The 144,179-nt window shown below is 41.1% G+C and overlaps 3 protein-coding genes and 1 long non-coding RNA gene across 8 annotated transcripts in view; 3 read left to right on the top strand and 1 right to left on the bottom strand.

The window, feature by feature from the left end:
- LOC111962409 (alpha-2,8-sialyltransferase 8B-like) overlaps positions 1–4,016 on the top strand; it is a 15,739-nt gene extending 11,723 nt beyond the window's left edge. For all 3 annotated transcript variants that reach the window (XM_023985480.2, XM_023985479.2, XM_023985481.2), the window contains 2 exons: positions 1,130–1,423; positions 2,496–4,016. In XM_023985480.2, coding sequence (XP_023841248.1) covers positions 1,130–1,423; positions 2,496–2,781 — 580 coding nt within the window. In that variant the 3' untranslated portion in view covers positions 2,782–4,016. The remainder of the gene's footprint in view (positions 1–1,129; positions 1,424–2,495) is intronic.
- Positions 4,017–30,111: 26,095 nt separating this feature from the next.
- On the top strand, positions 30,112–38,971 carry LOC111962406 (uncharacterized). The gene is made up of 5 exons (XR_002877104.2): positions 30,112–30,296; positions 33,834–33,897; positions 34,045–34,104; positions 35,716–35,768; positions 38,669–38,971. It is a non-coding gene; the product is annotated as an uncharacterized lncRNA (long non-coding RNA).
- Positions 38,972–40,114: 1,143 nt separating this feature from the next.
- LOC111962405 (chromodomain-helicase-DNA-binding protein 2) lies at positions 40,115–67,874 on the top strand. 3 transcript variants are annotated; one of them, XM_070443052.1, is made up of 38 exons: positions 40,115–40,441; positions 40,785–40,895; positions 45,880–46,105; positions 46,321–46,407; positions 46,637–46,698; positions 52,859–52,972; positions 53,655–53,810; positions 53,922–54,055; positions 54,296–54,521; positions 54,621–54,721; positions 54,912–54,953; positions 55,073–55,254; positions 55,403–55,527; positions 55,715–55,931; positions 56,032–56,121; positions 56,282–56,472; positions 56,606–56,794; positions 56,923–57,082; positions 57,320–57,472; positions 58,641–58,712; positions 59,137–59,286; positions 59,517–59,665; positions 59,781–59,877; positions 60,037–60,129; positions 60,254–60,427; positions 61,041–61,219; positions 61,306–61,487; positions 61,584–61,722; positions 62,657–62,807; positions 62,918–63,034; positions 63,221–63,343; positions 63,523–63,657; positions 63,890–64,003; positions 64,861–65,039; positions 65,208–65,307; positions 66,314–66,518; positions 66,655–66,913; positions 67,069–67,874. In XM_070443052.1, exons 2-38 carry the CDS (start codon positions 40,837–40,839, stop codon positions 67,352–67,354), a joined length of 5,418 nt encoding a protein of 1,805 aa, XP_070299153.1. In that variant the 5' UTR covers positions 40,115–40,441; positions 40,785–40,836; the 3' UTR covers positions 67,355–67,874. The 3 variants fall into 3 exon arrangements, with proteins under 3 accessions (XP_070299153.1, XP_070299154.1, XP_023841246.1); XM_070443053.1 differs by having other exon boundaries at positions 40,376–40,441; positions 40,795–40,895; XM_023985478.2 differs by lacking the exon at positions 40,115–40,441 and having other exon boundaries at positions 40,574–40,895; positions 61,041–61,210.
- A 9,219-nt stretch (positions 67,875–77,093) lies between these two features.
- On the bottom strand, positions 77,094–86,916 carry LOC111962404 (repulsive guidance molecule A). Its single transcript, XM_023985473.2, has 4 exons — positions 86,813–86,916; positions 83,455–83,573; positions 80,471–80,988; positions 77,094–78,036 (listed from the first exon to the last, which is right to left on the bottom strand). Exons 1-4 carry the CDS (start codon positions 86,824–86,826, stop codon positions 77,332–77,334), a joined length of 1,356 nt encoding a protein of 451 aa, XP_023841241.1. The 5' UTR covers positions 86,827–86,916; the 3' UTR covers positions 77,094–77,331.
- Between the last annotated feature and the right edge of the window lie 57,263 nt (positions 86,917–144,179).

The following is a 144,179-nucleotide window of genomic DNA, read 5'->3' as shown; positions in this document are numbered from 1 at the left end:
TTCAAACTCATTCCATGGAGGGCCTAGTGTCTGCTGGTTTTTGGTTGTTCCTTTCAATTAAGACCTAGACAACCAGGTGAGGGGAGTTCCTTACTAATTAGTGACCTTAATTAATCAATCAAGTACAAGGGAGGAGCGAAAACCCGCAGCCACTCGGCCCAGTTGTGGAATGAGTTTGACATATGACATAAATTAATGATGAATAGAGGCATCTGAACGAATGGGAATTGGGAAATGTGCGAAACCATATCAATATTTCACAGATTTTTTGGGATGGGAATCATAGTATATATTGTATCTTTTGATTCCTGTACAACAATTGCAAAACTGTAGCAAGGCAGTGGATTTCTGCTGATATATTTGTACTGCTGTAATGAGATTGGGATATTTGAAGTCCCTCATTACTTTGGGAAGGTGTTTTTCCCCATCCTCCTTGTGTAACTTGATCTACCGTCTGCATATGCAGAGCCATACTGTATGCCTCTATGGTGGAAGAGTAAATCCCCAACCTCCCTGCTGCTGGAGTGTCAGATCAACAGGGAAACGGAAAGACAGGTCAGGATGGGTTTGCAGAGAAAGACATAGCTTAGTAGGGGCCGTTAGCTGGGAGGGAGTGATGAGGGATTTGCTGAGGTATTCAGGTAGGGAGATAATGCCTCTGCTCACAGCAGTGCTCAGTTAAACCCGACTCTGGCTCTCACACAGCCTCACATTATTTATTTTTATAGATACAGGACATTTTATTTCCCCTTAGGTCATTATCTCTCGGTGCATTGGTATAGTATAGTAATTACTTTTCCTGAGGTCAGTCAAGTAACCTTCTTTGGACACGATACCAACACACAGCAGGATGACACATGGAATACATTCATTAGGGTTTTCAGTTGCAGTTCACCCCTGAGCTAGCTGTGTTTGGTGTAGGGTTGTTCTTGGCTGACTGATTATGTGCTTAATGTATGTTGAACAATGTCAGAGCTACCTAAATTAGTGTATGTGGAGTTTACAAATCTTCATGGAGTTTATGGAGGACAGTAGGATTGGGTTCTGTGGTTTGACCTTAATATTTGTGAAAGACTAATCAAATGGACTAAGTGATAGCAGAGTAATTTAGATAAATGTATCTTTGCAGATGTAATCTGGCGCCAGTGGAGGAGTATGCTGGGGATGTGGGCCAGCGCACCAACCTTGTGACCATGAACCCATCTGTGGTGCAGCGGGCCTTCCAGGACCTGGCCAGTGAGGAGTGGAGGGAGCGCTTCCTGCAGCGGCTCCGGAGCCTCAGCGGCAGCGTACTGTGGATCCCAGCCTTCATGGCCAAGGGAGGAGAGGAGAGGGTGGAGTGGGCCATCCGTCTCATCCTGCTGCACACGGTGGATGTGCACACCGCCTTCCCCTCACTGCGCCTTCTCCATGCTGTCAGAGGGTAAGACAAGGAGGGAACGCGTGTGCTCTTTGTGACACTGAAGCTCGTAGTCTGTACACCTGTGAGCTCCACAATCCAGGGCCTGGCAGCCACTAATTAAGCAGCAGTTCACAGGTCCCCTGCTATTTATAAACAGAGTATTAGAGCTACTCAATAGGCCATTGGTGACCAACTTACTGCTGCTGGCCTCTCTGCCTGCTGTTGAATTTGCAGGAGGACAGCTAGCCAGCAGAAGTGTTGTTTTTTTGTAGTGTATTTTGACAAAAAGCCTTGAATCTTTTCTGAAAGGGCAATAAATGTTTTGAAATGCAGGGAAAACGCTGTTAGAAATGCAGTACATGTCTATGACCTTTTAGCTACAGTGGTGCTTGATAAATGCCAAACTGAATACTTTCCCCTGGGTTTCTGCTTCTCTGAGTACTAGATAGATCCACCATTGACCTCCTGCAAGTCCTAGGCCACTGCTAGGTCACTGGGCTCCTCTTAGAGTATCTTGAAGTCCAGGTAGGCCATGCTGGGCTGGGGGCCTGTGAGTGAGAGGACCAGATGGGGCTTGCATTGTGACTGCAGGCCCAAGACCTGTCTCTCTTATTACAATTTTGTTCCTCTTCTTGAGCCCACTGGCGCCTCAGCATACATCCACCCAGAGAGCTGAGTGAAAGACACCACATAGGGAGAGAAAGGGTGCTTATTGTATGGGCTTATTCAAGGGTGAGTGGACTGCCATTGTAGTGCTAAGAATGCAGAGGGTTCAGTGCTTTCTAATGGATATTGGCTTCAATGCACACATCCTCTTTATCAGGGCTTCAGATCATCTTCAACACGATTGTATTCTTGCTATGTGTTATCTGTCATAGGACCTTGGCGTGTGCAAGTGTCCACTAGTTTTATAAGTTCTGTAGATTTATTTTCCAGATACAAAGGAAAATATTGAACACTGAGAAATAGCTCTATCCTAAAATAAAGATTCCAAAGATTTCCTCTTGGGTATTTTTTTCAGATGTCAGGTACCTCTTGAGTGCCTTAAAATACCTTTAGCTTGGTTATATAACTATCTTGCTCCATTCTTCAGGTATTGGCTGACCAACAACATCCAGATAAAGAGACCCACCACTGGTCTACTGATGTACACCATGGCCACTCGCTTCTGTGAGGAGATCCACCTGTACGGTTTCTGGCCTTTCCCTCAGGATTCACAGGGGAAACCAGTGAAGTACCATTACTATGACACTCTGACCTACGAGTACACGTCCCATGCCAGTCCGCACACCATGCCACTGGAGTTCAGGACCCTGAGTTCACTCCACAGACAGGGGGCGCTGCGTCTCCACACTGGCTCTTGTGGTGTAGGAACATAATCTAAAAACACAGCAAGGAATGTACTGTATGTCTCCATCAAAATGACCCTTACGCTTTTGGGAAAATACCTCCTGCTCAGTTGATGTCTGTCACACACGGACATCTCAGAGGAAATACTTCCTGTATTAAACTGTAGGACATTTTTATGTAGCTGTGAATTTAGTTGAACGACAGTATGCAGGATACTGCATATCTTATTTGGGCTCACATTGTTGTCCTACAAGAGAGCACTGAAGAGTTTTTAACATTTCTACAGTAACCTGTGAACATTTTACCTAAAACAGACACTTTTTAATTTGTTAAAAAATAACAAATTTATGTTGGTATATGCTTTTTTCAACAAGAATACTTTTTCTTTTTACATGGAATGTGTTTTGTAAAATGTATATAATTACAACATTTATAAAAAACTTCCAAGGGCTTTGTGATTGTAAATTTAACTACTAAGTTATCAATAATGTTTGTCTTGATATTTTTGTAATTATTCCTTTGAATTATACGATAAATCTACTTCATCACTACTGTTGGAGACATCATATCAGACAGATCCAAGGAAGGAGCACCAGCCTGCAGAGCACTGATTGAGCCACAAGATGGAAGCACTTCTTCATAAGGAAACTATGAATAGTAGTGCATTTAGTTTTCCACATTTAGTTTATTAGTGAACATGGGTTCAACTACATACTACTGTGTGATGTTTTGTTAGCTCTCACCTTAAATTGGGAATTGTATTATTTAAAGAGTAGCCTAATAGTGTAGGCCTAGTTTCTTATTTTTGCCTTAACTTCTTCCTCATCAAGGAAACCGGTTTGTGGTATTTGGAAATCGAGACCGTGGGACTATAAGGTTATATCTGCACAAAGCATGGTTCTGAGATATTGAGAATTACATTTTTCACATCCCAGATCTCAGAAATGTTTTGTAGTGAATTATTTGCTTTCATAACCCATTAAGGTCCTCGCCATCAAGGTACCTAAAGTGCAGAGTATCCCAATTCTAAGACATTTGTCAATCTTTTTTTTGTGTGGGGTACACAGGATGTTAAAATGATGTCAATTTCAATAGAAAAGTACAGATATTTAATGATTAAATAAAGAGAATACCCTTCATTATTTCTAATCACATTATCAAATATATTAATTCATGTTCATCACACATTTGTTAAAGAGATAGCATCCTATGGATAACTAGCAACATCTCACAGGTAAAGGACCACCTAAAGAGCAACTCTATGTGAATAACTCATTTTTTACCAACATGTCAGAATCTTGTAGTCCCCAGGTTATGAAATACAGTATCGCATTTCTTTCCTTGTTCTGTTTAGGGTGTGAAGTATAACGAGGCTTTGAATGTAGTGTTTAAGAAATAGCTGCATGCAGCAATCACTGAGATTAAATCACCAATGTTGGAAAAGATAGAAAATAATAACCAAAATAAATAACAGATGTTTAAGCAGCTTCACAGCTTATTAAATGGTCCTACAGATGATCTACAGAGCTCTTAAAGCCACGGGACTCAAGTCATCCAGGGCAGACATTGGCTATTATTAGTTTACCTACTGCTTAGTCTGAGGCGGTGCACTGTAGTAATATTGAATAGAGGCACTCAACTGGAATGCAAAATGTTTAAGCGATAACAGTCAGACAGGGAACACACCCAGCTGTTCACACACTACTGTTTACACAGGAACAGCCAACAGCAAACTCCTGAACACAAACTCCTGAACGGTTCCTTGGGGGTTTGACAATTTCTTCTTAGGAATTTGCCTCTTAAGACCATTTTCAAGTCTAGGTGTGTTAAAAGACCTTGTGTTGATGTTGGCTAATGCTGTGCAGATATTCAGAAGGTTGTGCTTGTTTTGTTGTTGTTTTACTATTTGTCTTAAGAAAAAAAAAAAACTCAGCAATCTACACACAATACCCTATAATGACAAAGCAAAAACAGGTATTTAGAATTTTTTGCAAATATATAAAAATAAAAAAACAGAAATACCTTATTTACATAAGTATTCAGACCGTTTGCTATGAGACTCGAAATTGAGCTTAGATGCATCCTGTTTCCATTGATCATCCTTGAAATTAAAAATAATTGTCCATAGAGCTCCGAGACAGGATTGTGTAGAGGAACAGATTTGGGTAAGGGTACCAATACATTTCTGCATCATGGAAGGTCCCCAAGAACACAGTGGCCTCCATCATTCTTAAATGGAAGAAGTTTTGAACCACCAAGACTCTTCCTAGAGTTGGCGACCTGGCCAAACTGAGCAATCAGGGGAGAAGGTCCTTGGTCAGGGAGGTGACCAAGAACCTGATGGTCACTGACAGAGCTCTAGAGTTCCTCTGTGGAGATGGGAGAAACTTCCAGAAGGACAACCATCTCTGCAGCACTCCACCAATTAGGCCTTTATGGTAGAGTGGCCAGACGGAAGCCACTCCTCAGTAAAAGGCACATGACATCCCGCTTGGAGTTTGCCAAAAGTCACCTAAAGACTCTCAGACCATGAGAAACAACATTCTCTGGTATGATGAAACCAAGATTGAATTGTTTGGCCTGAATGCCTAGCGTCACATCTGGAGGAAACCTGGCACCATCCCTACAGTGAAGCATGGTGGTATCAAAAATCCTTGATGAAATCCTGCTCAGGACCTCAGACTGGGGCGAAGGTTCAACCTTCCAACAGGACAACTGTTGGAAGCGTACAGCCAAGACAACGCAGGAGTGGCTTCGGGACAAGTCTCTGAATGTCCTTGAGTGGCCCAGCCTGAGCCTGGACTTGAACCCGATCAAACATCTCTGGAGAGACCTGAAAATAGCTGTACAGCAACGCTCCCCATCCAACCTGACAGAGCTTGAGTGGATCTGCAGAGAAGAATGGGAGAAACTCCCCAAATACAGGTGTGCCAAGCTTGTAGCGTCAAACCCAAGAAGACTCGAGGCTGTAATTGCTTCCAAAGATGCTTCAACAAAGTACTGAGTAAAGGGGCTGAATACTTATGTAAATGTGACATTTCCCTTTTTTATATATATATAAATTAGCAAACATTTCTAAAAACCTGTTTTTGCTTTGTCATTATGGGGTATCATGTGTAGATTTATAATTAAAAAACGATTTCATCAATTTTAGAATAAGGCTATAACCTAACAAAAGGTGGAAAAAGTCAAGGCGTCTGAATACTTTCTGAAGGCACTGTATTTCCATTAGAGGAGGGTGGGAGGAGCTAGAGGAGGACATGCTCATTGTAATGGCTGGAATGGAATCAATGGAACAGAGTCAAACATGTGGTTTCCATATGTTTAATGTGTTTATAATTTCCATTTATTCCATTCCAGCCATTACAATAAGCATGTCCTCCTATAACTCCTCCCACCAGCCTCCTCTGATCTCCATCAATGGAATATCGTCGGCAGACGACTTGTTATCAACAAATAATGTGAACATCTTGGTTACGCAGGCAAGACATAGAATTGTTTGAGATGGAATGTGTGTAAATATTTAGGAGTCTGCAGAATGACGATGTGCTTATCTGCACCCCTAGCTCAAGGCAGCTGTGTTAAAGAAAGTTATTTAATTCTAAAAGTTGTTTCAAAGGTTTGGCAAGATGTTCAATACTCTGGTGATCTCCCAGAAACAGATTTTTTTTGCCTCCATGGCGGGAACATTCCTCTGTTAATACAGTGCCTTCAGAAAGTATTCACACTCCTTGACTTTTTCCACATTTTGTTGTGTTACAAAGGGGGATTCAAATTAATTTAATTGTTAATTAATTGTTTAATTGTTAACGATCTACACAAAATTCCCACCCAAAAATATTATGGGGGAAAAAAACACTTTCGATTAGATAAGTATTCAACCTCCTGAGTCAATACATGTTAGAATCACCTTTGGCAGCAAAGTCTTTCTGGGTAAGTTTTTAAGCACTTTGCAAACCTGGATTGTACAATATTTGCCCATTATTCTTTTTTCTTCAAGCTCTGTGTAGGTGGTTGTTGATCATTGCTGGACGGCCATTTTCAAGTCTTGCCATAGATTTTCAAGTCAATTTAAGTCAAAACTATAACTAGGCCACTTAGGAAAATGTAATGCTGTCTTGGTAAGTAACTCCAGTGTATAATTGGCCTTGCGTTTTAGGTTACTGTCCTGCTGAAAGGTGGATTTGTCTCCCAGTGTCTGTTGGAAATCAGACTGAACTGGGTTTTCCTCTAGGACATTGCCTGTTTCTCTATTTCTTTTATTTGTATTTTTAAAAACTCCCTAGTCCTTGCCGATAACAAGCATACCCATAACATGATGCAGCCACCACCATGCTTGAAAATATGAAGTGTGGATTTGCCATAAACCTAATGCCTTGTATTCAGGACAAAAGTAAATTTCCTTGCAATTTTTTTCTTCACTTTAGTGTCTTATTACAAACAGGATGCATGTTTTGGAATATTTTTATTCTCTACAGGCTTCCTTCTTTTCATTCAGTCATTTAGGTTAGTATTGTAGAGTACAATGCTGTTGATCCATCCTGGTTTAAAATCACCATTGGCCTCATGATAAAATCCCTGAGTGGTTTCCTTCCTCTCCCTCAACTGAATTAGGAAGGATGCCTGTATCTTTTTAGTGACTGGGTGTATTGATACACCATCCAAAGTGTAATGAATAACTTCACCATGGTCAAAGGGATATTTAATGTATGTTTGTTTTTATCTACCAATACGTGCTCTTCTTTGTGAGGCATTGGAAAACCTCCCTTGGTCTTTGTCATTGAATCTGTGCTTGAAATTCACTACTCGATTGAGGGACCTTACAATTATCTGTATGTGTATGGTACAGAGATGATGTTAAACTCTATTATTGCATACAGAGTAAGTCCATACAACTTATTATCTGACTTGTTAAGCACATTTCTACTCCTGAAGTTATTTAGGTTTGCCATAAGAAAGGGGTTGAACACTTATTGACAAAACATTTCAGCTTTATAAAAAAAAAAAAATCAAACAATTTCACTTTGACATTATGGGGTATTGTATGTAGATCAGTGACACAAATCTAAATGTAATACATTTTAAATTCAGGCTGTAACACAAAAAAAGGTGGAAAAGGTCAAGGGGTGTGAATACTTTCTGAAGACACTGTAGAAGTTACTAGAAATCAAATCAAATGTTACTGGTCACATACACATGGTTAGCAGATGTTATGTTATTGCGAGTGTAGCAAAATGCTTATGCTTCTAGATCCGACAGTGCAGCACTATCTAACAGATAATATCTAACAATTCCACAACCTAATACACACAATCTAGTAAAGGAATGGGATGAGAATATATAAAATATATATATGAGCAAGAACTATTAGAAATATTCAGTGTGGCTTACTCAAGTCCAATAAGCAGCCTCGTGCTCTCACACGTGGTCTGTCTGTAGAAAAATGTTGTTTTGACATGATGCTTCTGTAGAACTACATGTTGCTCTTATTACACTTCCAGTTAAAAATAGACGTAGTCTTACTTTAGATGTCAGTGGGCCTTCCGGAGTAATGAACGTATCTTTTCATAAAAGAAAGTCTGTGTTTTGCAAAAATAGAAACAGTATGTGACCAATACCACTAAACTAATTACCCCTGAAACGGCCTTGGGGTCACAGCTTATGGGACCTTCTGAAGAGATGTTTACATATCCTGCTGTCAAAATGTGTTAATGATTATTCTTTGGTATTCTATATTGAGGTTTTTCCTGTCTGAGCTATATATCCTCAGCATATTGTTAAGATGTATTTTATGCAAATTCTTGTGTTGGATCTGAAAGTGCTTTTAGTTTTGGAAGGACACCATACTAAAACGATGAAATCTTTATTGAAATAGGATCATTTCATTTACCTTTTACAGTGATAGAAACAGGAAGCGCATAGAAAGTACATCTGTAGTATCAAAGGAACTGTGTGTATGTTACAGGAAGGAGGAAAGTTTGCAGAAAGGTGTATAACATTGTGATAGGCTCCCAATAGAAGGCTGGAGAGTACTGCTGATATACAACCATGACTTCATATGGAACTACAAAAGCCAAGGGCTTAGCAAAAATTAATACTGACCAAGTGCAAATGTCACACTTCAGTAAAATTATTCAACAAGACCAAGACAGGAGATGGTTGATGGTGAGGGAGAGTACTTTTATTTGGGGGAAAAACATGGAGCCAGCCAGTGGGTAGTTAACTCTAAAATGACATTTTCTGTGACAGAAAAACCAAGCTAGACATGCTTTCTATATTCTTCAAAAGAAGCATTAAACAATGATTCTCTCACTTAGGCTTTTTTGGCTTAGTTGGGATGAGGGTAATTAGCAATGATCTAGATATAGTATGACAGCTTTGATTGCATTTACAAGAGGAAAAGCTGCCTTAACCAGAATATTCATTTCAAATAAAAGTTCTCAATAAAGTTCAAATTAACATTGTTACGAGACATAAACCCCAAAATAAATTACTTGTACATTCAAACACTGCACTGAAGATCAGAAACATTCACACTAGTATCCTTTTAGAGAGGATATTGTAGAAGAGATCAATTGCAGAGGAGAGAAATGAGGAAGGTGGAAATGTTCTAGCAACAATACATCTAAAATAAATATATCAAGAATACAATCAAAGAAACAAGACTACCTGTACATTATTGAAAACCACAGCATTAACTAAATCACACTCAAAATATCCAAAATAAAAATCCTCTGATGACTGAAACATTAAATAATAATCCAAACTGGACTCAAGTTTTTTATATTTGTATACAATGGAAAACTTGAATCTTACTGTCAATCTTCAACAGTAATTTATTTTAACTGCAGGCTGAAAAATACAAATCTAAATGGAATACAAGTTAACAGCTTCAAATCATAATGTGCTCTCTGACAATGTGGCATAGGAAGATTGAACAGAACCTTTTAAGTTCCCCTAATGGTGTTACTTATCAGATAGCTCAAATGGAATTAATTAGAGTTTCCTGGAAACCCCCGTATGTACTCTAGTTGACAGTGTACTCTCAGATAACAAAACTGGTTAAACAGACAAGGTGACTTTAGGGATTCAACACGTTTTTTATATTACTACACAACATTTCCAGAGGACCTAAAGACCACATTATCTAAGGATGGAATGATTCTTTGAGTTATTTCTTTATATTAACTGATTCTTTAAACATGTACTTTTGTTTCAATCAAAAATATTCCTCATGTTTTAGACTATTTAGAGAGACACGTCACAGGTGCCTTGAAATACCTGAGTTGATGGCTAACTTTTGTCCAACAATGTGTTTAAATTGTAGGGGTAGGCTAATGTAAAGCTTTTGAATGTGAAAGCAAGCACTCCATTTACTGATGTATGGTCCAATTAAAAGGCACTGTACATACACACATTGGCCGTTCAATTGCTTCTATTTTGAAATAGAAAAACCATGCACTTTATACAAAGTTTGCCAGTCCATTGGTCAGTTTATTATACTGCCACTATCTAAATGGTGTGACGTTGTTTGGGGTTTCAACTTTCTTAATTATTACAGGAAAGAGGTAGGTGCCAATTTCATTTGAAAGTAATCTGGATACATTTATATTACAACAGTCATAACCCCCTCTTCTCACACTATTTCTTCTATCAACAGCTTAAAAGCATTCATTTTGTAAGAGTAGTTAGTTATCCATGATTATTGCTTCACTTAAAATAAATATCTAGCACACATCAGTCTAGTCGCAAAGCCAATCATTGTGGCATAGAACAAATCAAATAATTAATTCCACAAGTTCTGAGTAAATGTGGAACATGCCACGAAAGTCCTGGGTTACGGTTACCATTTTTAATAATCCTGTGTAAGCAATACCAGGATTTGCCTGTTATGTGTAATTACATTCACTCGAACACACCAATGACCCGGTCTCGGAACATGTCTGGCAAGGTAATAATGGTAAAAAAAGATGAGATACTGTTTGTATATTCAAATATACATTGATATATTTTACAATCCAACTTTGAGAAACGTACATGTATTTCCAAAATCCTACAAAGTATATTCTATGACCTGTTCTTCAATATACTTGTTTGTCATTGTGACCAAACATATGCACTAGCAACCTTATCCAACCCCAGGTTAGAGATAGCAGCAAAATGGGAGACTCTCAAACACATACAGTAAAAAATATGCACCCAAACCAACTCTGAGACAGAGGACAGAAAGCCTCAGTCAGTATACAGTGTATGCACATTTGAGTGGTTAGTGTAATATTTGGAATAACAGAATAATAAGACAATTAAAATAATATTTGCACCAGACGAGTAAATAAGCATTTATATAAAATATTATTCTGAGGATTGTATCTTATATTATTACAGTGAATAATATACCATTACAGGCATTACAGGACGGCAAAAGGATTGCCTTGCAGACAGCAAAAGCCATCAAACGTTCTCTATGTATTTTGTTTTAGCTTAAAGAAGATTCAAATTTACTGAGCTAGTCCCAATTCACAATCTATTGGCAACATCCCTCTGAAGAGTAACTTCTGCGTTGGAAGTGTCTGATGTGTACAAAAGGATTGTAAATACAGCATGTTACCAATCAGAATACATTCTAGAATACCAGACCACAGAGGTAACCTTTTCTGCAAATATCGGTGAGATCGGAAACTTGACTAGACTTGACAGAAGTTACCAAACATCAGGAGACTGCATTAGGCCACATATCCTTGGGTTGTGTTCCCACTGGAGAAAATGGTGGGATTAAAATCCAACATCCTCTGTTTAATGCTGGCATTCACCTAAAAAACAAATTACAATACATAATTACAGTAGCCTACATAGAAATGTGCATTTATAGTTTGGTGTGAAATGGTTCTAAGTTGTGAATAGTGTAGAATCAGACAGACCTGGCTTCCTATTCAATCAACACAAACTACCAGGTTTCAAATAAACCTTCTTACAGGAGAAGAACAATGTTTATAAATACTAGCTATTGATTTACCACTCCTCTGTTTGCTTTTGTAAGTCTACTGTAAACTGGGTATGGGAGAGTTTGACTTATAAGCATAGAATGTCAGGTAAACAGGAGCCCATATCTTCATCACAGGAAGTTGGGACCGTGTCAAAGAACAATTGAAAGGACGGAAGGGAGAACCCTAATGTTAACACTTGAAATGTTGCAACACATGAAAGCATGTGACTTTATTGTACAGTACTGTTTCCATTTCCCCTGGTATTTTAGTAACAATGGATACTTTGTAGTACTTCAAAGAATTTGGTAACATGGTTCTAGGCTAGCTGGTACTAAATATTACATAGTGGTTCTTGTTTTATTGAATCACAATGAAACAGACATGTCATTTTTGTTATTACTATGTAATTACAATTGTTGCGTGTTATTTCTTAGCTTATAGCTATTAATTACTTTACCCTGAAATAATACCATAGGTTCAGTCAACATTAAGAACTTCCCAAACCACGTCAGATGGATGATATTGAACGGATACATTTGAGCTCAAACAGTTCCCCACTTTCATGTTCATCGTAATTTAGTATTTATTAAGCAGACAGTCTAAAATCTAAATATCCCAGGTTCAAACATTTTCTAAATGTGCAATTACGGCAAAAGCAATGTGTGTGGCTGTTCCGCACAGAAAACCTTTAATGATGAAACATATAAGGGAAAACAATTATTGTAACCTTGTAAAATGTTTAATTACGCTTAAGCACTGGCAATGAAAGTAGTGGAGATTCCACAAGAAAGCCAATATAACACATTTCTGTATGCTCTAATTTTGGCCTTATGTTTTTAAACTGAGATGGTATGAAGAAGGGCCTATGTGCACATCCTTTTTGCATTACAAACAGAACCTACCTCTGAGGAAGTTGCACATTCATGGATGGGACAAAAACATATCTATAACTTTAATCTAATGAGTTAATAAATTACCCTGAAATAAATGTACGTGGCGTGGGTTCTTATACAGGGCAGAATTGGAGACAAAATATCAAAAGGAACGTATTATTAAACAGACTTTCTGTTGTAGACCTACTTCCTCTCTGTTACGTTCCTTTGGATATTTTGTCTCAAATTCCGCCCTATATAAGAACCAACCCCATGGACAATTGGTTGAGTAAGTTCAAATATAATTGTATTAAACATTGAAGATAGATAAGGGACGTTTAGGTTTTAATCTATTCAAAAATCAGAGGCCCTGCTGTCCAGGGATTGGATAGCATGGTCATGTTGGGACTAGGACGCCTGGAACTGATACGAGTAGACCCATAACAGACCTACCTACCTGTACTTGACATCAAAGAGGGTGGAGTCCTCTTCTTCCTCATTCTCCTCATTCAAAGGAGCCATCTCTACTCGCTCTGCCGGTGTAGTGATTATGTCATACTTTCGTGTTTTCCTTATTCTCCTTCCAGATCTATGACAAACCAGAGAAGGGTTGTGATAATGAGACAAGAGGTGTGCAGTAGTTTCTCATCTTGAACCAAGCAGAACCTGACATGGCTGCTTTGCCATATGGACAGGATTAAAGCAGTGTATTGTGGTTAAGGCCTACTGCCCACCTGGTGTGGGAAGTGATTATGGCATTGCTGATGTAGCGTAATGTAGTGGTTTTTAATATTAGATATTTTAACATTTAGATATTCCCAACAGCAATTACTGACACAATATGATAGTTGCTGCAATAGAGAGAACACATCCCCCACTTGCCAACTTTCCTATTACATGCTGCATGACATAATCAATAAGGAGGATCTTTATGAATGCTCAAATTAGTTGTTTTATAAGATTAGTATAGCATATTACACAATGATTATTTAATTAGGATAATTCAGTTGGCTATAGTTATTGGTATGGTGTAATCATAAATCAGCTTACCTGATCAGTTTGATGACCAAGCAGGTGATGAGAACAGCTGTTAACACGCAGATAATAATTACAATATTTTTAAGAGTAGGAAGATATTGTAATATTGAAGAAATTCTTGATTCGGTCTGTGCATGATCTGTGCTATTATTTGACAAATCCCCTCCATGGGGGGTTGGTGTTGAATTTAACTGCGTTGCGGGTGAAGGCACAGTTTGTGGTTCACCTATAACTTTCCATGCCGAAGCAATAACCAAAGTGAATATTAAACTGTATGAAACCATCCTGCTTGAAAGAATAAGAGTAAATTGCTTGTGAAAATAATCGTCGTTTCTTTCTCTCTAAATTTCTTTCACGAAGCCAAGGAAGATATGCGATTCAAGATTGGCGATGATGACATTCTGTGACATTTCAAGGAAGTGTTTAAAATTGCGCATCCACTCGTCAAACGAACCGGTTCCTTAAAACGGTGTAAATAGCCTATCCGTCTGTATAACCTAACAATTATCTCCTGAATTAATATCTCCTGAATGGTCGCTGCTCGCAGTTTTTCCTAGCTGCTGTCAAAGCCCGTTGCTTCTAGTAGCCTACAATCCCTTCATGATTTCATTTGGAATGCGTGCAGGGAAAAGGGAGGAGGATTATCTACAGCCGGAAGAGCCCTGTGTGTGTAGGCCACTGTTCATACGTGTGTGGTGAACAACATTAGCGTGAGGAACAATTGTGGAATCGGCGGCTCGCCTTCAAAATAAAAGTTCCTCATTGAAACTGATGCAAACGGATAAAAATAGTGGAATCATGCCACAATTGTACTAGATAATGCTAAACAAGGTTGGAATAGTGTTATAGAAATCAAACAGAAGACTATTATATGTTAATTTGAAAAACAAAATGTAAACATCAGTTAAAATCGTACTGTGGATGTGTTTGAATTCAGAATAGCATTGGGGGCATTGGCTACTTATATGCACTGTACAGCCTGACCTATGGATTGTGCACCCATAAAACGGGGTATCAGCCTACTCAGTAGGGAGGTGTCCATTGACCCCGGGTTTATTCGACAAAAGCAATGTCGCAATAAAAAACATTTGCGATGTGTAATGAAAACGGCAGATATAGGAGAAACTTTCTAAATATCGACAACATTTTTGTTCGTTCAACGGGTTGATTTTTATTTTGTCTAACTTTATTGCGACAAATAATGGAAACGTTTTTGTACTGAATCATTTTGAAGATACGCAGGGCACGTGATGTTATGGGTAATTTTAAAGCCCCTGTAAACTTGGACGCGTGAGGTTCGACTTCATACAAGGAAGCGGAATAGAATCCATCGTTCTATATGGTAGGCGGTTTTAGAGACATCTGTGCTGGACTGTGGTCGACATGGATGATAGTTCTGATGGTATGGTTGGGGATGATGAAAGTCATGGGCCAGGATGGATTGCTGTGAAAAGTAAAATAAAAAAGAATAGCACGTGACAGTTCTAGTGTTGAGACCGTGAAGAGGGTAATGGTAGTGAAAAACAAAAGAAATTATGTCTCTTAATGGAAAGTTGCAATCATGTTTGATGCGACCACGGGGTCTCATTTACACCCTATTCGATCAACCAATGCCGTTAAGAAAGAGATAGGGGAAGTCACATTAGCCCATCACATTGGTAATGGTAGACTGTTTATAATTTTGTGCTGACCATGTTCAGCAAGGGAAGATTCTGAAAATGAAAACTCATAGGGAAGAAAATCACAAGTCATGTCCCTGGAGCATTGGCTATGCTGGGGGGGTCCATTTCTGGGGTTTCACTTTCTATGTCCATAGATTATATAAAATAAAATGTAGAGGTGGGCATAATGGTTGAAGCCAAAATGCTGTTCAGTAAGAAAGAGGGTCAGAGAAGTGAAAGCCTGTCTGTATTATTCATGTTTGAGAAGATTGTACCTAAGAAAGTACACATGGGCTTCCTGGCTTTCACTGTTAGAGAGTTTACCCCAGCTCCATTAAGGTGTTTTAAATGCCAAAGAATGGGACATGTAGCGGCTCTGTGTAAAGGAAAGAAAAATGTGCCAAGTGTGGAGGGGAACATCAACCTGACAGCGTTTGTGGACAGAATAACTGTCAAGTTGAAGATTATTGTGGAAGCGGCAACAGTTTTTAGGAGTAACAGATGTTACTGTCGCCATGATTGTTGATATGTTGACTCCTAATAATACTACTGATGGAATGTCTCAGTATGATAAGTAGAGTTATGGTTTTTCTTATCCTTCAGTGGAATGCCAGAAGCCTTATTGCTAACAGTCAGGAGTTTAATAAATATGTCATAGATTTAGAGATCAAACCTGAAGTGAGATGTGTTTTAGAAACATGGCTTAGACTACATCTTGATTTTATTATTTCTGGTTATTGTTCAGTCAGATGTGATAGATCAATTCGGACAAGTTGGTGGTTGTGCTACGTTCATAAGAGAAGGTGTTGTATATTATAATATAACTGAATGTGTGATGGTGGAAATCTACAGTGCAGGTAGAAATATTAAGTTACACAATTTGTACAACCCTTGTCTTCAACTATCTGTAGCGATGTTTGATGAAATATCAGGAGAATTGGGCTCTAGAGAGATATGGTGTGGTGACTTTAATGCACATAATAGTTTATGGGGAAGCACACATGCAGATACTAATGTTAATATTGTGGAAGATAAGATGGAAACAAGCATTAGTATGTCTTCACGACGGATGTGGTACAAAAGTTGATGTTTGAGGGGTTACATCCTGACTGGACCTCGCAATGGCTTCTAACTCTGCATCTACAGTTGAAGTCGGAAGTTTACATGCACTTAGGTTGGAGTCATTAAAACTCGTTTTTAAACCACTCCACAAATTTCTTGTAAACAAACTATAGATTTGGCAAGTCGTTTAGGACATCTACTTTGTGCATGACACAAGTCATTTTTCCAACAATTGTTTACAGACAGATTATTTCACTTATAATTCACTGTATCACAATTCCAGTGGGTCAGAAGTTTACATACACTAAGTTGACTATGCCTTTAAACAGCTTGGAAAATTCCAGAAAATMATGTCATGGCTTTAGAAGCTTCTGATAGGCTAATTGACATCATTTGAGTCAATTGGAGGTGTACCTGTGGATGTATTTCAAGGCCTACCTTCAAACTCATTGCCTCTTTGCTTGACATGGGGAAATCAAAAGAAATAAGCCAAGACCTCAGAAAAAAATTGTAGACCTCCACAAGTCTGGTTCATCCTTGGGAGCAATTTCCAAACYCCTGAAGGTACCACGTTCATCTGTACAAAAAATAGCACGCAAGTATAAGCACCATGGGACCACGCAGCCGTCATACCGCTCAGGAAGGAGACGCGTTCTGTCTCCTAGAGATGAACGTACTTTGGTGCGAAAAGTGCAAATCAATCCCAGAAACACAGCAAAGGAGCTTGTGAAGTTGCTGGAGGAAACAGGTACAAAAGTATCTATATCAACAGTAGAACGAGTCCTATATCGACATAACCTGAAAGGCCGCTCAGCAAGGAAGAAGCCACTGCTACAAAACCACCATAAAAGGCTACCTGAAATGTTTGACCCAAGTTAAACAATTTAAAGGCAATGCTACCAAATACTAATTGAGTGTATGTAAACTTCTGACCCACTGGGAATGTGATGAAAGAAATAAAAGCTGAAATAAATAATTCTCTCTACTATTATTCTGACATTTCACATTCTTAAAATAACGTGGTGATCCTAACTGACCTAAGACAGGGAATTTTTACTAGGATTAAATGTCAGGAATTGTGAAACTGAGTTTAAATGTATTTGGCTAAGGTGTATGTAAACTTCCTACTTCAACTGTATGTGTGAATGGAATGTAATCAATGATTCTACTGTTGGAATTGATCATTTCCCGATTTCGTGTACCGTGAACTGTGATGTTACTATTGCAGGTAGAGTACCATTCAGAAGTTGGGGCTTTCATAAAGCAGACTGGGAAAAGTTTGGTGATCATTGCTTAAAGTCTGTTGGACAGTTGTCTTTTGAGAGGCTGGGTGATGTATGTGCTGCCTCTGTGACCTCTGATTTTGAGTGCTGCGAATTTATATGTACCAGTGAGTAAAGTGGGTGGACTGAAGACTGCGCTGCGGCTATTTGAGAAAGTAATAGGGCTTACAGAGTGTTGCGTAGGAATATGACTCATGAGGATCTGGTTGATTTCCAAAGAAAGAGAGCTTTAGTACGTAGAGTCATTAAGTCTGTCAAGAGAAATGCATGGAGACAGTTCGGCTCTACAATAGGCAGGGGTACTGAGCTGGGGGATGTATGGTCTATGTTGAAGAAGCAAGTCCGCTCGAATTCCAGTTTTGGTTGTGGGTCGAAAAATGGTTGTAACTGATATAAGAAAAAGCTGACTTGTTGGGGAAGACATTTGCTAGGGTACATCGTGGGGTTACTTTGGATGAAGTACAGTACCAGTCAAAAGTTTCAACATACCTGCTCATTCAAGGGTTTTTCTTTATTTTTACTATTTTCTACATTGTAGAATAATATATTTTATATTTGAGATTCTTCAAAGTAGCCACCCTTTGCCTTGATGACAGCTTTGTACACTCTTGGCATTCTCTCAAGCAGCTTCACCTGGAATGCTTTTCCATCAGTCTTGAAGGAGTTCCCACATATGCTCAGCACTTGTTGGCTGCTTTTCCTTCACTCTGCGCTCCAACTCATCCCAAACCATCTCCATTGGGTTGAGGTCTGTGATTGTGGAGGCAAGGTCATCTGATGCAGCACTCCATCACTCTGCTTCTTGGTCAAATATCACTTACACAGCCTGGAGGTGTGTTGGGTCATTGTCCTGTTGAAAACAAATGATAGTCCCACTAAGCACAAACCGGATGGGATGGCGTATTGCTGCAGAATGCTGTGGTAGCCATGCTGGTTAAGTGTGCCTTGAATTCTAAATAAATCACTGACAGTGTCACCAGCAAAGCACCCCCACACCATCACACCTCCATGCTTCACGGTGGGAACCACACATGCAGAGATCATCCATTCACCTACTCTGCGTCTTACAAAGACACAGTGGTTGGAACAAAAAATCTAACATTTGGACTCATCAGACCTAAGGACAGATTTCCACTGGTTTAATGTCCATTGCTCGTGTTTCTTGGCCCAAGCAAGTCTCTTCTTCTTATTGGTGTCATTTAGTAGTGGTTTCTTTGCAGAAGTTTGACCATGAAGGCCTGATTCACGCAGTGTCCTCTGAACAGTTGATGTTGATGTGTCTGTTACTTGAACTTTGTGAAGCATTTAATTGGGCTGCAATTTATGAGGCTGGTAACTCTAATGAACTTATCCTCTGCAGCAGAGGTAACTCTGGGTCTTCCTTTCCTGTGGCGGTCCTCATGAGAGCCAGTTTCATCATAGCGCTTGATGGTTTTTGCGACTGCACTTGAAGAAACCTTCAAAGTTCTTGACATTTTCCGGATTGACTGACCTTCATGTCTTAAAGTAATGATGGACTTTCATTTCTCTTTGCTTATTTGAGCTGTTCTTGCCATAATATGGACTTGGTCTTTTACCAAATAGGGCTATCTTCTCTACCTTGCCACAACACAAATAAGTGGCTCAAACGCATTAAGAAGGAAAGAAATTCCACAAATTAACAAGGCACACCTGTTAATTGAAATCTATTCCAGGTGACTAACTCATGAAGCTGCTTGAGAGAATGCCAAGAGTGTGCAAAGTTGTCATCAAGGCAAAGGGTGGCTACTTTGAAGAATCTCAAAAATAAAATATATTTTCATTTGCTTAACACTTTTTTGGTTACTACATGATTCCATACGTGTTATTTCATAGTGTTGATGTCTTCACTATTATTCTACAATGTAGAAAATAGTAAAAAATAAAGAAAAACCCTTGAATGAGTGTGTCCAAACTTTTGACTGCTACTGTATATTAGCAACGCAGGTGTGAGATTTTAAATGCTCATGTTAATGTGTATAAGAAAAGGGATACTGTTGACTCTTCTTTGGATGCTGATTTTACCATACATGAAATGCGTTCAGCCGTAATAGGCTGTGGATATACAGCCCCAGGTCATGATCAGTTGTGCTATGTAATGTTTAAGCATCTACCTGATGAGGTCATACATGTTCTCCTGGTATTATTTAATAAGATTTGGAGTGAGGGGGTTATACCTTCTGGTAGTAAATGTGCAGTAATATTACCTTTTGTAAAGCCTGGTAAAGACCCTTCATGTGCTGATAGTTATAGACCAATAGCACTGACCACTAACTTGTGTAAACTGATGGAAAAGATGATATTCAATAGGTTGTCATATTTCCTTGAACTTAGAGGTTTATTGAGTCGATGTCAAAGTGGATTCCATAAAGGCAGATCTACTTTGGATGCATTAGTAAAGGTGAGCAATGAAGTTGAAAAAACTCTGGTCATGAAAGAAGTAATGGGTTCTGACTTTTTGACATTGAAAAGGCTTATGACACTATGTGGAGAGAAGGCCTACTGATTAAAATGGAAAGACTTGGTTTTGGTGGGAGATTATATAACTGGGTTTTGTCCTTATTTAATCACTCTTTTCGAGTTCAAATAGGATCCATTTTATGATGCCTATGGAGTTGACAATGGTATTCCACAAGGCAGTGCTATCAGTCCTATTTTGTTCAACATTATAATTAACTATGTGTTTTTGAATGTAGTTAGGTGTATTGGGGCTTCCCTATATGCTGATAATGGAGCTATTTGGAAGAGGGGAAGGAATGTTTCTCGTGATCAAATCTTTTCAACAAGCTATAGTGGATGTTGAAAGATGGTCGATTGACTGGGATTTTAAATTGTCAGTGGCGAAGTCTTGTATGCTCTTCTCGAAGAAGAAAGTTACTGATAATATATTGTTGTTTCTGTATGGACAGGCTATGGGGAGGGTTTCTAAGTTCAAATATTTGGGTCTATGGTTCAATGAGCAATATACATGGAAAGATCATGTCATAAATGTTGAAACAAAGTGTCAGAAGGTTGTGAATCTTATGAATGTGGTGCTGACAGACAATCGTTGATGGATATTTATAGAGCTCTGATCAGGACAACAATTGATTACAGGTGTATAGTTTATGGAACTACGGCGAAGACTTGGCTTCAGAAGCTGGACAGAATCCAGTATATAGCTTTAAGGATATGTATGTGCCTTACTAGTGGAGGCAGGTGAGATGCCTTTGGATAAACGGCAACAAAAAAAAGTCATTAGGTTGAAAATCTGTGAGGTTGAGCATCCTACTGCTACTGTTCTAGATGACAGTAGGGAATATACTAGTAGACAAGGCAGTGGTTTTGGTTGGACAGTTGGAAAGCTTGCTGATGAGAGTGGTTTGAGGGAGTTAGAGGTTTGCCCTTCTGTGGTGATGGGGGGATGTTCTTCCATGGTACTCCCAGATTCTGTTGTTGATCTAACTTTGGTAGAGAAAATGAAAGATTGGTCAGAAGTCAGTGATATAGGGAAACTGGTTGACAATTACATGCTTTTTTAAAACTGCTTTTCACAGATGAATCCAAGGACCCAGATTGTGGGTGCATAGGAGCAGGTGTTTACATTCCTAAATTTGATGTGCAGATATGTAGAAGACTAACAGATTAACTGTCAGTATACTCAGTTTAACTATTGGCGATAATAGTTGCCTTCCAGTGGCTGGTTGGACGTACAACCTGTTAGAATTAAATTATGATCAGATTCTCTGTCTTTATTGAATAGTTTATCTTCTGGTAAATCTAATAGGACTGACCTACTATTTTATGGAGAATTGAGAGAATGGGTGTAGTAGTGAGATTCTGCTGGCTCCCAGGACATTTGGGTGTGGAAGGGAATGAAATTGTAGACCAGTTACCCAAAAGCGCTTTGAAACTAGATATTGATATGAATGTTCCACTGTGTAGAGGTGAGGCCAAATGTTTTTATAGATGTGTGGCAGAAGAGATGGGACTCTGAGCACAAGGGTCAACATTTATATGCCCTGCAAAGAAAGGTGTGTGGACTAAGATTCAAAGGTCAGATTAGGAAGGAAGAGGTGGTGTTTTCTCGATTGCGCTTAGGACATTGTGCATTGAACTCGTCATTACATCTGGTTGGCAAGCATGTGATTGGTTTGTCTGGATTGTATGGTCGATGAAACGATGGAGCATGTGTCGTTATATTGTTGTAAGTATGTTGAAGAGAGGGAATTGAAGTGTAGGGTCATTGAGGTTGGACGGGGTTGGGGTAGTTTGGAAGGGATTTCGGGGATTGGGGAGGGTCTATTAGAAGTTAGTAGGGCTCTTTTTTATTTTCTCAGAAGTACTGAGTTAGGTAGGAGGATTTAGAAATGTTGTAAACCGTGATTGACCACACACTCCAGCACAGTAGATGGCGACATGCACCTTTAACGATGGTTTGCGGACCGCCATTATTTCATAGAAGAATTCTAAACGCCTACTGCAAAGTACATTTTTTTTAAACTATAAAAATAATGTTAGTTTCCAGGACAAGGATTGTACTGACTTTCAAGAATGCCTGAATTGCTTCTCCTTGCTTTTCTGGTTGGCTGGCAAGTTTCATCCAATTATTTAATATCTATAGGAGTGCAAGTTTTGAAGCTCTCAGTGACTTTATATTTTGCCACTGTCATAGTATGCCACCTTTCCAACAAGTCAGTTCGTCAAATTTCTGCACTGCTAGAGCTGCCCCGGTCAACTGTAAGTGCTGTTATTTTGAAGTGGAAACGTCTAGAAACAACAATGGCTCAGCCTCGAAGTGGTAGGCCACACAAGCTCGTCTGTCCTTGGTTGCAACACTCACTACCGAGTTCCAATCTGCCTCTGGAAGCAACGTCAGCACAACAAATGGGATTCTGTGGCCGAGCAGCCGCACACAAGCCTATGATCACCATGCGCAATGCCAAGCGTCAGCTGGAGCATGTAGCTATCATCTGAAATCTGTTAGAATGGGCCCACATTATTCTAGCAATCTCTACATCCTATTCATTTTATAAAGTATTTACCTAGAATTTAGCTTTTCTTAAAAACAGGTCAGTGGGCTGCTTTTTTGGAACAGATTATTGTCACAGGTGGAACCAATTGTAAATAACCAAGAGATCTCATTGGCTTGTCTAGAAGGGGGAGCCCAATTCTGTTTCTCCCCCTTCTCTCCGAGTACACTCTCACGCCCCCCCTAGTGCATAAAAATTAAGGATTGGTTTTATGGTGGAAAGTCCCTAGCTAGCCTATACTTCGAACAATCAAATGCTTTAAATAATTAGAAATCATTGAAGTGGAGTACACTGTGCACAAGTTAACACTTTGGGGAAGGGGAGAAATGGAATTGGGCTCTAGTTGATTTATGAACTCTTTTCTTTTTGTTTGAGGTGCCGCCACAGACAGGAAGTGACACAGTCCAGAGGTATGGTTGTTTCCTGTTTGCCCAGAGCATGGCCAGAGATACTGTATATATTGACAAGATTGTCTTGTCTCCTCCCTAACAAAGGCAGGAAGGCACGCGGTCTGCTTATCGCTGTATTACCAAGTCGACAGATTTTGATAGGCATGGACCCTCTCATTTCACCTCTTCCTCTCTTGCAATTTTGATTGCTCATCCCAATCCCAAATCGACCCCTAGGCCTAAACTCTACACCCTATGCACTTGTGGAGATCTGAGATGTTTTGACAGGTGTAAGTGTAAAGGACATCAGTGGGGACACTTCAGGCTGAGGAGTAAGTTTCACACATTCACCCCTCAAACATACTTAACAGTGATCCCAGCGTTGAGCGCAAATGTAGATCGGGACACGGAACCACTGTGAAGGACGTTGCGCTGCTTGCTTAGCGAGTACAGCTTCTTTCCGATTCGGCCCATACCTGGCGCGAACTCAGGACCTCTGCCTTGCTAGCACACGTGACCGTCCTCCTGAATTTTTTTATCAGTCGGCACCACCCGAACAGCTAGCTATTCGCCGGCACAAGTGGGGACACTTCAGGCTGAGGACTAAGTTTCACGCATCCCCATGTGCTACATAAGCAAGGGGTAATGCAGTGTTAGCACACAGTTACAGTGCCTTCAGAAAGTATTCACACCTCTTGACTTTTTCCACTATTTGTTGTGTTACAGCCTGAATTTAAAATGGATTAAATTGAGATTTTCTTTTACCAATTGCCTACACACAATACCCCATAATGTCGAAGTGGAATTGTGTTTTTAGACATTTTTATAAATTCATTAAAAATGAAAAGCTGAAATGTCTTGAGTCAATAAGTATTTAACCCCTTTTATGGCAAGCCTAAATTAATTCAGGAGTAAAAAAATATACACTGCTCAAAAAAATAAAGGGAACACTTAAACAACACAATGTAACTCCAAGTCAATCACACTTTTATGAAATCAAACTGTCCACTTAGGAAGCAACACTGATTGACAATAATTTTCACATGCTGTTGTGCAAATGGAATAGACAAAAGGTGGAAATTATAGGCAATTAGCAAGACACCCCCCAAAAAGGAGTGATTCTGCAGGTGGTGACCACAGACCACTTCTCAGTTCCTATGCTTCCTGGCTAATGTTTTGGTCACTTTTGAATGCTGGCGGTGCTCTCACTCTAGTGGTAGCATGAGACGGAGTCTACAACCTGTCTCTTATACACATCTAGATGTGTATAAGAGACAGGTGCAGGCCAGTACATCAGGAGACGTGGAGGAGGCCGTAGGAGGGCAACAACCCAGCAGCAGGACCGCTACCTCCGCCTTTGTGCAAGGAGGTGCACTGCCAGAGCCCTGCAAAATGACCTCCAGCAGGCCACAAATGTGCATGTGTCAGCATATGGTCTCACAAGGGGTCTGAGGATCTCATCTCGGTACCTAATGGCAGTCAGGCTACCTCTGGCGAGCACATGGAGGGCTGTGCGGCCCCACAAAGAAATGCCACCCCACACCATGACTGACCCACCGCCAAACCGGTCATGCTGGAGGATGTTGCAGGCAGCAGAACGTTCTCCACGGCGTCTCCAGACTCTATCACGTCTGTCACATGTGCTCATGTGCTCAGTGTGAACCTGCTTTCATCTGTGAAGAGCACAGGGCGCCAGTGGCGAATTTGGCCAGTGGCGAATTTGTCAATCTTGGTGTTCTCTGGCAAATGCCAAACGTCCTGCACGGTGCTGGGCTGTAAGCACAACCCCCACCTGTGGACGTCGGGCCCTCATACCACCCTCATGGAGTCTGTTTCTGACCGTTTGAGCAGACACATGCACATTTGTGGCCTGCTGGAGGTCATTTTGCAGGGCTCTGGCAGTGCACCTCCTGGCACAAAGGCGGAGGTAGCGGTCCTGCTGCTGGGTTGTTGCCCTCCTACGGCCTCCTCCACGTCTCCTGATGTACTGGCCTGTCTCCTGGTAGCGCCTGCATGCTCTGGACACTACGCTGACAGACACAGCAAACCTTTTTGCCACAGCTCGCATTGATGTGCCATCCTGGATGAACTGCAGTACCTGAGCCACTTGTGTGGGTTGTAGACTCCGTCTCATGCTACCACTAGAGTGAGAGCACCGCCAGCATTCAAAAGTGACCAAAACATCAGCCAGGAAGCATAGGAACTGAGAAGTGGTCTGTGGTCACCACCTGCAGAATCACTCCTTTTTTGGGGGTGTCTTGCTAATTGCCTATAATTTCCACCTTTTGTCTATTCCATTTGCACAACAGCATGTGAAATTTATTGTCAATCAGTGTTGCTTCCTAATTGGACAGTTTGATTTCACAGAAGTGTGATTGACTTGGAGTTACATTGTGTTGTTTAAGTGTTCCCTTTATTTTTTTGAGCAGTGTATATTTGAAAGGAAATTACTGGTATATGGAAACTCCCTCTAGCTCTAGCCCATGCCTACACCAATCCAATGCTTTTATATTTGTTGTCAGTACTGAACGAGCGCTGCAGTTTAATCCCATTTACATTGCCTCTAGCTGGATCCTGCAAACATTAACCAGCAGGTCATAGCAGGCCGGAATGAAGAAAACACTAGATGTTACGCATTCATTTGCAACACAAAGAAGAGTATATATTGTTTACAAGCTGATACATTTTGTAAGGTTCCACAAAAAGTTGAAGGTTATTGAACAAACATATTAAATAAGAAAATATATAACCAATTGCGCTCTAATAGACACTAGATGGCGGCATTTATTCACCATGACACTGGGAGGCGCATAGCCCTTTGCTTCCCAACTGTTCAAGGGGTAGAATTTCACTCTGGGATGTGCTGAAGCTCTAAGTAAGTTTATAAGAATACTGTCCTGCATTGTGACTTGTAGAATAACCCTTAAATATCAGACCATAAAGTTACCCCAACCTATAAAGGTGATTACCAGGTTGTTTTTGTAAAATATAATTTAATGCTGGCAAAATATTGATGTACCAATGTTTTCTAGGTGCCCAGTTACATTACAACTTGCCTGTAGGCTTACTGTTGACTTTGAATTGTGGAATGGTGATGACTATGGACTGTCAAATGCTACTTTTAGATCTATTTCTGAATTTTACAGAAATATAATGCAGCTTTGTTTGACACTTTTGGTTTTATCAAAATAAAATGTCTGCATATTTGTTTTTATCAGATCTGCTGTTCGTTTGGAATTAATTCTAAGTCGGACACCAAGGCCGATAAATCTGGATAAATCTGGTTACTGTTTCCTGGACACCTGGTATTCAAACCAGTTAATGAGGGCTTCAGCAACAACAACTGACAGGGAACTGGGGCCTAGTCTTTCAGTCTAATACAAGACAAGCATAGCAGTTAAAATAATCAAAATCTACGTAAATAGGCATATTGACAAGCAATTATTTCTTTCTAAAGCATGTGTGAACAAGCACTTGTAATCAGGTACCATCATGATTTTATAGGCCACTGTATAAAATGTAAGCTATATTTTGTAATGTCTAACAAAACAAGTTTGATCAATGTTGCATTCATATCTCCTCTGACCATTACAATGTGCAGTGTCTTTCTAGATTTCAGCAGTAGAGCTGACCCCTAACCAGTGGTGTGTATTCATAGATGTCAAGAGAAGCCAGGCTTCCCAAAAAAAACAAATAAAATAATTTATCTTTCGTCTCTCTGTGTTTCATAATTTTCCTTCAATTCCCAAGAGGCTGAATGTATCTCACCGGAGAAAGCATCCGAGCGAGTGAAACAGCGCCCCTCTGTCTCTCTACGTGTAGGTCATCTATCTGATGGTGTCTGGGCCAAACGAGTATGACATTGTTGCCGACCGTAGCATTGAATGGAATACAAGGGAAGCCAGTGAGCAATTGGCCTCCCTTGATTAACAAAAGTATAAAAAATGTGCCAATCATCGTTGAGCTAAACTGAGCTAGCTCACTGTGAATGGTCCTGGTGCACCAAAAAAGTGTCAAGGGAAGCCAACTTAGAGAGTTTGAGAGCATAAGTCAATTGACAGAAACAACTTGAATTGTAGCATCTCGTTGTGTTGTTGCCCTCTGGTGGCTAGCTAGCTAGCTAGCTAAAATTGGCCCTTTCCTAAATTAACCATGAATGGAGATAGGGATTTGGACTTGTGATTTTACTTAATTCTCTGTACTCGCTAATGAATATAACAGCCATTCTGATCCATCCATTAATTCATCCATTGCTGTGCCCCTGGCATGCACACAGAAGTCAGAACCTCAGCCACATCATATTTAGCTTATGTTGATTGGACTAAATTGTCACTGTATTAGACTTTTACTTGTCACTGTATTAGACTAAGCAGAGGTGATTTAATGATGTTGAAATTATGCTGGAATAGTGGAGGCAGCTCCTGTTTTCTTGCTCTTGTTTTTTTTTGCGACTTGCGTTAACTCTGTGGTTCTAAATCAATACTTGTTTTGTGGTCCGAAAATGTCAGAAACATTTGCTTGACCATGCTGTATGTCATTTAACTGTCTGTTACATGCAATATGCTTTGTGAACTAAACCGGACAGAGGTTGCTATCCGATTTGTTATAAAACAAAGGTGTGGTTGAATTTATTCTGCCACTGTCGTCTTATTGTCTCGGCCTTTAGGCCTATTTATACAACGGGTGTGTCTGATGCTGATTGGTTAAACCACATTACCTCTGGCTAAATCTATGACATCAAAATGCCTATTTACTCTGTTCCATTTGTCTGCCAATCCACTGTGTCATAAGCTCAGCCAGGCAATTTATAAACTTGATCGCCACTATAAAAAGCATCTAGATATTATCTCACATTTCTTTTAGACTAACATTTAGTTTTCAACAGCGGAGATTTGTATAAACCTTGCTGTATGTCTCTCTGACATTTGCAACATTGTTTCAATATTCAAATTCGATCTCCAGCTGTCGAATAGTAGTGAAAATGTGGGTAGTTGGGATGAGACAGCCAGGCAGCTTTTCTCAGCCAGTCAAAATCATGAATCAGCATCAATTTTTATGGATATATACAAAGAAATATCAATAGAAAACAGATCAAACTAAACAAAGTGCAGCTAGTTTGCAGTCTTTCCAGTTTCAGAAGTGATTGTGTTAGCTGTGTTGTCGGCTAGCTCCTCTAAACAACAGTGTCCTGACGAGAAAACACATTTTCTATGCCAGGTGAAATAGCGCCTCATTAGCTGATTGTTATGGATGTATCCAAATAAATGTCACTAGAAAACACCTTATGCAAATGGAGCTACTTTGTTGTTATTCTGGCTGCACTGTTGGTTGGCTAGCTAGCAAGCAAGGGATACGATTGTTGCCAGCCAGTATGGCAATAGAACATTTAGAACGAATGACAGGGTTGCGTCCATAGATGTAGGACAAAAATACTGGGTCGTGTCTCTGGCAACTGAACCGATAGAACGAACGACCAGCCGGCTTGGGTAGTAACTCTAGATTTGTGTCGAGACTATATCTTGTGTAAGGATGAAATAGAATGAATAAAAATAATGTTTTTCTTGAAAATATGTAAATCGTTATTAGAATATGTTGGTAACCCATTGTATAAAAGTGATAATGTCCTCGTAGCCAACTTCGTCTTGGTCCTAACAACACCTGTGCCAATATATCCTCCAAACCCCGGCTTCTCTGGCATTATCACTTAAAAATCATGGTCGCAAGGCATATGAATTACCAGGTTATAGAGCAAACAATGCAATTATTGCAACCCATAGGTTGTAATATGCCTTTTTTTCTGGCTTCCCAAGTGATTTCACCAACGCACCGCTACTGCCCTTAACCACTGATACAGGATCTGATTGTTCTTCCCCTAGTTATTAAGGTTAGGGTTTGGTAGGGTAATCTGATCCAAGATCTGTAGCGACGTGTAACTTCTACCTCAAGCTCATCTGGCACCCTTTTGTTTTTCCAGTGCAAAGACGATTCTGGTCTGATTACAATACTATTGACCTGCACACCCTGTCTCCTCCTCCTCTCTTTGGGATGATCACTATCTAATAGTATAAAGCATGATTTGCACCATGTTTTTGGGGGGTTATTCAGTCTGGCGAGATCAGTGATCCTCCCAAGCAGGGAGGGCTTACAGCGCTTGTTGCTAGGCTGTGGTTCTTTTTAATGAAAATCTTCCACTGCAAAACAGCAAGAGCTATTCTGGCTTTTATCTTATTGGTTGGTGATGGGGGTGGAGTACCAAGGACTAAACACTGAACAGGACATTCAAAATGGCGTTTATGTTATTGCTGCTTCTTGCAAAGCAATGCAGTTAGTCTATCCATGAATTCTTCAATTATATCTGTATGCAAGTGATTATTACCTGGTCAATGCATATTATTGGTGATATCAATACAAGTCATTATCAATATTAGCAATTGTATCTCACCATCTTTGGTTAACAATTACAAATGTGATAGCAGTTCATTTGTTGAACTCCCTGTTGAGTCTACATTAGTTGACACTGGTATATTTTGACATCTATATATACATATGTATATGTACACTGTTCAATAATTATTGATGTGAATATAAGGCTATGCAACACGTGATGTAATAAGTGTCTACTGAAATGTTTAGTGAAATATACAGGACAGGAGGAATTAAAACAAAACTGGGTGTTTGATATTCAAAACTACAAATTATTTCACTACTGAAGTTTGTTTACATCTTGCCTTTAAATGGTATTCATAAACACATTTCTTAGGAGGCACACAAAATGTGTATTTAAATGCATAACATACATAAATAACCCTCTGAGAATACATATTTGGGTAATGTAGGGGAATCTTGCAACAATGTATCCTTCCTCCTTGTAACTAACATTAGATACATTTCAAAACTGTTGCATACTGACTTCAATTAATAGATTAATTGTAATAATGTAAACCTTCCGCGTAGAGGCTCTGCTACCCAGGATGCTGGTGTGTTTCAGAGGAAGTTGTATGCGCTTATGTTGAAAAAGAGGGGGCAGAGCTGTATTGAACAGGATAACAGTTCAGGCAGACGTAGTGAGAAGGACAGACCGAAGAGACGAGCCTTCAGCACAGCACAGCATGGCAGAGAGAAGCACAACTGTCAGGGAGACGATCCCGATAAAATACGAAAATCAGCAAGAAATGCGGCGGCCGCGCAGGTAGAAGACAATGGATAGCGCCCGTCTCACATATGGGTACGTATCTGAAAGAAAAACATAGTTTTCCCCTGTAAAGGCGCGGTTAGAAGATGTGGCAATATGGTGGTAAGAGCGAGGGTTCGACAGTCTGTTGTAAAAATGGCCATGGTGGGTCCCCTGCCAAGAATGAAAAGGAAAAACGATTTTCAGACTGGATGTCGGTATGGTTGAAATTCTAATTCGTGGGATGAGTAGAGAAAAATGTGTTGTGTTAGCCTAAGTCAAATATAAAGCAACATATATGATTGGGTACACTTTCGAGTTCTAGAACCTACGCATTTAAAATGTGCTTTGTCCTTGAAAGGGCAAATGCCCTTGTCTGAAATGGACAGAGGAAAATTTTAACTTAATTGAGTACACCTTAACATACATTTTTTATTTGAGTGGGTCGAGAGTAAGATGAAAGTATGAATCATTTTATTGTGGTTTCAAGAGATAATATATTGAATGAATGTCGATGTTTTTCCATACAACAATTAATAAAAAATATATATATATTAGAAAAGGCTTTATTGCCAGGTTTAGGAGTTACGTGTTGAAAAACATTCCAGACAGGTAGTTATGCCTAACGTAATATTTTGGCTAATTTTAACAGCAATTAATAATTAATTAAAATTAATGTAAATCAATATGTTCGATAATGTTCTGTATGTACTTTCTACACATATAACACCAAAGGTTTATTATGTTCAAATGAAACTGCCATGTCTTGAGGAGCATATATAAGCTATTTTTCGAAAATGTAAAATAGGGTGTTGCCTTTTAACTCGTTGTGGTACAGAATGGAAATAAAAGCCACTGGAAACATTTCATACATCGTTTTTAGGTTATTGTTTCTAGCTGTTATGAAGATGAGATTTGGGAGTAACGTTGGGTTTTTTCACACTTGACAAATACAAAACTATTCACTTTATTACAATTCATAGAGGAATTATTAAGAAATGCACCCTTTTCCAAGACACAAAAGCTAATGCTGTCCTGGCCAGATTATTGAAATATGTTCATACAGTGAGGATGAGATTTGTTTCATAGATACTTCATGTAATCAACTTGATGCTGTGCTATCACCTTAATTAAAGCTTAACATAAAGGTCTCTGGTACTGAGAAAGTCTAAAGATCTTCCTGTTTAGAGATACTAGATTTTTAAAAAAATATATAGATATCATCTATCTATATGGTGGTCATAAATTGGTAAAAAATATTTTAATCTTAGTATTCCAATAACAATTCTTACACATTGTCTCAATTTTGATGCACACACAAGTGATTGGATCAATGGCCACAATGCATATTTATGTTTTTCAAGATGAATGTATCGTATTTCTTTGACATGCATGCATTTGAAATGTGTAAATGCAGATCAGTTGCCTTAATACAAATGGTTTTATATCAACAATTAATTATGGGTAGTAGAGGTCGACCGAACATGATTTTTCAACGCCGATACCGATTATTGGAGGACCAAAAAAGGCCGATACCGATTAATCGGCCGATTTAAAACCAAAAACATTTTTTAAATGTATTTGTAATAATGACAATTACAACAATACCGAATGAACAATTATTTTAACTTAATATAATACATCAATAAAAATCTATTTAGCCTCAAATAAATAATGAAACATGTTAAATTTGGTTTAAATAATGCAAAAACAAAGTGTTGGAGAAGAAAGTAAAAGTGCAATATGTGCCATGTAAAAAAGCTAACGTTTAAGTTCCTTGCTCAGAACATGAGAACATATGAAAGCTGGTGGTTCTTTTTAACATGAGACTTCAATATTCCAAGGTAAAAGGTTTTAGGTTGTAGTTAATATAGTATTTATAGGACTATTTCTCTCTATACGATTTGTATTTCATATACCTTTGACTATTGGATGTTCTTATAGGCACTTTACTATTGCCAGTGTAACAGTATAGCTTCCGTCCCTCTCCTCGCCCCTACCTGGGCTCAAACCAGGAACACATCGACAACAGCCACCCTCGAAGCATCGTTACCCATCGCTCCACGAAATCCGCGGCCCTTGAGCAAGGGGAACAACTACTCCAAGTCTCAGAGCGAGTGACGTTTGAAACGCTATTAACGTGTACCCCGCTAACTAGCTAGCCATTTCACATCGGTTACACCAGCCTAATCTCGGGAGTTGATAGGCTTGAAGTCATAAACAGTTCAATTCTTGAAGCACAGCGAAGAGCTGCTGGCAAAACACACGAAAGTGCTGTTTGAATGAATGCTTACGAGCATGCTGCTGCCTACCACCGCTCAGTCAGACTGCTCTATCAAATATCAAATCATAGACTTAATTATAACATAATAACTAACAGAAATACGTGCCTTTGGTCATTAATATGGTCGAATCCGAAAACAAAACGTTTATTATTTCAGTGAAATACGGAACCGTTACGTATTTTATCTAACGGGTGGCATCCCTAAGTCTAAATATTGCTGTTACATTGTACAACCTTCAATGTTATGTCATAATTACATAAAATTCTGGCAAATTAGTTCGCAACGAGCCAGGTGGCCCAAACTGTTGCTAAATAGCTAAATATGCAGGTTTAAAAATATATACTTCTGTGTATTGATTTTAAGAAAGGCATTGGTGTTTATGGTTAGGTACAGTCGTGCAACGATTGTGCTTTTTTCGCAAATGCGCTTTTGTTAAATCATCCCCCGTTTGGCGAAGTTGGCTGTCTTTGTTAGGAAGAAATAGTCTTCACACAGGTCGCAACGAGCCAGGCGGCCCAAACTGCTGCATATACCCTGACTCTGTTGCAAGAGAAGTGACACAATTTACAGAGTTAAAATAAATTAATGTTAGCAGGCAATATTAACTAAATATGCAGGTTTAAAAATAAATACTTGTGTATTGGTTTTAAGAAAGGCATTGATGTTTATTGTTAGGTACACGTTGGAGCAACGAGTCCTTTTTCGCGATTGCGCACCGCATCGATTATATGCAACGCAGGACACGCTAGATAAACTAGTAATATCATCAACCATGTGTAGTTAACTAGTGATTATGATTGATTGATTGTTTTTTATAAGATAAGTTTAATGCTAGCTAGCAACTTACCTTGGCTTCTTACTGCATTCGCGTAACAGGCAGGCTCCTCGTGGAGTGCAATGAGAGGCAGGTGGTTAGAGCGTTGGACTAGTTAACTGTAAGGTTGCAAGATTGAATCCCCGAGCTGACAAGGTAAAAATCCGTCGTTCTGCCCCTGAACAAGGCAGTTAACCCACCGTTCCTAGGCCGTCATTGAAAATAAGAATGTGTTCTTAATCGGCCATTCCGATTAATCGGTCGACCTCTAATGGCTAGATATTAGTAAGATTTTTTTTTTACCCGCTTAAAGTCATGTAAATGGTTGCCTCTGTAGCGTTTGTAGTAACATATTTGAATATACAATTCTGTAAAGATGTATAGAATCTCTATCAGATAAATGGATGGCATTCTGCCATATTTAGTGACATTATATAATTGTTTTAATCTAACATGTTATGATAATCCATTTTCCTACTTTATTTATTTCAGGAACCATTGAAGTTAGAAAAATGGGCTGAAAGAAGAATACCAATGTTTTGATATTTGAAAAAATGTAAGTTTGTGAGGGTATTTTATGAATATTAATCATTTAACCATGAGTGTTTAATTAAGCGAGTTTGATTCTCCTTACTGCTATATAAGACTTACCAATAGGTTGGGCTGTTGGCCTGTTTTCACTTTTGTATTTGTACTTTTGAAGGTTTGTCATCCGGATGGTCGACCAAATTTATGACTAGGGGGATTGGAATGACCAAGACTTGTAAGTATAAAATGTTTCCTTTTAATTAAAGACTGAGCAGAAAATAAAACCTGACTGCATGACACATTTTAATAACATTAAGGAAAAAAGAGGGAAATAAAATGTTTAATATGAAAGATGATATGGATGTGTTTAATAAACCTTGTATCCTAAAACTAGTACATTGTAACAAAAAAATGGCATTATGTACACACTTGGCATTAGTCTGCGCCCGTTCAATACTTGAAAGAAGAACAAAATAAACACAAGAAAGTAGTGTCACGATACCAGTATCGTGATACTACAATACCTGATTTTCCTTGGCAAAAATGAAAACACAAAGCAGACTTAACTCTAAGGTCTTTAAAAAACTTTTTTTGTCAAATATTGTGTTCTATAGCTTGCAAAATAAACAAATGTGACTCTGGGTGACGTCAGTCATTTTCCTCAATAAATGTAGTCTGCTTCATGTTTTATTTCCTTTGCTTTGTTACTTCATTATAATGGTATCGTGACAATACATCAAGAAAGAGTTAATAGGATTTGTATATATATATTTTTTTACGTATAAGTGAACACTTGCGGGCAGTGTTATGCTCGTTAAGACCACAAGAGGGCAACACAATTCACTTATGTTTAGCTTGTGATGCTAACATGACGCTGCTTCAAAGCTGAGAGGGTTCCTGTTACGTTTGCGATTTGTGACTTATTTTCGGAATTTGATTCTGGATGCATATGGTTACATTGCAGTACACAAGGTCTCTGTTAATTGCTTGCAAAATGTGCTGTTTATCCTTTTGGGGAGAACTGTAACTAACATCCATACATCAGAAGGGGAAAATAGCTAGCTAGGTAATGGGTAAATGTATGATCTCAGACAATTAAAGAACACTGCAAATTAAAGGTATTTTTATATGCCTATTCGTCTGGCTCAAATCAATCATGCCTAGGCCTAAAACGTATGATCGTAAAAGTATCCGTTCAAGTCGTTCAAGTGCTCCTTAGAAACTAGTATTTACAAGTTGTTGAAGTTGCTATATGACTTAAGCCTGATGTTCTTTAGAAGTCGGGATGAATGAGAAGAGTTAATGTAGTAAGTTTTATACTAAGATTCTGGCAAATAAGCTAGCTCAAATTGCAAAAAAAAAAAAAAGTAGCTAGCTTGCTAATGTTGACAGTTGGTCAAATTAGCTACATTAACAATCAAGAAGATGCCATTTTAGTATTCTGTTCATAACAATACATGTTTATCATAATTATTGATAATACACAAAATTAATATATTTTATGACAATCTTTAAATTATGTTTGAAAAGTAATATGTCACAACTCGTAAACCGGGGTTGCAGAATTTAGTAATTTCATCTTGGTGAGTCATCTAAATGTAAAATAATAAATAAATAAAAAGTTGAAAACCAATATTTTTTTATTAGCTGACACTGCTTGACCGGAGTATACAGCATAGCTCCAAGAAACCTGATAATTTCAGAGGTGACATTTTGGGGAACATATCTTTGGTTTGCATAAACTTAATCCAAGTAAAAGCCTAGATTTTGAATTAATTCCAGTTGACCACAACTCATGGTCTGTTGTATTTGATGGTCACCTAATTTCACCTCTTATCCCTAACAGAATCAAGGCATGAACTGTCATTCCCACCCAATGAAATAAGAAGACAGCTATGTGTAAGTCATGTCTTTTGATCTGTGCTGTAACAAATGGAATGTTTCTTCAAATATCTGCTATAACACTTTCAATACTGTACTAAATCGATTTCTTAAACATTTTTACTTCTGTTACATAACATTGAAGTAAAGGTTGTGATCTTTAGCACAAATAACAATCCAGAGGTAGGTCTATTTATTGGTAATGGGAGTAGGGTTCCCAGTTATATATAATTTAGAGCAATGATTGTAACCAATTGAGATCAACAGAGATCTCCCACCATGGAATTGTACCTCATCTTTCAATATTATTGAAAGATGTGTATTCCAGTGAAAGTTAGAACACTTTAGCTAAATCAGTTTAAAGTTGCTCATCTCTCCCTTTTAGTATAAGAAGCCTTGTACAAGGGCATCTTATCATATCACAATAATTCAAGACAGTTTACTCCTCCCCCTTTTAAAAACATTTGCATAAAATATGCCCATACTCCCCCCAGAAGCAGCATATTTTCCCTAGAAGCTGAACGTTTCCATTCATTCTTGATAGGTTCTTTAAGAGTTCCTCCATCTTTCAAATATTCCTTGATTATTTTCATGTCTGTGACATATGCCAGGCCATCATGTACAATGATTATTCACAACTGCCCAAATCTATCCATTAGTCTCTTTTTCTTTTAACAAACTTAATCATAAAATATTTTTCACTTCATCTCTATGGTAAGGTCAGTGTATTCTGACAATGCATAGACTATTATTCTATAGTACTCTATCCATTTCTCATCTGGGATAATAAAGTAACCTAGATACTACTACCATTATGATTGACTTTTCCAACAATGTTAGAAAATAGTGAAACTGTCACACTTAGGCCACACTGTCTTCTGTGATACATTTGGGGCGGCAGGTAGCCTAGTGGTTAGAGTATTGGGCCAGTAACCGAAAGGTTGCTGGATCGAATCACCGAGATGTCAAGGTAAAAACAAGGCAGATCAGGGGCACTGTTCCCTGGTAGGCTGTCATTGTAAATAAGAATTTGTTCTTAACTGACTTGCCTAGTTAAATAAAAAAATCCAGTCTCTTTTCTTTAGTAAAATATGAAACGGGGACTAACCCTGTATTAATTAGACCCAACCCACCTCTACTAATGGATTTCTGTGCATGGCCCCACTGTCCGCTGAATGATTACATTTACATTTAAGTCATTTAGATGACGCTCTTATCCAGAGCGACTTACAATTTGGAAAGTTCATACATATTCATCCTGGTCCCCCCGTGGGGAATGAACCCACAACCCTGGCGTTGCAAGCGCCATGCTCTACCAACTGAGCCACACGGGACCTATGTGTGATGATGATAACGTCAAACTAAATGTCCAACGGAAACTAAAGAGATATGTCCTTATACTTTTCATTGTAAGAATTCAGTTTTCTTGGCAGGATCCTCCAAAAACTAACTGTGTTGTCACCTGCTGGTCAAGAACTGACATCTTGGGTCGGAACCTGCCCCTTGTTTTTCTTGATTCATATGAATGTGTAATCCATTTTGAGATTWTTTTTTTTTCTTCTCATACCACATGCTGATTTTTGTGATATCATCTCTTCCTTGGTGAATCTCTGCTGGTCATGTTTGGAAATTTTGGAGTCAGGGTGCATGCAGAGGAAGCACATTTAGCATATTTTGTGCAGTTTAGCTCATCCATGATTACTATTGTTGTAGTTTTGTGTTTTGTTTACAAATCAAGCTGCAATAGTTTAGATACAACCGTAATGGTTCAGCAATGTCAGTTGTCCAAAAGTGTTGGAAAAGGAATTTTGCAGGATTATGAGATTTACTCATGCCAACGTGTGCTCAATGTGATTCTGGTGGACCCCCTAATGGACAGTTTAAGTAGTTTTGCCTAGCCTGACAGCAAAATAATAATAAACCGTATCAAGTTAATGTTATCAAATAAATTGGTAACATCTAAAGAGCATGGTGCAATCCCAGAAGTAGATCACAAAATATGGCATAATTAGTTTTTCTGATAATTTTGAGAAAGAACTAATTTACATGATCCACATTCACATAACTTATAGTGAACGGTGAAATGTTTCAATTAACAGATGTGTTAGAACATTCCATTTGCTTAGCTTTTACTTGTGCATGCAATTTTGTTGCATTTCCTGTTTTGTCTTTTGTTGTTTCCAATTATTCAACTCTAAAATGTGTTGAATGGTTGCTATTAAATTGCATAATGCTGCGTTCATGTGCTCTCGGAATTATCGGAAACTCAGGATTGGGATATTTCTGTAAAGCTCCCGGAATCACCGTAATTACGAGTTTCCGACATCCAAAACCGATCACAACAAGCTCCCAAGTAGGAAATAGTCGTTGTACTCCCGAGTTTCAGTTCAGAAAGTTTTGAGTTTCCTACTAGAACACTTGCATTACTTTTAGTATTCCATATATTTATTCACTTTATTGTCTTAAGTTCATGTTTGAAAAGCATGAGCATCTCTGTTGGTGTTTTAAAAGCGATAAAAGGCACACAATGCCATTTGGGCGAATAGGTCACAATTCTGAAATATTTAATATTTTGACCAATCTGTTTGCAAATTACATGTTATATGTATGGGGAGTAAGGATTCAGCCCTTAATGCTCTTATATTTTTATTATTATAATATATATTTTTCATTGATTCGAGTTGCGATATTTGTCACCGCATACTGCAGTAATACAGACATTTTAAACTTCTGGGTTTCATTACCAACTTGACTTTTAGCTAGCTATTCAGAATTTGAATATTTTGTGGAGTTATTGATGCTATTTTGGCCCCCAAAAAATCCAACTGATGGGTTTGGACAATAGTTAATTATTAATTAAATGTAATATATATATATATTTTTTACTCATTTCTTCTTTTTTCTTAATTCCATTAAAGACCCAATTCTACGGGAAGTGGCGACAACTGCTTTGTCATCAAGATGGCGACTGGGATTTGGGAGCTAATTGGATTTTTGAAAAGCTAACTGCTTGGATTTTTCTGGATTTTATTTGACTGTGTCAATTAGAATTACTTAAACTTTCACATGGACTCTTGTGCTGGGGATTCTTTGGACTCAGTTGTTTGAATAGGCTATTGTAATAGTTGCTTTTACTGCATTCAATTACAGAGTGCTTTTCTACTTCTGTGATTTCTTAATGCGCTGTTATTTATATTAAATAAAACAATGTTTTTTCACTATTCTGACTCTTTCATTGGTCAATATGCTACCCAAGATTGTTACCAGACTATATTGTCTATTTGCTAAATGTGGAAATTGTAAGTACAAACTTCGAATCAATTTCAAAAAAATTTAATGACGTGTCTGGTATTTTAAGGGGCTTCTGAATGCATCCAGTTAGTGGAAGGAATACAATGTTAAATTACATAAATAGTGCTAGCTAGTAATTACTACCTTTACGTAGGATCGAGGGATGTAGTAGAAGGTAAACGCAAGTAACACAGTTTACGCAACTTTTTATTTTGGGAATCTTCACACACCTATTACGCTAAAGTTTTTTGATTAAGTGTTTACTTTACTTGTCTCCATCTCGAGCAATACTTAGCAACCTACCTTTGTGTACCACTACATTCCTGGTGGGATAATTTCCTTTCAAGTTAATTACATCATACACTTTTGGTACCATTTATACACTTTAGGTAGGACTTCTGTCCACAAAATCTGATTTTACGTGATTAGCATTTTTTTTTTTTACTTAAGTCAAGTTAAAGCGTATGGCTTATTGTGATTTATGCAGTCCATGGTGAAGTAGTTGGCTAATCCAGACTATTAATTAAACCAATAAAAGTTATACACTGCAGCTCTACATAATACAAAGAGTTAAAACAGAGCTTTTGGCAAGAACTGAAATGGTGTCCAAGGTTCTTTGAGTCTAAAATGGCTCCTGAAGTCTTATTTCCTGTCTGAACAGGAAGTGATGGGTCTCAGTGTTTTAAATATTGTTTAAATATTATTGTTCAACTTCAAACCCATCTTTTGTTTCAATATGTTTCTAACTTTGGCAAAGGATATCCTCTTGAAGTGAAGAAACTTTATTTTTTTAATATAAAAATGTAATATAGTTTTGCCGTTTTTATACAAAATGAAGGGGGTGGGACTTTTGGACATCACCTGAGTGTGGGGTAAATGGAAATAACGTCAATCAAAGGCAAAGCTTTCAGAGCTAGGAAGGAGCTCTAGATGGCGGATGAGCCTTGGGAAGGGGAACAATTAACTGGGCTTTCGTCAGACCTTTTCTTTTTCATGAAATCAAGCTGGAATATGACGCTCTATTAATATTTGTTTTACTTAAAAGAAAACTTGTTACTATAGTGAACAGTGAATTAGGTTTTCTGCGGTATTTAATGCGTTTTTCGTCGTGTAGATCAGTTTTGCAGCGTGTATGCGCGAGTCGTTGTTTTCTCTGCCTAGGTTTGGCAGCCATGGCGCCCCTCCATTTTTAGTGTGCTCTGTGAAGAGCTTTGGCATTTCGTCTCACTATCACTTTTGTGAGGTTTCATTATCCTATTATCAACATTTAGTTTTTTTGTGCCTGTTTATTTTCATTCAACCTTTTTAAATGGCATTTATTTTAATTTTAATGTCATAAGTATTAAAGTCTTTTGCGGATGTGAATCTAACTTCATTATACCTTCCTGTACATGGAATAGGTATGTTGACGTTTTATAATACCTACCTACAATCGATTGTCTTTTCATTTATCACATTTTAGTCGTCCTTTGTCTGGTGACGCAGTTAGAATTTGTGCATGTGGCTCGATCGGTGAATCTAATTGAAATACACTCAACACTTGGCTTTTTTTTTAATCACAGGATGTCATCAGTTGTCATTTATTCATCGATAATGTATATATTAATATAAATAATGCCAGTTTTAAACGTCAGACACAATGCTGATGTCTGTTATTTCATAACGTCAAGGTTTTTACTGTCCTCTGAGCAAAAACAATCTTATGGGAGTTTTATGATAGTCCATCCCTCTAACTTTTGACAGTCAATACCAGGACATAAGATCATCAAATCAAACGTTTTCAAGATAAACGACGATGAAGAATAAGAATAAAAAGCAAGAAGATGAATGTTCGACTCAAAGCAACGCATCAAGGTACGATCTTCTATATTTTCACTTTTTTGACATCTGTCTTGATTGTTTACCTTAACAAGCATGGTTGATCACCTGTGAACATATTTGCTACTTAAGTTTTCCCGATTTGTACCAGTTTCAAATCAATGACCTTGGTTTTTAATAGCCACACCCTAATTTTTCTTAGCATTTGTTACACTAAAGACTGAACTTTCAGGCTCTTTGAATTACATCTTTACCCACATGTATACAAACTAGAAGTTTATGGCTGCTTCCCCAAGAACAAATGCATGATGTCAATATGTGTTCCATCGTTACAATGTAATATGACCTTGTCTTATTAGTCGATACTGCATTGCACCATTTGAACATACAATGCTTATTATTTTTTAAACATTTGAAACCTCTAATTTACTAATGTAAACATATGGGGCTGAGGGGAAATATTCAAATTAATATCTAATGCCATTATCATTTGTTTCATCTGCATTGACAACTAACGTTATGCAGTTTAAGTTTTAAAGATACCTATGTCTTCATTTGAAACAGTTGACTACTAAAACAAATGTTAACTTAGACATTTTGGTAGCCTAAATCATAAACTATTCTGTGTTTTAATGAGAACTGTTTAATGTATAGTAGGCCATACAATCACTTTTGACTGAATGTTCACAATATTTTAGTTTCTATTTGGCCTGTTGATCTATTTACCTCCTGGATATCTTGTTCTCAGAACTTACTTTATGTGTATTTCAGCAAGAAAGGGAAGCTCAATATTAGTTTCACTGATAGTCAGTCCTCTTGTACATTTAACGTTTTATTTCACTTTTACAACATGTTTGTTATGTATAGCCGTTTCAAATAGTTATTCGATTAGGTTTATACTGAAAGTATGTATTCACGTTAACTTATATGGGGAAACAATGTTCTTGATGKGTTTTCCCATTTAATTCAGAGAACAATTTCAGTGGGGTTATTGGCATCAATGAATCTCTATTTTTCTGAAGGGATCATCACATGCACACATCTGACTAACCATTGACATGTTCACTTTTGCACACCTTAGGTGTTCACTAATTTATTTGTTATGTTGACTATGAATAGAATATCAACTATGTGGCAATGCTCCAACTACATTTTAGATTTTATTGGACAGCTTATTCTGATTTAAATTGAGTGATGTCCTCAATGCTCAATAACCCTTTAATTCAACTGTGCTTGTGCACTAGTTTTCATCAACTGTGTTGGTGATTATGAGTTCCTCTTAGGCTAATAGATGTTCCATGGTATCAGAAGCTAAGTGCCACGATGGTAAACATCATGTTTTCCAGATGTTTTCATGGTCTCACAGACTTTACAATTTATTTTATTTTACAGATAAAGGTATAATCTAAAGTTGGGATTCAAATGTTTGAAATGTATTATATCTCAGGTTTGGAAAACAGAAGGAACACAAAACAATGTAATTTCATCATCAATAAAAAAGTGCTACATCTTAATTAAAGGACCTCATGTGCTCAGTTTATTTTGAGGCCATGTTGGAGATAGTCATGTTTGTACTGTGAAATAATCATTCTTGCTTGTATAATCTAATGATAGTCTTGAGTTTAACATGAGATCTGACAATATAGTTTTCCATTATATTTAAATAAGTTCATACTCTGGGGGATGGTAAGTGCACATTGCTCACACCTCTGGTCTACCAATGATAGTTTTAGATTTAAGTCATGGAAGTTACTAATGTCATATGTAGGCCATTGTATAATTGTTGACTGCATATCATAATTAAAGCCTAATAGGGCCAACCTCATATTTGCCATCTATTACATAGCCTAAAGTTTGACATTTGGGACAGTTTTTGTAACTTGTCAGATGTCACTGACATCTACTACAACTATAGGCTTACATGAATGCTTCAACTACAGGCCTGGTTGGGTTGCTCAAGAAATAAGCATTGCATTTGTTATAGATTTTGTCAAATGCAAACTTTTCAGCTAACTGCCCCTAGTCCTGAATGTAATTGATAATGGGTCAGAAAAACATGACATGAAAACATGCTGTCAACCAAGAAATGCTGTGCAAGTGCATTTGCTGTTCTTTTGGCAGCCATTTTAGTAACATGCACAGTTCGTCTGTCCTCAAAAACCCTAATCTACCACACTTTTGACTGCTCTTGTCCTGATAGAAGATTATTTTCAAGCACATAGAAGCAAGATCCACTGTGAGAGCAGATCACTTTATTAAATGTTCTTTTAAAATGCGTTGCATGAAGTAGAGTTCACTTTTAAGTCACAAAATGGCTCTTGCTTTGTGCTGCATAGACTATGACTTTCTGCATCCCGTATGCTCAGAACTACAGGAACGGGGAACAGGAAGTGTTTCAAAGGTCAGAGGCTTGTCTTTTGAGCTGGGATTGGCTCATTCCTCACCTAGCAACCCACCAGCCTGTAGTAGTTCAGTTACATTTTTTGTCCCGTCCATGTCTGACCTCACTAAATGGAGGGAGTCACCCACTCATGCGCTTGCTTGGTCAGCAGCAGCTGCATTCTCACTAGAGGAAGGGGTTTGAGCATTTGTTGCTGGGTGACTGAGTGGTGGATACATTACAATACCTTTTTAATATCACAATCCAATACCTTTTGATATCACAATAAGAACTTATTCAAATCTTACCCCTCATTTTTTTCTTATCTGAATGTTTATATAAACATTTCATTATTAATAAGATATATAATAATAATTATAGGCTTTCCCAATTTACCCTGTAGTTATTAATTGTATTCATATAAATACAGCAATTATGTATCATAAGTGATTAAACAATGGTATTAAACCATCGCTTCAAATGAAGAAATTGTTTTGCTTGGTTCTATTCTAGCAGCCGACTCCATGTCTGAACCATTCAAGGTCGTCTTGACTGGATTTGATCTGGAATTAGGTACCCCCTATAGTCTGTTCAGGGTACTGCACATTCCAACATGGCAATTTTAACTAATGCAATGTGGGGCATAGACTGGTTTACTCCCTTGTGTAATTTGCTGTGTTTATGATGTAAGAATTACAGTTAAATAAATACATGTTGCAGTGATTTGTTCTGGTTTCCTTATTAAATTCAATTTAAATCTTTTTTAGTTGCATGTAACATTTTCAAGCTGAAGTACAGTATGAATATGGAATATTTGGTTAGATCACTAATAATGTGGAGTGTTTTCAATGAATCAGGGCCTGGTTTTGTCATTGTATACATACATTAGTTAAATATTGTTTGCGTTGACAAATTATATAGGTTTGATGTGCTCTTTAGGTGAATATTATTTCAGATCTAGATGTTATAATTGGTTGTTTGACAGAAGCTCAGTAGGTGGTTCATGTTTGGTTGAGTCACTGTCGGCCCTGTGTACTGAGGTGCGTTCAGTTTGCTTGAATGTTTGCTGAACGGTTTGTACTGAACGACACGTTTGCCAAAACGGTCTTGAACAGGCTTTTGAGGTACGTTTGCTCCCGTTTGGTGGGTGTGGCTTGAAGCAATGAGTGATGTATTTAAAGGGGAGTGGCCATGCTGACAGCGTTCCCCAAACCACAACCCTGCCCTGTTTTTTAACTGGTCGTAAAGTACAGCACCAATTCTGAAATTGAACGTCCCTGAACGTAAAAACATGCTGATCGCAGCCCTCGTGTGGCATTGGCAAACAGGACTTATTTTGCACCCTCTACTGTTTTACAACCGGTTATGGTTGTTTGTGAAAGTTTGTAGGCCATTTTAGGTATTGAATGAATGCAACGATAATTTTAGTGTAGGAAACTTTTAAATATTGTGGAAAGGTCTTTCAGCATGACAATAATAATATGCACACCAGATTGAGAACCACTGTTCTAGGTGACTTCCAGCAGGCTCTCTTGCATGGGGTTAAGTGTTTTTAAAGATCAGTGTAAGAGGATTGGTTTGAGGTGGAGAGAATGGGTTTATGACAAAGTTAATCTGAGCACACTATGGTGATATGAGTCTTCGGTTTCCTCTCCACTAAAGGCATTAGTGTTGTGTAGTATTTTCAGTACTACAGGAACTCTATACTCTCTATTTAACATGTTACACATTCGGCAGCTTTTTCTACTTTGTGGTATAGGCCAAGGTCCCGCTAACTCAACTCTGTACCTCGAACTCAGGTTCCACTCTGTTTTTTTCATTGTTCCCCTCTAATCAGGGACTGATTTAGACCCTGGACACCAGGTGGGTGCTGTTTATAATCAGGTAGAACAGACAACCAGCAGGCTTTGTATCTCGTAGGGTAATAGTTGAATACCCCTGGCCTAGGTTAACATTTCCTACATATTAAACCTAGATTCCATTGCCTGCTGTTGTGCTCTTGAGCAAGGCACTTAACCCACCACAACTGCTCCATGGGTACCCAGTGTGGCAGCCCCCTGCTCTGACCTCGCCAACCTGTATGTGTGTCTTTCATAGGGCTTGGGATGAAGCGGGAGTCAAATTTCCATCAGACCTTGTGTAAAATTGGATTAATAAAGTGATCCTAATCTTAATTTGTTGAACCAAATCAGTGTTTGACAATAAGTGGGAGGTTGGAGAAACTGTTCATAAAATTGGCTTTTTATTGAAAAGGCAATGATTGTATAGCTTCCCAAATTAAAATCCAGCACTATAAAAGGGTGATACTGAACAAAAATATTCGTGCACCAAGTGTTGGTCCAATGTGTTTCATGAGATTAAATAAAAGATCCCACAATTTTTCCATACACACAAAAAGCTTATTTTTCTCATTGTGCACAAATTTGTTTACATCTAGTTAGTGAACATTTCTAATTTGACAAGATAATCCATCCACCTGACAGGTGTGGCATATCAAGAAGCTGATTAATAAGCATGATCATTACACAGCTGGAATGTCCATCAGAGCTGCTGCCAGATAATTGAATATATAATTTATTTTTAGTAAAAGTAGTGCAGGAATGTTTTATTTACACGAACTCCACATTTTTGATACTATAGCAATTCGGCCTCTGAAGAATCAAACCACTCTGGGTCGGAGTCTGGGAGTCAGTCGGAGAGTGAACAGGGCAGGGAAAGGAGAAGATCGCACCACTCTGGAGAGTCCAACAGTTCCTCTGAATCTGGGAGCCAGTCTGGGTCTCAGAGTGAATCCCAGCAAGCCTCAGCAGAGGTCAACGACAAACCACCAGTTAAAAAGAAAGACAATCTGGCAGATGTAAAGAAGGTAAACAAAGCAGAGCCTGTACTCCAAACTGGTTGTATTATGTAGGGCTGAAAGGCCCTTGAAGTTTTGGAAACAAATATATTATACACCATCAATTACACAACAGAGTTGATGCATGGACACTGCATATTTAGAAAGGGAGTAATGCCTCAATTCAGATGGAGACTGAAAGTGGAGGCAAAGATGCAATGATCCAATTTGGTTTTTAATTCCAGATGTGGGAAGAGCATCCAGATGTCTATGGGGTCAGGCGATCAAATCGCAGTAGGCAAGAACCTGCTCGTCTCAATATTGGAGCCGGGGTAAGAAGTGCAACATGAAATATACTGAAAACTTCCATGTACTAAAAGTCCGACCCCACTAAAAATGTATTTTTTCCTCAAAGGGGTTTGCACGTGCAGAAGTTGCACCATCTAGTGTATATGATGTGGATTTATTGGTGTCTCATTCACTGTAGCTGCAACCCCTAACGGAAAAGCAATGCAAAGCCTAATATCTCATTGAGATGTAATCATTTCAACACATTTGCAGGGTAGCAGTGACTCAGAAGGTGAAAGTCCTAAAAGAAAAGCAACACGACAAAAGAAGAAAGAGTGAGTATTGAGATTATTTGATGTTTATTTCATTTCAGTTTCTTCTGTATTTTGATTATTCTTATCAACTAAAATCTATCATGTCAAGAGATAAATGTACTATATTGTGTCAAATGCTGCTCAAAGTTATGCCATTTATAATAACTCACAAAATAATTTGAATCATGATGTAGCCTACTCTTAAAAGCAATTGGAACTGGTCAGTTGTCTATAGCATATGTTTGCCTTACTGGCTATCCCAAAATACACTTGCTGTCATCCAATTAGACTCTGCAATAGTCTTGACTCACATTGTTGTTTGATATCATGAACATATATAGTATCTAGGGATGTGGCGGACAGCTTGTGATTGTCAAGCAAATAACTATCGGTCTCATGGTAATTGACCGTTAATTAACATAAACACATACAGCATCTCCTGGCTTCCATCTTAAAAAGTCTAATAAATCCACGTAAAATAGCCTAAACCTTCACAATAAATCCATTATTTATTTTAGTCAGGTCTAAAGAAGCATGATATGAAGAAAATGTAGTCTATTTCAGAAGAAAAGAATAGCATACTCTGAGTTGTCTTTGTTAGGCCCTGATGTAGCTATGCCAAATGGCTGTGGGCTACACTAGTTCATTTAGCAGACAAGATTTGCTTATAATTCCGTGGCATTATTTTATTGTATGAAGAATACAATTGAACAAAGATGAATAAAATATACATTTTCTCCAAACGATTTGAGGGAGTGTGCATGGCTATTCTGTGTTGAGCGGTTAACAAAGAAATGTGCTTAATTTATTAATGTAACTTTAGTTGTTTTACAAACGTTGGGCTATATGTTTGATTTTTAATACATTGTAAGGCTGCATGATTAGACTAACAATTATTTTTTTTTGTCACTTGAAAGGCGTGAGCTCTGCTTTGTTTTTTGCTCAGCCTGTACATAATTCGTCAGCCTCGCATTCACAATTTGACAAGCACTTGATAATGCCTCAAACTTTATGCCGGCATCCCCTTTGTGGCCGTAATGCACCCTAAAAAAATCTGTATTTTGTGTCCTGGAGTGCTGCGTTGTGCCCTTCTACCAGAGTGTGCTGCACAATCTGAAGCGTCTCTCAATCACACGGCTTTCAGTCACGTGATCGGGTCTTTCTTACAGGCTACAGTTAAGACAGACACATCGGGGACGCAACTGCACACATTCTTATCCAACTCCAAGGTGCATATTGAAGATATTGGATGAACTGTCCACATTTGCTTTTCGTCAGCCAACAAGATGAGTAGGCCTAATGAACAGCAAAAGCACTAGCCTGACAATCTACTATTCCCCCATAGTACAAAAGTTGACCTATTCTGTGCGAGAAATAAATATTCCAAACAATCTGGGACAGTTGTGGGATGCGATAGATCCCAAGTTAATACAACCACTAGCATCAAAAAACATGTTTTATGCAATGTGGCTGACGCAGCAGATCAGAACATTTAACTTAAAATGTTTATAAACTATTAGGCTATTTCTTCACATTATAAGCGCAGCAATGCACACATGGTATTAGGCTATAAGCGTGAATGTTCCATTAGCGGAAAGCACCATTATCAAAAGTGACCGCAAATGCAATTATGCATGTAATGCTTTTATTATAAAGGTGCAAATTTATGGTGAAAATTATCTTCCCCAAACTTGAATCTCACGTGCTGCTCATAAAAAATAAATGTCCTCTCACTGTCAACTGTGTTTATTTTCAGCAAACTTAACATGTGTAAATATTTGTATGAACATAACAAGATTCAACAACTGAGACATGAACTGAACAAGTTCCACAGACATGTGACTAACATAAATGGAATAATGTGTCCCTGGTCAAAATCAAGAGTTAGTCAGTATCTGGTGTGGCCACCAGCTGCATTAAGTACTGCAGTGCATCTCCTCATGGACTGTACCAGATTTGCCAGTTCTTGCTGTGAGGTAACATACCAGATTTGCCAGTTCTTGCTGTGAGATGTTACCTCACTCTTCCATCAAGGCACCTGCAAGTTCCTGGACATTTCTGGGGGGAATGGCCCTAGACCTCACCCTCCGATCCAACAGGTCCCAGACGTGCTCAATGTGATTGAGATCCGGGCTCTTCGCTGGCCATTGCAGAACACTGACATTCCTGTCTTGCAGGAACTCACGCACAGAACGAGCAGTATGGCTGGAGGCATTGTCATGCCGGAGGGTCATGTCAGGATGAGCCTGCAGGAAGGGTACCACATGAGGGAGGAGGATGTCTTCCCTGTAACGCACAGCGTTGAGATCGCCTGCAATGACAACAAGCTCAGTCTGATGATGCTGTGAAATACCGCCCCAGACATGACGTACCCTCCACCACCAAATCGATCCCGCTCCAGAGTGCAGGCTTCGGTGTAATGCTCATTCCCTCGATGATTAACGCGAATCCGACCATCACCCCTGGTGAGACAAAACCTCGACTCGTCAGTGAAGAGGACTTTTTGCCAGTCCTGTCTGGTCCAGCGAAGGTTGGTTTGTGGCCATAGGTGACGTCTGGTGAGGACCTGCCTTACAACAGGCCTACAAGCCCTCAGCCCAGCCTCTCTCAGCCTATTGCGGACAGTCTAAGCACTGATGGAGGGATTGTGCGTTCCTGGTGTAACTCTGGCAGTTGTTGTTGCCATCCTGTACCTGTCCCTCAGGTGTGATGTTCGGATGTACCGATCCTGTGCAGGTGTTACACATGATCTGTCGCTGTGAGGACGATCAGCTGTCCGTCCTGTGTCCCTGTAGTGCTGTCTTAGGCGTCTCACAGTACGGACATTTATTGCCCTGGCCACATCTGCAGTCCTCATGCCTCCTTGCAGCGTGCCTAAGGCACGTTCATGCAGATGAGCAGGAACCATGGGCGTCTTTCTTTTGGTGTTTTTCAGAGTCCGTAGAAAGGCCTATTTAGTGTCCTACGTTTTCATAACTGTGACCTTAATGGCCTACCGTCTGTAAGCTGTTAATGTCTTAGCGACTGTTCCACAGGTGCATGTTCATTAATTGTTTATGGTTCATTGAACAAGCATGGGAAACAGTGTTTAAACCCTTTACAATGAAGATCTGTGAAATTATTTGGATTTTTATGAATTATCTTTGAAAGACAGGGTCCTGAAAAAGGGACGTTTCTTTTTTTGCCAGTTAGTCTCTACACCCCTTGTAAAGCGGATTAATGTGTTTAATTTTAAGAAGTGGCATTTTAGTTGTGATACAAACCTTATTAAAACATATAGGCCTATGGGCTAGGCTACATGAAATCTGCGACTATGATTCGAACAAGTCGCAAAAAAATGGCATTTTCTTATGCTGGGCATCATTCACAAGTGATAATATATAATTCACAAGTGATTGGCTATTGTCACCCATCAGACTATTCTTGATTCAATCTTGTCTTTACATGTAATATATGTGTGACATTTTGTTATGATTTAGAATGGACCATTATCATGCACCTGTATCGAAACGGGCACTTCAATAGCGAATGGAGGATGCTTCTCCCCATGGTTTATTTTTATACCAGCCAGGTAGGCTAGACTACTGTACTAAATAAAACCAATGTTCTTACTATTAGGAAGTTGATACATAAATATAGTAGGCCTAGCCTATAGAAAGCTTATGGGATCCTCCTCTTTTTATTAGCGGCTATCACTTTGTTTTCCCCCGCAATTGCACAGCCTTTAGAAATGCTGCGCAAAATGAGACATGGGCTCTCATGAAGTGTTTGATTAGATTTTCGAATACATTTGCATTGATGTCAGTGATTAGAGGGACAATGGAGTGCTTAGTACCAGGCAGAAAGTTTGGTAGGCTACTAATGATCAGCAGCAGCATCATAGCTTGGAGAAGCCTAATTAGTGACTAAACGGTCATGTGGAATTTGACTGTCTTCATGACTCGTGACCCCCCGTGTAGCAGTAATACGGTCACCGCAACAGCCAAAGCTGTCCCCGACTAAAACGCATCTTGTTGAACCAAAGGTTGTCTGTTCTTTCGACCAAAGTTTTTTTTTTTACGTGTATTTTTCCAAATATAGACACACCCTATGTGTTTTAATCAAATCAACTATATATGCATTGAGCTTGTCTGAATGCTTTAAGCTCATTGTTTGATAAAATAAGACACAAATGACTCAAGTGGGAGACAGAGATCAAGTACCAGAAGAACAAAAAACTGTCCCGACCATCCTCCTACTGGCGTTTGCAGATTCTGCCATAACGCTCCTGAAATTGCCGGTAATAAGCTACACGAGGAGTCTGCAAACCTTCTCATGTGGAATGCCAATTTATCTTACCATTTCTACTGATCTGTGTGCCAGTTATGGTTTTCATATGCACATTTTCCTGGAGCAGTTTCATTTAATTTATAATAACATCTTTGTATCGCAAAATCATGTGGTAATCCAAATTCTATCCAAGTAATGAAAATGATACGAACCTAAAAAGTAACTTTATTGCCAACTATGTAAAACCAGCCAATTAAGCCAACAAATAAAAACATTGCAGCTTGCAGGTAGAAAATATCCAGATTAAAAAAATAATTATCCTATAAATCACAGTGGCTATGCATGGCCTGTCTGCAACAAACTTGAAACAACTATTAACTTGGGTCCAGCCTGAATCTCCTTGCAACATTGTATAAAATATTCTGGGCCCTCAGAGTTTCCTGAGCCAGTGAGCTCGGGACAGACACAGCTATAGGCTATTTGTGCAAGGGATAAGAAGTAATCAGGTAGGCCTATTTTCTGAAGTTTCCACTGGATCAGAGCATGACATTTTTTCCCTTTTTCACGCTGAGTGGTTATCTAAAAGCGGGGGCGCCACTGGTTTTCGAAGTGGGGGGGGACATAACAAATTCCCGACCCTTCGGAGGCGTCCGCATGATCCTAAAGCACACTTGCTTTGTTTTGTATCACATTCCAAGGATAAAACTTGGGGGGGGACACAAATTCAATTTCAGAATGTCAGGGGGGAACATCCTCCCCATCCTCAGTGAAAGTTGTGCCACTGTCTAAAGGTAGATATCTGGAATGATTTTTCAAATACATTGAGGAATTGTCATTCTCAATGGATGTAAAAACCAACTGTTAGCATGCGGTTTAAGGTTGAAGAAAACATTTACTTTGAGAAGCTCCGCAGCTCATTAGTGGTGGTGCATTAAGCCATTTATATGCCTACATTTGCGAGCAGGCCAGGTAGCCTATAGAGGCCTACTTCTATGCGTAGTTAGGTGCGCGTCATTGACAGGAGCGCTCCAAACAAGACGATGACTAAATTGACAAAACTCGTAAATGGAATGAAATAAACCAGAACTTGTTCCTCACAAGTGTAGCATAGGTTGTGCGCTCTGCAAACAATGTGTCCACTCACTCCAACAATGAGAACGTTAAAAGACTGGAATCGAAATATGTTGAGTGTATTAACAGACATTACCGCAACCCAAAAAACATTGTAGATGAGAAATTATAGGAATTAACGGTACATGTACGACTGATGATAAATGTAATGGGGAATTGATAGACAATAACAATCAAATGCCATCAATTCACACAATTAGTTTATAAGAACAATGGATGTGCACAAATTGGCGGGAGAGAGACGTGCATTGTGCAGCCACATTCCCATTCTTGGACTATGCCACCCCCGTAGCCTCCGCAATGGATTAGTTCACTGAGATGGGCGTGAATACGACGGGTGTCTCGTGTGCCATAAAATAATAGTGTGTGTGTATATTTGCTACTGCTCGACAATTTTTTGTTGTTGTTGTTGATCAACAGCCTGTTGACCAAACAATCGACCAGTCGAATAATTGGTCACACCTAATTAGTATCCCATGACTATTTGGATGTAAGTGCATGACATTTATTTAGTTGTATCGTTCAATTCAGTGGTGTTTGTATTTGTCATTATTATGTTGCCAAATAATTTTCTGTGTTGTCAGTATTGTGTTCTTTCTATTTTCATGCGTTTGTGTTTGTCTAAAGTGTCTCATTAGGAGTTCCAGCCGGACTGAGCTGGTCTTCAGAACTTTAGTTTGTTTAGATATCTGATCAAACCTGGCTAACCAGATCACCCTAAGCCAGGCGTAGAGCCATAATAAGCCCAAAGGGTGAACTTGTGGTATTTCTGTGTTATAAGAAATACCTGGAAGAGTGATGACTCTGAGGAGGAGCAGGAGGAGGAGGAGGATGCCAGCAGTGCAGACAGTGAGCAGGAAGAGAAAGTTAGATCCAGACGACTTCCTGCTAGAAGGTAAGGATGTAGTGAAGCCTGGCCTTCAGACTGCTAATCTGTACACTTTCGTTTACATTGTGTGAAATCAGAAACTAGCTATATTAGTGTTTTTTTGGTTTTCAAAGTGCTGAATGACTGGGCTTCTTTTTAGCCTTCAGTCACTAACAAAATATGAAATCTGTAAATTCAAATCTGATAATTGTGAAACTTTCTATGTATTTATTACTGAGCATTTAATGTTGTATCAACTATGATATGCATTCTACTATTCTATATTGCAGTGAATATTTGAATTTAGACTCAGAAGGATGACAAAAAAATAACAGGTCAAAATCCCAAAGTCAACCAAAATGATGTTCTGATGAAAGCTCGCAACATTCCAGCTACATGGCCCAAAAATCAGGCGATGTCTTATTAGTGTTTTTGCAGTGTCATTTTTGTGGGTTGACTTTATGATTTCCCCCAATTGAGCACTTAGTGCTCTAAAGGCATTTAATGAAGACGTTCACCTGTAACCTTATCACCAATATTATTAATTTTGCTGAGGTTTGGAAGCTGTCTTAAGGCCATTGGTGTGTGTCAGGTTGTTAGGAGGCACTATAGTCAGCTAGAGCTGTTAGTGGAAAAACTAGTAAGTAGGATGTCTTGCAGAGTGGCTTTAGAAGTGGTATACATGTGTGTATTTGACTCAATATTTTAGACCACAGACCAAATCATCTACAGTCAAAAAACAGCAGCCTCCAAAGGCAAGGAAAACCAGGAAACAAGAGTCATCTGTGGAGGAAGATGATGATGATGACGATGATGAAGATACCCCAAAGAGACAAACCCGGCGAAGGGTGGCGGCCAAAGTCAGGTATGTCATTGTTTCACTAGTTCAATCTAAAATATGAAGGAAAGTGTTGCTGTTCCACCTTGCTTCTGTCACATTACTTTGCATTACATGCGTTGTGTTGGTTTGTTCCAGTTACAAGGAGGACCAGAATGACTTTGAGACAGACTCTGACGACCTGATAGAGATGGAGGGAGCTGAGGTGGAGCCGGAAGATGACAGCGAGACCATTGAGAAGATCATGGACACCAGAACAGGCAAAAAAGGAGGTGATGCATCCTCACTTGGTATCTTATTGTCAGTATCTCACCTGTATCTAGTTAGACATTGCCAGCAGGTGTTGAAAGAGAAGGCAAAGATCTTGTGGCTAGCAGAAGAAGTGATGATATTACCCTGATATATGAGACATGTTTACTAGAGGCTGCTGCCTGGTTAGGAATTTAAACTGTGAATAAAAATCAGATATTGAAAATATTTATGTCAGAATTCTGTGCGTGTATCTATTTTAGCCTGTGGGGCTTCCACTACCCAGTATGCTGTGGAGGAAAACGGGGACCCCGGAGCAGACTATGAGCCTGAGAAGGATGAAGGAGAGACCCATTACCTGATCAAGTGGAAAGGCTGGTCCTATATCCACAACACCTGGGAGAGCATCGACTCCCTCACTCAACAGAAGGTCAAGGGACTGAAGAAACTAGAGAACTTCAAGAAGAAAAACGATGAGCTCAATGCTTGGTGAGGGTTTGTTTTGTACACATAGCTACATACCACTGATGTTTTACCTTTCACTGTTGATGAGTTCTGTTACTTACTGACACTGATTGTCTTCCAAAGGTTGAACAAAGCATCCCCTGAGGATTCAGAATACTACAACTGCCAACAAGAGCTAACCACTGACTTAAATAAGCAGTTCCAAATTTTGGAAAGAGTCATTGGTAAAAATAAACTAAACTCCTTTTGAAATTTAGTCTTCATTCACTTGCAGCAATGGTTCAACAATTAAATTAGATTTATTTGACAAAATGTGATTATTACAACAGACTTACCCTCTTGCTTATCAAAAATATTTCACATACTGTATCATATATTTAGAGAACTGGTGTAATCAAAAATAATTTTTTCCAGCGACTAAAACAGGGAAGACACAGGGACCGTCTGATTTCCCTTGTAAGTTCCTCATATCCTCATCAACATTATCATGATCATATCTTCATCATTATCATACTCAGCACATTTTGATTCTGAAAAGCACTTCAACTAAAGATGATGTTTTCACTGTATATCAGCTCACAGCCACAAGAATGCGTCGTCGTCCAATGAGCCAGAGTACCTGTGTAAGTGGATGGGCCTGCCCTATTCAGAGTGCAGCTGGGAGGATGGAGCTCTGCTGGGGAAGAAGTTCCAGCACTGTATAGACAGCTTCACCAACAGGAACTCCAGCAAAACAGTCCCCTCCAAAGACTGCAAAGTGAGTGAGGAAAGTGTCCCGACTAGATGGATTGCACATGGTATCCTATCACAAATGTTTTATTTAAAGTTGACTATCAGCTAGAACACAAGCACTACAGCTATAGTCATTTTAGAACAGTGCAGTGATTTTCTAACTCTAATTGCAGGTGCTGAAACAGAGGCCCAGATTTGTTGCACTGAAGAACCAGCCATTGTACATTGGGGATGAGAACCTGCAGCTGAGAGATTACCAACTAGATGGACTGAACTGGCTGGCTCACTCCTGGTGCAGGTACACGTCAAGTCACGAGGAATGCTGTATTGAGAAACAGATTATTATGGTTTGGAACATCACATTTAGTGGATATACTGATGCTTTACTGAGGTGTACTGTCAATTACCTGCCATTTAGATAGTTCGAATGTAATTTTTGTAAAAACACTAATTTACACTAAGACTCCATGGTCGGTGTTTTTCAGGTGCAATAGTGTGATCCTGGCTGATGAGATGGGTCTGGGGAAAACCATCCAGACCATCTCATTCCTTTCCTACCTGTTCCACCATCACCAGCTGTATGGGCCCTCTCTGGTGGTGGTGCCCTTGTCCACCCTCACCTCCTGGCAGAGAGAGTTTGACACCTGGGCCCCCGACATGAACGTGGTGGTCTACCTGGGAGATGTGATGAGCAGGAAATCGGTATGGAAATCTGCTCTTTATAGAACTCTAAAGAAGCGTTGTGATCTTGTGTCCAACCAAAAGTAAACGTTCCCCAATGCTTTGCTTTTGTGTTGAACAGATCCGTGACTATGAGTGGGTATGCCATCAGACGAAGAGAATAAAGTTCAATGCACTTATAACCACGTATGAAATTCTACTGAAAGACAAGGTAAGGCATCAGTATTGCTTGGAAGTATTTTCATACAGTTTAGATATGAGCTTGGATTTGTACTTGCCAAAATAGTACACATTTTTATTTTTATGGAAATAAAAAGTGAATTCTTTGAATGCAACTCTCCGCTGACTCAATTGGTGTGATCTGTCCATAGGCAGTATTGGGGAACATAAACTGGGCCTTCCTGGGTGTGGACGAAGCTCACAGGCTGAAGAATGATGACTCCCTGTTGTACAAAACCCTGATCGAGTTCCGGTCCAACCACAGACTTCTAATCACAGGGACACCACTGCAGAACTCTCTCAAAGAGCTGTGGTCCCTTCTGCACTTCCTCATGCCTGACAAGTATGCACTTCTCTCTATTAAATACATCAGATAAACTTTGGCAAATTCAGACTTTGAGAAGAACAGCCTATACATTTATTTTCATTTACAGTAATCTTATCCCAATCCAATTGTACTTTTCCCCCTCCTGAAGGTTTGAGAATTGGGAAGATTTTGAAAGCGACCATGGTAAAGGGACTGACAATGGCTACCAGAGCCTCCACAAAGTCCTTGAGCCCTTCCTCCTGAGGCGTGTCAAGAAGGATGTGGAGAAATCCCTGCCTGCCAAGGTAGAACAGATCCTCCGTGTGGACATGTCCGCCGTGCAGAAGCAGTACTACAAGTATGTTCCCTCATGTAGCTTTTCTCTATCAATGTTTGCCAGTCTGGACAGATGATTTGAGCAGTATCTAAACTGTCTTACTCCTTGTCATTGACGTTAACTGGTGATGTGTTTGGTGATTGTTTCAGGTGGATTCTGACCAGGAACTTCAGAGCCTTGCAGAAAGGCACCCGAGGCAGCTCCTCTGGTTTCCTCAACATCGTCATGGAACTGAAGAAGTGCACTAACCATGGTTTCCTCATCAGGCAGCCCGAGGAGGAGTGTAACACTCAACAGGAGCACCTGCAGGTAGGACCAGCAATAAGAGCTCAGCTCAACGCATTAAAAGGTGTGTTATGTGAATTAGTCTCTACCTTGCAAATGATAAGACTGTGAACTAATTATCTCCCCTGTTTTTGCTGTTTTGAATGTTGAGAAATACATTGATTAAAATGGAATAGCACGATTCCATGCAACCCACACTAATGTATTGGTTTGTTTAGCGGTGGAGAACAGATTTGACCTCTTACCTTGTGTGAATCTCAGGCGTTGGTGAGGGGCAGTGGGAAGCTGGTGCTACTGGACAAGCTGCTGACCAGACTTCGGGAGAGGGGCAACCGAGTCCTCATCTTCTCCCAGATGGTGCGGATGTTGGACATCCTGGCTGAGTACCTGGCCCTGAAGCGTTACCCATTCCAGGTAGGGTATAACACAGCCCAGGGGATGGTAAGGCAGCAACGCTACCCATTCCAGGTAGGGTATAACACAGCCCAGGGTATGGCAAGGCAGCAGTGCTACCCATTCCAGGTAGGGTATAACACAGCCCAGGGGATGGCAAGGCACAGGTGCTACCCATTCCAGGTAGGGATAACACAGCCCAGGGTATGGCAAGGCAGCAGCGGTACCCATTTCAGGTAGGGTATAACACAGCCCAGGTATGGCAAGCAGCAGCGCTACCCATTCCAGGTAGGGATAAACAGCCAGGGTATGGCAAGGCAGCAGCGCTACCCATTCCAGGTAGGGTTAACACAGCCCAGGGTAGGCAAGACAGCAGCGCTACCCATTCCAGGTAGGGTATAACACGCCCAGGCGGAATGGTAAGGCAGCCAGCGGTACCCATTCCAGGTAGGGTATAACACAGCCCAGGGGATGGCAAGGCAGCAGTGCTACCCATTCCAGGTAGGGTATAACACAGCCCAGGGGATGGTAAGGCAGCAGGTCCAAACCTTCAGTAGTCTACCTCCTGTTGTTCTTGTATTCAGTATGACTTCTCCTTGTTAGTTCTTTTACATCTCCATTATATGTTTTGTTTATTCCATGTGTAACTCTGTGTTGTATATCTCAAACTGCTATGTTTTATCTTGGCCAGGTCGCAGTTGCAAATGAGAACTTGTTCTCAACTAGCCTACCTGGTTAAATAAAGGTGAAAAAAAAAAAGTAAAAAAAAAAGTGTTATTCCATATTTATTATATTGACTTAGTGAGGGCGTTTACAGTAGAGGTGCCGTTGAGATATTGGAGCAGTGTTGGCGTCAACTCTGGTGTTAACCGGCTCATGTGTCAGTTTTGCAGCACACATGCACTGGCAGACTGTTAGTGTATATGGTTATTTTTATCCTCAAGTTATTTTTGATGTGGACTGGCATTTCCCCAAAGCCAGAGTGCACACTGTCTTCATGCTGGGCTTTAGCATGGTTAAATCACTGTAGACATAGTTTTACTGCTGTATTGCTCTTTGACAATATGCTGCTTGCCTGATGGATCGTATAATAGCATGTATAGCTGAGCGTTGCTCAGTGGCATCTTAGGGCGGAGGGCGTTTCGGCAAGGTTCCAAGGTTTGAGGTCTCTCCTTCCCTCTCTTCTCAGCGCCTGGATGGTTCCATAAAGGGAGAAATACGAAAACAGGCACTTGACCACTTTAATGCTGAAGGCTCTGAGGTATGTAATCGGAACTATGTGATGTTTTAGCTGTTGCAGATTGGAGGGGTTGATCATTTCAGTGTTTGTCAGCTCTGGATCTGCGTCAGGGCTTAGTTATGTTTCAGTTACTCTGAATGATTATGCGCAAGGAGATGTATATATCGTCAAGATTACCATATTGATACTAGAATCTCAATTTCTTTGAGTGTTAGGATTTTCCACGTAGAAGTTATGATATTCTGTTAAGAATTTTTTATTTTTAAGAAGTGATAACAACATATCTAATTACCCATACAATTAAAGCCACATTAACAATTATCACTCTTGACATGTTTTTCAACTTCAAGCATTTAATCCCTTTGCGATGTTCATCAGGTCGGCTCTGATGCACTATGTAAGGTGGTTTGTTTTTTTAATATAATAATTTCTCCTCTCTGTCCAGGACTTCTGTTTCCTGCTGTCCACCAGGGCTGGAGGGCTGGGGATCAACCTGGCATCTGCAGACACTGTGGTCATCTTTGACTCTGACTGGAATCCTCAGAACGACCTGCAGGCTCAGGCCAGGGCTCACAGGATTGGCCAGAAGAAACAGGTAACCACAAGTAGACCCATAGTGATTAGTATGGAGGGCAGGCTTGGCTAAGCACAAGCTGACTTGATTCTGCTAACTTGAGCAGAGCCGTCATGGAAATGTTGGTCTTAGCCAAATTTCCAAGTAAGACACAAGCATATCGCTACGCCTGCAATAACATCTGCTAAATATGTGAATGTGACCAATAAACATTTGATTTGATTGAAATATCTCCTTGTCTCAATGAACAGGTGAATATCTATCGCTTGGTCACAAAGGGATCTGTGGAGGAAGAAATTATTGAGCGAGCCAAGAAGAAGATGGTTTTGGACCATCTTGTCATTCAGAGAATGGACACCACTGGTCGAACTGTATTGGATAACAACTCTGGAAATTCTAAGTAAGGAAACTTTAACATGGAATCTGTTAGTCTGGATATAGCTTTATGTTTGACTAGTAACTCCTGAAAACATGAGGTTCCTCAGATTCTTAACAACATCAACTTCTTTTCACAGTTCCAACCCATTCAACAAAGATGAGTTGACTGCCATCCTGAAGTTTGGAGCTGAAGATCTGTTCAAAGAGGCAGAAGGAGAGGAGACTGAACCTACGGTACATAGAGAGACACATTTCTATTGATTATGTGCTTTGAAAAGAGTTGAAACTGGTGTTTCGTAAGAGTATTAATGACAGAATTTCATACTTCCATATTTACCAAATGTCTGTGTTACTTGTAATTTACCTTGTGCTGTTCTCTTTTGGCCCTTGCAGGAGATGGATATTGATGAGATCTTGCGGTTGGCTGAAACCAGAGAAAGCGACCACGGATCATGTGCCACAGATGAGCTTCTCTCTCAGTTCAAGGTACCTAGAAGTTGATCCAACTCTGAGCCTGATTTGAACAAAATCTGCAGGAATACCTTTAGCTACTACACTAGCCACTCTACTCCCAGTCTCAGACCAGTACATGTGTTCTGTGTTCCTCCAGGTGGCCAACTTCTCCAACATGGAGGAGAGTGCTCCAGACCTGGTGGAGCGCACGGTGCCTGACTGGGACGACATCATCCCTGAGGACCAGAGGCAGAAGCTGGAGGAGGAGCAGAAGCAGAAGGAGATGGAGGACATCTACATGCTGCCCAGGAGCAGGAGCTCCAACAAGAGGGTAAGCAGGAGAGAACATATATATATACACACACACACACACACACACACACACACATCTCACGTTAGTTCTTCTCTCTAGAGCAGGAGCGCTATGTGACTGCTCCATGGTGCAGCACAGTTGGCTGTGTGTGTGTGTGTGTGTGTGTGTGTGTGTGTGTGTGTGTGTGTGTGTGTGTGAAGGGGCTTTCCTAGTGTGCTGCTGAGCTGTGTACTCTACTACTCTCAGTCAGGGGGATATGATGGGGTGGTCATGAGTAATGAGGTTTTTACTGCCTGCCTCGGTGTAGGGGATTCCACTGTATGTGAAGCTTCCCTTAATAAATTATTAGGTTTTATTTCAGTGGGTCTTTCTATCGCACAGATAATACCCTCTCCTGTTGAATATCTAAATTCATGAAATGCATGGAAGAGTCATCTCGAAATGTTTCAATATGGAGATAAATTATTATTATTGATGATTAGATTTGATCATGATTTTATTTCTTATTATTGTAAACACGCATAATTTAAGCATTTAGAAGTATCCATAACACAAAAAGGCACTTGGCAACTACATTCAGTAGGAATTAGGTTTTGCTTGTTGTGTCTGAAGGTTGTCTTGTGTCTTGCAGCCCCAGGCTAACGACAGTGACAGTGACATTGGCTCCAAGCTGAAGCACCGTTCCTCAGGCTCTGAGAGCGAGACGGACGACAGCGGCGATGACAAGAAGCCAAAGAGGAGAGGCAGGCCCAGAGCCCGCAAGAACAACGTGGAGGGTTTTACTGATGCAGAGATCCGCAGGTACAGTATGTAGGTGTCTTTATACATTAAACCGAATGGTTTCTCAATGTTTCATTAAATGGTTAAGGTTAATGTTTTACTCTTTCCTTTATCAGGTTCATCAAGGCTTACAAGAAATTTGCAGCTCCGCTTGAAAGGCTGGAGTGCATTGCCCGGGACTCTGAGCTGGTGGAAAAATCCCAGGCAGACCTGAAGAGACTGGGAGAGCTGATCCACAACAGCTGTGTGACGGCTGTCCAAGAGCACGAAGAGCACCTCAGAGAGAACCCCAGTGAAGGTGTGACATTCTGACTGTGCAAGACTCTGTTTTTGGGGAATTATGGCTAACAAGTGTGTTGTAATGTTTTTACTCATGTACACCCTGTTCCTTTAGCCAAAGGTCCTGGGAAGCGCAGAGGTATAAACATCAAGATCTCAGGAGTGCAGGTCAATGCCAAGTCCATCATTCAGCATGAGGAGGAGTTTGAGCCACTGCACAAAGTTGTGCCAGCTAATCCTGCTGAGAGAAACAAGTAAGATACCATTGCAGGTATATCTGAGGCATGTGAAACATTTTATCAGATGAATATGCACAGAAAATAAATATTCCTATACGGGTTGATAATGGTAGATTTGGACACTAATAAGTGAGTAAATCGAAATGCAGTGGCTGTACAGTAACATGCTATACATGACGACAAAGCTTAGGGTCTCCGCTTCACAGCTCTGTATGGGTTTTGACTGACAGCCGTTCTGAACTTGAGCCTCTACGTGCAACTTGAAGTTGCAGATTGCGATTTTGTAATAGATTTTGAATTGCGTAAACAACAGTAATTATGTGATGGGGGGGATTTAGGGCTGTGTTCAAAACAACTACAAGTGTGCTTACTCTAGTTCATCAACTGCGTAGCTAGGAGAGCTCAAAAAAAAAAATTTTTTTGAAGACTTCTTTGAGTCATAAAAGTGCATTAAAATTACTTAGGAACTGTGCACACTTTGTAGAGGTGTGTGGCTACTTGGAGACACCAGTTTGATCTCTCACTCAAACCCTTGTCATTTTTTTTGTCTTATGTTGCAACTACCCCAAATTTCTAAGAGAATTCTTACCATGTTTACTGAGTATTTTCAGATTTCGTTATCAACAAATACGTCTAATACAGTAAATGTAAAATCCACATAAAATCAACAGTGTCATTTTTGGATTGTCTTGTCAGGTGAACTGTTGTCTACCTCTAGTCTAATAATTTACCATAATCTCCAAACTGTTCCCTATTAATTGCTACCATGGTTATGCATTTCCATATTTTTTCTGTTAGAAACATTTCAATGTATCCCTATCCATATAGGCCAATTCTCACGACTGTGAAGGGTTAAAGTTGTAACAACTGATGCAGGCACCAGAGCATCATCTTGATGGGCAGCAGTAGCAGAGGGTTTGACCACCTCTCCTCCTCCTTCCTGCCATAGGTTCCAACTGACCTGCAGAGTGAAGGTGCCTCACTTTGACGTGGACTGGGATCTGCAGGATGACACTCAACTGTTGCTGGGGGTCTATGAGCATGGCTACGGCAACTGGGATCTGATGAAGACCGATCCGGATCTCAAACTTGCAGACAAGGTAACCATCAATGTCAGAATCAAATATTTCTCAGATAGCTGTGGAACTCAAAGCGGTGTGGGTGCATTTTATTCTTCTGGTAACAAATTGTATTCAAATCTGTATTCCAGATTATCCCCGATGACCCAGACAAGAAACCCCAAGGGAAGCAGTTGCAGGGCAGAGTGGACTATCTTCTGAAGACGTTGAAGAAAGAAGTGGACAGTAAAGATGTCACTAAGGACGAGGTAAGCAAAGACCTCGCTGCTCTGTTTATCAGGACCATAGGGAATGGTAATGCCTATGCATCTGAACCCCTTGGATTATCTATATGCAAATCCATTCAGTAATGCTCTTCCTTACATTCTGTCTGGTATTGGTCTCTTCACAATAGAGCACATATCCCCTTGGCTGATCATATCTCCCTCCCTCAGGTCAAAGTGAAGCAGAAGAAGCCTCGCGTGAAGAAAGAGAACAAGGCCCCTAAAGATGAGCAGGGAAATTACATTTCCTCCCCTCGCCTGTCAGACAACCCCTCCGAGGAAGGGGAGGTGAGGGTAAGTCACCTCGAAAGACCCAGCACAACCTGACTATAAAAACCACCTGCCTTTTCACAAGGGAATTTCCTGTTGGTTACAGAATACCAGGATAGAGAACACAATGGCAACATGATGCAGTCTTTGTAATCCACCAGAACTGGTTTACTTATTTACCTTTCTGCTTTTTATTTAACCAGGATGACGGGACAGAAAAAACTCCCTCAAAGAAGAGACAGAAGAAAAAGGATAACAAAGAGAACAAAGAAAAACAGGGAACTCATAAAAAAGAGGTGGAAAAAGACAAAAAACGTCCCAAGACAAAAAAAGAAAAGGTACTTTAGCAGTCGTGAACTTTATGCATTGTGCTGCGGTAGTATACAATTTCACACCCACTAACCTTTCCTGTGTCTGAACAAATGGGGAACTTTTGTTAGATGGATGGATGAACAGATTAGGTTATCAGATTGTTCTTGGACCAGCAGGTTGAAGTGTCGCTGTGCAGGTGTTTGTGTGAAGATCTGTGTTGCCCTGCTGAGTGGTGTCTGTTGTTTGTCTGTGTTTCAGGCTAAAGGAGCCAAAGGGAAGAAGCCCCAGGGGCCGGTCCACATTACTGCTGGAAGTGACCCTGTTCCCATCGGAGAGGATGACGACGAGCTGGACCAGGAGACCTTCAGCATTGTGAGTTATTACACCATGTCCCTACTGACGTGGACAGGATAAGGATATATTATTCACAACATACAAGACTAATGTAGATGTTAATAACATTTTACATTTAAGCAATAAGGCCCGAGGGGGTGTGGTTATATGACCACGACTAAGGGCTGTTCTTAGCAGTGTTATATTGGCCATATAACACAAACCCCCGAGGTGCCTTGTTGCTATTATAAACTGGTTACCAACGTAATTAGAACAGTAAACAATTTGTTTTGCGTCAAAACGTTGGTAAATTGTCTCTCATACCATGGCTTTCAGGAGCCAAACTAGTTATTTAGCAGACGCTTTTATCCAGAGCAACTTATAAGAGCAATTACACACAACAGATTTTTCACCTAGTCGGCTTGGGGATTCGAACCAGTGACCTTTCAGTTTCTGGCCCAACACTGAACCGCTAGGCTACCTGCCGCCAACCATAAGCCATTTAACGTGTCAAACATAATGGAGGTGCCGTTACAAATGTAAGATCTTCATTTGATCACTCTTTTGTTGTTGAGAATTGTCCTGCACAGCAGGAAATGCAAACTTGTAGTGTGTTTTAGTTTTTATAAGGTTTCTAAAGTTTGTAATTTCAACTTTGAAATCTGACTTGATTTGCCCTAATGAATTTTTTTTAAATCCCTGCAAAAAATGTCATTAATTATAATCCACATAATAATTCACATTTACGGTTGCTGCAGGATTATTGTCCTGTTGTAGCTAACTGGATCAAATTCAGATCCTACATCTGTACAGCAGGGGATAATTGAAACATATGGATCATTTTTGACTAAGAGCTCACTTTTACTTAGCTGAGTAAACTGTGTGTGTCTGTCCAGTGTAAGGAGCGCATGAGGCCGGTGAAGAAGGCTCTGAAACAGCTGGATAAGCCTGACGAGGGCCTGTCTGTTCAGGAGCAGCTCCAACACACGCGCACCTGCCTGCTGAAGATAGGAGACCGCATCACTGAGTGTCTTAAAGCCTACAGCGACCCAGAGCATGTCAAAACATGGCGTCGGTAAGCCCTCATTCAACCACAAGATAGTTGTGAAGGTTTGATTATGAAACCTACTCCGTGGTCATTTAGGTCAGTCTTATGTTTTTAATTGTGATACCATTTGAGTTTCATTAAAATCGTTCTCCATATTAAGGGTAACTCTTACTAAGATGTCTCTTTGTTTGGCAGGAATCTCTGGATTTTTGTGTCCAAGTTCACAGAGTTCGGAGCGAGGAAGCTTCACAAGCTGTACAAGATGGCACAGAAGAAGCGGTCTCAGGAGGAGGTGGTGAGCTGATTTCTTTTCTCCCAGTATCAAAACTAGTGCTGAGCGATAAACCGATCTTTTGCTTTTTCCCGGTTATTAAACAACTAATTGCCCGGCAGCGGTTCAATTATTTGAATTCCATTTCGTTTTTTTGTGTTTTTTTGTGAGCCTAAATATACAACCTAGTTTAGCGCAGAAACTTGGTAATCAACTACAATGGCCGTAATCATTGCGCCATTTTTTTCCCAGACGGATCAGACAAAGAGGCGAAGCTAGAGGGTTACACTCTCGCCAAATCTGTCCAAAATAAACCCAATGCATTTCTGTGGGCTTATTTTGGACCTGAACTTTTAGCCTGCCTTTCGGATGACGACTACCATTATCAGGGCATTGACATGAGCATCTCGTCATTGTATACAAATCTCTGGACGGATACACTTTTACACCCGCTACGTTAGATTCACACAGAACGCATGTGAGCAAAATGTACACAACATAACGACGAGGGACAGAGACACTTTGAAGAACTAGTGAAACTATTTTGCCAAAACAGCTCTGCGGCATGAGCAGGCTAGCTAAATAGGATTACTAAAGACTGTTCAGTATGGGGAGTGCATAACATTAGATGGCCTGGCTGGCTGACTGTTAATGCCTGAGATGAGATGATTACTTTTAAGGAATGAAAAAGAATGGTCATCAAATTCCTATTTTTCTATTGATGTCTATACAATGTGGACCTGATGGAGACAATGGAGTATCTTCTATGTTTTGCCAATTGAATGTTTGCAATTTTTTGCTTTGAAATTTCCATTAAAATGTCTAAAATCATTATACGTCATTATTTCATAATACATTATTATTTTTTTATGTTTATTGAAACTGAAAACCATGATTACTTTTTAAGAATCAAAATGACCTCCAAAAGCATTAATCAAAACTTGTAACAAGTACAGTCAGCCAATCATTTATCTGATCTTTTTGCTCAGTCCTCTGCTTAACCCTTCCATTGTCCTTTGCTCATTTTCAGAAGGAGCATAGAAAAAAGGGGGATGACACGTCGGGCAAGAGGAAGTCTTTCAGAGCAGAGGCGTCTAGTTCCAGTCGAGACTCCACCGGAACCCAGCCATTGTCTAAGTCTCATCCAGGCATGCCTCATCCCTCTCCCACATCCCCCCAAGGTCACCACAGAGAAGGGTATAACAAATCCAACAACAGACACTTTGGAAATGATGGTAAGAGCTGTTTATTTGGTCTTATCAAATCTGAAGTATACAATTCTACAACTTGGCAGCAATTGTGAGGAGTTCTAATTTTACAAATGAGCACAACATATCTCATGGCCCACTGTATTTTATCTCATGATGACAGATCGAGGAGATTGGCAGAGAGATCGTAAATACAACTACCCTGGAAATAGCAACCAATCCTGGCAAGGCGAGCGACATCATCCATATGACGCCCATCGGTATAAGGACCATCACTATGGAGACCGTCGTCCACGTGAAGACTCCTACCGCAGTAGCTGTAGTAGTTACCGTAGCGGCAGCAGCAACTCCACGCGGAAGAGGCCATATGACCAGTATGACAACGACCAGGATCACAGGGACCGCCGGGCCTATTACGACAGGTGAGAAACACTCATAATTAGGCCTCATCTTTACAAACCCAATGTCTAGATTTTGTATTGTCAGTATTGGAATGTAATGCTAAAACCATAACTGTTGTGGTAGCTTGTAGCTCTGTAGTAGTAAGCTTTGTAAGACATCATCCCTCTCACTTCAGACATCCAGACGCGAAGCGGAGACGGGGCGATGACTTCCGTCCTCCCCAAGACTTCAGGAGTGGAGGAGGCCATCCCCAGGACTTCAGGGGGAGGATGCTGGAGCAAAGGGGGCCAACAGGGCAAGAACACTTCACCCGGCCCTATCCAGACAACCCTCCCCTGCTGGACCCACACTCCCCACAGGCTCAGAAGTCCCCCCAGGACTCGCGCTCGCCAAACGCAGAGCGGACTGCAGAGCATAAAGCAGCAGGGGCTGATTTAAACTGGAACAACAGGAAGACATGAGGCCTGTCACTGACTGGAAAGATGTGTCCAGGTGAGGAACACAGTGGTGATACTGAAGGACAGGTCTGGGCTGGCTAGACTCACTGTTTCGCTTGGCCAGACATAACCTCAGTCGTAAACGGAATTGACAAATACTCTGTTTACCAGCAAACACCAAACTCTCCACATCCCTCCCCCAGGTGTGATTGTGGTAACGATCTGTGTCTGTGCCCATGTAGAAAAGTGTTCGACATTACGAAATATGTATCACACTAAGAAATGTTTTTGTTGTTGAAATGACAGATAATCAGTCAGTGTTAGTGATGAGTCTGTAGAATGCCTGTGGATAGTTAGTCCTATGGACTATTATGTGGGGAGATTACGATGCCCGAAAGGTTGATGATGACTGATCTGGAAACATTGAAGTGTCTGAAGTATTTGGCCTTTTTAAATGTTAGCGGTATGGTATTATTCCCAAATACTTTTTTTGAGTTTAGCTTTATGCCATTATAATAATAAAAGTAATGTTTATTCATCTTGACCTGGTTATGAAACTATCATAATTTCATAAAGATATGAAGATTTGATATAAAGATTTGATTCTTTCCTGAATCAAAATAAGTGCATCCTTCTGTCTAAATTGAAGACGAATAGTAAGTTAGTCACGCCAGTACCTAGTTCTCAGAATTGCTATTTAAAATGTTTTAATGAGCATTTGTCATTAGTGTTGATAATCATTCTTCTGTAAAGACATTCATTGCCATTGTCTTTTTTTTGTTTATGATAACCACTGACCCGCTAATAAGTTAAGGACCTAATGAGAAGGACATGTTTATAAACATTATTTAAGGTAATTTGTTGTGTAAAGCTTCAGAAGAACACTGACTGTTAAAGCTATCCCTAACAACGTTTATTTGTAGATGTGCAAAGAATTTGCCATTTAAACCATATTTCTCTCTATCCTATGTATGAATGGTACTTTTGCATCTTACATTGCACAATTAGTACTGCACTCTACTGGCTTATTCAACCCGTAAAAGTATTGTGCTATGTTTGAGAAGAATCTGGAAATCATTTTTTCATTTTCTATAGTTAAGGTTATGCGATTCCCAGTGACAGCAGTGTAACCACTGATAGATTTTCTAAGGGACACTTGAGTGTTTACGGATGTGGTTGATGACAAGCTGTTATTGGTCATTCTGTTTTAGTGCCAAACCAGAGACTGGCCCTGCTGTGGTTCTTATGATTTCTGATGTGCTTCTCCAGTTGTGCCTTATTTCTGTGTATATTTTCATACTGTATATCCTACTGGACACATGTCAATTCAACGTAATTTAATTGAAATGACATGGAAACAACTTTGATTCAACCAGTGTGTGTGCCCAGTGGGATGGGTTATGGACATTACTGTACTCTACTACAGAGATGATGCAGTATTAAACAGTCATGTTTTGAGATTGTTCTCAATGGATGATTGTGTAACGTGGCATGCTTGTTAAGCGAAGACTGGTGGTGGGAACAAAATGATATTGTTTGTCATGTTCTTCTGCAACTCTCCAAAAGATCTTGGGAAAAATGATTTACACAGATGAATCAGTGGAATGTCCTCTGTGAGCAGATCTGTTAGAAGGAATAGCCAACCAACACAACCTTTTCTCCACGCTACAGTCCCTGGACCTGTGTTCTTGAAAACAAGCCTAAATAATTTATATTTGTGAGAGCCACTCCACGTGAAATATACTGTCAATATGTTTATAGTCATATGTATTAAACTTTGCTACATTATAAAACATATGTCCACTGATTCATCCAGTATAGTCTAAGACCTAAAGGCATCCATCTGCATGCTTCACATCTGGGACAGTTCGTGCATATATTATGACAAGTTTGTGTATGTATGTCTAGTTGAAGTCGGAAGTTTACATCCACTTAGGTTGGAGTCATTAAAACTAATTTTTCAACTACTCCACAAATTTCTTGTTAACAAACTGTAGTTTTGGCAAGTCTGTTAGGACATCTACTTTCTGCATGACACATGTAATTTTTCCAACAATTGTTTACAGACAGATTATTTCACTTATAATTGACTGTATCACAATTCCAGTGTGTCAGAAATGTACATACACTAAGTTGACTGTGCCTTTAAACAGCTTGGAAAATTGTCATGTCTTTAGAAGCTTCTGATAGGCTAATTGACAATATTTGAGTCAATTGAAGGTGTACATGTGGATGGATTTCAAGGCATACCTTCAAACTCAGTGCCTCATTGCTTGACATCATGGGAAAATCAAAAGAAATCAGTCAAGACCTCAAGTCTGGTTCATCCTTGGGAGAAATTTCCAAACACCTGAAGGTACCACGTTCATCCGTACAAACAATAGTACGCAAGTATAAACACCATGGGACCTCGCATCCGTCATACCGCTCAGGAAGGAGACGCATTCTATTCTCTCCTAGAAATGAACATACTTTTGTGCGAAAAGTGCAAATCAATCCCAGAACAGCAAAGGACCTTGTGAAGATGCTGGAGGAAACCGGTACAAAAGTATCTAGATCCACAGTAAAACGAGTCCTATATCGACATCTCAGCAAGGAAGAAGCCGCTGCTCCAAAACCGCCATTAAAAAAGCCAGACTACGGTTTGCAGCTACACATGGGGACAAAGACCGTACTTTTTGGAGAAATGTCCTCTGGTCTGATGAAACAAAAATAGAGCTGTTTGGCCATATTGACCATTATGTTTGGAGGGAAAAGGGGGAGGCTTGCAAGCCGAAGAACCCCTTCCCAAACGTGAAGCACGTCGGTGGCTGCATCATGTTGTGGGGGTGCTTTGCTGCAGGAGGGACTGGTGCACTTCAAAAAATAGATGGCTTGAGGGGAAAATTGTGGATATATTGAAGCAACATCTCAAGATATCAGTCAGGAAGTTAAAGCTTGGTCGCAAATGGGTCTTCCAAATGGACAATGACCCCAAGCAAACATCCAAAGTTGTGGCAAAATGGCTTAAGGACAACAAAGTCAAGGTATTGGAGTTGCCATCACAAAGCCCTGACCTCAATCCTATAGAAAATTTGTGGGCAGAACTGAAAAGGCGTGTGCGAGCAAGGAGGCCTACAAACCTGACTCGGTTACACCAGCTCTGTCAGGAGGAATGGACCAAAATTCCCCCAACTTATTGTGGAAGGCTACCTGAAACGTTTGACCCAAGTTAAACAATTTAAAGGCAATGCAACCACATACTAATTGAGTGTATAAACTTCTGACCCACTGGGAATGTGATGAAAGAAATAAAAGCTGAAATAAATCATTCTCTACTATTATTCTGACATTTCACATTCTTAAAATAACGTGGTGATCCTAACTGACCTAAGACAGGGAATTTTTACTTGGATTAAATGTCAGAAATTGTGAAACTGAGTTTAAATGTATTTGGCTAAGGTGCATGTAAACTTCCGACTTCAACTGTATGTACCAGTCAAAAGTTTGGACACCTACTCATTCAAGAGGTTCTTTATTTTCACTATTTACTACATTGTAGAATTATAGTGCCGTCTTCACTATGACATACCACATATGAAATTATGTAGTAACCAAAAAAGTGTTCAGCAAATCTAAATATATTTTATATTTGAGGTTCTTCAAGGTAGCCACCCTTTGCCTTGACAGCTTTGCCCACTCTTGGCATTCTCTCAACCAGCTTCACCTGGAATGCTTTTCTAACAGTCTTGAAGAAGTTCCCACATATGCTTTTCCTTCACTCTGCTGACCAACTCATCCCAAACCATCTCAATTGGGTTGAGGTCGGGTGATTGTGGAGGGCAGGTCATCTGATACAGCACTCCATCACTCTCCTTGGTCATATAGCCCTTACACAGCCTGGGTGTGTTGGGTCATTGTCCTGTTGAAAAACAGACTGCAGAATGCTGTGGTAGCCATGCTGTTTAAGTGTGCCTTGAATTCTAAATCACTGACAGTGTCACCAGTAAAGCATCATCACACATGCTTCACGATGGGAACCACACATGCAGAGATCATCTGTTCACCTACTCTGCGTCTCACAAAGACATCTCAAATTTGGACTCATCAGACCAAAGGACAGGTTTTGACCGGTCTAATGTCCATTGCTCGTGTTTCTTGGCCCCTGCAAGTCTCTTCTTATTATTGGTGTCCTTTAGTAGTGGTTTCTTTGCAGCAATTCAACCATGAAGGCCTGATTCACGCAGTCTCCTCTGAACAGTTGATGTTGAGATGTGTGAACTCTGAAGCATTTATTTGGACTGCAGTTAACTCTAGGTCTTCCTTTCCTGTGGCAGTCCTCATGAGAGCCAGTTTCATCATAGCGCTTGATGGTTTTTGTGACTGCAGTTGAAGAACCTATCTAAGTTCTTGAAATGTTCTTGAAATGTTCCGGATTGACTGACCTTCATGTCTTATAGTAACGATGGACTGTCGTTTCTGTGTTAATTTGAGATGTTCTTGCCATAATACGGACTTGGTCTTTTACCGAATAGGGTATCTTATACCAGCCCTCCCTTGTCACAACACAACTGATTGGCTCAAATGCATTAAAGAAGGAAAGAAATTCCACAAATTCACTTTTAACAAGGCACACCTGTTAATTGAAATGAATTCCAGGTGACTACCTCATGAAGCTGGTTGAGAGAGTGTGCAAAGCTGTCATCTTTTATTAGATTTTTTATTTTATTTAACTAGGCAAAGGGTGGCGACTTTAAAGAATCTCAAATATAAAATATATTTTGATTTGTTTAACACTTTTTTGGTTACTACATGATTCCATATGTGTTATTTCATAGTTTTGATGTCTTCTCTATCATTTTACAATGTAGAAAATAGTAAAAAGAAAGAAAAACGATGGAATGAGTGTGTCCAAACTTTTGACTGATACTGTGTATATATTGTAATGAAACAGCAGGGAGCAGGTCTCGAACCCTCGACCTTCTAGCCCCGAGGTCCGGCACGCTATCGACTGTGCCGCAAAAGCATGCTCAAACGGTAGAGTCGATATCCGCGCTTATAAACCCAGAGTCGTTAATATATACAGTGGGGCAAAAAAGTATTTAGTCAGCCACCAATTGTGCAAGTTCTCCCACTTAAAAAGATGAGAGAGGCCTGTAATTTTCATCATAGGTACACTTCAACTATGACAGACAAAATGAGGGGAAGAAATCCAGAAAATCACATTGTAGGATTTTTTATGAATTTATTTGCAAATTATGGTGGAAAATAAGTATTTGGTCAATAACAAAAGTTTATCTCAATACTTTGTTATATACCCTTTGTTGGCAATGACAGAGGTCAAACGTTTTCTGTAAGTCTTCACAAGGTTTTCGCACACTGTMGCTGSTATTTMGGCCCATTCCTCCATGCAGATCTCCTCTAGAGCAGTGATGTTTTGGGGCTGTTGCTGGGCAACACGGACTTTCAACTCCCTCCAAAGATMTTCTATGGGGTTGAGATCTGGAGACTGGCTAGMCCACTCCAGGACCTTGAAATGCTTCTTACGAAGCCACTCCTTCYTTGCCCGGGCGGTGTGTTTGGGATCATTGTCATGCTGAAAGACCCAGCCACGTTTCATCTTCAATGCCCTTGCTGATGGAAGGAGGTTTTCACTCAAAATCTCACGATACATGGCCCTATTCATTCTTTCCTTTACACGGATCAGTCGTCCTGGTCCCTTTGCAGAAAAACAGCCCCAAAGCATGATGTTTCCACCCCCATGCTTCACAGTAGGTATGGTGTTCTTTGGATGCAACTCAGCATTCTTTGTCCTCCAAACACGACGAGTTGAGTTTTTACCAAAAAGTTATATTTTGGTTTCATCTGACCATATGACATTCTCCCAATCTTCTTCTGGATCATCCAAATGCTCTCTAGCAAACTTCAGADGGGCCTGGACATGTACTGGCTTAAGCAGGGGGACATGTCTGGCACTACAGGATTTGAGTCCCTGGCAGCGTAGTGTGTTACTGATGGTAGGCTTTGTTACTTTGGTCCCAGCTCTCTGCAGGTCATTCACTATGTCCCCCCGTGTGGTTCTGGGATTTTTGCTCACCGTTCTTGTGATCATTTTGACCCCACGGGGTGAGATCTTGCGTGGAGCCCCAGATCGAGGGAGATTATCAGAGGTCTTGTATGTCTTCCATTTCCTAATAATTGCTCCCACAGTTGATTTCTTCAAACCAAGCTGCTTACCTATTGCAGATTCAGTCTTCCCAGCCTGGTGCAGGTCTACAATTTTGTTTCTGYTGTCCTTTGACAGCTCTTTGGTCTTGGCCATAGTGGAGTTTGGAGTGTGACTGTTTGAGGTTGTGGACAGGTGTCTTTTATACTGATAACAAGTTCAAACGGGTGCCATTAATACAGGTAACGAGTGGAGGACAGAGGAGCCTCTTAAAGAAGAAGTTACAGGTCTGTGAGAGCCAGAAATCTTGCTTGTTTGTAGGTGACCAAATACTTATTTTCCACCATAATTTGCAAATAAATTCATAAAAAATCCTACAATGTGATTTTCTGGATTTTTTTTCTCTTCTCATTTTGTCTGTCATAGTTGAAGTGTACCTATGATGAAAATTACAGGCCTCTCTCATCTTTTTAAGTGGGAGAACTTGCACAATTGGTGGCTGACTAAATACTTTTTTGCCCCACTGTATATATATATATTTTTTTTCGTTTGTCTCCGACGAGGGTTTTTTCGGCTGTTCGTGCACACAAAACAATTTCTTGAGGCAAGCCGTAATTTCGGTATCTGAAGTCGACGTCGGTCAATAGTAGGAATTCTTCAATTAAGTGTTGTCATTGAGATGACTCGTTTTCATGCACACGTTTCACTTGAGAAATACTGCACCAAACATTTTAATGTAAAATTGCGCAACAAATTTCTTGAGTCATCTTAGATTGACTATTTTGAGTAAGTCTATACCGACTACGGCGTCTCAAGACAGACAAACTGCTATTGACACTTTTTCATGTTTTTAAAGCGAAGGTCATTTAAGGGAATTATGCGAGCGCACTCAGCCAGCCGAACCAAACCAAAGCATGCGGAGGCCTTAACAGTCTGACACTTGTAATTGGGCCTCAGCCTAAAACGGTCTGATTATAAAAAAATGTCTTTGCCTTTGGGGATCTTGATCCTCCCCACAACAATTATGCTAATACATAAAACATACATGGCTATCACTACAAGCATCCACCTGGATTATTATGGTTTATCAAGCACTGTATGATAAGAATGTCAGGGCTCCCCAGGGCTGTTTTTTAAATGTATTCATATGCTTACACCAGGTGGCAGTGTAACGAAGCAAATCAAGTAGCCTAACCTCCTTCACTGGAAATCTAGATATGTTTTTTTTTTTAAATGCTCTTCATTGGTTAGTTAGTGTTTCGTTATCACTATGAAACAAAGTAAGAGGTTTACCACAAGAAAGAGACATCACCCAAAAGTTAGCAAGACATCTTTTATTTAATAAATAATTTACAATATAAACAGTTGGTGTGTCACACCGCTTTTGTCCTACATACAAACACAGTTTGATCTTTCTGGCTTCTGCCATTCGGCCAAGTGTTTTAATGCCATATTTTCTACCGTTACAAATCTGACAACCTCTATTCACAATCAAGTTCAAACCAAGTAAGAGCTAAGTGAAAAGAACATAAAGTGCTTTAAAATTAAAAACATGAACACCAGAAAAAGGGACACTTTCTTGTATTCCCTTTTTAGATATCCACCTGGATGGAATCCAGGTTAACTTGTCTGCTCCTGAGCAAGCAAATGAATGCTCTGAAACTACAGTAACCAGGATAGGATCCCTGCCATTGATAGATAGCTGAACACTATCCCCTAAAGACCCTAAAGCTTTGTGGTGTTCACGTTTTCATCAAATTATTTTAAAATAAAAAGGTCACATTCACCAAACCCTTTCTGATATTCAAAACTGTAGTGAAATTCAATACAGATAAAATACAATATTTTACACACAAACGTATATACAATCTCACATTACACATGTAGAACCATATAGAAAACTCAAAATACAAGTTACATCTATAAAAACAAGATTCAATGTTACAATCATGTTTGTTTATTTGAACAACTTTTTTTTGCCAGACTAAGAACAAACTGCACCAGTACATGTAGTTAGGCCTGCCAAACACTTCAGTGTAGGGATATATTACCTTGTTAAGTTGTTGGATAGATGAGTACTAAGGGAATGGTCAAATCTAAATATATTCTATCGAGATTAAATAGAAGGGGGAAAAATGAAGCAAATCGTCTGACAAGGTAGTATCCTTTACGCTTTACTTGGTATACAACAAATAATTAAAATAAAGATCAAACCAGAATTTAGGTTAAATGTCTTGTTCATAAATAGCAGGCCTTCGGGGTATTAGTACCTCAGCCTCAAGATTTAGGCTTACTGGTGAATGACATTATTACTATGAACACAAACAATGCAATAGGGAAACTACAACAAATCAAAATGGTACTGTAGATGTATGCACATCACACGGGTCCTGCATATGACTAGAGGTACAATTCAAAACCGAAAACTGACAGCTTATTTGCCATATGCTGCTCTGAATATGTCTATCCACTAAGATCTTTTAGCACCTTCCAGCATTCTACACAATCAAAAGTTAAAATACTTAGGCTTAGATTCAATCAGATCAAGCATTAACCCGCGCTACATCACACATGCAAGTGTTCGAACTTGAAACAGCTGCATAGGATTTCTATTAATGCGACTCGGCGCATCCAATGGCAATGTACGCAATAGGTATAACGCCGGGTGCTGCTTTTGGATTTGACAGCTATTCCATTCCAGCCATTCCAATGAGCCCGTCCTCCTATAGCGCCTCCCACCAGCCTCCTCTGATACAGGACCTACTCTCTGCTCTCTACAGAGTGGTCAGAAAGACTATCTTTCTCAAAACAAATACATGGCCATGATACCTACATCTGTGTGGAACTGTTGACTGCCTAGAAAAAGAGAAATAACTCACGAAAGACCTGTAGAAATCAATTTCTTGGCCATGGTACATGTTGGTTTGTTGATTGATCGGTTGAATGAAGGGATGAGATATACTCTGTAAACGTGATCTGGGTTTCTGCATTATCTGTGCCCTTGGTAAAGTTTGTAAAGGGCTGTTTTCTTATGAACATCTTAATTACACCCTATACAAAAAATACATTTATCATAATTAACACTTTAAACGCCAATATTCAAGACAGCCTGTTCTGGCGGACACACTAAACCACAGAGGGGCACAACCACACACACACACACACAATCTTACAAAAGACCTGGCGTTATGACCTATTAACCTCCACAGCAGACTAGACTGTCACTCGCTGCTTTGACATCCTTTTGGCCCGAGTACTTTCTCCAAAAAGCTCTGGCTTTTCCAAAGCTGGAAACTCATCAAACAGTGAGCTCCTTCTGGACAGACATTAACAAAAGCCCCTGTCATGTCCTCTAGCCCAGACCCATGAGCCACAGAGAGCTCCACTGGCTTGGCACAAGTGAGGAGAGGAGATCAGCAAACTCTTCTTTCTGTAAGAGATCATCTCGTCTTGCTTCCCATAGGCATGCAGTCCCAGTGGGAATGTAGGATTTAATCCCAGCTGGATATCCAAAGTGCTGGGGCTCCTGGGCTCTCCTCTCTCACCACTGCTCCTTTAATCAAAGGACAAGTCCTTAAACCAGCTGAATGAACGCAATGATAGGTGGGAGCACAGAGAGCTCACCTCTCCCCCAGATGTAAGTCAACACATGATGGCAACAATGATGAGACCATGGGCTGGGATGAGTTTGATTGCAAATGAGCTGCTGTATCCCCTCAGAGGCATGGACGGCCCTGCTGTCTACACTGGCCACCAGCCACTGAGAACAGAGCAGTAGAGGTGAAGTATGACACGGTGAGGGCACTGTTTCACACTCACTGACAGCTAGCATAATGAGGATGATGTTGGCAGGGCACTATAGATGAACCCAGCAGCACTCAATCCACAACAACATAGCCAGACAGTTGAGGAGGACTAGCGAGAACATATCTGATCCCCTCGGTGCTGCATTACTCCCAAAAGCATCCTTTTCAAAAATGTGGTATTTGTCCTTGTTGGAGTGGAGCATTTTCACATCCTCAAAAGCATAGTAGGCAGCCATGGTGAAGTTGATGTCCCCAGAGGAAAGCAGGTCGAACACACAAGACTGGAAGTACAGGTCTTCCACTGGGAGGCGCTCTTTACACTTGGCCATGGCAGCCTGATAGGTAAACCCATGGGACTGGCTGCCCGTCCTGCTCTTGACCGGGCCGTGGCCCTCCACAGCACGGTCCCTGAATTTTCTGAAGTCGATCCGCTGGTTGGCGGGACAGCCGTGCAGGCAGAGGTACAGGTCCTGGTTGTCTCGGTCTTCTACAGAGTTCACTACTTCCTCTGGCATCCGCACAGCAAAGGTCAGGTATCGGCCCACCTGCCGGACCACGATAGTTGTACCGATGTAGCGTGCGTGGATCTCCACATGCTGCCCAGGCACCTTATCCACGATGCGCAGCGTGTTGGCCCCGTGGCGGTCTCCACCGTTCTTGGAGCCGTCGGCGAACGCCGCAGGCAGCTCGTCTGTCTCTGCGTGGTACATCTTCTGGTCCACACACTCCTGGAAGTTCTTGAAGATGATTGTCAACTGTACCGAGTGAGAGAGGGGAGAAGATTAGAATTTGCAGTCAGCACAACAATAGCCAATATGTTTCAATACGTGTCAGGCCTTTTGAGGATGAAAATAGCAAGGTACATATAGACATCAAATTATTAAATCATTGAACAGCAGTTGAATTTTAAAAAACTGTATGGAACCTCTATATTTACATGTTTATGTGGACAAGAGTTAGTGGTAGGGCTACACAAATGACTGAGGGGAATCTTTGTGCTTTGGCATTAAGAACACCAGTAGTTTGTATAATGCAGACCCATCTACACCACCACCCCAGTTCAGTGTCACATTTCAGCTCTGCCTCAACATGGGGAGGCCAAAGTAAACGCTCTCAGAAAACACGGGTATAGGCCATGTTAAATCGGGCCTCAGTGTGCAGACACAAAGACGAGCCATTCATAGTGGTGAAAAACCTGCCTGTGAACCCCAGAACTGTGCTCCAGGGAGTGGCACTGAGCCAGGAGGGGAGAGCGTGCTCTGCTCTGTGGCTAATTAACTAAGGCTGGTCACTTCTCTGCTTGCATGATTTCATTAGGACGCCAGTGAGCCGTTGTCTCAGAAGTGACCCCGGGACAGCCGATAGGCTCTGATCTCAAATAGGGGGCAGGGGCGGGAAGTAGAGCACCAAAATGCCCTGTTATTACCCAGTCAAGTCATCTGCCAACCCAGCCCCCAACCCACCCCTCAATCCTCCCACCCCACAATCCCCCAAAGTTTTTTTTTAACCTGCCACTGACCCCTCTTTTCGAAGGATAACATGATCTAAGAACATGAAAAAACCTCTACAAAACCCCTGTGCATAAAGAAACAAACTGTTTCGTCAACCCATCCCTTGAATGAAGGTAGTGCATATAACAGACCATTTCATACACTGCAGCAGGAGCCCATATGAAACAGAGCTACAGCAATACCCAGTCTTGTTTGTACAGGTGGCATAGGCTTCTGCCTTGTTTTCCCTTTGTCCAGACTGAATAACTTCAAACGCTGTGTAATTTGCTTCCAAGTACAGCGGTGTAAAAATGTCATTACCTTAAGCACACAGAAAAAAGCCAGAATGCTGAAAGTGCATCATTAGGTCTGATGATGGAAAATTGGTCTCTCTCTTTATGTGATTGAGGACAAAATGTCAGTGTAAACCCTGCAGTCGGGATACAGTGCACGGAGGCCTATTGGTCACAGCCACGACTGCCAAAATCATACCAAATGTGGACCTAATATTATTAAGTGACTTTGCAGACTACAAATGCTTAGGGATCTTTGTTTTCACCTCATGTTCTAATGAAATACATTTCTGTGGTGGCCCTCCAGGCCGTCCAATGTACTGTAGAAACAAAACAATGATAATTTATGAGGTATCAGGGCCAACTAATGTGCAGAAAATATCTGCAGTTTCCTGCATGGCTTGAGCACTTAGTTAAAACAACAGTTTCTAACTAACATACACACAATGCTAGGGTATAGACTGTTACACATAGGGTGGGCCTAAAATTCGACTTGGCTGTCCACATGATGTTTATACTGCGGGTATAATACTGGCATATAATTTGTAAACCTTATCAGGATCCCAACAATTGTTCTGTGTATTGCCTATTGGTCTGCGATGGAACTGATCCTAACATTAACCAGAGTCCACAGTAAAACATTCCCACGGCTGCTCCTACTTCTCTGGCCACATTAAAGAGGCCCACAACCTCTTACATACGAAGGTCTTACTTAAGATAATATTTCTTGATTTGAGAGCTCTTACAAATAAATCACTGCAGTACAATTTGTCCAACAACATTCCATTCAGTGTTTCAAACAAAGCAAAAAAAGATTCTCTCCCATTACCTGAAAGGGCTTTCTTTAGTGAGGAAAGGGCTAAATAGAGGAGTAGCAGCCTTGCTCAGGAGACAACAAAACTTTCCCTTTCCTAAAATGGCCATGGTAGCCAAAATAATGGCCTGCATGCCCAGCATTTATGTACATGACCCTAAGCATGATGACATGTTAATTGCTTAATTAACTCAGGAACCACACCTGTGTTCGAGCAACGGTTTTCAATATACTTTGTATCCTTCATTTACTCAAGTGTTTCCATTATTTTGGCAGTTACCTGTATCTTTTTGCTATCTTTTTGTTCTCTACTTAGATGCATGTCTACACTCCTCCACAGTGGTGAGAAGACCAGTGTTATCAGACGTTCTGCAAAGTCTGTTGGTATATCTGTGATAAGGAAAGTTGTGAAATTTTACTTCAATAGAGTAGTTTTTCAAGGATTCAGTCCGTAGCAATGAAATAATCACAGAATACTTGGATCAGTAGCAATGTTAAGCATCACCAGACACTCTGTAACTGTGCTGTACCCAACATACAGTCAATATCACATTGATTCAATATGATAGAGAGATGTAGCGGCTCCTCTCACCTTGCTGGTGGCCGTAGCAGAGGAGCCAGGCACGACAGGTGTGTTGGTCACCTGAACAGACAGGTATTTGTTATGGATAAGTGGCCAGGCTCCCTCCACCTTGCAAGTCTGGAAGTCATCGCTGAAGGTACGGAGGTGTGGGTCTCCAAAGAAGCCGCAGTGGGTGTAGTTGGGTGGCAAGGAATGGCGAGAAAGGCTGCGTTCGTAGTGACACTGCTCCGGCCCATCGGAGCGCTCCTGGCTGTCAGGCTGGAGCTGTGGTGGTGGAGGTGGAGCGGGGGTCCGGGCTCGAGGCTGGGTTGTAGGTCCCTCCTTGGAGCAGTTGTGTTGACTCATGAGGTCCTCTATGCCATGTTGGGCTGAGTGGTAGGCCAGGTCGCCTCTGCAAGTGCGTGCGGTGCGGCGTACACAGTTGTTGTACGCCCGCAGTGCCGTACAGAACTCCTCCTCCGGGCCAGAGCTTGAGGTGGAGGCCCAAAACTCTGAGTTACACTTGAGGATCTTACACTGCAGACTCACTGTAGAGTGGAGAAGAAAACATTAGGATCATAGATCACACAACAATGGCAAACCAATACCCACAATGGACTGTTCATCCAATCACTAAACATTGTGTCGAACAATTAATGTACTAAACAAACAGGAAAGGTATGTGTTATACAGTCTTATCTGTGTGTTTGAAACCCTTAAACAATCACCTATGCAATGGCCAGTCTTTAGACTCCTATAATCCAAAAAAGCCCTGCAGCATTCTTTGAGTTCTTCCATGTTTTTTCAGTGTCTCGAGACAAATTGAGCATTTATTTCCATCAAATAACTCTGACTTCAAGTGTAACGAAAACCAAAATTCCACCAAATATGTGGATTCCAAGTGGCTGCAGTTTGCCAACTCCATCATCCCACTTGGCACAGAAATCAATTCAACATCTATTTCATGTTGGTTCTATGTAATTTCATTGAAATGACGTGGAAACAACGTTGATTCAACGAGTGTATGCCCAGTGGGATGTGTATGCACACTTCATTACAAATCAAGTCTGCTCTGAGACTTCATACAGCACACAGTGAGTTTTACCTTTTCCAAGAGATTCAGTTTATCTGCAAAAGATCATACATCATTAAAAAAAAAAATTGGTGGGAGACATGGTATGTAAACTTGTCATAAAAAATATACAAATTTGATTTCAACAGGGACATTGGGGGCTACATTAGGAAAAGCACCAACACACACCTCATTAATTAGTCAAAATAAGCTACTCAGAAGTGTTAACGGCATAAATTCACAGCTACCTAATGTTTGCATCTATACTACAACCTCCTGTTGCATGGCTAAAAGCCAGAACGGAGTGAGGAAATTATTATTTTGAGAATTTAGCTATTGTTGAGGTGAACTGGAAGAGGTATGAGATTGTGCGAGCCATTGTGAGAGGGGGTAGTCTTACGGCTCTGAATGAAGGCAATGTTGCTATTGTGAAGAGACCAGCAGTCATAAATTTGCCCTGTGTAAGGGGATCAGGTTGTTCATCAGCAATGGATTGTGGCATGGGGGGGCTGGGGGTTCAGACAGGAAAGAAACTAGCTCCAGGACCAGAGAGCGGAACAGAAGAGAGGCCTCACCATTCCACAGGTCAAACTGGATATAAGATATCCACCTGTCCATTGCAGAAGGCCTTAATCAAAGAGTAATGCAACTTCCAACAGGCATTCCTCAGGACTTAAATGACATGACCTGAAATGTAAGTTGCTTTGGGTGGCATGGTATGGGGGGAGGGGGGGTTACATAGGAAAGAATAGATGTAATTCAAAGCAAATACCAATACAATTGGATCTCCTAACTTCACCCTAATAAACAAACTTCAGTTTAGGACGAGTCTACATGTAACTTTGCTGCACCAAACGTTCCCTCAGAACTTATTGACCAATGACTATACAACACTTTGAAGTCACACTTTCAGTTACTAATACTGATGACTCTACCATTCCACCACAACTATGCCAACCCCCACACAGCACACACCACTCCCTCCTCCCAGTCCCAGCAACAAAGGGCATTTATTATCACGTATCTGATAAGTGGCAATAAACTAATCTTAATCTTGAATAAACGTCAACAACAACTAGCACTTGCATTATCACTTTTTTGTTTGGCGGTAAAAGAGAAACTGATAAAAGTCGGTAAATGTGCAAATTGATTTATACGAGACCATGGAGATAGGCTATTTCTGCATCTCATAAAAAGGAAGAAGGGCTCAAGTAAGACCATTATAACCCGTGTTATATCAAGGTGTTTTAATGTTGCTTAGAAAGATCCATGCAGGTCGAATAATAAATAACCTAAGCATGGTTACGAATTGCTCATTATTCATCCAACCAAAAATAAGCTAACCGCCTGGGAATCTGGGATTCATGGATTTCCCGAACTATTTGTCTTTACTTTCTTTAGACCGACGCAATACGGGTAGAGAAAGAAAAAGGCAAGTACCGTTAGGTTACTTTAGAAAAGAGGGTTAGAATGCGTAAACCATATCCCCTCCCCCCAAACATAACACAACTACGGGGTTATACAGCTTGAGTAGCATAGGCTTGAGCTGTGTAAAATTATTCAATAGAAACAAAAAAGTCTTACGTGACGATTTATTTTATTACGAATATACCACCACAACATGGAGCACAAGAAACGCGAAACCATTGGCGGTTCGTACCGACACTGTCGATTCCACAGGACTCTGACATTATATGTTTTACCTGTGTTGACATGCAATTTATAAAGTTAGTCTTTCATTTTTGTTGATAAACCAAATAATTGTCTCGTTTGACAAATAATGTAGGTACATGTCTATACATCCATCTGGCAGGTTGTTTAAGCTATGTGAGCTGCAAATGGTTACCATAGGGCAAAACAAGGGTTGTAATAACTAGATAATAATCATATTAATACAGTTAACACGTATGATTTAAATAGTATCTCGATTGCAAAGTCTTACCAGAAGGAAACAGGCAAAGAAACAAAACAAGGATCTTGCCGACTTCAAGCGCCGAAGGTCCTGCTACTCCCTTCCCCATAACCGTCCATCCAGCACAGGGTCGCACTTCTCTCCTCTCCCTGGTCGAATCAAATCAAGAAGGTGGAAGAAAAATGAATTAGGAGATATTCCTATCGTCTATCTTGTTGAATAACACGGAGCAGTAGGCTACATGAGATCTGAAGTCACGTAATGCAGTCATGTCCCCGATCAAGTACTTGTTTCGAAATCTCGAAGTAACTTTCGCCCTCTTTCTAGGAGCGGATTCAATGCACTCGAATTCCTCAGCAAACAGTAAAAGCTGGCAATCGATCTTGAATTTAGGGAGTGTCAAGAAGGTGCAGTTTATACTACTCACTGGACCAATGAGGAGCCGTTGTTAAAGCCTTTAGCCCCTCCCGAGTCTCAAATTACAACTCAACGTGTAGATTTGTTCATTATAGAACGTTGGGCCTCAACAGTTTGATGGGAACAAAAGTGTCTTGCTTTGCTGCTACATAACATGCTAACCTTAATAAATTCATTTCTATGTTGCGTAAATGTTGGGGCAGAGGTTAGCCTGCATGGGTGAATGTCACTTCTCTTGCGCCTTGACTTAGCCTATAGTCCATTATGAAACATTTTAACCTTGCTAACCATGCTACTAGTAGTACAAAAGACAAATGAAACGTGACAATTTCAAATAGGCTATGTCAAAAGTTACCACTTATAAGCATGTAGGCTATACCCCCTTTAGGCTAATGCTGTATTATTGACTCATTGTGTTATGTCTTTGTGGCATTTCTTTAATAGACTCATAATCAATGATAACATGACTGATTATACGCTGAGTATACCAAACATTAGGAACACCTACCTAATATTGTGTTGGGAAGTCATTGCAAACCATTTTTTAACACAGTTTATTTCATCTAAAAGTCTTAAAACAAACTCCCTATAAAAATGAATGACTTCTACACAGAATTCTTGTCAGATGTTATTCATGACAATCTGTGTAGAATTGAAATTGAATTTAAGATGGAGATAAACAGCAAAAAAGGATAATAGCATTTCTTCTCAAAAAAGGTACTCAAGCAAAACATGTTCTTTTAGCTGTGTCAAATAACTAGTAAGATATATTACGCTGGTTGGTGCACTGTCAATGAAACCTCCATAACACAATAGTTGGTATTTGATCATCCAGATGATACAAACACACAGAAGGCTATTATGGTTTAAATTGGAGCAAACATTGATGCTTTGCACTGACCTTTTAGTAACATGATACATAACATCTTTATGAAATCACAATTGAAAGAAAACATACGCCAGCCAGCAAACAATTGAGAAACAAGTAAGCAGATGGTCATTAAGAATGTTTTATTTGTCTGTCTATTAGTTATATACATTATGTCATGATTTGGATAATGAAGAGGCACTATGCACCAGGACTTGTATGAAGAACTACTACACCTGTTGATCAACCACCCATCAGTACAATGCTGCTCTACACAACACTGTTTGCTCTGTGGGTCTACAATAGAAATGTCACTGAAGCAAGTCAAGTCTGTTGTGTGGTGTAAAATATGTCTGACCATGTTGATCCATTTTTTTCATCCTTAATGTCAGGCAATTAAGGTGGCTGATGCCCTAAGACATTGAACATATTGATGCACCATTGCACTTCAATGAGAATACTTAAGAATAATATCCAGCTAAGAAGTTGTAGGCATAAATACATACTGTGTAGGCTATACTAGTCTATTGGGGTTGATAAAAAAAAAACCTGGGAGCATTAGTCTACTGGAAAAACCCAAACACCATCCAGACTAACTATTTGTCTGGAAAGAGATAGAACAATGGCTATAAGTGAATATGATTATTAAACCAGATTAAACGGCATAGTTTGTTGAAACTACATGGATGTGTTCAGACATTTAGATGAGCCACTTGAGTGATATTACATTGATAGTGCTTTATTTCTTAACATACTTATATTCTGTAAGGACTGGAAGATGTTTTGGATTGCTTAACAATGTATGGTAACTGACATGTAGCCTAGACTTGTAGTGTGGTAACTGACATGTAGCCTCGACTTGTAGAACATTCAATCACATCTCACTGTAGGCCTACAATATCACATCTCAACAGGGACCTACAGTATAAAGCCCCCATGTAATGCCTCCTGTAAGGCCAGCTAAAACCAAATTCCCCCCAAGCTAAATCAGTCCATAGAACAAATAGATGTCTCATTGGCCAAAATGATTTTTTGATTTCATTTTAGTCATCACTGACCTTGAAATATAAACGTAGGCTAAATCCTTAGGCTTAAAATACCTAGACCTAAATGTCGATTTAAATTCATAAAATTACTACAGCGTTCCAAATGTTTTCTTTATATACTTTGGGGAGATAGGCCTATACTGATAATGCATCTGGCCCATAGCCACATACTGTATGATCTGGCTTATACGACACCGGGTGAAGATACTTCACACGTTCCAACAGATGGCGCCTGTATTAACTCTAGATATCAAACCTCACATCATGACAAACGCACATGGCATTATGAGTGCCGGGACAAGTTGATCTGTCATTAAATGTGTGCACAGGTCTATTATTTGACGGTTTAGTGCAACTGTAGCCCACAACTGTCAGTCAGTCATCAACATTGTTAGGCCTACCACCCCATTTCCTTTCTATCACAGCGAATAAAGAAGCCCATGTTCTATGTTTTATTTATTCAAAACACAAATATGATAGGCGGTCGATTGGAAGTTTTCTGATAGGTTTCCAATTCCATTTTTTTCCTGAATAATGCATTCGTAAAGGGTTTGATTTTAGCATTGTGAAAGAGGAGAAGCCAACGATATTGTCTAATAGAATCATATTAAGACCATTATGAATTTACAATAACCCATAGACCTTAGGCTATACAAGTAGCCTAGTTGTGTAGAAATGCCATACCCTATGTCAATGCTTATAGGCCTAATAACATTTAAAACATGTTATTACAGCTGGACAACTTGCAATGTTCACTTTTGTAGTATGTAGGCTATTGCCGTTTTTTGCCACAAAAAAATTTAAAGAAAGTCTGTAGCACACAATGCCGGGCAAATGTATTATAGGGGTAATCAACACACAATATGGATTACCATTACGCTTGACAATAGAATTAGTCTCCTATAGTCCACTGTCAAAAACACAATCATTTTCAAAATAAAATGACCCATTGACAGAAATATTATGAGAAGCCACGAAAATATAAAGTTGGAATTTTGCCTGGAAAAACTCTGTAAATAGCTTAATTGTTCGCTGTTGAGAAACGACCAATACCAACCTTTGCGACTGCATGGATCCCTCCAAGTTTAGCTGCTGAACGCGAGGAAAGCGCAAAGGCGAGAAGTCCGAGTCCGAAATTCCACCCAAAATAGGTGTTGTGCAGCAAAGTAATCCAAATGTTTCGCATATACCGTTGTTTAAATTGGTGTAAAATGCCGACCTCCATTCATGGTTTCCTTCGATGGTGTCTCAAATAAGGAGTGTGAAATCAAAGTGATTTTTTGCACACAATAATTCGCGTTGAAATGGAGCACCCGATCAACTCATTGATTCTCATACACTTGGATACTATTCTTCCTCATTCCGTTGACTGAACATTCCCACGATATAAACGTTCACGTCTCATAAAATATGACCATAATTAACAGTTGTTCTCATCTTTACGCTTGTATTCCTGCTCTCAGTTTAGTTGGTTCTCGTTGACGTTGAGAGGAAGAGCCCTCCGGGCACCGCTGCTGCTTCGCATGGGCTGCTGATATCTCTGGCCGACTCCTTTCCTTGCTCACTGTTGTGTAATGGATACTTAGAAAGTGTGAGAGACAATGATCGGTTCTACATGACGCCGCTGGGACCCCTCTCCAGTCCCCCGACACCTCGCGCCGTTTCAGGCAATTTGCGAGTGTTTAGACTGGGGATTTATTCTCCAAATATTATGCATAAACTGCTGCAACTAATTTTAATAAACCACAATAACTAAGATTCATGCTCCTCCTTCACATTTCGTACCTCCCACCACTCTGTATTACACTATAATAACTACACTGTAACCACTATGTTATCAAATGGCAATAATAATGATGCATACTCTGTTTTAGTAGGCTAACTTTGGCAATATTTGACATTTATGCCAAAATAGCCTACCATTCACTTCACCGAGATTAAAAGAGAAAGGGAAACAGCAAGTACAGTAGCACAGCAAGACTAGAGCTTGGATCCAAATCCAACATGACTATATATTATATATTAAAAACTAGCTTTGGATATGGCCAAATTTAGAAACGGGAAGGTAACGGATGGATCAGATTCAAAGACAGAGGGGGGAATAGGGGAATTACACTGCACCTGTGTTTTAGGATCAAACTCAAGCAGAGTGACCAGACCACCCCCTCCCAGAGAGCCATTACAAGGCCGGGCTCCAACCCCATCCCTCCAGGGAGAAGGCTCTCACTGCCTCAACCGCTCTGTGATCAGGAAAATCTATCAAACAGGTGATTGGAGTTAACCATATCACTGAGTCATGGGACAGACATTTGCTAAGCTCCAATGGTGTAGGCTATTATGCCTTCTTTCCAGATGTAGCTAGATAGAAAAATACCCAGCATGGGCTGGCATCAGAAACGGGTAGCCTATGAAATTGAACATATTACCGGACATGAACCACTAAATATGTCAGTGAAAGTAGCCCAGTTCTTCAAATGGTGTCATAAACTTGTGCATTGAGTGCCATGTCAAACATGAGAAATATATTGCATCTCTTGGACAGCTACTATGTCATACTGTAGATAGTGCAACATTTCTGAGTTCATCACATTTATCAATCTGAACCTGACCTACTGGGGACAAAGTGCATTCATATAGTTACAGCCTGAATTCAAAATTGATTAAACATTTTTTTCCCCTCACCCATCTACACACAATACCCCATAATGACCAAGTGAAAACATGTTTGTAGACATGTTTGCAAATTTATTGAAAATTAAATACAGAAATATCACATTTACACAAGTATTCACTTAATCGGCATGGCCGATTAATTAGGGCCAATTTCAAGTTTTCATAACAATCGGTAATCTGCATTTTTGGACGCCGATTATGGCCGATTACATTGCACTCCACGAGGAGACAACGTGGCAGGCTGACCACCTGTTACACGAGTGCAGCATGGAGCCAAGGTAAGTTGCTAGATAGCATTAAACTTATCTTATAAAAAACAATCAATCTTAACATTATCACTAGTTAACTACACATGGTTGATGATATTACTAGTTTAACAAGCTTGTCCTGCATTGCAAATAATCAATGCGGTGCCTGTTCGATAAAATACAGAACAGTTCCATATTTCCCTGAAAGAATAAACGTTTTGTTTACGAAATGATAGTTTCCGGATTTGACCATATTAATGACCTAAGGATCGTATTTCTGTGTTTTAGTTATATTATAATTAAGTCTATGATTTGATATTTGATAGAGCAGTCTGACAGAGATGGTAGGCAGCAGCATGCTCGTGAGCATTCATTCAAACAGCACTTTCCTGCGTTTGCCAGCAGCTCTTCGCAATGCTTCAAGCACAGCGCTGTTTATGACTTCAAGCCTATCAACTCCCGAGATTAAGCTGGCAATACTATAGTGCCTATAAGAACATCCAATAGTCAAAGGTAAATGAAATATAAATGGTATAGAAAGAAATAGTCCTATAATTCCTATAATAACTACAATCTAAAACTTCTTAACTGGGAATATTGAAGACTCATGTTAAAAAGAACCACCAGCTTTCATATGTTCTCATGTTCTGAGCAAGGAACTTAAACGTTAGCTTTTTTACATGGCACATATAGACTTTTACTTTCTTCTTCAACACTGTGTTTTTGCATTTAAACCAAATTGAACATGTTTCATTATTTATTTGAGACTAAATTGATTTTTATTTATGTATTATATCAAGTTAAAATAAGTGTTCATTCAGTATTGTTGTAATTGTCAATATTATATATATATAATCATATATATATATATTTATATATAAAAATTGTCAAAATAATCGGTATCAGGTTTTTTTGGTCCTCCAATAAATCGGTATCAGCATTGAAAAATCATAAATTGGCCTCCCAGGTGGCGCAGTGGTCTAGGGCACTGCATCGCAGCGCTAGCTGTGCCACCAGAGACTCTGGGTTCGCACCCAGGCTCTGTCGTAGCCGGCCGCGACCGGGAGGTCCGTGGGGCGACGCACAATTGGCCTAGTGTTGTCCGGGTTAGGGAGGGTTTGGCCGGTAGGGATATCCTTGTCAGCGACTCTTGTGGTGGGCCGGGTGCAGTGCGTGCTAACCAAGGTAGCCAGGTGCACAGTGTTTCCTCTGACACATTGGTGCTTCTGGGTTGGAAGCGCGCTGTGTTAAGAAGCAGTGCGGCTTGGTTGGGTTGTGTTTCGGAGGACGCATGTCTTTCGACCTTCGTCTCTCCTGAGCCCGTACGGGAGTTGTAGCGATGAGACAAGATAGTAATTACTAACAATTGGATACCATGAAAAGGGGGTAAAATTTATTTAAAAAAAACATAAATCGGTCGACCTCTAGTATTCACACCCCTGAGTCAATACTTTGTAGAAGCACTTTGGCACCGATTACAGCTGTGAGTCTTTTTAGGTAAGTTTCCAAGAGCTTTGCATACCTGGATTGTACAATATTTGCCCCTTGTTATTTTTTTAAATTCTTCAAGCTTTGTCATGTTGATTGTTGATCATTGCTAGACAACCATTGCTAAGTCTTGCCATAGATTTTCAAGTCGATTTAAGTCAAAACTGTAACTAGGCCACTCAGTAACATTCAATGCCTTCTTGGTAAGCAACTCCGGTGTAGATTTGGCCTTGTGTTTTAGGTTAATGTCCTGCTGAAAGGTGAATTAATCTCCCAGTGTCTGTTAGAAAGCAGACTGAACCAGGTTTTCCTCTAGGATTTTGCCTGTGCTTAAAGCTGTAATCCTTTTTTTTTTTATCCTAAAAAACTCCCTAGTCCTTGACGATGGCAAGCAAACCCATAACATGATGCAGCCACCACCATGCTTGAAAATATGAATAGTGGTACTCAGTGATGTGTTGTGATGGATTTGCCCCAAACATAACACTTTGTATTCAGGACAAAAAGTTAATTTCTTTGCCACATTTTTTGCAGTATTACTTAAGTGCCTTGTCGCAAACAGGATGCATGTTTTGGTATATTTTTTATGCTGTACCGGCTTCCTTCTTTTCATTCTGTCATTTAGGTTAGTATTTTGGAGTACAATGCTGTTGATCCATCCTCAGTTCTCATATCAGAACCATTAAACTCTGTTTTAAAATCACCATTGGCTTCATGGTGAAATCCCTGAGCAGTTTCCTAGTGTAGGGCAGCTCAGGTCTGCCCTTCACTAATGGCTATTGAGAAGAAGAATTTTTACATTGATGTAACAGCTCACACATGAAAGGCTGCTACCCCAGTGTGAAAATAATGGCTTTAGAAGTGCCGGATGCTGGCCCCCTGTCTCAAACACAGCTGGTGTGGGGGAGGGGGCTTATACAAGCAACCTCTGCAACAGTATGGTCAGTTAACACAAATAGTCAGTTGACATCAGTATGACAGACTGCAGTTTTGCAGAATGATTACTGTACTGACATAGTAGATAGACACTCTACCAAAAATATAAAGGCCCACTGTAAAATAGAAGGCCCACTGTATTTTTTGTGTTGAGATATCAAGATGTCAAGCTCATTGCATTTCAACCGTCATTGTTTCAGAACAAATTAGATACAACAGGGTGGCAGGTAGCCTAGTGGTTAGAGCGTAGGGCCAGTAACCGAAAGGTTGCTAGATCGAATCCCAGAGCCTACAAGGAAAAAATCTATTGTTCTGCCCCTGAGCAAGGCAGTTAACCCACTGTTCCTAGGCTGTCATTGTAAATATGAATTTGTTCATAACATTACTTGCCTAGTTAAATAAAGGTAAAATAAAAATCTGCCAAATAACTAAAATGTTAAATGCAATCAGTCATGTAACTATTATTACCCAGAGTGAAAGAAATGATCAATTAAGCCTTCCATTGGCTCCCCTCCCATAATCCCCAAATGTCATTATGTTTCATTTAATCCATTGTACCAAGTCTGTCAGGTCTAGACCCACATAAAACTCCAGCCACTGAAATAGAAAATGAAGGTGAAAATGGGATTTTGTAAGGCTCAAACTGTCAGGGCTCAGGATATTCCTATTAATAATCAGGAAAGGAGATCATGACCCTCCTGATACTGGCGAAACCATTTATTTTCCAATTTGTTCATGTAAAAAAAGTGGCAAGGAATCAAATGGTTATATGCTGTCTACTAGACTTCCTCTTATGTTTATTCAATGAATCTATATACCTGTGACCCAAAGATAGCCATAATGAACAAACCATGTTCTTTATAAAAGTAATATTACCCTGTAGTAGTCATTCTGTCTTACATTTCTGAATGTGTCGCTTTGACACTGTTTTGAAAGGGAAATATTTCTGATTCCACTTTAACTTTATCTAATTTATTTTACACAAAAGGTTGTGGCAGATAAGCTGTTGGAGCGGTCAGGCTAATATATATGAAACACTTTTGCAATGTGTATGTAAGGTGGTATGAGTAAATACTGCTATATCAGACAATATTCTATCTCTATAAATGATATCTTTAAAACACATTTTGTGTGTGAATGTCACCTTGGCTGTAGCTGATAATCAGCCTTACAGAATAGACTGGGGTCATTAAGGGGACAACAAAAGAAAAAACAATGGTGGCGACAAAAGGTAAACAACCAGGGTAATTAATATGGGTCCTTCAATGTCACTGTTAGGTGAATGCTTCCTCTCAATGTTTTTAATTTCTATCAGAGAGATATACAGGAAATAGTACCGGTCTTCCTAATGTTCAAAGTTCAACTGCAAGAACGTCATATGTCAGGGTTTGTTGTTAAAGTTATTTTTCAGCCCCACACATGGCTAAGATCACAACAATTTTGCACCCTATTAGTGCCTCCCTTGCATTTGGCAGCAAATCAAAAATAAAGGCTTGCATGACAAACAAGAACCTTTTTTTTTAATAAAGTATTTATTTAATCTGCTGATCATTAGAACTTCTCATAAATCTAAGCTTGTGATGACAGCCTCTGTTTGGATACAGGTTTGTTTACATTCTTAGCCATCGTTCTGTTTTTGCTTGTGGGAGACTCCAGATTCTGATTTGTGTGCACGGAAATGCAAATAGGTGCAAAACATTCATAATGTTAAGTTTCACCTAATACCAGTCATTGAACAAAAACAATGAGAATACAGCCATCCACATTTTTAAAATGTGTCACTTACAGTGCCTTCAGAAAGTATTCACACGCCTTGACTTTTTCCACATTTTGTTGTTACAGCCTGAATTTTAAATGGATTCAATTAAGATTTTGTGTCACTGGCCTACACACTATACCTCAATGTCAAAGTGCAATTATGTTTTTATAAATGTTTACAAATTCATTAAAAATGAAAAGCTGAAATGAGTCAATAAGTATTCACCCCCTTTGTTATGGGAAACCTAAATAAATTCAGGAGTAAAAATGTGCTTAACAAGTCACATAATAAGTTGCATGGACTCACTCTGTGTGCAATAATAGTGTTTAACATGATTTTTGAATGACTACCTCATCTCTTTATCCCACACAAACAATTATCCATAAGGTCCCTCAGTCGATCAGTGAATTTCAAACACAGATTTAACCACACAACTAGGGAGGTTTTCTAATGCCTTGTATTGGTAGATTTGTAAATAATAAAAAAGCAGACATTGAAAATCCCATTGAAGAGATTAATTACACTTTGGATGGTGTCAATGCATCCAGTCAATACAAAGATACAGGCCTCCTTTCTTAATTCAGTTGCCGGTTTGGAAGGAAACCGATCAGGGATTTCACCTTGAGGCCAATGGTGACTTTAAAGTTTAATGGATGTGATAGGAGAAAACTGAGGATGGATCAACAACATTGTAGTTACTCCACAATACCAACCTATATGACAGAGTGAAAAGAAGGAAGACTGTACAGAATAAAAAATATTCCAAAACATGCATCCTGTTTGCAACAAGGCACTTAAGTAATACTGCAAAAAATGTGACAAAGAAATTCACTTTTTGTCCTGAATACAAAGTGTTATGTTTGGGGCAAATCCAACACAACACATCACTGAGTACCACTATTCAAATGTTCAAGCATGTAGGTGGCTCCATCATGTTATGGGTTTGCTTGCCATCGTATATGGAGTTAATTTAGTACTTTTTGAATATTTAAAGCATACAATATACTTACAGTGAAGCCGCTCAACAACTACATCACATTAGTCAACTAACAGACTCCCATCCAGAGCGACACACAGAAGCAACCAGAATCAATGCCCTGCTCAACGGCATGTCGACAGATCTCCCACAAGGTCGTAAATGGGGAACCGAACCAGTGATCCACCAACTGCCAGGATACCAGCCCTCCAAGATTCCCCCACAGTTCCCCAAGAGCTGCCCCTCAACCATCTGTGACCCCCTCCCCCCGAGAAAAAAATTATACATTCAATAATTCCATTCCCCACCCCCAACAACCAACTAAATTAACAATAGCGAAAAAAGAGAAATAAAAAGGAAAACAGAAAACAACAATGCAAAAAACAAAAGACATCATGGATAACAATCATAACAGCAAGGTCAACCGAATATGTTTGAGTGCATGTATGGCACTTTTTACGTGTGTGTCTGTCCGCGTATGTGTACATGTGTGCATTTGAATGAGAGTGTGGGTGTATATGCATGTGTACAAACACCTGCACGGCATCAGCCTCAGGCAAACCGGCCTTAACTAACAACACTGCCCCTGTGTCATTCAAACGTACTTTTTGTTATGTTTTATTTTGACTTTTTAAAACTTTTATCTTTGACCGTCATTCTGTCCCCCGCACAGCAACTCCATTCCCACTTGTCTCCAATTTCACATCTCTACTCTCAGTTTCCCTCAGCCCATCCCACCTATCTCTGCTGGCCACCCTCTTCGAATTTCTACGCATCATATATCTTCAACTATGCTGTGATGTTTAACATACAATTTCAACCTATATAATCGAATAGAATCCACAGATTGCGAGTTGAAGATAAATACTTTAACTAAGAGTATTAGTATATTCGTAATTGACTGACCCGGTCTCTACAGATCTCCCAACAGTACTATTTCTAGGGTCAATTTTAGATCAATGTTATTCATTTTTAGCCATTCCTGAACCTGAGACCAGAAACAGGCTACCTGAGGGCAATACCAAAATAAATGATCTATTGATTCTGTATCCTCAACTAAATCTGCAGAGCTTCAATAATTGTATGCCCTAAATATTCAACATTTTGTTGGTGGCAAGAATTCTATATAATAATTTTAGCTGAAAAGCACCAAGTCTTGAATCTTGCGTCAAGATATCAACTCATACACCCTGTACTATGGAATAGGTACATCAAAAATCTCTTCCCTCTTTTGTCAACATCCTGGTCCTCAAATAAAACTGGTATACTTTCCTATTTATGCTATTTTTATTCCTCTGCCAGTTTTTATCCTTTATATTGGGCAGACAGACCAGTTCCCGACCTCCTCCCGCTGCCACCTGCCTTCTCCATTTTTGGGTTAATGCTGTAATCAATTGTAATCTTGGATTGAGCAGACCTTCCCATGCAATTCTGATAACTCCACGAAAGACAAACTCTACCATTCCAATTTACAATATAATTTAAAAACAAAATACCATTTCAAACATCTTTCCCATAAATACAGGTCTTTTAACAACCTGCACATTTGAGTTGGGCTAGAGAGTTGTTTAGGATAAAAAATAAATAGAATAGAGCTAAACACAGGAAAAATCCTAGAGGAAAATCTGATTAAGTCAGCTTTCCAACAGACACTGGGAGACAAATTAACCTTTCAGTAGGACAATAACCTAAAACCCAATGCCAAATCTACACTGGAGTTGCTTACCAAGACGACATTGAATGTCCCTCAGTGGCCTACTTAGTTTTGACTTAAAATCGTCTTGAAAATCTATGGCAAGACTTGAAAATGGCTGTCTAGCAATGATCAACAACCAACTTGATAGAGCTTGAAGAATTTAAAAAATAATAAATGTGCAAGTATTGTACAGTCCAGATGTGCAAAGCTACACATCCGAAAAAGTTCGGAACAGTTTGTGTATATATTATAATGCCATTTTGTTGATTGTTTGTTCTGGTCTTCGCCAAGGTTTTTCTCGGCTTTTCGGAAGCCGAAGTCTGCGCCTCTTTGTTGGTCAACAGTAGGGATTCTTCAATGAAGTGGTTGTTGTCATTCAACTAGAGACGACTCATTTTCACGCACATTCTTTCACTTGAGAAATACTGCACTAAACATCTTAGACGTAAAATTGTGTGACTAAGATCTCCTCTGCAAAAATGTTAAAACGAATACCAGATTTCGAGAGTTATTTCAAATTAATTCAGATTATTTTGACTAGGCATCTCAAGATGGACAAACAGTACTATTGCCGCTTTTTTTCAAATTTTTCAAGCAAAGGTCTATTTAGGGGGTATGCAAGCACACTCATTCGGTTCGCCTAGCCGAGTTCGAACCGAAGCATGCTGATGCCTTCTTTAGAGACTTACCCAAAAAGGTGATTCTAACTTGACTCAGGGGTGTGAATATGTAAATTAGATATTTCTGTATTTCATTTTCAAAAAATTAGCAAAATGTCTAAAAACATGTTTTCACATTGTCATTATGGGGTTTTGTGTGTAGATGGGTGAGACAAAAATCGATTGAAACAATTTTGAACTGTAACACAACAAAATGCGGATGAATTCATGTGGTATGAATACTTTCTGAAGGCACTGTACAAAACGTGGATGATGTAATATGTTACTTAAAGAGGTAAATTGACCACTGAACTATGTATTAACGGAACAAGTGTTTAGGGGATTATAGCGGTACAGAGATAAATATTCAGAGCCTCTAACAGATTAAAGAGATGTTTTTTTTAAAATAGTGTTTGCATTGACTTGAATAGCAAGGGATTGTAGCATTATGACCGCCAAAGTGCTGGTCGGCCCATCTGTTTACTACCTAGCTAGCATAACAACAAGGTGCCAAGAGTGAATTGGGCAGTGAGCTGAATATCTGCTGAGGTGTGTGTGCATTTTGCAGACATACTCCAGATGGATTTGTCATGGCTGTCCGAGAAGCAGTGGGATTGTTGCTCCAACTGAAATAAAAAATGTAATTTCTCTTTCACACAGCGTTTAAAAGGTCATGAACAGTCAAAATAATGTTTTTCATGAAATTGGATGATATTTGGATGAAACCAGATCAAAGTATGATTACCAAATTATGAAAAAGGCCTGTTTCTTCTACATTGATAAAGTTTGATCATAAAGTTACTGGTCCCCTCCCCCGTGTCAAAAACACTCGTATTAAAGGGGATAGGGTGACATCACCCTAACTCTCTCATTTTAATACCCCAATGGTAACATGATATTCTCTTACCTAATTTAAATAAGTAACGCTTTGTAACCAACATCGGAGAAAAAGTGTTTGCAGAGCGGCGTGGTTTACGTAGCTAGATAGCTACTTTACTGGTGCTAACAAAGAAAAATTAAAACAGGCAGTTCCATATCTTCACATCACAGCTGGTGTACAAACTCAAATAAAATAGGACTCAAAAGGTACCATAGCCTAGATGAATGACGTCTGAAATGAGGGTGTGTGTCATTGTCTTTGATAGTGAGAAGTGAGAGTGAAAAGTCTATTTGCTAGTGATATGTAGAAAGCAGGCAGTGCATATAATTACTCAGACGTAGTCTATAACAATGCGAATGCAGGAAAGCCGTAAATTGGCAGAACCTTACACAGAGTTATGGAGTAGAATGCTTACACCCTCATTATATATAAAAAACACATTCTCATTCTAGGCAGGGAAGGATAATCTTTTTTTTAAAGCCCAGACACTGATCCAATGAGAATTATGTGCACTCCTTAATTCTAGACATGCACCAAACCGGACTAGGGAATGTGCATGGACCGCAAGTATAATTAGTCCTGATACCAAATAGAGATAATCAGACTGAATGACACTGCACATCAAACTTAATGACCAAGAGCAACATTGGTAAGTGCATAGCCAACCCAGTGAACAGTATGGTCCTTGGAATAATGCATGTGGTTTGTCAAAACATTGCAATGCAGTGTGAGTTGGAGAACAACAGACCTGCTTCGATTTGCATGTTTGGTCTTGTTAATGTATTCTACAGTACAGAGGCTTATCTCAATAAAACAGCTGCCTTGTACATTTCTTGCTGCATAATGTCTCCCAAATGGAGGGCAGATCCTAATTTTCTGAGGACATGGAATATAATTTCCCACATTTAGATGAGCTGCCAATTTTCACATATTTTAGAATGTATCTTAGATGGTCTTCAGTTAAATAATATACTGAACAAAAATATAAACAAACATGTGAAGTGTTGGTCCCATGTTTCATGAGCTGAAATAAAAGATCCCTAAAATGTTCCATATGCACAAAAACCTTATTTCTCTCATATTTTGTGCACAAATTTGTTTACAGTCCTGTTAGTGAGCATTTCTCTATTGCCAATATAATCCATCCAGCTGACAGGTGTGGCATATCAAGAAGCTGATTTAACATTACACAAGTTGACCATGTGCTGGGGACAATAAAAAGCCACTCTAAAGTGTGCAGTTTTGTCACGCAACGCCACAAATGTCTGAAGTTGAGGGAGCGTGCAGTCGGCATGCTGACTGCAGGAATGTCCACCAGAGTTGCTGCCAGAGAATTTAAAGTTGAATTCAATGTTCAATGTTTAATTCTCTATCATAAGCTGTCTCCAACTTCGTTTTAGGGAATTTGGCAATGTGTCCAACCGGCCTCACAACCGCAGAACACGTGTAACCAAACCAGCCCAGGACCTCCACATCCGGCTTCTTCACCTGCGGGATCGTCTGAGACCAGCCACCTGGACAGCTGATGAAACTGAGGAGTATTTGTCTGTAATAAAGCACTTTTGTGGGGAAAAGCTCATTCTGATTGGCCTGGCTCCCAGGCCCACCCATGGCTGCACCCCTGCCGAGTCATGTGATATCCTTAGACTAGGGCCTAATGAATTTATTTAAGTTGACAGATTTCCTTATATAACTGTAAGTCAATAAAATAATTGAAATTGTTGCATGGTGTTTGTATTTTTGTTCAGTACAGATGAGTGAAAGGAGTTTACTGAGAGTCCCAAAATTAACAACAGACATTGATATCATGCCCATCTTCGCCTTCGTTGTCATAGAAACAGCCTGAGTTGCGATTTTGCATTTTATCAAACATTCATATTGCATCTTCCCAAATGTTAGTACACATTGCACAAATGATAAGTGGGTGAAAGAGATAATTATTTGTTATTCATGAGAGGGGAAATTGCTGTGCAATACAGACAGTATGTCAACAGAACCTACCTTGAATGGTGACTGCAGATAATCCACAGAATACGACTAGATAAATATGAGTCTTCTACTCTGATCTGTGTGAGCTGTTGCATTATGAATCATAAATAATCAGAGACTTGACATGCTTATCCAAGCTATTACTAATGCAAATCTCTAACAAAATACCTTTCAATAGACAGCTAAAGACTATGTGGAAACTGTAATATATTGCAATGGCTTTTAATAGAGGAAGATCTAGAAATAACAACATTTGCTGAATAATGCATAAAGGGCACGATTCAGACATAGGAAACAGACACCTAACCTACACGAGCCTTTCCTAATCACTTGTCAGTAGTTGTTTTTCAGACTTACCTTTTGCAGGTGCGTAATGGGCTTTGTAGGCGTGGTTCCCTTGCGTGCGCTGAATACATTTAATTCAACCACTGAAAACCCTTCCACTGGCTAGCCAAAAGATTCTCGTGGAGTTTTCATTCAATAGGGTTTTCAGTACATTTATCTTAAGCCATCCCTTTAATAATGGTGTACCTTCAATTCAAATGTTGTTAACAGACTAGAATACATTGAGAGAACGGGTTCAGAATACAGGGATCAATGAAAGGAAGCCATCTGTATCACGACTCAGATGCAGACACAGGAGGTGGGATAGTTTGACACTCAGAATTTTTATTATACAAAGGGGCAGGCAAAGGGCAGGTCGAGGGCAGGCAGTGGTTAGTAGTCCAAGGCAGGGTCAAACAGGGACAGAACGGCAGGCAGGCTCAGGGTCAGTACAAGCAGATAGGTCAGATCTGGGAAGAATAGATAAACAAACTTGAGAGCAGGAGAATCGGGAAACACGCTGGTAAGACAAGATGAACTGGCAACAGACAAACAGAAACGTACAGTTGTAGTCGGAAGTTTACATACACTTAGGGTGGAGTCATTAAAACTCGTTTTTAAACCACTCCACAAATTTCTTGTTAACAAACTGTAGTTTTGGCAAGTCGTTTAGGACATCTACTTTGTGCATGACACAAGTGATATTTCCAACAATTGTTTACAGACAGATTGTTTCACTTAATCACAATTCCAGTGGGTCAGAAGTTTACATACACTAAGTTGACTGTGCCTTTAAACAGCTTGGAAAATTCCAGAAAATGATGTCATGGCTTTAGAAGCTTATGATAGGCTAATTGATAGGCTAATCATTTGAGTCAATTGGAGGTGTACCTGTGGATGTATTTCAAGGCCTACCTTCAAACTCAGTGCCTCATTGCTTGACATCATGGGAAAATCAAAAGGAAAATCAGCCAAAAACTTGTAGACCTCCACAAGTCTGGTTCATCCTTGGGAGCAATTTCCAAACGCTTGAATATACCACATTCATCTGTACAAATAATAGTACGCAAGTATAAACACCATGGGACCACGCAGCCGTCAACCGCTCAGGAAGGAGAAGCGTTCTGTCTCCTAGAGATGAACATACTTTGGTGCGAAAAGTGCAAATCAATCCCAGAACAACAGCAAAGGACCTTGTGAAGATGCTGGAGGAAACAAGTACAAAAGTATCTAGATCCACAGTAAAACGAGTCCTATCGACATAACTTGAAAGGCCGCTTAGCAAGGAAGAAGCCAGACTACGGTTTGCAACTGCACATGGGGACAAAGATTGTACTTTTGGGACAAATGTCCTCTGGTCTGATGAAACAAAAATATAACTGTTTGGCACAATTGACCATCGCTATGTTTGGAGGAAAAAGGGGGAGGCTTGCAAGCCAAAGAACACCATCCCAACTGTGAAGCAAGGGGGTGGCAGCATCATGTTGTGGGGGTGCTTTGCTGCAGGAGGGACTGGTGCACTTCACAAAATAGATGTCATCATGAGGGAGGAAAATTATGTGGATATATTGAAGCAACATCTATCTACATCTGGAAACAGGAGACAAAGGGCTGTGAGACAAAGGTTTAATCCTAGACACATGGAAAGTGGGATGTATAGGGAGGGTGCGGGGCAACAGAAGACAAACAGCAATGGGGCTAAAGACTACAGATATAGGGAATGTTTGAGACTCTGCCCGGCGGGGCAGATCACAGGTGGACAGCCATACCCTCTGCTCGGGCCGATAGCATGGAGCCGGGGTCTGGTGGCGATCTGCCTGTCGCCGATACCTGGAGGTGGTCTTAAGAGTGGACTGGGCTTTCTTCAGGTACGCCAACAGCTGCGGACGAAGATCTTGGCCGAGGGTATGCTGACCTCTTCCTCTTGCTCAGGGAAGAGCAGGGGCTGGTAACCCAAGGGACACTTGAAGAGCGAGAGTCCAGTGGCTGAGCAGGGAAGGGAGTTGGGGGCGTACTCCACCTACACAAGTTGCTGGCTCCAGGTGGTGGGGTTGGCAGAGATGAGGCAGCCAAGAGTAGTCTTCAGGCCCTGATTGGCTCGCTCCGATTGGCTGTTGGACGGGATGAAACCCGGAGGACAGGCTGACCGATGACCCAATGAGGGTTCAGAATGCCTTCCAGAACCTGGATAAGAACTGAGGGCCCTGATCGGAGACCATGTCGACCGGAAGTCCATAGATCTGGAAGACGTGCTGCACCATAAGCTGGGCCGCCTCCTTGGCTATGGGTAACTTGGGAAGGGGAATGAAATGTCCAGCTTTGGAAATCCTATCCACCACCGTAAGGATGGTGGTGTTGCCATCTGAAGGAGGGAGACCAATGACAAAGTCCAGGGATATAAGGGACCAGGGGCAATAAGGATAAGGAGGCCAGCCGGAGCTTGCCGCGGAGTCTTGTTCTGTGCGCATACAGTGCAGGTGGCGATGAATGTGGAGACGTCCGGAACCATGGTGGGCCACCAACAAATGTTGCCAGATGAAGCCAGGGTCCGACGGGAGCTGGGATGACAGGTGATTTTAAAGGAATGAGCCCATTCCAGGACCGGGCAGAATCTGGGACAGCTGCTGGACAGAAGGTAGGGAGGATGGTCTCAGGGTCAGGTAGTTTAGCAGCGTAACTATACAGGTGGAAGAGGGTGTCAGGCTTCACATTCTTGGACCCAGGGCGGTAGGCAATGGTAAAATAGAATTGAGTGAATAACAGAGTCCAACGAGCCTGCCTTGAGTTGAGGCGCTTGGCGGTGCGGAGATATTCCAAATTCTTATGGTTGGTCCACACCTTCAAGCCAGTGCCTCCAATCCTCCAGCGCCATCTTGACTGCCTGAATTTCCCGATTTCCCATGTCATTGTTCCTCTCAGTGGAATTGAGACAATGGGAGTGGAAAGTGCAGGGAAGCAGCTTTTGGTCCTGGATAGAACGCTGGGACAGGACAGCCCCCACTCCAATGTCCAAGGAGTCAGCCTCCACTACGAACTGACTGGACGGGTCCGGATGGATGAGGATGAGGGCTGTGGTGAAACGGTGCTTCAGATCCAGAAACGCCCGGTCAGCAGCTGGGGATCACATGAACGGAACCTTGGGAGCGGTGAGTGCAGAGAAGGGGAGGCCAGGGTGCTGTAGCCCCAAATAAAGTGGTGGTAGAAATGAGCAAATCCCAGGAAACATTGTAGCTGCACTCTGGATGTGGGTTGGAGCCAATCCACCACCGCTCTCACCTCGTCAGAATCCATCCGAATGTTCCCTGCAGCAATGACGTATCCCAGAAACGAGATAGTGGAATGATGGAACTCACATTCCTCCGCTTTAACAAACAGCTGGTTCTCCAGGAGACGCTGGAGGACTTGTCAGACATGGAGAACATGCTTTTGAACCAAATAGGATGTCGTCGAGATAGACAAACAAACCAGTTCAACATGTCACGGAGCACATCATTGACCAGGGCCTGGAACACTGCGGGAGCATTGGTCAGACCAAACGGCATAACCAGGTACTCGTGGTGTCCGCTAGCCACATTGAAGGCTGTCTTCCACTCATGCCATTCCTGTATCCAAACCAGGTGATAGGCGTCCGCAGGCCCAACTTCAAAAGATGGTGCCCACTGGAGAGGCTCGAAAGCAGAGAGGAGTGGGAGCGGGTAATGATTTTTTACAGTGATGTCATTGAGGCCTCGGTAGTTACACGTGCACAGGGTTTTGTCCTTTTCCACAAAGAAAATCCCTAAACTGGCAGGAGGACACATGATCCCGGCAGCTATAGAGTCCTCAATGTACTGTATGTGTAACCTTTATTTAACTAGGCAAGTCAGTTAAGAACAAATTCTTATTTACAATGACGGCCTACACCGACCAAACCCAGATGACGCTAGGACAATTGTGTACAACTTTATGGGACTACCAATCACAGCCGGTTGTGATACAGCCTGGATTTGAACCAGGTTGTCTGTAGTGACGCCTCTAGCACTGAGATGCAGTGCCTTAGACCGCTGCGCCACTCAGTATACCTCCATGGTCTTGGTCTCCGGGCCAGACAGGGAATAAATCTGCCTCCGAGGTGGTGTGGTGCGGTGCCCGGGAGGAGGTCAATAGCTCAATCGTAGGGTCAATGCAGAGGAAGGGATGTGGCGCGAGCCTTATTGAAAACCTCCAGTAGGTCCTGGTTCTCCACGGGGATGGCAGAGAGATCCGAGGCTTTACCCAAGCCCACAGAAGGACATCCCAGGGCAGGCTACGCCGCCTTAATGTAATGTGCGTTGCAGAATGGGCTCCAACCCAGGATAGAACCAGTAGCCCAGCCGATCAGGGGGTTGTGCCTCTGGAGCCACGAAAATCCCAAAACCACAGGTGCATGAGGAGATTCAATTAGTAGGAACTGTATGAACTCAGTGGTTACCCAACACTCGTAGGTTAATGGGAACCGTACTGTGAATGACCCTGCCAATGGAGCATCCGTCCAAAGCTTTGCGTCCATGGCAATGGAGAGGAGTTGAGTAGAGATACCCAGGTCAGATACCAGGTCAGAGTCCATGAAGCTCTCGTCAACCCCAGAGTCAATGAGTACCCAGAGAGATTTTGAATGGTCACCCCACAGCAGAATAGCGTGGAGAGGAGTACAAGTAATGGGAGTTTGGAGAATCCCTCTATGGCCCACCAGTGTACCGTACCTACTGATGATTACATATCCACCTACTGGACAGGTGGATATGTAATGTCCTCTAGTACTACAATACAGGCAACTGTTGGAGCTCAGCCTGCATAAACATTCACTAGGAGACAATCTAGCCCTGCCCAGTTGCATGGGCTCCGGAAGAGACGAGTCACTAGCCACCGAAGACCCCCGAGGGGGTTTGAGTGATTTCGGGTTCTCTCGGGAATGCATGTGTCGGGGAATTCCGGGGTTCATTGGAGAAGAGGGAGAAACCGTGGACGAGTGAGTGTGGCTGAGAACAGACCTCTCCCTCCTGTGTTCCTGCAAGTTCGTCTTTGATTTCCTCCGATAATCCACGAAGGAAGGTGTCGAACAGGGACCAGGCACTCTTGAAAGTCTACCGCGTAGTCTACCACACTGCGGGAGTCTTGACGCAGACGAAGTAGCGTCCGAGCCGCCTTTCTCCCGTACACCGGGGAATCGAACACCTTCCTTACCTCTGCTACGAAATCCTCCAGACTAAGGCAAATGGCAGATTGTTGATCCCACTCTGCCGTAGCCCAAGCAAGCACCCTTCCAGACATCAGCGTTATATGATACGCTATCTTTGACCGCTCCAAAATAAATGACAAGGGCTGTAGCTGAAAGATGAGAGCACTGGGAGAAAAATGCCCGGCAGGTTCCAGGATCTCCTGCATAGAGCTCCGGAGGAAGTAAGCAGGGTTGTTGGGGTAGGCTGGGGAGAAGCATCACTAGTAGTGAGGTTACTGAGCACCCGGGAGGTTTCCATTGTGGCTTACTCCAGTAATGAGTTGACCATATGGTCATGGAATTTCTCCATAAGGTTCTGAAGTAGCTCCTTGTGTCTTCCAATGGTGGCTCCTTGCAGGGAGACAGCATTGTGGAGCTAGTCTGAGTCTGCTGGATCAGTCATGGCCAGTTCGTACTATCACTACTCAGGATATGACCCAGATGCAGACACAGGAGGCGTATAGTTCGATACTCCAAATTTGTATTATACAAAGGGGCAGGCAAAGGGCAGGTCGTGGTTCGTAATCCAAGGCAGGGTCAAAGAGGGACAGAACGGCAGGCAGGCTGAAAAATAGGAGACACCTTTTGGAGGGTTGTGACAAGCACAAGACAGGTGAAACAGATCAGGGTCCATATTCGTCTACGTTTAAGCACCAGCTGGTAGATAAAAAAATACTCTGATTTTGTTGATTATTTCGGGGCATTTTGGGTTAGGATAGTATTTTTGAATAATGTTTGGCGAGCCTTTACACACAAGATATATTGATTAATAAAAAATTGTGATTTGATTCATCCTGAAAGTTGGCATATTCAAGTTCAATCCATTAAATATTGGAAGGTGGGAAAAAAAGTGTACAATAGGGATTGAACAATAGTCTTATAAATCTACCATAATTCTCACTAAATCATGGAACTGTATGACAACGGTCCAGTGTCGTGAACCGTGCACCATGCTCCAGGTTTAACCTGCTACGCGTGGTCTGAGTTCCATAATTATTCAAATAGGCTACATGTCCAAAATTATTGCACAACGTTTGCCTAATACGATCCAACAATGCTAGCTACCCTCAGGAACAACTACACGGATGTGACAGAGGAAAGAAAGGTAAACGGAATGGAATGAGGCCAAATGTAAGAAAACAAACTCTAAAGTGACAGTTATAAATGTATGTGGGTATTACTGACGGTGGCTCCCGACAATAGCTAATGTTTAACATGATACAAATTGTAAATAAAATGGATTAAAGCCCAGGTATATAATTCATTCCAAAGTGCATACATCAATTCAGCAGGTTCAGCCCTAGAGAAGCCTGTAGCTTGGATCTCAATTTCAATTCACCCAAATTGTGAGGGCACACAGTAAAAATTCTGAATAACGGCAGAACTTTTTATAGCCTACTTCAATGTGGAAAAGGGGCTACACTACATGTCGATATGATTTTCAGTTTGTTTCCATATGACTGGTTCCACATTCTTCTCCATGCATCATAAGGAATCAAATTCAACTACCTAGCACTTATCAATAGCTCTTATCAATTTATAAATTACAGTGCATGGAGAATGCTGTTATTTCTATCGGAAAAAAGAAAGTAGATGCTTTTTCCACTTGGAACCGGCAAGTTCGCTCGACCTTATTCATGGTTTCGCTTAAAGGTGGTGGAATTATCAGGGCATTAAGTCAAGGTCAGAACACGCTGTATCTGTAGACACCTCTGGCACACCTTCATTTCTTAGAACTCCACCACAAACGAATAGCATGCTATTCTCATGTTTCAGTTCAAGGTCAGAATACGCATAGAGAGAAAATTGCATAAAAAGGAATTACGTTTTATTTACTCACGCTTAACTAAGGTCGGCCCCTATGTTATATAAGCAATTTAACCCTTTCCCTCTGTGTGAATGTTGTCTGGACTGATATGGAATCATTGAACAAAGACACCAGTGCCTGCTCTGTCTTTGAGAGGGGTATTCACAGACACAATCAGAGTCTTCCACTGATGAGTCTTCCACTTCCACTGACTTCCGCTACAACTAGCCACTCTCGCCCTCTTTCTAATGGTAATACAGAGTAATGACCCTCTGGGCAAAAACTGGTTAAATCAATGTTGTTTCCACGTCATTTCATCAACAAAATTCAATGTGATGACGTTGAATCAATGTGGAAAACTGATTTGATTTGCAAAAAGTCATCAACCTAAAATGTTGATTTACCAAATGTTGAAATTACATCTGTGCACAGTGAGGACACAGTAACATCTCTCAACAAGGACATAAACACCTGGGGAATATAGATCAATTCCAATTTCATCCACAACCTGCTTACCCAACATTTTGTTTTGTTTGCATTTAGAGTTACCAACATCTGGGAATCTGGTGTTAGAAAATTAAGCAGTAGGTCTGAAAATCTTTGGAGGCCTTTTATTTCTTTGTTTCTTCTACTCTGCTGTTGAAATTGACCAGTGTGCTGTAGTGTTGTCCTGTGTGCACAGCTGCAGCGGCTAAGGCTTGCCCTTCCTTTCGTGGCATCCTGTCACAATGGCTGCAGCGAGAGCTAAAGTTATTGCAGCTGCAAGCCAATTATTGGCAGCCTTAAATTATTTTTCAGCTTTCATGCTCGGGTGATAGTGAAGCGTGCTTTGAAATGGTGTTTGTGTAATTATGAGGGCGACTGGATACTCAGAGAGAACAGGCACTTCTTAAGGTTTCATTGCACAGACATTACAGTGCATGACGCTCCAGTCAGAACTGCTGTTGACTCCTGTGGTAGAGAGACCTTATAGTGATCCAGCAATGAGACCTCAGCCTCAGTGGACTGAAATATAAAGGGAAAAATGCTATATTTCTGGTAGTACTTACAACAAGCATGTCACCTTTCCTGGCAGTAGGCGTGTCAAGATAACCGTATGAACACATTCATATTCAGTGTACATGTGAAATAATTTAACTGTCCTTAAAGCCAATATCATGGGTCAATTGCTTTATACCAGTTCAGAGCGCAATTCTATCCTTATTCAATAGCTGGAAATTAATTTGCAACTCAAAGGACTTGGAACAAGATCATTTACATACTGAAATATTTATAGACTTAAATTCATCGATGTGTAGAAAGCTGTGGTGGCTGGAAGAGCAGATTCATTTGAAACTCATTAAGACATGTTTCAGCTCAATGTGCTGGAGAGTAGGCTAGTAGCAGTATCCCATTAGAAGCTGCTCCCGAACATTTGAAAGTAAACTGCTGAAATTGTTGGTTAGACAGGGATGTCATGGAACTCTGTGTGATACATGTTCATTTCCCACTGCCCCCATGTAGTCCACTCCGTCTCATAAAGTACACTGTCTCGTTAATGAGCCGTGGAAATGTCAGCGCTGATTACAGGAAAATTGCTTACAGATATCCCCAGCCCTCCGAGGCAACATACCTCTCCTCGGGGCTTAATTATGTTGTTATTGATCGTTTTCTGTAAGATGAAATTATAATTGCTGTTACAATAGACCTCTATTAATTAAAAACTCTTAAAAAAAGGTTAAATTCAGCAGTTCTCAATACCAAATCATTTCTGGGTAACAATTAAGTATCTTACTGTGATTGTTTTCAATTAAGAAGGTCAAAAAGAAACAAAAATATCTTAGCAAAGAGCAATTTCTCAAGCAATAATTTTGCTAGAACTTGTCTGGGAGTGGTCTGAGTGGGGAGGGGAAAACTGAAAACTAACTGTTATTGGTAGAGAGGTTTGCAACTCTTTCTTATTGGTCTATTAACTATTTTAGTTTATCACCTGGTGATGTCACCAGGCAGGCCAAAACTCCATCCCACGAAAACAGGCTGAAATTTCAAGCGGTCTATCCAAACTGCTCACACACTAAAAGGGCGTTATCATAATTTTCACAATTTCCCAGTATTATTCCAACCTCATAGTGTGGAAATATATATAAAACACAGGAAAATCACATTTTTTGACTGGGCCTTTAAGAAAGAAATCCTGGTAGGTTATAGGTTCACAAAACTCTATGGCTGACACCAGCCCAAACATTGACAGGAGGGGCATAGACTGCATCCTATTTTTGGTTATGCAGAGGAATGATGATGAAAGTTGATGTCTTTGATATGTCTGAGACACTATAGCAGAGCAGCAGCACCTGATACAGACAGGCCCTCAGTGCAAAACTCTCAGTCAATAGTTGGGAGACTGAAGCCCAGCATAACTCCCAATGCCAAAATAATACCAGTGAGTCATAGTTGCCTTTAGGCCGCACTGCCATTATCTTCCTTGTCTCAACATGCAGTCTAGTCCTCTCATCAGGAACTTTAATTAAACATGGTATATGAAGACACCAGATACCCAACCTCACCTTTCTCCATCTGTCTGACTGTATACTGAAAAAAGAAAGTGTTGACATGTCTTCTTTAATTTTCCTCCTGTTCCATGTGCAATGTGCCCAAGTTGGTGGGACCTGCATTGTGTGTGTGTTAATATCTGTAGTTTAATACTTGGCTGGTAAAAACATTTAACTCCAAAAGGGGCCATCCCTGGTAAAATACAACTCAAATTACATTAGCAGATGTGTGCATGCTTTTGTTTTCCCTTGAGTGATATGGGAGTTACTTTTAGTGCAATGTGTGCAAGGGAATGGTAAACTGGAATACTGGAAAAAGTCTGTCTCTCTGCCAGTTCAATTGGAAACAATACTCAATATCCCTCAGATTCCTTTCTGCATCCAATCAAAGTAAAGTGTGGGATAGACAACCTCTTGGCCAATAAAAAAGGGACATAATGACATACCTCTTATTGGATGAAGTGCCATTTTTTAAAACAAATACAAGTGTTTGGCTATCATACGTTTCCTATGAGCCAATAGAGATTGCCAGTCTAAACAGCTATGTAACTCATTTAGCCTGAAAGCATTGTAAGGCAAAGCAGAACAAGAGGAATAATATTGTGTAACTAATGTGTGTTCCAGTGAGACTGTACAGTATAGCAACTCAAAAGGAAAACAACAGCTTGGAAATTCATATGTAGTCGAGAATACAGAAACAGAGCAAAGCTTTTCAAAAAGTAAAATGACTCCTTTGTCTGATCTCAGAGGATGCACCGTGTTTTGGGTGAGTTCTCCAGATGGCTGACACATGTTCATTTACTTTCCTGCTGCTATCAGTCTCTTTTCTACAGTAAGGTGATCTGCACCAGCGATCAGCCGTCAATTATATTATTTCAGCAGTCCAGCGACAAGATCTAAACTCAACATTTTTCTCCCAAGACCCATGTTTACCCCATTTGTCTGAACGTCTGGCTGTCCCTCTCCCACACACCACAAACAGAAGAAAGAATGCTAAAACACATCTCAGCTGATGGACACACATGCAGAGGTCATACCAAGACAGATAGATGGATGAATATAGACAAAGCCAACAGGAAGAGAGAGCGAGAGTTGACAGGGTAATGTTGGAATCCAAACCGTTTGAGAGCAATACAGCTGTATTGATTTTGTGTGCATATGTGTGTGTGCATTTTAGTGTGCATACATCTGAGTGTGTTCATGTGTGTGTACAATTATATTTATGACACATTTGCACTACTGCCAATATCACTGTGTCGAGCTCTGAAAATAAATCCAGAGCTTTCAGTCAGTACAGTCCACACAGAGGAAATTGGACATCACACAGCAGTTTTAAATAAGAAACTCAATTCCTTTCAGATCACACAGCCAAGAATTCTACAGCTAGAGACACTCTCAGGGTATCTGCCCATACTTGCCTCTTGTTGCATCTATATCAATATTAAATAAAGGTGTTGGCAGTTTTTCTTGTATTAAACAGAAAAAGATGCTGAGTGAGCTATTGAGGAATGCCTCTCTGCTCTTAGCAGTATTGTTTGCACTCTGTGCTACAGTGCATGCAGTTGCTTGTCACATATTTAACCAATCAACCTTTCCCAATGCACACCTAATGAGAAAATATTTAGTGTTGAAAGTTCTGTTCCATTCTTGCATCAAGTGGTAAATATTTCCAGTCCTACCCACATAAAAAAAATACTACAGTTTACTATAAAATACTATAGTACTTACTATAGAAATATGTAGAATTCTGTAGTAAACTGCAGAATCCGGTACTCCACACTGTAGTATCCCTTGATCTTGTAGTGCTTACTACAAACTGTTGCAGTATACTATACACTCTACTATCCCCTGGTCATGTGTAGTACTTACTTTAGAATATTGTTGTATACTGTAGTATCCCTTGATCATGTAGTGCTTATTTTAGAATTTTTTGATCGTTTGGACTGCTAGCTGGCTTTACTGCTAGCTTTGTCGATGCTGTTTTGAACGTGCTGTCCTTGGGATGCTCACACTGGGGATTTCCTCTGAGCTTCCCCCTCGATCGTGCAGTGTTTACTATATAATTCTGTAGTATACTACTCCACACTGCATTATCCCTTGATTGATTGATTGCTTTTATTTGACTATTTAAAAACACAACACAACCACCTGTGGATACAACACACAAAAAACAACAACATTCTGGTCCTAGTTCAAACATGTTACACATGTACAGCTAACCCACATGAAAAAAACACTACTGTATAATTTGGTCTAAATACTGTAGTATTACAATATTTATATACACAGTATTCATTGTAGTGTTTTTGCGAACTTTACTGTGGTATTCACTGTAGTGTTCTTGCAGACATTATTGTAGTATACACTAATGTTTTTGTGGACAATAATGTACTTTTATTTTCAGATGGTTTGAAGAGGCTTTGCTGGTTTGAGGTCCAGGCAGTTTATTGGCAGCGCACTCCAACAAGCTGATTGTCTTTAAGTAAAGTCATTGCATTTTAAAAATATCTATTGTTTATGTAAATGCTATGGTTAACCATTTGTTTTCACCATCAGAAGTAAAGTATTGTTTGGCCACTGTTTTTGGTCATCGAATGAACTTGGTCAGCTGAATCTCTGTGAAAGCATTGTATTTCAGAAAGCTATATTGGAGGTAACAGATTAAGTAATTTTGGTGAACTCTTGTTAATGTGTTATTTATCAGTGTCAAACAAACAAACATAATCCTCACTTTAGTATAAACTGGAGGGTTCGAGCCCTGAATGCTGATTGGCTGAAAGCCGTGGTATACCACGGGTATGACAATTTACTTTTTACTTGTCTAATTACGATGGTTACCAGTTGATAATAGCAATAAGGCACCTCTGGGGTTTATGGTACATGGCCAATATACCGCATTGCGGCATGCATAATGCATAACCCTTAGCTGTGGTATATTGACCATATACCACACCCTCTCGTGCCTTATTGCTTATTAAAACCAGTTCCCATGCTTCGAAAAAAAATACCTTTCTGTTCCAAAACAGTATGGATCACTTTCATTTCAGGTTCCGTTTCTGTTCCTTGAAAATGTTTGTCGTTTTTGGTTCTGTTCCCTGAACCGGTTCCAACCCGTTATAAATACGCGCACACACACACACTCATCCCTCGTCCCATCTCATTCAATTGCAAAGTCATTTTTGCACCTGCAAATCCTTTGACACAATATAGCAGGCTAACAAAGTGAATACCCCAGTTTCAATGAGGCAACTGTCAACCAGTGTAGTTTCTGCACAATGGAGAGAAGAAAATACATTCTTTAAAGGCATCAAATTGGAACCACATAGGCAAACAGCTCAAATAAAAAGAGGTATTGAGAGTGAGGAAAGCGTGAGATGGATACAGACAGGCAGGAGGAAGAGGGATAAAGAGGGAGGGATCAAATAAAGAGGGAGTTGGACCCAGAGATGGGCACAGGCAGGCCCTGTTTCTACCTTCAGAGCAGCTGACACCTTCCTCATTCATGGGTATTCTCATCTCTTTCATCAACAAAACTGAAAGCAAAGCAAAGACTTGAGAGAAAAGTATATTTGTCTTATCCACATTGAACCACATTCATTAAAATGACAGTTGTGTTCTGCAAAAATAACAGTCATGTTCCCCCTCCCCCAGCAGTGGTTTCACGCCATGGTTAAACTCAATAGGTTGAATCTGCTTTTATGAATTGTTTGTTTTCTCAGGAGTACATCAAATCCACACGTTGAATGTCAGTTCAGGAAAAAAACAGGTGTATGTTGCATTTACTTTTTAATTAGTAGTTGGTCTGTGAATCTTTCATGCTGGACATGTCTTGCTTGACCCCCAATAAGCCAAGATGGAGACAGAGAGCCTTTGTGTCAAAACTGGGAAATTACTAATTTCCACAGGCTCTCCCCCAATCTAAAGCTGGGCCAGAAACTGTGGCTGTAGAGGTTCAGTGCAAGAGCTAAAAGTTAACCCTTTGTTGTGAGCTGCTAACTACAACAAGTTGCTCCTTCAGAAACATGGAGGGAGCAAGCCATTAATGCAGCCCAGCTGCCTTTATTGCTGGGCTTTCACTTTCTGGGTTGTGGCAGGAGTGTTTATCAGTGATTTGACCTGACAGCCTGCACTGTGCTTTGCCTGGAGAACAGGGAGAATCACCTGGAATTGCTCTGCTCTGTGAGTATACTGATAAAACCCCTTAATATACTGTTAAACCCAAACTGCTTCAATACAGACCCAATTAGTATTTCACACATCACTTTTTGCACAATATTTTTTCCTGCATTTCTAATCTCGGCTACAGAGCTGCTGTAGCTCAATGGGCAATTTAAGATCCCACTTATAGTTCCAGGTGGGAATATCTGAGTGAGTGTCATCATAAGTTCAGACACTGACATAGTTCTGAAGCTTTACCTGTAAATGTGAGTGTGGGAAAACGGAAGCAATAATTTGAATGTGGCACTCGATGTGGCTTCAGCATATCTGCTCTCTTAATCCTGAACACAAAACTGGGATGAGCACTGCCTTTGTATATGGCAGAATGGCAGACTAAAAAAGCAAGACCCGGCATGCACAACTTTTTGTACAGCGGCAATATTGTGGCAAGTAAGGAATCTTCGGTTACAATGAGGATAGAACAACATGGAGGTAGGGTAATACTGGTAGGAGCGGTGGGAGTTGGAATACATCAGCACACATCACAATGCCTAAAATGAATTGTCACATATCAAGTCATAACCAGCTCAGGTATATATACTGAGGAATATATTTCACTTTCAGTTTTACCCCTTTTGTTTTGAGAGTAAATATTAGCCAGCCATTGTGTTATGACTGGATGCATTAGCGCATTTGTTACAAAACCAATTAACAAGCCAGCTAATATTGTTGCACTCATCTATCATAAGGCCTCGCTAACTGGTCTGTAACCTGACTAGGTGTGTGCATTTTATGTCAGAAGTCAGGGTATGCGGACCGTGTTGGATGCATGTACCCATGGCACAGCAACCTTACCTGGGTCCAGGGCTAGCTCCGCCTTGACTTCTGCGTCGGCTAGCGCAAGTGGGTTATCGTTGTTCAAGGTGACCAAAATAAATGTATACAAAAAAGAACTACAAAGAGGCATGCCTAAACTAGAGAGGTTAATTAAGCCAAAAACAGACAAATGCCAGCTGAGGCTTTCAGCCACCTCTCTCTGATTCACAATCAATCTGATAGCCAACACCTGAGTAATCATCAAGGCTTCCTGGCAGAGCGTAACCTGACCCGGTTGGTGCTACCACCTGGAGTATGGAAGTGTAGTGTAGTGTGTAATTATGATAACACTAACCTACCTAACCTATTCCATAACACATTTGACTCACCTGGGTGAGTAACAGGTTTGAACCAATGGAAACTGCAAAAGCCTCACAGGTGTGGGCATGGTCTGACCCGTGACCTCCTCTGTCTGCTGCATCTGTAGTGCATCAGGAGCAGCAGCAGACCTGCATGGCATATATGGGAGCCTTTACAATGGACGGAAAAGGAGTGAAAAAAAGAGAGACCTCTGCAGGCTTGGTTAAAAAACATCAAAGTAGTTTCTCCTACACAGTTTAGGTGTAGAGATCACACTCTTTCTGTTAATATTTGTGTCTTTACTCCTTCGATGGTTGTGCCAGTGTAGCCTACTGTCAGCTTTCCCTTACACTGGGTAAGAGGGAAGGAGAGAGAACAATTAATACATGTGCATGTATGGCAGTGCCTGAAAAGCTAGTTATAGGCAATGATATCATCCATGTATGATATGATTGGAGAAAGCAGACTTATTATGCTAATATGGGGGGAAGGACTTTGGCTTGACTAACGAATCATGTCTAGTTAGGGGGAGATATTGTGCTTCTGGGGGAGGGGTGGCGGTTGGGGGTTGAAGTAGTCCACACACTTGTATGTGGGCTACTGTTGGGAGAGTGTCAGTGCATGCATTGTGTGTATTCATTGGTGTTTTGACATATGTTATGTGAGAAGGGCTGATACTGTTGGAGAAACAATGAACTTACATTAACATGTTAACTTTCTTGATCTAAATAACCTTTCTGAACATCATATACTGCATGTATGGTGACCAAAACAATCATTTTGTCAACAGATACAGTAAAGGCTACACTGTTCTTTGCAGGCTTAGAATTAGCCTGAATATTTTACATACTCACCAACTTGCAAAGTTTGGCTGTAGAAGTCATCACTCATCAGTCAGCCTCCCTTTATGTGTGTTTTTGTCTCCCTCCTCAACCTGTGTGCTGACACGCTTGCACCTGGGGGTGTCTGTCCCTCAACTTCCTGGAAACAATAAAAAAGCTGATGCAGACATAAAATACCTGCAGTCCTTCCACTTCAACACCTAAAGCTAAGGTGGAGATAGGAAAAAGATGAGCAGACTATTTGTCATAGCTGGGGGGAGGTTGTTAACTACAGCATTTGTTCCACAATAACATTTTATGGGTTATGATATTGATAAAAGACATGACAGTATATACAAATGAAAAAATCACAGCAAATGACTTATTCAGGCATACAGAACAGCCACTAAGATGTGCTGGCTCTCTGATATGTCGAGGGAAGGCAGGGATAGAGCCATATAAGATGCTGAGGAAATTGTGAATGTTCCTACTGGAACATATAATGCAGAGATGAGAGGAGCAATCAGTCACTCAAAAGCCTGGGTGTCTCTTGAGTTTGTACCAAGATTTGTGTAATTCTTGAAACTATCATTCTTCTCATAAGACCACAACAGCAGTATTTACTCACCTTCTCTCCTGTCTTTAGAGCAGTATTTCACTACTGTGATCACCTGCTGGAGAAGCTGAGGTACAGGAAGGACAACGATATTTTATTTAACCCTTATTTTACCAGGTAAGTTGACTGAGAACACGTTCTCATTTACAGCAATGACCTGGGGAATAGTTACAGGGGAGAGGAGGGGGATGAAAGAGCCAATTGGAAGCAGATTGGGAATTTAGCCAGTACATCAGGGTTAACACCCCTACTCTTATGATAAGTGCCATGGGATCTTCAGTGACCACATAGTCAGGACACCTGTTTAACATTCCATCTAAAAGATGGCACCCTACACAGGGCAATGTCCCCAATCAATGCCCTGGGGCATTGGTATATTTTTATACACCAGAGGAAAGAGTGTCTCCTACTGGCCCTCCAACACCACTTCCAGCTGCATCTAGTCTCCCACCCAGGAACAACCCTGCTTAGCTTCAGAGGCAAGCCAGCAGTGGGAAGCAGGGTGGTATGCTGCTCACATTTAATGGGTCTCATCCTTGAAAGAGGTAGCTGCTTGTAAATGAGCTGACTCTCTAGTGCAGGGGTACTCAAGTACTATTTGTGAAGGTCCGTTCACACAAATATCCGAGGTGGCAAAGGTCCGGATGGATAATGTAACTTATCGGCGTAGTAACAAACCCCCACCTCGCAACTCATGCAACCCCAAACTGTTCACAGCCCTCTTGTTGGCGGAGGTAAAATGAGAAAATGTATTCTTCCATGTCTTCTGTGTGTTTATATGATACAAGAGGTCGAAGTCCGAAACATGTAAAACATTTTTTTATAGAAACCTGCAGTCTGTATTGACCCTGTCCCGGGTCCAGATCCGGTCCACGGTCCGCCAGTTGAGTACAGAGGCTCTAGTGCTTGTCTTTGTGGTAGTGTGAGGGTGCTAAAGCTAGGATGGAGAGCATTCCTATTTCTACGTTATAATATTGGAAGTTGTAAATTCAGCTAGTGCCTTTTTCATTAGTGTAGTAGTGTTTCCCTGATGCTCCCCAAGGCAAAACCACCCTGGCAGCCTGACGCATGCAGGATCAGGCCAACCACCTGTCAGCTCATTTCTACACATGGCCTTTTCTGTCAAACACTCCCCAAATCCCCCATCTGCCCCACACAACACCTGTGACTGGCTTCTCTATTGCCATCCCAGCTGTCCCTTTTACCATCAGCATTAATTAAAGTGATATCCCAAAACACACAAAGTACTCCCTACGTTGTACTAATTCAGAAAAGCTTATCCTGGCTAGCCTACATTAGTATTTCTGAGGTAACCAAAAGTCTTTCTTGGCGTCTTCTCTCTGTTATCTTTAGTTCTGACATGCTGTCTTTTCTGCCGGAGTGCTGCAGTGAGCATCACACATTAAGCAATTTAGATATTTGTGGTAGTCTGAAACCCAGCTTGAGGTGGTATAAATCCTACTAATTTTCTGAAAGTACTCCTGCATACTCAAGGGTAGGAATGTGGAGAAAAGCTGGTTAAATACGTTACAATAGATAACACAACCAACCTGTAATACAGGCAGACTGACAGGCAGCCAGCGCTTACTGCAACAAATATAATTTACATTTTTGTCTCTTTATATTTGAAGCCCAAAGCCTGATTTGCAAGGAAACATTCCAGGATCCGCTTGAGTAGATTCAGCAAATTAACCGAAGCAGATTGAAATTAAAACAAATTCCCCATCCCTGTGCGATTGTATTTGTGTCTTCATCTCTGGAGACTTTTGTTCTCAGAATGCCATGATTATGAAATTCAGCAGAATGAGACATCATTCACATTGATCCAATCAATCCAGGCAACAGAGCCTCATTTGGAAGTTAAAACTGCTGGGTTGTGTTTTTGATTAAAGGAAATTAGCATTCGCTGCCCTAGATAGTGATCATGTATGTGTCTAAAGCAGGGTTTCCCAAACTCGGAACTCGGGACCCCAAGGGGCTCACGTTTTGGTTTTTGAGTCAAATAATCAATTAATCATCAAGCATGGATCATTTTAATCAGTTGTGTAGTGTTAGAGTAAATACCAAAACGTGCACTCCTTGGGGTTTTGGAAACGCTGGTCAAAAGGGAATGTCAAGATGGTAGATAAAGACATTATGAAAAACATATTGTGCACTTGTGAGACGTCAGAGTATTAGTGTTGTGATATTTTATATAATTGGCTGTTGTTGGTTTTATCTTGTAATATATTTTGCCCCAGTTACATAAATACTGTGGGAAATATTCCCCAGTGAAGTTCCCGCTCACATTTTTTCTCAGCCAACCAGTTGTGTTGCATGTCTGTGCATATTCAGTTAAATGTCTGTTTGGGGGAGAAAGAAAGACCATTCATTTCTTGCAGAATTAATATCATATTGACTTGAATTAATATCTTCAGTGGGCATTTATCTCACCCTTTCAAAAAAGGATTTCAGTTTTGAAACTGCAGTAAAAGCGCAGTAACTGCAGTCAACTGTGATATTTTGGATGCAGTTTTTGCAGAATAACTGCACTGTACTCTAACTGCAATCTTTTTCGTAAGGGCACAACCACCCTTATGCGAGGTCAGCTGTTTTGCCATCATTACTGATCTTGTAAGGTATACGCTGGGAGTCGGAAAGCAAGTGCAGGTGGTGAGTTTGATAATAAACGGAACATAGAACAATACAAGAAACACGAGTAGCGTATAGACATGAAACAGTCAAAACTGCCTGGGAAATGGAACTAAGGAAGTGACAGATATAGGGGAGCTAATCAGTGAAGTGATGGAGTCCAGGTGTGTCTCATGATGAGACACAGTTATGCGTAATGATGGGTGCCAGGTGCGCACAAAGATGGTTGCCAGGGCCGGTGGTTAGTAAACTGGTGACGTCGAATGCCGGAGGGAAGGAGCGGGAGGAGACGTGAGAGTACCCCCCCCCCCTCACCACCTGACACGCGGCTCCAGCCGCAGGACAATGACATCCAGAGGGATGGCTCCGAGGATGAGGAGCGTTCCGGGCGGAGAAGATGGAAATCACGGATGATGTTGGGATCCAGAATTTCCTCCAACTGAACACAGCTCCTCTGGGCAGTACCCCTCCCAGTCCACCAGGTACTGGAGCTGACCCCCACAACGTCGGTAGTGCAGTAGGCATCTGACGGCATAGGCGGGACTTCCTCCGATGTCCGGGGGGGGGGGGGGGGTCGTGGGGAACAGCATCAGCCAGGGGACCAGGAAACACCGGCCTGAGAAGGGAGACATGAAAAGAAGGTGGGATACGGTAGTCCCTGGGAAACTGTAGCCTATACGTCACCTCGATGACCCTCCGGAGAACCTTGAATGGCCCCACAAAGCAGGGGCTCAGGTTCTTGCAGGCAGGCGGAGTGGGAGTTTCCTGGTAGAAAGCCTGCCCCTTTCTGGCGATGGACGGCACGCTGTGGCCTAACATGAGCTTCACACCAAACCTCCTCTGCGCGCCGGAACCATTCATCCACGGCAGGGGCGAATGGTTCGGGCCGGCTGATAACCCAGGACACACTGGAAGGGAGTAAGCCCGGTGGAGGAGTGACGTAATGAATTCTGGGTGTATTCCGCCCAAGGAAGGAATCGGGCCAACTACCCCAGCTCCTGGTTCATCCTCTCCACCTGCCCATTGGACTGAGGCTGAGGAAGTGAGGCTGACAGTGACCCCCAGTTTCTCCATAAACGCCCTCCATACCCGTGACGTGAATTGGGGCCCACAGTCGGAGACGATGTCCTCCGGAAGGCTGTAGTGCTGTCCACAACCACCAGAATGGTGGTGAAATCGTCAGAGGAGGGGAGAATGCTAACAAAGTCAATGGACAGATGAGACCAGGGACTTTGAGGGACGGGAAGGGGAAGGAGCTTCCGTGGGGACTTAGTTTGAGCACACACAGAATAGGAGTTGATGTAACAAATAACATCCTGCGCGAAGGTGGGCCACCAATACTTCTCGGAGATTGAATAGTATGGGTTATCCCAGGATGTCCAGCGACGACAGCTGTGTGTACCCAGGTCAACAGCCGCTCCCTTATCCCCGTGGGAATGTAGATGCGCTCAGGAGGACAGGTAGTGAGTGCGGGTTCCCTCTTCAGAGCCTGGCGAATGTCCACATCTACATCCCAGACCACAGGGGATACGACATGAGATGGAATGGGAAAGCAGGTCCTCCGGCATTCGGGTGACCAGTCCGTGATTTTCATCCTCGACCATGAGATGGTGGGCTTATGGCGTTGGAGCCATGGGAGGCAAAGGATGATCTTGTGAGCTGGTGCACTAGTGACGAGGAAGGGAATATTCTCCTGATGAATGGACTCCACGGTGAGTGGTATGGTGACGTGTGTGTGTGATGGTTCCGGATCCTAGTGGTCAATTATCAAGGGCTTGGACAGGAAACAGAGAGGAGAGTGGGTATGATGTTATATTAAGAGAGGAGGCAAGTGTATGGTCAATAAAGTTCCCTGCGGCACCGGAATCCACTAGCACTGTAGAAACAGTACTTGAGGGACAGCCAGCTAGTGTGATCGTCACTAAAAAGGGATCTGGCAGAAAATTATGAAGATGGGATACTCACACCTGCCCCAAGGGGTGGAAGATCACGTGACTGTCCCTCTGCTCTTGTGGATCCCGAGTTGGGACGTACTGGACACTGCTGAAGCTGGTACCCTCCTTGACCAAAATAGGGACAGACCCCCAGCTGTTTCCATCTACGTCGTTCAGCCGTGGGGAGGCGTGTGACCCCTACCTCCATGGGTTCAGGCTCTGATACAGAGTGGTCACTGAGGGAGGGAGAGAAGCGATGAGGGTACCGACTCTCCCGAAGAAGGTTATCCAAACGGATGGCCATCATGATGAATGCGTCCAAGGAGACGTTGTCATCTCGACATGCCAGTTCCGTCTGGACCTCCTTGCGCAGTCCTCTTGTGAAGATGCCGGAAAGCGAAGCTTCTGCGCTGGTGTTCAAATGTATGCTAAGTAGTTTTTGTTCTCCTTAAAATGATCACGAGTATTGCATCATAGGTCGTAAGTCTTTTTTTCAATTTATTTTTTACACAAAGTGGATTTCTGTTTTCTCATTGAAAAGTGTTTCTTATTCTCTTAGGCTTCATCAGAGCTTTTAAACGAAATACTAAACCATATTTTGGCTGCGTTATGGATGTCATTTTAAATCAGGCCTTTTGATTTGAACATATGGATTGTTTAAGTTTTGTAGTCAAGCCTATTTAATTTATGGATCAATCCTTAGCAGTCATTCTGATCTCGTTCCCAATGATCAGTGCTTTAGTTTATTACGTTGCTGTCCAGCGGTTCTGAATTTGCGATGCACCCAACTGTGGACGTTTTTTCTGTGAAATAGCCTTTTGATTTGAACATTTGAAAAGTTTTGGTGTGTGTAGGCTGTTTGATAAAATGTATAAATGTTACAGCACTTTGGTTTCACTGATAAATATGTTGAAATGGAATCAAATGGTCTGTTTCTGTATTCAGTCCTTTTAAAATAGGATAGATGGGCTTTATAGCCTACGGTGCCTTCAGGAAGCATTCATACCTTGATTTATTACACATTTTGTTGTGTTACAGCCTGAATTTAAAAAAATAATTATATATATTTTTCTCACCCATCTACACACAAAACCCCATAATGACAAAGTTAAAAACATGTTTTAAGAAATATTTGTATGTTTATTAAAAATGAAATGCAGCAATATCTCATTTACATAAGTATTCACACCCCTAAAGCAATATTTTGTAGAAGCACCATTGATGGCAATTACAGCTGTGAGTCTTTTTTGGATAAGTCTCTAAGAGCTTTCCCCCCCTAGATTGGACAATATTTACCCATTGTTCATCAAAAAATCATTCAAGATTGATTGTTGATCATTGCTAGACAGCCACTCAGGAACATTCAATGTCGTCTTGGTATGCAACTCCAGTGTAGATTTGGCCTTGTGTTTTAGATTATTGTCCTGCTGAAAGGTGAATTCATCTCCCAGTGTCTGGTGGAAAGCAGACTGAACCTAGTTATCCTCTAGGATTTTGTCAGTGCATGTAGCTGTATTCTGTTCATTTTTATCCTAAAAAAACTCCCTAGTCATTGCTGATGAGGAAGTGTTTCAAGGAGCTTTTTCATATAGCAAACATATACTTTTTTCCCTTCATGATGCCAAACAGGACTATTGTAAACATTTCAGGTTTTGTATAGCATATAGCAAATATATACAGTGGGGCAAAAAAGTATTTAGTCAGCCACCAATTGTGCAAGTTCTCCCACTTAAAACGATGAGAGAGGCCTGTAATTTTCATCATAGGTACACTTCAACTATGACAGACAAAATGAGAATTTTTTTTCTCCAGAAAATCACATTGTATCATTTTTAATGAATTTATTTGCAAATTATGGTGGAAAATAAGTATTTGGTCAATAACAAAAGTTTCTCAATACTTTGTTATATACCCTTTGTTGGTAATGACAGAGGTCAAACGTTTTCTGTTAGTCTTCACAAGGTTTTCACACACTGTTGCTGGTATTTTTGGCCCATTCCTCCATGCAGATCTCCTCTAGAGCAGTGATGTTTTGGGGCTGTTGCTGGGCAACACGGACTTTCAACTCCCGCCAAAGATTTTCTATGGGGTTGAGATCTGGAGACTGGCTAGGCCACTCCAGGACCTTGAAATGCTTCTTATGAAGCCACTCCTTCGTTGCCCGGGCGGTGTGTTTGGGATCATTGTCATGCTGAAAGACCCAGCCACATTTCATCTTCAATGCCCTTGCTGATGGAAGGAGGTTTTCACTCAAAATCTCACGATACATGGCCCCATTCATTCTTTCCTTTACACGGATCAGTCGTCCTGGTCCCTTTGCAGAAAAACAGCCCCAAATCATGATGTTTCCACCCCCATGCTTCACAGTAGGTATGGTGTTCTTTGGATGCAACTCAGCATTCTTTGTCCTCCAAACACGACGAGTTGAGTTTTAACAAAAAGTTATTTTTGGTTTCATCTGACCATATGACATTCTCCCAATCTTCTTCTGGATCATCCAAATGCTCTCAGACGGGCCTGGACATGTACTGGCTTAAGCAGGGGACACGTCTTGCACTGCAGGATTTGAGTCCCTGGCGGCGTAGTGTGTTTACTGATGGTAGCTTTGTTACTTTGGTCCCAGCTCTCTGCAGGTCATTCACTAGGTCCCCCCGTGTGGTTCTGGGATTTTTGCTCACCGTTCTTGTGATCATTTTGAACCCACGGGGTGAGATCTTGCGTGGAGCCCCAGATCGAGGGAGATTATCAGTGGTCTTGTATGTCTTCCATTTCCTAATAATTGCTCCCACAGTTGATTTCTTCAAACCAAGCTGCTTACCTATTGCAGATTCAGTCTTCCCAGCCTGGTGCAGGTCTACAATTTTGTTTCTGGTGTCCCTTGACAGCTCTTTGGTCTTGGCCATATGGGAGTTTGGAGTGTGACTGTTTGAGGTTGTGGACAGTGTCTTTTTATACTGATAACAAGTTCAAAAAGGTGCCATTAATACAGGTAACGAGTGGAGGACAGAGGAGCCACTTAAGAAGAAGTTACAGGTCTGTGAGAGCCAGAAATCTTGCTTGGTTTGTAGGTGACCAAATACTTATTTTCCACCATAATTTGCAAATAAATTCATAAAAAATCCTACAATGTGATTTTCTGGATTTTTTCCCTCATTTTGTCTGTCATAGTTGAAGTGTACCTATGATGAAAATTACAGGCCTCTCTCATCTTTTTAAGTGGGAGAACTTGCACAATTGGTGGCTGACTAAATACTTTTTTGCCCTACTGTACTTTTTTTTTGATGGCCGCATCATGCCAATAACATGATGCAGCCACCACCATGCTTCAAAATATGAAGAGTGGTACTCAGTGATGTGTTGTATTGGATTTGCCCCAAACATAACACTTTGTATTAAGGAAAAAAAGGTTTACTTTGCCACATTTTTTGCAGTATTACTTAAGTGCCTTGTTGCAAACAGGATGCATGTTTAGGAATATTTTTATTCTGTACAGGCTTCCTTCTTTTCACACTGTCATTTAGGTTTGTTTTGTGTAGTAACTACAATGTTGTTGATTTATCCTCAGTTGTCTTATATTACAACCATTAACCAATCAACTCTAACTGTTTTAAAATCACCATTGGCCTTATGGTGAAATCCCTGAGCAGTTTCCTTCCTCTCCGGCAATTGAGTTAGGAAGGACACCTGTATCTTTGTAGTTACTGGGTGTATTGATACCCCATCCGAAGCCTAATTAATAACTTCACCATGCTCAAAGGGATATTCAGCATCTGCTTTTTTTAATTTTACACATCTATCAATCGGTGCCCTTCTTTGCAAGGCATTAATACATCTCCCTGGTCTTTGTGGTTGAATCTGTGCTTGAAATTCCATACTCGATTATGGGACCTTACAGATAATTGTTTGTGTGGGGTACAGAGATAGGGTAGTTATTCAAAAATCATGTGAACTACTATTACTGAACACAGAATGAGTCCATGCAACGTATTATGCTATTTGTTAAGCACAAATTCAGGCTAGTCATAACAAAAGGGTTGAATACTTATTGACTCAAGACATTCCAGCTTTATATTTATTTTTTATTTTCTAAAATGTTCCACAAAAAAAAGTAAACTTTTACATTATGGGGTATTGTGTGTAGATCAGTGACACAAAATCTAAATGTAATAGATTTTTAATTCAGGCTGTAACACAACAACATTAGGAAAAAGTGAAGGGGTGTGAATACTTTCTGAAGGCACTGGTCTAATGTGATAGTCTGCTTATAACTCCACTCTATTTTATTCAGAGTTTAGAGAAATTCATTAATTTCTGCCTATAACTCCACTATTCTATTCAGAGTTTAGAGAAATTCATCAAATGGTAAATGAGCTATCATCTTTCTGGTTAATGCATGTCTGTTGAATTTCGAAAAATCCACCCGCACTCGGCCCTACCCCACCTACTCAGCCAGTCAGGAGCCGCTACTGTGTTACAGACGATGTATCCTGCATACTTTTTACTAAATGGTACTTGCTAAATAGTATGCAGCGATGAGTACATAGTATGCTGTTTAAGTATGTAGTACGCTAGTATGGATATTCAAACATGTCCAGTGTCTAGTGAGGGAAATAATGCTATGCATTCTCACATAATTTCCCTGTGGCATTATAAATGAGCCAAAAGACACATGGACAAGGTAGTATGTGTATTCAAAGCATTCCTTGTGTTAAGTGTTCATTTCCCTTATCAAGATTTCATCATGCGTCCCATGAATGGTCCTCCCAGCCAAATTGTTTGTATTGCCTCATTATGCTGTGAAGGCAGTGCTTTCACAAACACCATGCAGTGAATCATTAGATACTATTCATGCTATATTAGTAGTACAATCAGGGCTTGTTGGTAAATCTCTTTCTCAGAGAGTCTCATGGAGCTGTATCTCAGCTGTTTCTGTGATTTCATTTGTGTGGGAAGAAATTGTAAAAATCACTAGCTGTCAGGAGAAGACATGGAGTGATTTGTGCACAGCCCCAAAATGCTGAAATGGTACAATATAACATTTTTGGTGAAAGCAAATACTGTATACGGCATGATTATCATACATTTATATCATAACAGAGGGGCGTCTTAACAAGACATGACTATGTGCTCTTCTTTGTGGATATGTAAGTTACACCAAAATGTACATTTGAAATGGAAATGGTGTCCATTAATAATTTAACCTGAAAAAATGGAGCAAAAAATTGACTCAATAACCACAACCCAAAATGCATTATTCATATTGGTGAGTTAAATTGGAGCTCATTAAAGGCAATTCTTTGTCAAGTTTATTAAGGGAACTTCAGCCCCCTTTTCTGTGTTGCCCTCTCCTTCTGTGATACAACTCTGATAAGGAATGCTGGGGACCACTGTGTGACTGGCATCGTTTTCTTTAAGTTCTGAAGCCATTAGCTAAGCAGTCACACAACCATGCAGAAAGCCTCCGATCTGTGCACTCTAACACTGTTTTGCCTCAGCCATTTCCTTTGCCTAGACAAAACCAATGTGTTTACTACAGTGCCTTCAGAAAATATTCACACCCCTTGACTTTTTACATATTTTGTGTAACTGGCCTACACACATTACCTCAATTTCAAATTGAAAGATAAAAAAAAAACGAATTAATAAAAAATAAAACCCAAAATGTCTTGAGTCAATAAGTATTCAACCCCTTTGTTATGGCAAGTCTAAGTAAGTTCAGGAGTAAAAATGTGCTTAACAAGTCACATAATAAATTGCATGGACTCACTCTGTATGCAATAATTGTTTAACATGATTTTTGAATGACTACCTCATCTCTGTACCCCACACATACAGATACTTGTAAGGTCCCTCGGTCGAGCAGTGAATTTCAAACACAGATTCAACAACAAAGACCAGGGAGGTTTTCCAATGCCTCGCAAAGAAGGTCACCTATTGGTAGATGGGTAAAAATAAAAAGTAGACATTGAATATCCCTTTGAGCATGGGGAAGTTATTAATTACACTTTGGATGGTGTATCAATACACCCAGTCACTACAAATATACAGTTGTCCTTCCTAACTCAGTTGTCGGAGAGGAAGGAAACCGCTCAGGGGTTTCATTATGAGGCTGATGGTGACTTTTAAACAGTTACAGAGTTTAATGGCTGTGAAAGGAGAAAACTGAGGCTTGATCAACAACATTGTAGTTACTTCACATTACTAACCTAAATGACAGAGTGAAAAGAAGGAAGCCTGTACAGAATAAAAATATTCCTAAACACATCCTGTTTGCAAGAAGGCACTTAAGTAAGACTGCAAACAATGTGGCAAAGAAATGACATTTATGTCCTGAATACAAAGTGTTATGTTTGGGGCAAATCCAACACATCACTGAGTACCACTCTTCATATTTTCCAGCATGGTGGTGGCAGCATAATTTTATGGGTATGCTTCTCATCGGCAAGGCTAGAGATTTTTTAAGTATAAAAAGAAACGGAATGAAGCTATAAGCACAGGCAAAATCCTAGAGGAAAACCTGGTCCAGTCTGCTTTTCTTCAGACACTGGGAGACAAATTCACCCTTTAGCAGGACAATAACCTAAAACACAATGCCAAATACACACTGGAGTTGCTTACCAAGACGACATTGAATGTTCCTGAGTGGCCTAGTTACAGTTTTGACATAAATCGGCTTGAAAATCTATGGCAAGAGTTGAAAATGGCTGTTTAGCAATGATCAACAACCAACTTGACAGAGCTTGAATAATATTGTACAATCCAGGTGTGCAAAGCTCTTAGAGACTTACCTAGAAAGACTCACAGCTGTAATCGCTGCCAAAGGTGATTCTAACATGTATTGACTCAAGGGTGTGAATACATATGTAAATGAGATATTTCTGTATTTCATTTTCAATAGATTTGCAAACATTTCTAAAAATGTTTTCACCTTGTCATTATGAGCTATTGTGTGTAGATTGGTGAAAAAAAAAATATTGAATACATTTTGAATTCAGGCTGTAACACAACAAAATGTGGCATGTCAAGTGGTATGAATACTTTCTGAAGGCACTGTACATTCAAACGGCGAAATGACGATAGAGAGGGCCAAAACGACATTAATAAAGCAATTCTTACTTTACAAAGAGTTCAATCAAAGTAGGCAGTAATGTAGCTTGTTTTTTTTTGTAAAAACGAACGACCGCCAAGTTTTGTTCAGCTGACACAGAACAAACTCTGTTGTTGAAGGAGTTACTGAGAAAGGGCTTGAAACGTCCGGTTTGGAAATGACAGAGGAACGCTGAGTTCTTCTATGCATCTATTCAGCTCGCAGGGAAGGATTTTCCCAAGCCCAGTGTTCTCACACTTGTACTTGCATCTCGAATAAACCTCCTATGGATTCCCAACTTCACAGACAGAAGGATGTGGGGGGCTAGGGGTGGGTGGAGTGGGGAAGTGGATTGTGAATAAAAAAAGTGTTTTATAGAGATGCTGATTTCTTATTCACTCAGCCTCTGCAAGAGCAGAAGCACAGAGGAATGCAGAAAGAAAGCACTCTCTCATTGAGAGGCCATAATGCATCCATCGTATATGAGTTGAAAAAGGATTCCCTGGTGGGAAAAGGCTGACCCCCGAACCCATTGAGGAGAAAAGCTGCTGCTGTGGGCCTCTCTCTGCAGAGGTGCATTCTGGTATGAGGTAGCTGTGGTTTTCACCTGGGGGGGGGACCATCTCCGGGTGTTTACGAAAAGCCCTCCTCTGCCTTTGCAGCAGAGCGAATGAATAACAATATAAATCCCGCTTGAGTCCGCGGAAATGCGCTGTTGCCAGATTGTAATCACATCTTTTCAAAAGCAGTAGTGAAAAGACTAAAATACATCTCATTCCCACTTACTTTGCTGATTTCCTCTTGCTTTATTTTTGGTCCATGGTAGATCACGATGTAGGCATTATGAGGCATAAAATTATAATATTTGTATATTTCTTCATTCCATTCTTTTACTTTTAGATATTTGTGTATTGTTGTGAATTATTTAGATACTACTGCACTGTTGGAGCTAGGAACACAAGCATTTCAGTACACCCACAATAACATCTGCTAAATATGTGTATGTGACCAATAACATTTGATTTGATTTGATGATTGCCATGACAAAGAGCTGTCAGACCTGATAAGAATTGTTAACGCAGAAACCAAGTCTAGGGTTTGGCAGAGATAAACATCCCAGTGATAAACATCCAGACAAAATGACCCTTTGGGACAACGTGATGTTCTGTCAATTGCCTTTGATAAACAATGACTGTTCATAATGGAGAATAAAATAAAAAAATGTTGAATGACTTCGTAAGCCCTTACAGCTGATAATGTACATTCTATGTGTGGGCAATTTATCATATGTGTATCTACTGTATAACTATGTAATGTTTACTTTCAGCATACTGTAAACACACCCCAGATGACCATGATGGTGTTAAATGGTCTTGCTTGGGACCATTTCAGATCAGAGGCACAATAGGGGTCAGCGGGCCAGGGGCAGAAAGTCCACATCCTGACAGCGCACTTTGGATGTGCATTTCTCTCATATCCCCCGATTTGAATTCAATTAAAGTCAGGATTATGCATGGACACTGGCAGATTTGGGGGAATTAGAGGTAATTCACTTTTCCAGTTTACGTGACTGTTAAGCAGATGCTGGAAGAAAAGTATTCCTCAGTGGAGAACGGCCAAGAATAACAACTGGATTTCCACATTATCAGAGGATGAACACATGTGGCATTTGAGCAGAGAGTGTATGTGTTTGTGCGTGTGTTTGCATGGTTTAAACTCTATGGAAAATCGATATGGAAAATCGGGACTATCCTCTAATCCTTAGAAACAACTTGGTTTATTCCTCTCTGAAATGCTGTGTGGTCGTCAATGACATAAAGTGATAAAGTACCCTAATATCAATGCATTATGTTCAATTTTATGCATGCACAATGATGTATAATGAAGTACACTATTTCTCGATTATGGGATGCAATATGTCATCAATTTCTCTTAGAAACAACAGAAAACCATTAATTATATTCCTGGGCACTATTGTCCTTCACATGCCTGTTTGATATTCACAAAGACTTCAAAATCTAACTGAGAGCATTTTGCCAGACATAGAACACAAGTTTATATACACAAGTGCATATTATTACTCATTATAGGTTGTAAATGTATTAATATGCACATTTAATGTGGAAAATAGAGGATTTTGCTTGACCTGTTAATGTCAAATCAAATCAAATGGTATGTTATAGTTCTGTTCAATATACCGGTATATGTATGTTATGGAATTTTAGCATGTTACTTTGATGCACCATTTTGTTAGCAGATTTATAGCTTGCTTACTTATCCATTGTTATTCAGACGGAGCTGAAGATCAAATCAAAGTTGTACACAGTTTAGCAGGTGTTATAGCGGTGAAGCGAAATGCTTATGTTGCTAGCTCCTAACAATGCAGTCAACCCAGATAGCACTGCAGCACAGATGCACTCCACTCATAACCTCCATCTCTGTATGTGAAGGGCTGTTGTGATGAAGGTATGGTGATGACACCCCAGTGACAGCTCAGAGTTGATTAGGTTTCCAGGGTGACATTAGCATTAGCATGGGCTGTGCACAGCGGCCCCATTAAAGATGCTCTTTATTCAAAGCCTTCCAGACGCTCCGGAATAGCTCTGTTCTGTGCTGTTGACAGGGCCCACTGCCCAGAGAGCCTCTGTAGACTGCTAAAGGTCAGCGCCTTTCTTCCGCCCCCTCTATTCAGACCATTGTGTGTCTATTTACCAAGGCCATATGCTACCGTTCCACTGAGGAGACCAGGACCCCCAACTTCCATCACACGAACAAACTCAGTTTATAAGACCGTTATCCATTTATTATCCTATTATGGTGATGAGAGTCAAAAATATGCCACTCTACAATCAAACACACATGAGAATGTATGAATACTGGGGGAAGCAGATTTGGATAAATAGAAGCACCGTACGTTGTTAACACTAGAACCACTAAAGCAGTCATTTTGACTGCTCAGACATATGTTTTGTATTACTCTGCATTTTTTAAGCTATGCCCCTTCCTGTCTATATAACACACTACCGTTGTTAGAATCTTAATATCACAAACAGAACTGGAGTTATAACCAGATTTATGAGAACGTAATTTAAAATAATTGTTTTCCCCCATTGTCCCTCCTTCCTCCGACAATAGGACCTTCTCCGCTCCTTCTCCCAACATTGGAATGTGCCGTGCTCAGTTGATAATCAACCCAATCATTGCCTCGAAATGGAACCTAAACTGTACCAAAAACAATTTCACATACATATTTAACATCAGATGAAATAATTGAAGTAAAGTATGTGTCACAGCCGTTACAAGAAGAGGACCAAGGTGCAGCGTTGTGAGCGTACATACTTTCAATAGTAGATGTCTCCAACAAAACAATAAACAATACAAAAATAAACCGTGAAGCTTAAGGCTATGTGCCATCAAACAAAGTTAACTTCCCACAAAGACAGGTGGAAAAAAGAGCTACCTAAGTATGGTTCTCAATCAGAGACAACGATAGACAGCTGCCTCTGATTGAGAACCACACCTGGCCAAACACAAAGAAATAGAAAACATAGAAATAAAGAAACTAGAATGCCCACCCTAGTCACACCCTGGCCTAAACAAAATAGAGAATAAAAGCCTCTCTATGGCCAGGGTGTGACAGTATGAAGGGGAGAATGGGTGAGTTGATGAGAGAGGGGAAGAGAACAATACATAATTTGAATGAAAACAACTTGGATGGCGAGGAAGAAATTAATCTCTGATGATTATTCTTCGGATTCTGAGCCTCAGCCTCGTTAACCTACACATCCGAGGTCTAGGCGCAAAAAAGAACGGTGTGCACTGACCAGGTGCCCACTCCATTACCAAATAAAATAGTAAGACAGGAGAAAGGAAGAGATGGCACCGTTTAGATAGAACAAGCAGGTGACAATGCTAAAGGCTGATTATCAGCACAAAATGTCTCCACTGAGAGAGCAGGCCCTACATCTCAAGCAAAAAAACAACATCAGCAATGCACTCACCAGCTTTCGTTGTTTATGTGGCATGGACATCCAAAGAATTCAGGGACTGTACTGTGGCTAAAGCGCACACGGAGCAAGGAGACACTGCCTGGCATCTGTCTGTTGATAAGCTGTAAGCGTTAATTTCAATCCTGTATGAATCCTGTATGAGCATTCGGTGGAAAGAGCTTCTGGTCAGACATGTATGGGGTACTTTTCTTTGGAGAAACCATGTCACGGGATCGCTTCAGAGAGATTATGCGTTACCTCCAATTTGATGACAAAGAAACTGCCTATGGTATCCAACATAAATAATATATTTTTTTTTACTGCTGTCATATTGACACTTATAATCATTATAATGGCATTATTGATTTTGTGCTGATTTTCACTATCAAGCAGACTTGGCACTTATCATGTTTAGGTTACTGATGTTTTCTTCATTTGATCGCGCGTCTTGTTGACCGTGTGTCTTGGTGGTTAGGGTATTTTGGGATATTTTTTATTTATTTGGTCATTATAAAAAGAAGCTCTAACCCTGTTCCAACAATACGCTTTCTGTTTAATAGTTGTAACAAAGACACACCACGTAATGGTTTATTGAACACTTGAATTGTTTTGTTTTTACATATAGCCAACAGTAACATAAACTAATAATGGCTATTGTGTTATTTGAAATCAAATAAAAAAATCCTTTATGTTACCTTAGACCTTCATAAACACAACCAAATTATAATTTTTGCCATAGCATATGTGAAATGTATTAATTACACTGTTAGAATGTTGTCGAAGGCCCAGAGGTTTTAGTGTTAAGGGCTAGAGACTGCAGCATTTATCTATCCAATGCATGATAAAATGCACACACGCATTGGGGAGGCCAAGGGTCAAAGAGAGACAGATAAAGGGGATGGGGATAAAAGAACCAATATATAAAATAAATCACCTAACCAATTAGGCTTGGGCAGTAGCAGCTTTCATATGGCATCCGTGCTTGAGAGACATCCACAGCAAAGCACCTGGATATAGAGAGCTCTGGATTGGGATGAGAATGGGGTGGGGAGGGAAGTGTTTCAGATTAACAAACCCTTATTATCCTTGGCTAACCTACTAATTAATTCAGAGACAACAGAAAGGAATTAAAGTAGTGAGGAGCTGAGCTGGGACTGAGATGCCTGAGAGTTCCTAATAACCACAATGAATAAGGCAGCGCTAGGCAACTGGCTTCCCCAAACACAGAGAGGGAAACAAGCCCTGGGGGCTGGCCAGGCAGAATGGCACTCCTAATTGGCCTCTCACTAGTGACTGGCCCTGCTAATACACAGCATTGTGCACAGAGGAATAGACCAGTGTGAGAAAGTTTATTATTCTGGACTGGGCTGAAAATAGAGGAACCTTATTCTGGAGTTACATTGGCAAGACAAAGTATGTGAACACTTTGGAAATACCTGGATCTCTGCAGAAATTGGTCCTAAAATTTGATCTGATCTTCATCTAGGTCACAACAATAGACAAACACAGTCTTCTTAAACTAAAAACACACAATTATACGTATTCCTGTCTTTATTGAACACACCGTGTAAACATTCACAGTGTGAACCCTTGGATTTAATAACTGGTTGACCCGCCTCTGACAGCAATGACCTCAACCAAACGTTTTCTGTAATTGCGGATCAGACCTGCATAACCGTCAGGAGGAATTCTGGACCATTCCTCTTTACAAAACTGTTTAAATTCAGCAATATTCTTGGGATGTCTGGTGTGAACTTCTCTCTTGAGGTCATGCCACAGCATCTCAGTTGGGTTGAGGTCAGGACTCTGACTGGGCCACTCCAGAAGGCTTATTTTCTTCTGTTGAAACCATTGTTGTTGATTTACTTCTGTGTTTTGGGTTGTTGTCCTGTTGCATCACCCAACTTCTGTTGAGCTTCAATTGGCGGACAAATAGCCTAACATTCTCCTGCAAAATGTCTTACATTTATATTTTACATTTAAGTCTTATCCAGAGCGACTTACAAGTTGGTGCATTCACCTTATGATGTCCAGTGGAACAACCACTTTACAATAGTGCATCTAACTCTAAGGGGGGGGGGGGGGTTAGAAGGATTACTTTATCCTATCCTAGGTATTTTCCTTAAAAGGTGGGGTTTCAGGTGTCTCCGGAAGTTGGTGATTGATTCCGCTGACCTGGCGTCGTGGGGAGTTGTTCCACCATTGGGGTCCAGAGCAGCGAACAGTTTTGACTGGGCTGAGCGGAGCTGTACTTCCTCAGAGGTAGGGAGGCGAGCAGCCAGAGGTGGATGAACGCAGTGCCCTTGTTTGGGTGTAGGGCCTGATCAGAGCCTGAAGTACGGAGGTGCCGTTCCCTCACAGCTCCGTAGGCAAGCACCATGGTCTTGTAGCGGATGCGAGCTTCAACTGGAAGCCAGTGGAGAGAGCGGAGGAGCGGGGTGACGTGAGAGAACTTGGGAAGGTTGAACACCAGACGGGCTGCGGCGTTCTGGATGAGTTGTAGGGGTTTAATCGCACAGGCAGGGAGCCCAGCCAACAGCGAGTTGCAGTAATCCAGACGGGAGATGACAAGTGCCTGGATTAGGACCTGCGCCGCTTCCTGTGTGAGGCAGGGTCGTACTCTGCGAATGTTGTAGAGCATGAACCTACAGGAACGGGTCACCCGCCTTGATGTTGGTTGAGAACGACAGGGTGTGTCCAGGATCACGCCAAGGTTCTTAGCGCTCTGGAGAGGAGGACACAATGGAGTTGTCAAGCGTGATGGACAGATCATGGAACGGGCAGTCCTTCCCCGGGAGGAAGAGCAGCTCCGTCTTGCCGAGGTTCAGCTTGAGGTGGTGATCCGTCATCCACACTGATATGTCTGCCAGACATGCAGAGATGCGATTCGCCACCTGGTTATCAGAAGGGGGAAAGGAGAAGATTAATTGTGTGTTGTCTGCATAGCAATGATAGGAGAGACCATGTGAGGATATGACAGAGCCAAGTGACTTGGTGTATAGCGAGAATAGGAGAGGGCCTAGAACAGAGCCCTGGGGACACCAGTGGTGAGAGCACGTGTGCGGAGACAGATTCGCCACGCCACCTGGTAGGAGCGACCTGTCAGGTAGGACGCAATCCAAGCGTGGGCCGCGCCGGAGATGCCCAACTCGGAGAGGGTGAGAGGAGGATCTGATGGTTCACAGTATCAAAGGCAGCCGATAGGTCTAGAAGGATGAGAGCAGAGGAGAGAGAGTTAGCTTTAGCAGTGCGGAGCGCCTCCGTGACACAGAGAAGAGCAGTCTCAGTTGAATGACTAGTCTTGAAACCTGACTGATTTGGATCAAGAAGGTCATTCTGAGAGAGGATAGCAGGAGAGCTGGCCAAGGACGGCACGTTCAAAGTTTTTGAGAGAAAAAGAAAGAAGGGATACTGGTCTGTAGTTGTTGACATCAGAGGGATCGAGTGTAGGTTTTTCAGAAGGGTGCAACTCTCGCTCTCTTGAAGGCGGAAGGGACGTAGCCAGCGGTCAAGGATGAGTTGATGAGCGAGGTGAGGTAGGGGAGAGGTCTCCGGAAATGGTCTGGAGAAGAGAGGAGGGATAGGGTCAAGCGGCAGGTTGTTGGCGGCCGGCCGTCACAAGACGCGAGATTTCATGGAGAGAGAGGGGAGAAAGAGGTCAAAGCACAGGGTAGGCAGTGTGAGCAGAACCAGCGGTGTCGTTTGACTTAGCAAACGATGATCGGATGTCGTCGACCTTCTTTTCAAAATGGTTGACGAAGTCATCCGCAGAGAGGGGGAGGAGGGGGGGGGGGAGGAGGATTCAGGAGGGAGGAGAAGGTGGCAAAGAGCTTCCTAGGGTTAGAGGCAGATGCTTGGAATTTAGAGTGGTAGAAAGTGGCTTTAGCAGCAGAGACAGAAGAGGAGAATGTAGAGAGGAGGGTGTGAGAGGAGGGAGTGAAAGGATGCCAGGTCCGCAGGCGAGTTTTCCTCCATTTCCGCTCGGCTGCCCGGAGCCCTGTTCTGTGAGCTCGCAATGAGTCGTCGAGCCACGGAGCAGGAGGGGAGGACGAGCCGGCTGGAGAATAGGGGACATAGAGAGTCAAAGGATGCAGAAAGGGAGGAGAGGAGGGTTAGGAGGCAGAATCAGGAGATAGGTTGGAGAAGTTTGAGCAGAGGGAAGAGATGATAGGATGGAAGAGGAGAGAGTAGCGGGGGAGAGAGAGCGAAGGTTGGGACGGCGCGATACCATCCGGTAGGGGCAGTGTGGGAAGTGTTAGATGAGAGCGAGAGGGAAAGGATACAAGGTAGTGGTCAGAGACTTGGAGGGGAGTTGCAATGAGATTAGTGGAAGAACAGCATCTAGTAAAGATGAGGTCAAGCGTATAGCCTGCCTTGTGAGATAGGGGGGAAGGTGAGAGGGTGAGGTCAAAAGAGGAGAGGAGTGGAAAGAAGGAGGCAGAGAGGAATGAGTCAAAGGTAGACGTGGGGAGGTTAAAGTCACCCAGAACTGTGAGAGGTGAGCCATCCTCAGGAAAGGAGCTTATCAAGCGTCAAGCTCATTGATGAACTCTCCAAGGAACCTGGGGGGCGATAAATGATAAGGATGTTAAGCTTGAAAGGGCTGGTAACTGTGACAGCATGGAATTCAAAGGAGGCGATAGACAGATGGGTCAGGGAGAAAGAGAGAATGTCCACTTGGGGGAGATGAGGTCCCAGTGCCACCACCCCGCTGACCAGAAGCTCTCGGGGTGTGCGAGAACACGTGGCAGCGAGGAGAGAGCGGTAGGAGTAGCAGTGTTTTCTGTGGTAATCCATGTTTCCGTCAGTGCCAAAGAAGTCGAGGGACTGGAGGGAAGCATAGGCTGAGATGAACTCTGCCTTGTTGGCCGCAGATCGGCAGTTCCAGAGGCTGCCGGAGACCTGGAATCCACGTGGGTCGTGCGCGCTGGGACCACCAGGCAGCGGCCACGCGGTGTGAAGCGTTTTGTGGTCTGTGCAGAGAGGAGAGAAGAGGGATAGACAGACACATAGTTGACAGGCACAGAAGAGGCTACGCTAATGCAAAGGAGATTGGAATGACAAGTGGACTACACGTCCGAATGTTCAGAAAGTTAAACTTACGTTGCAAGAAATCTTATTGACTAAAATGATACAGTGCTGCTGAAGTAGGCTAGCTAGCAGTGGCTGCGTTGTTGACTTAGTTTGAAAGTGTAGCTGGTAGGTAGCCTCGGTAACTGGCTAGGTAACCTAGACATTACTAAAACTACACAATTATCTTGACAGCAAAGACAACTATGTAGCTAGCTAACACTACACTACAAGTCGTTCCGTTGCAATGTAATGTAATATGTGATAGTCTCTACAGTGCTGCTATTCGGTAGACGGTAGACGTTGGCTAGCTGGTTAGCTGCTGGCTAGCTAGCAGTGTTTCCTACGTTACAGGGACGACAAATAGCTGGCTAGCTAACTTCGGTAAATTACGATAATTACTCTAAACTAAACTACACACTCTAACTACACAATTATCTCGGATACGAAGACAGCAAAGACAACTATGTAGCTAGCTAACACTACGCTAATCAAGTCGTTCCGTTGAATGTAATAGTTTCTACAGTGCTGCTATTCGGTAGACGTTGGCTAGCTGCTAGTAGCTGGCTAGCTGCTGGCTAGCTAGCAGTGTTTCCTACGTTAAGAGGGACGACAAAAGCTGGCTAGCTAACCTCGGTAAATTACTAAGACAGCAAAGACAACTATGTAGCTAGCTAACACTACGCTAATCAAGTCGTTCCGTTGAATGTAATAGTTCTACAGTGCTGCTATTCGGTAGACGTTGGCTGCTGGCTAGCTGCTGGCTAGCTAGCAGTGTTTCCTACGTTAAGAGGGACGACAAATAGCTGGCTAGCTAACCTCGGTAAATTAGAAGAAGCAAAGACAACTATGTAGCTAGCTAACACTACACTAATCAAGTCGCTCCGTTGAATGTAATAGTTTCTACAGTGCTGCTATTCGGTAGACGGTGGACGTTGGCTAGCTGGCTAGCTGCTGGCCAGATAGCAGTGTTGACTACGTTAGGACGACGAATTACGATAATTACGATAACTACGATAAACTACACAATTATCTTTGATACAAAGACGGCTATGTAGCTAGCTAAAAATAATTGCTAAGATCAGACAAATCAAACCGTTGTACTATAATGAAATGTAATGAAAAGTAATACTACCAGCGGCGCGAAGTGTGAAATGCGACCACTCACTGTGGTCTTGATGAACTTGGGAATACATTTTTCCGTTGATGATAAGCTGTCCAGGCCCTGAGGCAGCAAAGCAGCCCGAAACCATGATGCTCCCTTCACCATATTTTACAGTTGGGATTTTTATTTTATTTCACCTTTATTTAACCAGGTAGGCCAGTTGGGAACAAGTTCTCATTTACAACTGCGACTTGGCCAAGATAAAGCAAAGCAGTGCGACACAAACAACAACACAGAGTTACACAAGGAATAAACAAACCTAGTCAATAACACAATAGAAAAAAATATATACAGTGTGTGCAAATGAGGTAAGATTAGGGAGGTAAGGCAATAAATAAGCCGTAGTGGCGAAGTAATTATAATTTAGCAATTAAACACTGGAGTGATAGTGTGCAGAAGATGAATGTGCAAGTAGAGATACTGGAGTGCAAAGGAGCAAAAAAATAAAAAATAACAATATGGGGATGAGGTAGTTGGATGGGCTATTTACAGATGGGCTGTGTACAGGTGCAATGATCAGTGAGCTGCTCTGACAGCTGATGCTTAAAGTTTGTGAGGGAGATATGAGTCTCCAGCTTCAGTGATTTTTGCAATTCGTTCCAGTCATTGGCAGCAGAGAACTGGAAGGATAGGCGGCCAAAGGAGGAATAGGCTTTGGCGGTGACCAGTGAAATATACCTGCTGGAGCGCTTGCTACGGGTGGGTGCTGCTATGGTGACCAGTGAGCTGAGATAAGGCGGGGCTTTACCTAGCAAAGACTTATAGATGACCTGGAGCCAGTGGGTTTGGCGACAAATATGAAGCGAGGGCCAGCCAACAACAGCATACAGGTTGCAGTGGTGGGTAGTATATGGGGCTTTGGTGACAAAACGGATGGCACTGTGATAGACTGCATCCAATTTGCTGAGTAGAGTGTTGGAGTCTATTTTGTAAATGACACCGCCGAAGTTAAGGATTGGTAGGATAGTCAGTTTTACGAGGGTATGTTTGGCAGCATGAGTGAAAGATGCTTTGTGTAACGATTGTCTATTTCGTCCTCCTCATCGGACGAGAAAAGGCGAGAAGGATCGGACCAATATGCAGAGTGGTTCGTGCTCATGATGATTTATTAAAACCGAAACTGAACACTGAAATACAAAACAATAAACGAAGTGCAGAAAACCGAAACAGTACCGTGTGGTGAAAACACTAACACGGTAGACAAACACCCACCAAACACACGTGAAACCCAGGCTGCCTAAGTATGATTCGCAATCAGGGACAACGATTGACAGCTGCCTCTGATTGAGAATCATACCAGGCCGAACACAAAATCCCAACATAAAAATCACACATAGACAACCCACCCAACTCACGCCCTGACCATACTAAATAAATACAAAACAAGGGAAAACAGGTCAGGAACGTGACACTTTGTTGCGAAATAGAAAAGCAATTTTAGATTTAATTTTGGATTGGAGATGCTTAATGTGAGTCTGGAAGGAGAGATTACAGTCTAACCAGACACCTAGGTATTTGTAGTTGTCCACATATTCTAAGTCAAAACCGTCCAGAGTAGTGACGCTAGACGGGCAGGCAGGTGCGGGCAGCAATCGGTTAAGCATGCATTTAGTTTTACTTGCATTTAAGAGCAGTTGGAGGCCATGGAAGAGTTGTATAGCATTGAAGCTCATCTGGAGGTTAGTTAACACAGTGTCCAAAGAAGTATACAGAATGGTGTCGTCTGCGTAGAGGTGGATCAGAGAATCACCAGCAGCAAGAGTGACATCATTGATGTATACAGAAAAGAGTCGGCCCGAGAATTGAACCCGGTGGCACCACCCATAGAGACTGCCAGAGGTCCGGACATCAGGCCCTCCGATTTGACACACTGAACTCTGTCTGAGAAGTAGTTGGTGAACCAGGCGAGGCAATCATTTGAGAAACCAAGGCTGTTGAGTCTGCCGATATGAATGTGGTGATTGACAGTCGAAAGCCTTGGCCAGGTCGATGAATATGGCTGCACAGTATTGTCTTTCATCAATGGCAGTTATGATATCAATTAGGACCTTGAGCGTGGCTGAGGTGCACCCATGACCAGCTCTGAAACCAGATTGCATAGTGGCGAAGATACGGTGGGATTCGAAATGGTCGGTGATCTGTTTGTTAACTTGGCTGACGAAGACCTTAGAAAGGCAGGGTAGGATAGATATAGGTCTGTAACAGTTTGAGTCTAGAGTGTCTCCCCCTTTGAAGAGGGGGATGACCGTGGCAGCTTTCCAATCTTTGGGGATCTCAGACTATACGAAAGAGAGGTTGAACAGGCTAGTTATAGGGGTAGCAACAATTGCGGCGGATCATTTTAGAAAGAGAGGGTCTAGATCGTCTAGCCCAGGTGATTTGTAGGGGTCCAGATTTTGCAACTCTTTCAGAACATCAGCTATCTGGATTTGGGTGAAGGAGAAATTGGGGAGGTTTGGGCAGGTTGCTGTGGAGGGTACAGGGCTGTTGACCGAGGTAGGGGTAGCCAGGTGGAAAGCATGGCCAGCCGTAGAAAAATGCTTATTGAAATTCTCAATTATCTTGGATTTATCGGTGGTGACAGTGTTTCCTAGCCTCAGTGCAGTGGGCAGCCGGGAGGAGGTGCTCTTATTCTCCATGGACTTTACAGTGTCACAGAACTTTTTGGAGTTTGTGCAACAGGATGCACATTTTTGTTTGAAAAAGCTAGCCTTTGCTTTCCTAACTGCCTGTGTATATTGGTTCCTAACTTCCCTGAAAAGTTGCATATCGCAGGGGCTATTCGATGGAAATGCAGAACGCCACAGGATGTTTTTGTGCTGGTCAAGGGCAGTCTGGTCTGGAGTGAACCAAGGGCTATATCTGTTCATGTTCTACATTTTTTGAATGAGGCATGCTTATTTAAGATGGTGAGGAAAGCACTTTTAAAGAATAACCAGGCATCCTCTTCTGACGGAATGAATTCAATATCCTTCCAGGATACCCGGCCAGGTCGATTAGAAAGGCTTACTCACTGAAGTGTTTTAGGGAGCATTTGACAGTGATGAGGAGTGGTCGTTTGACCGCAGACCCATTACAGACGCAAGCAATGAGGCAGTGATTTCTGAGATCCTAGTTGAAGACAGCAGAGGTATATTTAGAGGGCAGGTTGGTCAGGATGATATCTATGAGGGCACCCGTGTTTACAGATTTGGGGTGGTACCTGGTAGGTTCATTGATCATTTGTGTGAGATTGGGGGCATCTAGCTTAGATTGTAGAACGGCTGGGGTGTTAAGCATGTCCCAGTTTAGGTCACCTAACAGTACGAGCTCTGAAGATAGATGGGGGGCAATCAATTCACATATGGTGTCCTGGGCACAGCTGGAGGCAGAAGGTGGTCTGTAACAAGCGGCAACAGTGAGAGACTTGTTTCTAGAAAGGTGGATTTTTAGAAGTAGAAGCTCGAATTATTTGGGTACAGACCTGGATAGTATGACAGAACTAGATTGCAACTCCGCCCCCTTTGTCAGTTCTATCTTGTCGGAAAAAAATATTGTTAGGGATGGAAATATCTGGATTTTTGGTGGCCTTCCTAAGCCAGGTTTCAGACACGGCTAGGACATCCGGGTTGGCAGAGTGTGCTAAAGCAGAGAGTAAACCAAACTTAGGGAGGAGGCCTCTAATGTTAACATGCATGAAACCAAGGCTTTTACGGTTACAGAAGTCAACAAATGAGAGCACCTGGGGAATGGGAGTGGAGCTAGGCGCTGCAGGGCCTGGATTAACCTCTACATCCCCAGAGGAACAGAGGAGGAGTAGGATAAGGGTACGGCTAAAGGCTATAAGAACTGGTCATCTAGTGCGTTCGGAACAGAGAGTTAAAGGAGCAGGTTTCTGGGCGCGGAAAAATAGATTCAAGGCATAATGTACAGACAAGGTTACGGTAGGATGTGAATACAGTGGCGATAAACCTAGGCATTGATTGACGATGAGAAGTTTTGTCTCTAGAGACATCATTTAGACCAGGTGAGGTCACCGCATGTGTGGGAGGTGAAACAAAAGGGCTAGCTAAGGCATATTGAGCAGGGCTGGAGGCTCTACAGTGAAATAAGACAATCACTAACCAAAACAGCAATGGATAAGACATATTGACATTAGGGAGAGGCATGCGTAGCCGAGTGATCATAGGGACCAGTGGGACGCTAGGCGAGCTGGAGACACAGCGATTCAGACAGCTAGCTGGCCGGGGCTAGCAGGCTAGCAGAAGGGCCTTAGGGGGATGTCGCAACGGAAGATGTCTGTTGTAGCCCCCTCGGATGGTTACGTCAGCAGACCAGACGTGTTGGATCGGCAGGGCTCCGTGTAGGCAGTAAAAGGGTCCAGGCCAATTGGCAAAATAGGTATTGTAGCCCAAGAAATTGGCTGATGGTGCTCTTCAGCTAACAATTCGATATGCTCTAGACAGCTAGCGGGCCGCGGCTAGCAGGCTAGCGGATGGGCCTCCAGGGGACGTCGCGACGGAGGAGCCTGTTGGAACCCCTCGGGTGGATTACGTCGGTAGACCAGTCGTGATGGAATCGGCGGTGCTTCGTTTCGACAGTAAAATGGGTCCATGCCAATTGGCAAAATATGTATTGTAGCCAAGGAGTGGGTGATGGACCTCTTCAGCTAGCCAGGAGATGAGCCTAGCACAAGGCTAGTTCCAGGCTCACTGGTGCTTGCTTAGGAACAGAGACATTAACCAGGGGGTAGCCATTCGGATAGCAGCTAGCTAGCTGCGATGATCCAGGTGAAAAGGTGCAGAGCTTGTGGTAGGAAACCGGAGATGTGGAGAAAAAGCAGTCCGGTATGCTCTGGATTGAATCGCGCTGTGCAGACTGGCAGGAGTTGATCAGGCTAAGGTTAGCTGATGACCGCTAGCAGTTGCTAACTGAAGTATACTATACTAAAGTATAGAAAATAGCAGATCCATACCACATTGGGTGAGACGGGTTGTAGGAGTGTTTGTTGAATTTGAGGTAAAAAAAATAAATAAAAATAAACGAAATACATACTAAGGAAAAAAAAGATATATACACGGTACACGACAAGACAAAGACGTCTGAACTGCTACGCCATCTTGGAAGAGATCTGGAACTCTTCTGAGCTGAGGTTTTGATGTTGGTGTGCTGTGCCTTTTCCCCCCCATACATAATGTTGTGTGTTCCTTCCAAACAACTCAACTGTAGTGTCATCTGTCCACAGAATATTTTGCCAGTAGCGCTGTGGAACATCTAGGTGCACTTTTACAAACTTCAGACGTACAGCAATGGTTTTTTTGGACAGCAGTGGCTTTCTTCTGTAGTGTCCTCCCATGAACACCATTCTAGTTTAGTGTTTTACGTATCGTAGACTCGTCAACAGAGATGTTAGCATGTTCCAGAGATTTCTGTAAGTCTTTAGCTGACACTCTAGGATTCTTCATGCGATGTGCTCTTGCAGTCGGCTTTGCAGGACGGCCACTCCTAGGGAGAGTAGCAACATTGCTGAACTTTCTCCATTTATAGACAATTTAACTTACTGTGGACTGATGAATCTCAAGGCTTTTAGAGATACTTTTGTAACCCTTTCCAGCTTTATGCAAGTCAACAATTGTTAATCTTAGGAATTCTGAGATCTTTTTTGTTTGTGGCATGGTTCACATCAGGCAATGCTTCTTGTGAATAGCAAACTCAAATTTTGTGAGTTTTTTTATAGTGCAAGGCAGCTCTAACCAACATCTCCAATCTCGTCTCATTGATTGGACTCCAGGTTAGCTGACTCCTGACCCCAATTTGGTTTTGAAGAAGTCATTAGCCTAGGGGTTCACATACTTTTTCCAACCTACACTGTGAATGTTTAAATGATGTATTCAATATAGACAAGAAAAATACAATATCTTGTGTGTTATTAGTTTAAGCACACTCTTTGTCTATTGTTGTGACCTAGATGAATATCAGATCAAATTTGATTATCAATTTATGCAGAAATCCAGGTATTTCCAAAGTGGTCACATACTTTGTCTTGCCAATGTAACGGTTTGGGAATCAGGCCAAATTAGAGAGATTTTTCACCCTTCAGAGGTGCATGGCTGACACACTCCAATCAAGGACATTTCCAGGTCCTCTTTGTTATTACATTTATATCTCGTTCAGTAATGCGTTCTAATTATTTTGTCAAGCATGCCATTCTCTGCGCTGATTATAAAGTGCCGAGATCTAACAACATAATGGAGCAAATATTTTTCTATGGAAATGTGGAGTTTGCCGTTTGTGTGAAATTCCGTACTCATCCTCCACAGATGCGCAGACATCCTCCACTAAATCAATTAAATGTGTGTGCAGAGTTGGAGCCCCAATGAGAAATAGCAACAGATGGCATGTTGAGATACCTGTCAACAGCCCTAGCCTGCCTGTGGGGGGCAGGCGGGAGAGGTGGGACCAGGGTTTGTCAGACCTCCCTGCTCTGTTTTGAGGAGTCAAATCAGTGGCAAATGGTGTCATCCTTGTGTAACCAAGTGCCACACCAGCAATATGGGATGCTGTGATAGGTGTACAGAGGGTAAACCTCGGAAAAAGCA

The sequence above is a fragment of the Salvelinus sp. IW2-2015 genome, linkage group LG4q.1:29, assembly GCF_002910315.2.
Source record: "Salvelinus sp. IW2-2015 linkage group LG4q.1:29, ASM291031v2, whole genome shotgun sequence".
NCBI lineage: Eukaryota > Metazoa > Chordata > Actinopteri > Salmoniformes > Salmonidae > Salvelinus > Salvelinus sp. IW2-2015.
The sequence above is the reverse complement of the archived record's forward strand: the minus strand, read 5'-3'. Positions and strand labels throughout refer to the sequence as shown.

Coding starts and splice junctions, on each gene's coding strand:
- LOC111962404 (XM_023985473.2), bottom strand. Junction 80,989..83,454: donor TCTTTGCCTGTTTCCTTCTG/GTAAGACTTTGC, acceptor TCCACTCTACAG/TGAGTCTGCAGTGTAAGATC. Junction 78,037..80,470: donor CTGCTACGGCCACCAGCAAG/GTGAGAGGAGCC, acceptor CACTCGGTACAG/TTGACAATCATCTTCAAGAA.
- LOC111962405 (XM_070443052.1), top strand. CDS start 40,837: ATGAAGAATAAGAATAAAAAGCAAGAAGATGAATGTTCGACTCAAAGC. Junction 58,713..59,136: donor TTAATGCTGAAGGCTCTGAG/GTATGTAATCGG, acceptor CTCTCTGTCCAG/GACTTCTGTTTCCTGCTGTC. Junction 63,344..63,522: donor CCGAGGAAGGGGAGGTGAGG/GTAAGTCACCTC, acceptor TTATTTAACCAG/GATGACGGGACAGAAAAAAC.